This window comes from Pelophylax lessonae (assembly GCF_965119305.1).
Source record: "Pelophylax lessonae genome assembly, chromosome: 3".
NCBI lineage: Eukaryota > Metazoa > Chordata > Amphibia > Anura > Ranidae > Pelophylax > Pelophylax lessonae.
Window position 1 is genome coordinate 431,499,317 of NC_138770.1, and position 144,179 is coordinate 431,643,495.

Here is a 144,179-nt window from a genome sequence, read left to right on the forward strand (position 1 = left end):
ACAATTGCGGAAAAATCACACCGCATTTGAAGTGCCATTAGGAAATAATGGCATTGCAAACACATTCCATGTTTTGCCACGATTCTGGAAGTGCTGCCATAATCGCTGCGATTCCGTGGTGTGAACCTTATGCATTGGTAGCTTTCCTGTTTGAGTGGTCTGTCAAGAAAAACTGCTTAGGGAATCCAATAGTGAGATCTTCCCACCAGTTCAAGCCTCTACCCCACATCACCATTAGGTCTCAATCCCCCTGCTGCAGTTGAACAAAGAATAATACTGCCTACTGCATTTCTAGGAAAGTGAATACAAATGGTAATGAGGGAACTTAAATTACCCTTTAATAGCTATGGCAGTTGGCAGACTTGGTAAACATGGTGCAAAGATCTTGCCCTCATACAAATAATATAAAAAACTTGGAAGTGATTTAACCTTTTAGCAACTACTTGTATTACTACAATGATTACTATAATATTTTAAACGTCAGCTTTAGTTGTAACCAAAATGTACTTTAAAGTACTTTGCAATATGTGTTCTCTTCAATAACTGATTGACTGGCAAACTGCAGTACACATTTAAATAAAAAAAAGAAAAAAAAAATATTCAGACTTCAGTCTAGCTTAATAAACATGTACAATAACTATTTAAAACAAGATATAACACTATAATTAAATGCTATTTAGCAAAATAAAACAACTGAGTTAATGTGTGTAGCAAAATAGTGGCATTACCCATAACAACCACCCATTTTAATTTTCTAACATTCAGGAAAAAATGTAAACCTTGAATCTCACTGGCATTTGTGGTCAATGCCTCCACTTTCCTTTGCAAAAGTGCTTTAAACAGTAGAAAATAGAACTTTTATTAATCTTCATCAATCCTCTTGCAACAAAGGTTCTCTTTCTTGAGCTGTACTAACATTTGCAGACTGTGGCCTGTAGAAACAAAATAAGTTTACTGTTTTGTTACATGATTTTGGTTTTTATTAAAGGGCATCGTTACTTGTTTTAAAAACTGCCAAAATACATCTAGTCCTCCGTCCTCATCAAAAAATGGATTTTTGTAAAATCTTACCGTAAAATCCTTTTCTCTTAGCTCATTGACAGACGTAGTCCTCGGTGATACAGCACCTTCGGGTTATGTCGCCTCCACAGGAGTAGGACTAGACAGGAAATAAAATGCTCTGGCCACACCCTAGGGGCAGTCCCCGAGGGTATATCCTCTCTCTCTCTTCCACAGCAAATCAGTTATGTCACAAAAGCAGTGTTTAGAGAATTTAACCCAACCCAACTCAAAAACAGAGGGGCGGGTACTACGTCTGTCAATGAGCTAAGAGAAAAGGATTTTACGGTAAGATTTTACAAAAATCCATTTTTCTCTATCGCTCATTGACAGACGTAGTCCTCGGTGATACAGCACCTTCGGGACGTCCCAGAGCAGTATCACAAATGAGGGGTGGGAAAATGGAAATCAAATCCAAATCTAGAAGGCCCAACCGGTGCCAACTAGAAGTTTACAATGCTCATCCTTAATGATGAGACTCAACAAAAAAATTTTCAAACAGAAAAAAACCCTCGAGGTAGACCACCGGTCTCCTCAAATTGCGGCCTGCAAAACCTTGCGGCCAAATGAGGCATCCGCCGATGCCATCACATCAATTTTATAAAATTTTGTAAAGGTATGTACCGACGACCAGGTGGCCGCCTTACATACCTGGACCACTGACGCCTGATGGCGAAAGGCCCAGGAAGTACTGAGCGCTCGAGTGGAGTGCGCCCTAACAGGGAACGGAGGACTCCGACCCTTAATAGAATAAGCCTGTACCACCGTCTGTCTAATCCATTTGGCAATAGTCGCGACAGATGCAGGCAACCCCTTTCTGGGGCCATCCGTGATCACAAAAAGTGAATCCGTCTTACGGAACGATTCCGTAGCCTTCAGGTATACCCTGATTGCCCGAACCACATCCAAGGAATGCAACGCATGTTCCCGATGATGATTGGGCTGAGGACACAAGGAAGGTAGTACAATATCTTCATTCAGATGAAAATCTGAAACCACCTTTGGAAGAAAGGATGGCTTAGGATGAAGTACTACCTTATCCCTATGAATCACCAAGTATGGGGACTGGCATGATAAAGCAGCCAGTTCTGACACCCTGCGTGCAGAAGTGATAGCCACCAAGAAGGCCACCTTCTGGGATAAAGTAAGCAAGGGAATCTCCCTGATGTTTTCAAAAGGAGGTTTCTGTAGAACCGACAAAACCAAATTAAGATCCCAGGGCGGTAAGGGCGCGCGGACTGGTGGAGCCAGGTGCCGCACCCCCTGGATGAAATTCCGCACCAAGGACTTGGTAGCTAAAGGTTTCTGAAAGAAGATTGCTAATGCTGAAACTTGACCCTTGATGGTGCTCAAGGCTAGTTTCTGCTCAACCCCTTTTTGCAAAAAGGCCAATATTCGAGTCACCGAATAGGTACGTGGAGAAAATCCTAAAGATTCGCACCACGCGATATAAGTCTTCCATGTGTGATAATAGACTCTGCTGGAAGTCGCTTTCCTTGCTTTAATAAGGGTAGGAATGACTGAAGCTGACAACCCTCTGTCCTTCAGTACTTGGGTCTCAATGGCCAGGCCATTAAAACCAGCGACTGTAAAGCACAATGGTAGATTGGTCCTTGAGACCGCAGATACTCCCTGAGACGCAGTTCCCACGGAACGTCCGCGACTAGCAAGTCCAAGTCAGCCAGGCCGGCTTGACGAGGCCAGCCTAGAATTTCTAGGACCACTGGCACGGACGGGATTTGAACCAGGCGTCCCTAGAGCTATCTGGCCCCGACCATCCGAGAAAGTCTGGTCGTTTTCTGTTCCCACACATTTATCCGACACCTGATTCCTATCAGGAACGGTGATCTCTCCTGGTTGAATCTCAGGGACCGAAGTCACCCGGCTAGAGGCTTCTTGGTCTATCTGGTCAACCAGATCCGATTCCTGTGGGGAATTGAGACTAATCTTAGGAAAAGGTAAAGAAAAAGATCTGTTCAGGGAACGGTGACTACCACTCCCTGTAGTACTTAAATGTTGGAAGGGAAGAATCGCACCGGTAGTAGTAGTCGATGCTCGATCTAATGTCCTGAATACCGGTGAAAACGTCCCCCCACCCTCAACCCGGGTGGGGGCGCACCTTCAGGCTGTGTAATCCTTTGCTTCGGGTTTGGCTGAGTCGGTCCTCTGTTTGTCCGACCAGCCTTTCTTGAACCCTCCTGGAGGAGTCTTGCCTTTCCCGCTTGTTCCAGCTGGGCGTTCGAACCCTTTATGGGCGGTAAAGAAAGGTCCTCACTTGTTGCGAGGTCCCTTAGCTTTAGCAGCCTGTGGCAAGAAAGTGCTCTTGCCCCCAGTGGCATCCTTAATGATTTCATCTAGGGTGGCCCCAAATAGGCGATTCCCCTGAAAAGGGAGATTCGTCAAGGTCTTTTTGGAACCTAGGTCAGCTGACCAGCATTTTAACCACAGCACACGTCTGAGGATTACCGCTGACATAGATGCATGCCCTAATAGGGGGGTAGCATCCAAGGCTGCGTCACAGACAAACTGTAGCCCTTGTATAATCTGTTCCATCAAATCAGATGTTCCCTGGGGAATATCTTTTCCCCTAAGGTCTTGGCGTACCAATCTCGCCCATTCCGTTAGTGTCTGGGAAACTAGACCAATAACAATTACTGGTCTAAATGCTGACCCTATCAGGGAGAAGATAGTGCGGGACTCCGCTTCCATCTTTCGATCCACCGGATCCTTAAAGGACGAAGTGTCCTCCACTGGGATAACCGTGGCTTTATTCAGCCTGGAAATAGGTGGATCCACCACTGGTGGTACCGTCCATTTCTTAATGAGGGATTCCTCAAACGGATAGCGTCTAGCAATACGCTTGGAAATAGTAAAGGTACGCTTAGAATGCTCCCATTCTCCTTTCATTTTATTACCAAAACACTTGGGTACAGGAAAAACCTTCACCGTTTTGATGGGCTTGTTAGTACCAAAGGGAATCTCTGTTTCAGTTGCCTCTGCCGGTAAAACCTCAAGTCTTAAGGTTTCCCGCACCGCCACAACTAGTGCATCCACCAATGCTTCTTCCTGAATTATGGCGGAAGAATGAACGTCCTCCTCACTGTCTGAGGGAGCTTTACCTGAGATAACAGCCCTTGCAGAGGGACCTGCAGCTGCAGTGACCATCTCTGAATCTGAGTCAGAGGTGTCAGATGATATAGGGGTAGGCGGGGGTCGCTTTCTTGACCCCCATCCCTGACAGGCCGCCTCCACCCGAGCCACCATAGACTCCAAAACTGCTGTAAATGCATCCATACTCTGTGCACCGGCGGGTCCCGTGGCCCCCTCGAGGGAAACAGGTGGGGGTACTTGTGTGGCAGGGTCCATGATTATTCCAGTAACTACCCGGAAAATTCAATCCAAACTTAAATAAACGTCTTTTTTTTTTTTTTTTTTCCAGACCCCCAGCGCCACAAAAGCCCCTCAGTGTTACCTGCTAGGGATCCCTATCGATCGAGAGAGAGAGAGAGAGAGAGATAAACCCCCAGGCTCACCACTTGATGCTCAGAGTTCACTGCAACAGGTTACAGCGCTGTGTCCACAAACAGGAAGTCTTTTGGCTGGCTGCCCGGGAAGAAAGGAGGCGGCTCCGCCCCTCTGCACGCCTTCCGGCGCCTCCCCTAGCTCCACGAGGTGTTTGAGTCACCTCAAACATGGCCGCCCCCATGCTGCAGACATGAGGCTACGCCAAAATGGCGGCCTCGTGCGATCTACGGCGGGTCTGTTACAGCATAGCGGCGTCCTGCAGAGTAACTAGGCATCGCAAAATCTTTCTCTCATAGAGATCAGCTTGACCGGCGGTACCGAACCCTGGCGGAACCGCGTGGCCGTCGGGAGACCTGCTTCAGCTGGAGGAATGACCTGGCAAGCCGCATACCTGTCCTGTGGCTTCTGACAGGTAGGATACTTCTAGTAACACAGTAAGATTCCAGTGCTGCCACATATTACAATCATTTAAACATACTTTGTAATTAGATTGTCAGCTTCCAAACCAAGCCTGCTGGCTTTTTGTACACACAAATCACACTCAATATAGGGGGATCTGTGCTATGTTATAGGATAGAGGGGAACCCATCCTTACCATTACAGAGAGGGGCCCGCGTTCACCACAAGACCCGTCAGGGGGAAAAGGGGAACATACTACTCACCATACCGGAACCAGGCGGGCGCCAACTCCTGACAGTACCCCTCTCCACCGAAGTTGGAGGGCTGTCGACCAATACGGACGCCGTGACTCATGGTCCTTGGCGCTTCAGCGAGACGTTTAACTCGCAGAGTCAGTCCCCTCCAGTGGGACTATGTCGCGGCCGACCCAGCGCGGAGCTATGGCCTGCACGCGCTCGTAGGCTGAACTGGGGTGACCACTGGATCTCAACATCCCGCCCGTCGCCCAGTTCAGCTTTCTTGCTTGAAGATCTCACAGGAACACTGGAGAAAAAAAGCTGTCTAAAAAAATCTTTTCTAAGAACAAATTCCTGCCAGGACCGAAGATCCCAACAAGGTATCTAGGTCCTTACTCCTGACTAGACAGAAAAAAACTGATTTGCTGTGGCAGAGAGAGAGAGGATATACCCTCGGGGACTGCCCCTAGGGTGTGGCCAGAGCATTTTATTTCCTGTCTAGTCCTACTCCTGTGGAGGCGACATAACCCGAAGGTGCTGTATCACCGAGGACTACGTCTGTCAATGAGCGATAGAGAAATATGCCTTAACCACTTAAGCCCCCGAAGATTTTACCCCCTTCCTGACCAGGGCCTATTTTGCGATTCGGCACTGCGTGACTTTAACGGATTGCGCGGTCGTGCGACGCTGTACCTAAACAAATTTGACGTCCTTTTTTTCCCACAAACAGGGCTTTCTTTTGGTGGTATTTGATCACCTGTGCGATTTTTTGATCATGCGCTATAAACAAAAAAAAGAGCGACAATTTTGCAAAGATAACAATATTTTTCACATTTTTTTATATGAAATTTTTTTTTTTTTTGATTGTGGGCAGGGACACATGGACGGAGACACAGGGGGCCCCATGATCTTCTATTGCCTGGGAACCCCATAGGTTTTCAGTCCACCCCTGGAGTAGGATTAACTTCCACAGTGAGTAGAACAAGCATGCTTTACTGCATATACAGACTGATTTTACTGTTGTGGGTTTAGTAACACTTTAAGAATTTGTAAACACTTAGGAGTCCATAGTCTGCACTTTAAGTGCCCATTCACACTACCGCGACTTGTCAGGCGACTGGTCAGCCTGACAAGTCGCGGTCAATGCAGTGCTACGGGAACCGTTCTAATAGGAGCGACTCAAGTCGCTCCGACTTAGAAAATAGTTCCTGTACTACTTCGGGGTGACATCGGAGTGACTTGCATTGACATTCATTATATGAAGTCCGTGCAAGTCACGCCGAAGTTGCGGTGCGTTGCGACTTCACAGGTCGCCCCCGAAGTCGTGCCGCGGTAGTGTGAACCGGCACTTAGGTTCACTTTTATTTTTCAAGCTATAAAAGGTATTCATTTTCGTCTGGGACAACATAAATGCATAAAGCATAGCTTTGGTGACTGCTCTAATCTGGTAAAAAATTAAATTTGCCTTAAACTGTAGAAAATGCAAAATTAGCTCACCTTCTATTCTTTTTATGAATTTCCCAGGAGTAAAATGCAACACTCAAAATAAACTGGAAAACAAAAATAAATGTTAGCAATAAATTAAACAATAGAGGAAATCAATTGCAACTGTTTTGAAACTCACTGCCACAAATGGAAAAAGGCCTTGGATGGCAGCTGCCCATCTGAAGTTCAACTTTTCATTTAGAAACCCACCAAGGGTCGGGCCAATAAACGATCTAGAAGAATAAACATGTTTAAGGTGTAAAACAACTGAAAATAAACACAGATTTAAAAAGAAGTATTTTATTTCATCTGTTAAAAGAGCAGCCTGTGAACTTTTGGGTGGCCTTCATTTGAAATACTTAAAGCTAAAGGTTCATTTGGGTCCTCCTTTTTCCCCTCATAAACATGCCAACAAAAATCCTGTTTTCATTATATACCCTACTTTAGACCCAATGACATTATCACTAGATCTTTGTGATTCTCTGTGCAATTCAGGCCTATCATTGCTAGTGGGAGGAGCATGCAGGGTGTTGTACATAGTTTCCTGAAAAACAGAAGCTATGGTAAAACTCAAATGTGATTCCGGGCCTCCGTGACTGAAAGAACAGAAAACCAGTGAATGAAAGGGGTGGGACGAGTACAGTAAGGCTGGGGAGGAAATGACTAGGTAACGCTGGATGTCCTCCACCTCCAGCCACAAAATAAGGAAGCCTCTATCTGACTAACGCACACTATGAGAAGCTCGTGGTGTGCAGTGAAATCAGAATAAGCAACGTCAGTACAGGAGAGAAGCCCATACAAATGTGAAAGACAGAAGGTAAGTCTTGAGTCTTGCCAAAGACGACACTCCAGCACATGAATGCACAGGACAGCCTTATATAGGTATGTGTGACCGTTTCAGTCCTGTCTGATGCATGGTCCCTTACCTCACACTTTGGTCCGGTGTGTAAGCTTCTACATCCCTAGGGCCTAACTTGTGACCCTTTGGTACATGGTGAGCAAACCTCAGCAGTCAGTAGTGGGAAAATTGTCTTTGTCAGTGCTCACAGCCTGTCTCTCCAACCACATGTGTATCATATGCCCAGTCACTGACCATTTCCTGTTGAATGTCCACAAACAGGCTTTTGTAGCATTATTCTGTATGATACCGAACATTAAGTGCTGCCCTTTGGCAGCGTCAGGGGCCGCAGTTTGGGCTCCAATCACTTCTCTACATCACCACAGGACACCAGGGGGGAATAAACCAAGCTTCCTGCACCATTACAATAGCAAGAGTCACGTGCACCACTTTAACAAAGCAGACAGACCTGTTTCTGGTCTGTGTCACCTGCACCAGTTTCAGAGTGATTGAACAGTGAAAACAGGACCCGTTTCAATCTTTAAAAGTTTGACAGAGCAATTTCCCCCATTTGAATGCCTTTAAATTCGGGCATTTGCCTATGGAGACATCTGCAAAGCAGCAGGCTGGTTGGCGCAGTGCACATTCCTCAGGCGCTACAGGGAAGATTCAGGGGTTTGTACATCAATGGAATTCAAAAGAAAGACGGTCCAGGCTTCCATGTCCATTGAAATAAAATGTTATTATACATTTTGGCCCTCCCTATTTAGCTTGTTATTTATTACATGTATGCTGCCATGTTGGAGTCAGGAAAATGGAAAATTGTATCAAATACTTACCGTGATTTTCCTTTCCTGATGCCAATCCATGGCAGCATACGAACCCTCCCTTTTTTGATCGTGTTATTTTTACGGAGAATGGGCGAGGTTGCTCTCAGTCAGACTTTTACAGATTTTAACAGGTACTGTGGGTGGATATGGGGGGGGGGGGTTATATCATATGTACAGTATCACACAAAAGTGATTACACCCCTCACATTTTTCTAAATATATTTTACTTTATCTTTAACAACACTAAAGAAATTACACTTTGCTACAATGTAAAGTAGTGAGTGTACAGCTTGTATAACAGTGTAAATTTGCTGTTCCCTCAAAGTAACCCAACACACAGCCATTAATGTCTAAACCACTGGCACCCCTAAGTGAAAATGTCCAAATTGGGCCCAGATAGCCATTTTTCATCCCCAGTGTCATGTGACTCGTTAGTGTTACGTCTCAGGTGTGAATGGGGAGCAGGTGCGTTCAATTTGATGTTACTGCTCTCACTCTCTCATACTGATCACTGGAAGTTCAACATGGCACCTCATGGCAAAGAACTCTGAGGATCTAAAAAAATTGGTGTTCTACATAAAGATAGCCTAGGCTATAAGACGATTGCCAAGACCCTGAAACTGAGCTGCAGCATGGTGGCCAAAACCATAGAGCAGTTTAACAGAGCAGGTTCCACTCACAACAGGCCTCGCCATGGTCAACCAAAGAGGTTGAGTGCATGTGGTCAGCATCATATCGAGAGGTTGTCTTTGGGAAATAGACATATGAGTGCTGCCAGCATTGCTGCACAGGTTGAAGGGGTGGGGGGGGTCAGCCTGTCAGTGCTCAGACCATACGCAGCACACTGCATCAAATTGGTCTGCATGGCTGGATTACTGGAACCATGTCCTGTGGTCTGATGAGACCAAGATAAACTTATTTCAGATGGCGTCAAGCGTGTGTGGAAGCAACCAGGTGAGGAGTACAAAGATAAGTGTGTCTTGCCTACAGTCAAGCATGGTGGTGGGAGTGTCATGGTCTTGGAACGCATGAGTGCTGCCAGCACTGGGGAGCTACAGTTCATTGAGGCAACAATAAATGCCAACATGTACTGTGACATACTGAAGCAGAGCATGATCCCCTCATTTCAGAAACTGGGCCGCAGGGCAGTATTCCAACATAATAATGACCCCAAACACACCTCCAAGATGACCACTGCCTTTGTAAAGAAGCTGAGGGTAAAGGTGATGGGCTGGCCAAGCAGGTCTCCAGACCTAAATGCTATTAAGCATCTGTGGGGCATCCTCAAAACGGAAGGTGGAGGACCGCAAGCTCCGTGATGTCATCATGGAGGAGTGGAAGAGGCAACCTGTGAAGCTCTGGTGAAGTCCATGCCAGGGTTAAGGCAGTGCTGGAAAATAATGGTGGCTACACAAAATATTGCCACTTTGGGCCTAATTTGGACATTTTCACTTAGGGGTGTACTCACTTTTGCTGCCAGCGGCTTAGACATTAATAGATGTGTGTGGAGTTATTTTGAGGTAACCACAAATTTACACTGTTAGGCTCCATGTACACGGGACGTTGTTAAAAGTCCCTTTGAATGCTGGAATTTTTTTGGACGTTTGAAACGTCCGTTCGGTCGCGTTTGTACCCACGTTTAGTGGGCATTTAGCGGGCGTTTGCGTTTAGAACCGTTCCTAGAGGTCAAAAAAATTATTCCCCTTTAAAATGGAAAAACGCGAACGCTAAACGCGAGTCATCGCGTACGGACGCGTTTTTGCGTTTGAAATGCCAGGAAACACACGTTCGAATGCAAATAATTGCGTTCTAAAAAACATCCCTGAACGCAACCGCCTGCAAATGACTGTAAACGACCATGTGTACATGGACAGATAAGATAACATGGAGCTGCGTTCAGGGGCTTCTGAAAAAAACACTCAACTGCTCCTAAACGGCCATTTCCAGCATCCCGTGTACATGGAGCCTAGTACAAGCTGTACATTCACTACTTTACATTGTAGCAAAGTGTTATTTCTTCAGTGTTGTCACATGAAAAGATATAATAAAATATTTACAAAAATGTTAGGGGTGTACTCACTTTTGAGAGATACTGTATGTCGCCATGAACTGGTGTCAGGAAAGAAAAAATATGGTTATTTGATACAATTTTCTGTTTTCCCCACCTTTTTGCAAGGCAAATGCAGGGTTATAAAAATGGGGATATTGCTGCGCTAAAATGTAAAGATAAAAACATACATGAATAAAAAGTCAACAGACCAAATGAAAGCAGCCAGCACCTGATCTAGAATCAGAAATACCAGATCTAAATAGCAATATAGAATGGGATTGGTGCAGCGCTAACACAATTGAATCCACAGTCCATACAAATGTTCAAATGGATCAAATACAAAAGTGCAGTAAACAAAAGTTCATCAGAGAGTGCTCCAATAAAGAAGGGAAACTGTCCACCACTTCAAACTTGGAAAAAGCCCCGAGTGCAGGAACCGCCACCAAGATAATAAATGGCCTCTTACCAAATTGCAATGACCCCCATTACAAGGATCAAAGACAGCCTGTGTGAACAAATCAGTGCCCAGATCGACATGTATCCATTCCCAGTGTTCCCTCAGCAGCTCCGACCGGAACAAGTGAACATAAGGAAAAGAGGGACAACTCCAATAGTGAAGTACGTTCACAGGTTTATTCAGTAAAAGCAGAGTGGCAACTCACGTTTGCATGAAGAAATCACAGCATGTCTCGGAGCTATACTCTCAGAACCTTTGTTTCCAACCAATAAAATGGCCGCCGTGTCTCCTTGCTGGCCTCAGCACGACGAACCGCAGGCTCCTCCTCCGACCGGTTTCATCAACACGTGACTTCGTCAGGGGGTGTGGCCTATGGCAGAACGTCTTTCCTTATATGCTGGGTGAGACAGGGCGGAACTCGCTGGGTCCAATCCGGAGCCAGCAGGAAGTGGTCATCCCAAACCATCAACAGGAAGGAGACCAACGACCCGGAACAGGATGTGTGACCTTTGAATGTCAACATCCGGAGCTAAACCCGGGATTGGAGACCGCAAACAGCGATAAACCGATCAAATATTAACATGATTGCACAAGAGATATATGTGCCTTATATTTCAAAGGACTTCTAGTGCATATTTGATCTTAAGAAAGAAACCTTATTTAAAAGAGCTTCAAAACGGGGGAAACCTATAGGTAACCAGGGGAACAGTGCTCTACTCTAGCCGTGCTAGACTTTGCAGGGAAACACCGCCATCTAGCGGCCAGAAACAAAAATTCCCGAGAGTGCTCCATTACATAACTTACATTGACATGAAGGGAAAATTATAAATGTAACTAAAAATGTGAACTAAATATGATACACAATATGACAGTTTAATAGCATCACAAAAAATATAGAATAAAAACATTTAAAACTATCCCACAAATAAAAACAAAATAAAATTATGATAACCAACAGTGCAGAACATACTGAAAACCCCTTCATCAGGCATTATTGATAAAGGAATTAATATCCCAATCAATATTTAACCCGTGAGGGGCGTAGGTCTTCAACCGATAAATCCAGCTGGTCTCTAGTTGTGAGACACCTCTGGTACGGTTACTACCCCTCCAACTGCCTGAAAATTTATCAATGCCTAAAAAGACAGTGCCTTTGGGGTCATTCCCATGACATTCATCATAGTGTCTAGAGACACTATGTTTTGGGAATGCCTTCAGTATATTCGCCACATGTTCCTGCAACCGCACGTGTAACTTTCGTATCGTCCTACCCACATATTCACGGCCACAAGGGCAACGTAGTAGGTAGACAACGTGCCGTGTGGAACATGTGATGAACGGCTTGATTTTAACATTACGTTGTGTGGCATTGGAAAAGAACGTCTCAACCCTCCTAGACCTACAAGCATTAACCTTGCAGATGGCACAACCTCTACATGGATAAAAACCACCCCTCTCCTGAAAAAAAGAGATGGTCTTAGGTGGATCCACAATGTTGGGGGCCACTTGAAGCCTCAGCGGAGGCACACCCCTAAAAACGACTTTAGGAGCTTCAGGTAGTACAGGGCCCAGGAGGCTGTCGTTCTTTAGGATGTGCCAATGCTTCCTGATCAATTTTTTAACAGAGAAATGCTGAACGGAGTATGATGAAAAAAAGGCAAACTGAAAATCATCATTACTCTCACGTTCTCGTGGTACCAACAGGTCAGCCCTATTACGGGAATCTGCCTGCATAAGGGCTTTTTCAAGATCCTGTTCTTTATACCCCTTCTCCAAAAACTTGGACTTCAAGGAGCTAGCCTCCCGCAGGAAGTCCGCTCTATTGGAACAGTTCCTCTTGAGTCTGAGGAACTGACTGACAGGAACGGATCTAAGCCACGACACATGGTGGCAACTAGATGTGTCAATAAATCCGTTCCTGTCAGTCTCCTTGAAGAAAGTAGAGGTTTCAAGGGAACTACCAACCACTTTAATTTTAAGATCTAGAAAATGAATTTCAGATCTACTGCATTCATGCACCAATCTAATTCCTCTGTCATTGTCATTCAGTGCAGAGATGAATGATTCAAGGGACTCAGAGTCACCATCCCATAGGAGGAGGATGTCATCGATGTACCTCCGCCAGAGAACTATCTCTGGTCTCGGAACGTCACCGATGACATCCTCCTCCCATTTGGCCATGAACAGATTGGCCATACTTGGCGCAAACTTCGCGCCCATGGCCACCCCCTATAGGTTTCCCCCGTTTTGAAGCTCTTTTAAATAAGGTTTCTTTCTTAAGATCAAATATGCACTAGAAGTCCTTTGAAATATAAGGCACATATATCTCTTGTGCAATCATGTTAATATTTGATCGGTTTATCGCTGTTTGCGGTCTCCAATCCCGGGTTTAGCTCCGGATGTTGACATTCAAAGGTCACACATCCTGTTCCGGGTCGTTGGTCTCCTTCCTGTTGATGGTTTGGGATGACCACTTCCTGCTGGCTCCGGATTGGACCCAGCGAGTTCCGCCCTGTCTCACCCAGCATATAAGGAAAGACGTTCTGCCATAGGCCACACCCCCTGACGAAGTCACGTGTTGATGAAACCGGTCGGAGGAGGAGCCTGCGGTTCGTCGTGCTGAGGCCAGCAAGGAGACACGGCGGCCATTTTATTGGTTGGAAACAAAGGTTCTGAGAGTATAGCTCCGAGACATGCTGTGATTTCTTCATGCAAACGTGAGTTGCCACTCTGCTTTTACTGAATAAACCTGTGAACGTACTTCACTATTGGAGTTGTCCCTCTTTTCCTTATGTTCACTTGTTCCGGTCGGAGCTGCTGAGGGAACACTGGGAATGGATACATGTCGATCTGGGCACTGATTTGTTCACACAGGCTGTCTTTGATCCTTGTAATGGGGGTCATTGCAATTTGGTAAGAGGCCATTTATTATCTTGGTGGCGGTTCCTGCACTCGGGGCTTTTTCCAAGTTTGAAGTGGTGGACAGTTTCCCTTCTTTATTGGAGCACTCTCTGATGAACTTTTGTTTACTGCACTTTTGTATTTGATCCATTTGAACATTTGTATGGACTGTGGATTCAATTGTGTTAGCGCTGCACCAATCCCATTCTATATTGCTATTTAGATCTGGTATTTCTGATTCTAGATCAGGTGCTGGCTGCTTTCATTTGGTCTGTTGACTTTTTATTCATGTATGTTTTTATCTTTACATTTTAGCGCAGCAATATCCCCATTTTTATATTCTTGCTAATTAGTACATGTGCTGCTGCTTTGTGAATTCTGAGTAAGGATCTGTCGAGCGAGATATCCACATTTGGTTTTTTCGCATCATTATACCAGTGTTGGTTGGCCTTTCTGTGCTTGTACTATCATGGATGTATTTGAGTACAGGAAGACCTATTCCATCAACCTGGAAGGCATTTTCTCGACCTCTAGTGAGCCTGCGGATGACATGAGTGGTCTCTTTTTGAGACTTAAGAACATCATGACAACCGAGCTCCACACGGGGTGGGATATTGCCTTCTTTGAGAAATATCTTGCTGAAAGTATGGTACCTAGAAGCCTGAGGTGGGAGGTGGCACCACAGAGTGACATCTTAGATTTAGATGAGTGGTACCAATACTTCAACAAGGCAGGGCTTGAATTACTACGTTATATGGTAACCAAGAAACGGCTTAAACTTAAGAAATTGGATGAGGAGATTAATGTTATTAAAGGCAAACTGGAGGAATTTAAATCTAAAGACCTCTATAAACAAAAATCTGACCTCTTAAAAAAGCATTTGGAAAAGGAGGACTTGGAACAGAAAAATAAAAAAAGGAAGAAATTCCTAAGGGATAGTGGTGATTATCAGAGTAAGCTAGTCTTTAAATGGCAAGCCAATAGGGACCCGGCTGATGTTGGCACAGGACAACCCTCTCAGCTGGTACCCCCCCCCAGTACCCCAATGGAAGTTGGTGAGAGTTCTGGCCAGTCTCATTATCCTCTTATTTCAACGGAGACATGGGCTCAGCCCAGAGGACGGGGACGAGGCCGTGGAGGTGGTAGGGGTAGGGCTAGAGGTAAGGGGAAAGCTGCCCCTCAACAAGGATATAGCCAACAACCCTCTGGAAATAGATTTTTACCACTCCGAGAGGATTATCAGGGAGCCGCTCAATATATCACCACACACCCGCAACAAGAGGAATACATACCTCCTTTTCAGCCACAGGGACCCTATTATCAGAATAGAGGGAACCAACGGCCACAGACTTCACAGGGATACCACCAGCCTCCATCTGCCTACTCTAACCCTCCTGGGGGGCAAGGCTCATGGAACCAGCTTAATACCCCTTTTCACGGGGGCACCCCAAAAAACAAAAGGCAAAAGGAGGGCAGAGAGGGACTAGAGGGGGGCGGAGGGTCCGCAACAAAAAGAAGTCGGCGTTGAGGGATCGGGGTTTGTTTAATTTGAGTTCAGCTTCTCTTTCGGTTGAAGAGAAGCATGTGTTAAATCATGGACTCAAGTTTGCTCCCCCCCGACCTCTTAACAAATTCGACACTTTCATAGACCTTCAAAAGTTTGTGCGTAAAATGAGCATTAAAAGGCATCTGATGGGGAACCCCATCACCCCTAGAGTGGAATATAATATGGGCATCAAGTCCACTTCATTTTCCAATGCCTCACTATTCAACCCCCCAGGTCCTTTGGCTCCCACTCTGACTGTGTTCCGAGATTTGGTTGCCAAGGACTTGGATAAGCTTAGCCTCAAAAAAGTCCATCAAACACATATGTTTGAACGGGGACTTCGCTCCTTAAAGGAGCGTAAGGACATAATTGTGAGGCCAGCAGATAAAGGGGGAGGAATAGTCATTCTGGATACTGTGGCCTATAATGTGGAAATGAATAGGTTATTGTCAGACCGGGACACTTATATTCCCCTGAGGGGTAACCCTACGACATCATACAAAAAAGAACTTGTCGACTTGGTGGAGGATGGCTTTCAGCGCAAACTCCTTACCGAGAAGGAGAAATCCTTTTTGGTACCATCCGCCCCAAGGGTGCCAATAATGTACTATCTACCCAAGGTGCATAAAGATGCGGTGAACCCACCCGGGAGGCCAATCATTAGTGGCATTGATTCGGTTACCTCCCGGGTGGGTAAATACATAGACTTCTTTCTCCAGCCCCTTGTGACCAAGACCCCCTCATTTTTGAGGGACTCTATGCAAGTCATTAATATACTTAAGGATATAGAGTGGAAGCACACCTACATCTTGGCCACTGCTGATGTTTCATCCCTTTACACGGTTATATCACACCAGCATGGAAGGGAGGCTGTTGAATATTTCTTGGGTCAGAGCACTTTGTTAGGTCTTCAGAGTCAATTCATCTTATCCCTGTTGGATTATGCTATGGCCCATAATTTCTTCTGGTTCAATGGCACTTATTACAGACAAAATAAGGGGGTGGCCATGGGCGCGAAGTTTGCGCCAAGTATGGCCAATCTGTTCATGGCCAAATGGGAGGAGGATGTCATCGGTGACGTTCCGAGACCAGAGATAGTTCTCTGGCGGAGGTACATCGATGACATCCTCCTCCTATGGGATGGTGACTCTGAGTCCCTTGAATCATTCATCTCTGCACTGAATGACAATGACAGAGGAATTAGATTGGTGCATGAATGCAGTAGATCTGAAATTCATTTTCTAGATCTTAAAATTAAAGTGGTTGGTAGTTCCCTTGAAACCTCTACTTTCTTCAAGGAGACTGACAGGAACGGATTTATTGACACATCTAGTTGCCACCATGTGTCGTGGCTTAGATCCGTTCCTGTCAGTCAGTTCCTCAGACTCAAGAGGAACTGTTCCAATAGAGCGGACTTCCTGCGGGAGGCTAGCTCCTTGAAGTCCAAGTTTTTGGAGAAGGGGTATAAAGAACAGGATCTTGAAAAAGCCCTTATGCAGGCAGATTCCCGTAATAGGGCTGACCTGTTGGTACCACGAGAACGTGAGAGTAATGATGATTTTCAGTTTGCCTTTTTTTCATCATACTCCGTTCAGCATTTCTCTGTTAAAAAATTGATCAGGAAGCATTGGCACATCCTAAAGAACGACAGCCTCCTGGGCCCTGTACTACCTGAAGCTCCTAAAGTCGTTTTTAGGGGTGTGCCTCCGCTGAGGCTTCAAGTGGCCCCCAACATTGTGGATCCACCTAAGACCATCTCTTTTTTTCAGGAGAGGGGTGGTTTTTATCCATGTAGAGGTTGTGCCATCTGCAAGGTTAATGCTTGTAGGTCTAGGAGGGTTGAGACGTTCTTTTCCAATGCCACACAACGTAATGTTAAAATCAAGCCGTTCATCACATGTTCCACACGGCACGTTGTCTACCTACTACGTTGCCCTTGTGGCCGTGAATATGTGGGTAGGACGATACGAAAGTTACACGTGCGGTTGCAGGAACATGTGGCGAATATACTGAAGGCATTCCCAAAACATAGTGTCTCTAGACACTATGATGAATGTCATGGGAATGACCCCAAAGGCACTGTCTTTTTAGGCATTGATAAATTTTCAGGCAGTTGGAGGGGTAGTAACCGTACCAGAGGTGTCTCACAACTAGAGACCAGCTGGATTTATCGGTTGAAGACCTACGCCCCTCACGGGTTAAATATTGATTGGGATATTAATTCCTTTATCAATAATGCCTGATGAAGGGGTTTTCAGTATGTTCTGCACTGTTGGTTATCATAATTTTATTTTGTTTTTATTTGTGGGATAGTTTTAAATGTTTTTATTCTATATTTTTTGTGATGCTATTAAACTGTCATATTGTGTATCATATTTAGTTCACATTTTTAGTTACATTTATAATTTTCCCTTCATGTCAATGTAAGTTATGTAATGGAGCACTCTCGGGAATTTTTGTTTCTGGCCGCTAGATGGCGGTGTTTCCCTGCAAAGTCTAGCACGGCTAGAGTAGAGCACTGTTCCCCTGGTTACCTATAGGTTTCCCCCGTTTTGAAGCTCTTTTAAATAAGGTTTCTTTCTTAAGATCAAATATGCACTAGAAGTCCTTTGAAATATAAGGCACATATATCTCTTGTGCAATCATGTTAATATTTGATCGGTTTATCGCTGTTTGCGGTCTCCAATCCCGGGTTTAGCTCCGGATGTTGACATTCAAAGGTCACACATCCTGTTCCGGGTCGTTGGTCTCCTTCCTGTTGATGGTTTGGGATGACCACTTCCTGCTGGCTCCGGATTGGACCCAGCGAGTTCCGCCCTGTCTCACCCAGCATATAAGGAAAGACGTTCTGCCATAGGCCACACCCCCTGACGAAGTCACGTGTTGATGAAACCGGTCGGAGGAGGAGCCTGCGGTTCGTCGTGCTGAGGCCAGCAAGGAGACACGGCGGCCATTTTATTGGTTGGAAACAAAGGATCTGAGAGTATAGCTCCGAGACATGCTGTGATTTCTTCATGCAAACGTGAGTTGCCACTCTGCTTTTACTGAATAAACCTGTGAACGTACTTCACTATTGGAGTTGTCCCTCTTTTCCTTATGTTCACTTGTTCCGGTCGGAGCTGCTGAGGGAACACTGGGAATGGATACATGTCGATCTGGGCACTGATTTGTTCACACAGGCTGTCTTTGATCCTTGTAATGGGGGTCATTGCAATTTGGTAAGAGGCCATTTATTATCTTGGTGGCGGTTCCTGCACTCGGGGCTTTTTCCAAGTTTGAAGTGGTGGACAGTTTCCCTTCTTTATTGGAGCACTCTCTGATGAACTTTTGTTTACTGCACTTTTGTATTTGATCCATTTGAACATTTGTATGGACTGTGGATTCAATTGTGTTAGCGCTGCACCAATCCCATTCTAAAATGCAGGGTTAGCAGCCTTCCTCCTCCCTCTTGTTCCTAGCTGAGCGGGAAGGGGAAGGAGTGAGGCAGGCAGAGGTTGCTGAAGCAAGCAGATCCAGCTCCACTGCTCTCTATGCCATGTCTGGCAAAGAAAATGGAGCAGATATCTCCTAATTAGCAAGGCTTTTTATCTTCATGAATTATGATCTATTATGTTTTTGTAGTTCAGAAGTGGGGCACAGGCTTTATACCCCCCATTGTGACCTAAAGGGTCAGTAGAATGGAACCACAGTGTGTGGCAGGAAATGCAGGAATAAAATACTTCTGGAAGATTTTGATGTGATCAGGCAACTGTAGCTCTTGACTTGGAATGAGCTTCGAGTTTGAGTCGAACGTAAGGCTCGTGACGTCAGGTCCCTATAAAAGAGCTTTCAAAATCAAAGCAGCTCAGAACGCGGGAAGTGTTTGGAGAAGCAGGAGCTGCTTCTTTTTTTTTCTATTTTTAGGGCGGACGGGCGGCCATTTTTTTTATTTTTTAATAAAGGACTTTTCCAAAACTGTCTTTTGTCTTCATTTTGTCTGCGGGGGGGGGGGGGCTTATCAGAATCTGGAAGTCCCCTTTAACAAGGGGCCCCCCAGTTCCCACCCCCCCATGTGAATGGATATTGGGTACATCATACCCCTACCCATTCACCAGAAAAATGTAAAAAAAAAATGAAGACAAAAGAAAGTTTTGGAAAAATCCTTTATTAAAAAATAAAAAAATAGTGATCCCCGATGATCAGTTGTCTGCCCGCCCAAAAAAATAGAAAGAAAAAAAAAAAAAAGAAGAGGAAGCTCCTGCTTCTCTGGATGCTTCCCGTGTTCTGAGCTGCTTTGATTTTGACAGCTCTTTTATAGGGACCTGACGTCACGAGGCGCCCCACAATGCACTGCTCAGATGCAGTGAATAAATTACTGACATCAAAAAAATCCATACCAGACCCGAGTGGCCTGGTATGTACTGGGGGGACCCCACGCATTTTTTTTCAGCAATACTGACAAACTGATATGGGAGTTGAAAATGGGAGTTGATAATGCTGGCTGCAACCTTTGGTCTTTTCCAACTAGTGAGACATTGACCTGGAAAAAGTATACAGATTGGGAGTTCAGACTTGCAAGATTTCACTTTCTGCATGCCCGTTCCAGGTCCGCAAAGCTGGGTACACAAACAGTTTTGATTTTTTTCTTTCAACCAGCTGGAAAAAAAATTGACAGATCCCTTCATCAACATCAGTTAGTGTAGGGATCTCTCCCACTGTGCAATTGTATTCTGACAGGAGGGACAACCCCCTCCACAGAATATACTAATTAGAGTTTAGAGTGAGAGTTTACATACACTTTAAAGCTAAACTGCAGAAATTACAAAAAAAACCCTCACTGCAAAGATTAAATGCTTGTTAAATCTAGAGGTAGAGGAATAAGTTGTAATACTTACCTTGTTTATTGCTCCAGCAGGCACTGGAGTGCAATGGAGTGCCTTAGACCTCTAAACCCAACTGGCATTTAGCCCTTGCATGGAGGAAGTGGAGTCCACTGCAAAGGTATTTTTTTTTTTTTTGTACTTCCTGGATTTCAGGTTTAAATCAAATATGTAAATTTTCTTATAATGTATTTATTTTTTTATTTACAGAACTGTGCTTTTGTATTTTATCCAACATAAACAACAGATTATATATAAAAATGAGTACATAAAAATGTATGCAAAAAAAGTGAATTGTAAAGCAGCAATTCTACCATGGGATATTCAACACAACACATAATTCATCAAATATCAGTGCAGCTCTGTATATGGATTTAAATCATATCTTTTTTTTTTGCATCTGGTAAAATCAAAAATTGATAGAAAAAAAACAAACAGTATGTTGACCGTGGTTCTTTGAAATAAAAAAAAGAGATTATGATTTCTGTGTACAACAAAAATAATCTGGTGCATTTATGATATACATACCCTGCAGACCACATAGCACCGAACAGCCCAGATATGAGGCCCAATGTACTAAGCCCTTCCTCAAAGCCATGCTCACTGAAAGAAACAAACATCCACATATTATATGATATTGCTACTGTACAACAAAGATAAAGAAAAAGTCAAGAACGCAACATTGAACCCCTGCCCTACAAAGTCAAAATGTCTGCAATGGCAATAAAAAAATAAAACTGTTGCTTAAAAAAAAAAAAAAAAAAAAAAGGGAAAACAATATTCAAACTATTTCTAAAGGATATTTATTTAATTAAAATAACATATTATTCTCACCTGCGCTGTGCAATAGTTGCACATATCAGCCCTGAACCTCCTTTTCTGGGGTCTTGGCTTATCCTCTTCAAGTGGCTTGCTATGGGGGCAAACATGTGGGCTCACTCCTGAGCCAGTCCATAGACACACAGAGCACGGCTCCGCCCTGTCCCCTTCTCTCTGCTCACATGATTTGATTGACAAAATCCTCCCTCACTGCTGCCTCCCTTTTACAATTTTTTTCCTCTCCAATCAGTTATACCCATTGATGGTCTGCTAATTCATCATCCACCCACTTCATAGTAAGCTCCAGCTGATGGAACACCACTGCCTCTTGCTGCTTCCTGATTGTCCCCTGACTGCTGGGTGACTGAACCTTTCTCTCCCTCTATGGTCATAGCACTAAGTTCCTCATCTCAATATGTGAATTTAGTGCTTGCTTATGACCAACATTATCCTCCTGCAAAAGTCTATTATAAAAGGTGTATTGCACTGTTCAATGGTTTAACTGAGAATTTGGGTGTTAACATGTAGAAGAGCTTTCTTGCAACTAGAAAAACCTGAATAATATTTCTGCATAATAGACACACACATTCAGAACAGTATGTTGTAAAACAGGGGCATATAACCATTCTGCCTAAGTTACACCCTTGTCAGAAATATATCCACTAACTAGTTTATTAAAGAAAAGGAGGTTGTCATTACTGACTTTCTTCTGAAAATGCCAGTAGTGTGGTTTTTATGCAGATCCAACAGCATCATTTATTTCCGAGACACTGATTTGGAGTTTTGACTTCCCTTGGACTTTACTGGCGGTGCGCTTGCTTAAAAAATACCAAACATACTTACCTGCTCTGTGCAATGATTTTGCACAGAGCAGCCCTGTCCTCCTCTTCTAGGGCCCCCCACTGGCACTCCTGGCTCCACCTCCTCAGCGAGTGCCCCCATAGGAAGCCGCTTCCTATGGGGGGGGGGGCACTTATGCTGGCTCGATCTGGATCTATCTATAGACACAGACAGCACAACTCAGCCCCACCTCCTGCTCCATGTCATAGGACTTGATTGACAACAGCAGGAGCCAATGGCTCCCACTGCTATTAATCTGCCCTGTGAGGTGGGAGAGAGCAGCTTCTCTTGGACACAGTGCTGGAGCAAGATAGGGATTAGGTGGGGGGGGGGGGGGTGCAGCATAAATGCTTTTTTACCTTAAAGTGTAATTGCAGTCAAACTCTAACAAAGCCTAAAACTTCTACCACCCCGGTTCCAAGTATTTTTTATCTGCCCTGTAAAAGAAAAGATGTGTACACTTATCTATTCTGAAGCCGCTCCGGTCACATGATCAGGTTCTAGTGCCAGCTTCAGTACACAGGAGAGACAGTAAGCTGCACGATAGTAAGCCTATGGGTGACGTCATTACCAAGGCTCTGCAGTCATTGTCGGCGATCTCCCCTCTATGCTGAAGCTGAGGCTGAAAAGATCATGTGATCAGACCAGAGAATCTTCAGAAAAGTAAAGGAATCTTTACTTTTACAGGGTAGATAGAATGGACTTGAACTTGAATGAATAAGGGTGGGAGTAGGTTTAGCCCTTGTTCACATTGGAGAGATTAGTTATGCGATTTGACAGATCAAATCGCATGACAAGTTGCAGCCTATTGCCGACAATGGCACCGTTCCAATCGGTGTTACACCAACTTTGCTGTTCCACACAAATTTGCAAAAGTAGCTCCTGCACTACTTTTGCCAATTTCGGGTGCGACTTCAATAGACATCTGTGCATAAAGACGCACAGATGTGTTTCGCTGGCCTGCATCAATGTGAACCAGGGCTTAGGTATAGTCAGAATTTGACTAGAAATACATTTTAATTCAGAGGATGCATTAGGGTAAAACACTTAATCCCTTGGAACCACTTTAAGGTTAGTAAGTCAAAAAGAATTACATACACAGATTGTCAGGGAATCACTGAAAAGAAGGCAATGGAAGTCTATGTATATCTTTCAGTACAGATATACCTCAAGCATTGAAAAGGCATTTATTTACAAGTACATACTTACTATGCAGAGCTGAGCATCTCTGGATACACTGGTATGATAGACAGGCCAATAAAAAATCCATCCAACACAAGTACGAAAAGAAACAGCCAAAATTTACTGGAAATAAAAATACCATATATTAAGTAATAACATTATTTTTTGACATTCTAACCTCACCTTTACCTCAAAACTGCCCGTTTTAAATATGTACTGACATAAATGTTTGAATTTTAAAATTATATGATTAAAAGGGTTGATAATTGAAATGCCTTTCTGACTACACACAAAAATATTGTGGCTAATTAACTACTTGGTAGGGATTAGCTTAGAGTCGGATGAATATTTATCCGTTTGGCGGCAGCTAAACATCATATATAAAAGCTGTATTTCTACGGTTATTATACATGGCATTTAACCACTGTCAGTGATTGTTAAAGACACCAGCGATTACAGGCACCATGGAGTCCTTAACAACCAGTCACATCACCTATCTCAATTAAATAATTGGTTGTAAATCCCTGACCGTGTAAGCAAAGGAGCCGGTGATAACAAAAAAGTAAAAAGTGTGTGTTTTAGGGGGAGGCACATTCCGAAAAAACAAATTGAGGTGTCCCCCAAACATGAATACCAGACACTTATTCGGGTATGGGGGGGGGGCACCTTGTCATGTTGATAAGGGCCTTTTCTCCACAGCTGTGGCCTGGCAGGTTCTAGGGGTCTGCTGGCAAGGGGCTTATTGGAATTTGGATGCCTCCTTTAATAATAAGAGGGGCCCCAGATACTGTCCCCTCATGTGAATGGGTAGGGAGCTACTCATTTACAAAAAAGGAAAGAGTATATTTATTTTTTAAAAATCCCACAATCTACATCCTCCATCAATCATGTCATCCAGTGATGTAGATCCATGTCAATCACCATGCCTGACACACACCGAAAGAAAAAAAAACCCTGCCATGTGCCAACACAAATCTGGTCCTGCTGCCTCACTCCTGCTGAATGACACATTTAATGGTTAACAGCTGATATAAACCATGGGTCAGGGTCTCTTGAGTGATGTAATTAATCATATAGGTTTAATGACATCCCAGGGATCCCTATGACATCATAGACCATATTAGCCTTGGTGTATTAGTCAGTAAAATGGAAATAACTGTCTTTTAACATTCAGCTCCCATTGACTTTAAACAGGGCTTGGATTTGGCACCCAAACTTTAGTAATGTTTGTCGAACCTGCCTCAAACGGCATCCAGGTATGTTCATCTGATCACTACTACATGTGTTGCATCAAAAGCATAATTTCACAGTTTTGACAGACATGACAGACTGTCTGACTGATGGATTGCTTTATAAAATCAGTTGTTTTTCGCAATAGAAGGTTGGCTGAAAGTGTTTTATCTTGCCAAAACTATTATTAAAATAATTTTGCTCCATCCTACCCACCCACATAAGATACAATCTGACAAAAAAAGGAAAAAGATTCTTTATATGCCCTGTATGGCATAAGTGTGATTTATGAATATTGTAGATTCTCAGCCCTCAGTAGTGCGGAATCTGGATTGAGTATAAGATGGAAATTTCCAAATGCACGGCAATCCAAGCAATTATATGGAAAAACATGTTTCAGTGTGTAGGAGACTTAAGACTGAGGCTTAGGGTTCACCTTTCAGCAGGACCATGACCCTAAAAACATAGCTAAAGCTCAGCCAAAGCGGCATAGGCAAATCATTTGGATGTTCATACTGGTCAGATCAAAGCCTTGACCCCAATCCAATTCAGATTCAGTGTTAGGACTTCAAAACTGCTGTTCACCAATGGTCCTCGCCCAACCTGACAAAGCTAAAGGAGTTTTACAGAAGAGGCAAAATTTGCAGGATCCAACCAATTCAGATTTACATAGCTTTACTCTTTACATTTTTTTTTAAAGAGGTTTACTCTGACAACCATAACTACATCCAAAATAACCCTACCATGCTTTGACTTTGCTACTTCAGCGTGTTAAGTAAGTATGCTGAATACAATAAATACTAACAATTTTACTTAAATGCATTTTAATTCAAGGTTGCATTAGCAGAAAATGTGTAAAAATCTCAAGAACAATGTGTATACTCATTCAAGGCAATGTATGTTGTCTAGGAAAAAAGCTGAAAATGAAAACCACCAATCAGCATTGGCAGTGCTGTTAAATTAAAAACACAAACTAAATGCCCTCAAAACAGTAAAGTCTATGAATAGTCCATAGGTATAGATGTAAGACCAAAATGTGATAGGTGTTAAACAGAAAGGATGATAAAATAAAATAGGGACCTGATATCCACCTTATCAACCTACGGTATCTCACAAAAGTGAGTACACCCCCTAACATTTTTGTAAATATTTTATTATAGGTTTTCATGTGACAACACCGAAGAAATGACACTTGCTACAATGTAAAGTAGTGAGTGTACAGCTTGTATAACAGTGTAAATTTGCTGTCCCCTCTAAATACCTCAACACACAGCCATCAATGTCCAAACCACTGGCAACAAAAGTGAGTACACCCCTAAATGAAAATGTCCACATTGGGCCCAAAGTGTTAAAATTTTGTGTGGTCACCATTTTTTTCCAGCACTGCCTTAACCCTCTTGGGCACGGAGTTCACCAGAGCTTCACAGGCTGCCACTGGTGTCCTCTTTCATTCCTCCATGATGACATCATGGAGCTGGTGGATGTTCGAGAACTTGCGCTCATCCACCTTCTGTTTGAGGATGCCCCACAGATCCTTAACAGGGTTTTTGTCTGGAGACATACTTGGCCAGTCCATCATGTTTACCCTCAGCTTCTGCTGTTCATACTCACTATGGGATGCGGTTTCTGTAGTCTGCAAAAAACATGCTTGAAACTGCTTTTTCTCTGTCTTACCCTTCTGTCCAAATCCCCAATTCAGCTAAGGATTTTGCAGCTGTAGCGGCATCTCTGCACATGCTCAGTTTTCAGTGAGTTACCTTATAACATCTGAACAGCCTATGTGACTATAGAGTCACACATGTGGGTGTATACACTCTGTCACAGCCCACTGCCTTCCTCCTCCTTCATGCACCCTAACCACCTAAACACAATGGGAATGGGATATCACATCTTGATTGATGGAGGCTTCACCTCCCTGTTATTCTAAGACACAGGCTGGAGGGGCATGACACAGCCTGCAAATGGCAGAAATCTGCCCACACCAAGTTATTGCCACAATAATAGAAAAATTTGATTATATATATGTATATATGGAGAGAGAACGAGACTTTATTTCAAATGTATATTAGTATGACAATTTATAACAGCTTATTGATATAATTTATTTGTATGATGTATCTCAAAGGCTGTTTTTTTATTTATTTTGAATATGTGACCAGCAGCAGAGGAGTAGAGGCTGTTCCTGCTTATGTTTTCCAGCAGACAGATTGGGAAGGAGCTGGAACATGTGGCAGCTGTATATCAATTAGGAAAAAGGTACTTAGATTTTTTTTTCTAAAATAATTACAGTGCCATAATCTATTACAGAAAGAGAATGGACAGAGTAAATTAAACAGTGTGTGTTTAGTGTTACTTTAAATATGTAATTATCTTTTAATTCACACAAACACAAGATATTAGGTCTATAAAATGTAAAAGGATAATTGTACATTCAGTTATTAAAAAGTCTAAGCATGTATGTAAATGCTGTGTTCATGCATAAATTTATTGTGTAAAGATGGTTTGTACATTTGTGATTTCCTTGCTATAATTTGCCCAACGTTTTATTTTCCCCAATGTAATAGTAAATACTGGTGAAGACAGCTGATTAAATTAAATGTCCTGAGGCATCAAAGGATATATTCTCTAAAATGGATACATACCTTTCAATGTGAAATATAGGGGCAGGCCCTAACATGGAAAAGCACGCTGCAGTACCAAGACTGCCAGCAATAACAAGCCATTTCCTCATTTCCTAATTAAAAAAAAATATATGGATGTGAGATACATGTACTAGTAGAATATCTTAAATGTCTTCATATACCAAATTTTGGCTTACTTGTAAAATTCCATCTTGGGAGTACAGCATGGGGCACAGGCTGTATATGCACAGTCACTGGATTTTAGGCTGGTACCTTCATAGGTTGGGAAACTGGCAAAAAGGCAGAAAGGTAGGTCTTACGTGCAAGACTACTTTGTCTTTGTGAAGGATCAAAAATAGCTCCTTACGAGGGGGAGTTGCTAATTCACAGACACATTTGATGGACATGATAGTCGCTAAGAAGGCCAATCTGCAGAAAAAAAAAATCCAAAAAGGGAGCTCCCTGGTGGGTTCAATTGGTGTTTTCTGCAGGGCAGAGAAAACCAAATAAAGATCCCAAGGAAACACAGGGTGCATGGTGAAATACCTATGTTCACACCAGGCAAAGAATAATTCCAGGTATATTAGTACATTTTTTTCTGGAAGTGGCTTTTCTGCCTTTGAGCAATGTGGGGATGACAGAATCAGAGACTCCCCTGTCCTTCAAGACCTGGGATTTAATAGCACTGCAATTAAAGCCATTGATTGAGAAGCAGGATGGAACAAGGGACCCTGAGAAAGAGGGTCTGGCTTGTTTGTAGGAGGCCAGGGATTGTCTCCTAGAAGTTTGAATATATGTCTGTGTACCAGGTTATAGTGGGCCAGTTAGGTGCAATGAAAATCACTGGTTTCTTCTCTTGATCTATTTTGGGGAACAGTTGAGGGAGAATTTGCACTGGAGGAAAGGCACTCATAAACTGGGACAGGGTCTAGGGAATTATCAGATCATCCCATGCCAGTGGTAGAGGATGATTGGTTTTGGCTAGAAAATTGTTTAACTTGTTGTTTCTGGAGGCAAGGATGTCCACATCTGGATTTTCCCCTTTCTGACATAGGAGGTTGAAGATGTCAGGGTGAAGGGCCCATTACCTCTGGTCCAAGTGATGACGATTGAGGTAATCATCCTTGCAACTGTCCACTCCTGGGATGTGAACAGCAGAGGGGACTAAACAAGGTTTTTCCATCCAGACTTACTTCCATTTAGGCTACCTGACATCCAATCCCTTATTGTCAGTTGATATAAGCCACAGTCATGGTATTTTTAAAATTTAACCTAAACAGGTTCTTTACCCTAAATAAGTAGAGTGCAGTAGCTCAGACCTAGTTTTATTGCTCTTAGTTGAAAGATGTTGATAGGGGGCCCTTGGGTGATCATGTTCCCTGGTAAATGCTTTATCTTAACACTCTAAACTACTGCATTTGGAGGAAAGCTTGTTCTTTAGAAAAAAAAAAAACAACAGACTTACTGGCGATATCACCAGGTGAAAACAATCTTAAAAAAGAAAACAAATGCAGCGATCACATCTAAGAATTGGTAAGATGCAATATAATAAATGTTTGTTTTTGGGTTTAATACCACATTAAGAAGGCATGAGATCTTAGAGAGAGAATTTTGTTTCCTTGCCCTGGTCAGTGTTTGAAATGAGGCCAAAGTATTCTAGGCATAGAAAAGGTTGGAGAGCAAACTTTTGAAATTTGGTTATTCAACCAAAGGTCTCAAGCATTTGAATAGTCCTTAGGACATTTGCAGATAGTTGGAGGGGAGAGGAGTCCTTCAGAAGAAGGTCATCTAGGTACCCTGCTACCTGTGAAGTTACAGTGTACCTTAGTGAATATTCAGGGTGCAGGGGATAGTACAAGAAATTGTAAATGTTTGTCTCCTACTGCAAAGCACAGGAAGTGCTTGTAAGGTCAGAAAATTAAAATATGTAGAAAAGCATCTTGGATGTCTACTGATGCTACGTATTCCCCTTGTCCTAGAAAGGCAATAACCAATCTTGTGAATTCAATGTCACATTTTGGGACATGAAGGTACTTGTTTGAGAATTTTATGTCCAGGGTAGGACTAATACTCCTGTTTGGTTTTGGCACCATGAACAGGTGTAAAATGAATACTTTGAACCTGTCCTTCAGAGAGACCAGAATGACCACTCCCTGGGACAAGAGATGGTCAAGAGTGGCTTGTAGATCTATCTTTTAGAAGATTATGGTTGGTTTGAGAGAAATGAAGATGGGGTAGAGTTTTGATCTTTATTTTGTACCTAAATCACATTTCTGCTGCCATAAAAAAAAAAAAAAAACTCCTTATGCTATTAAAGACTTCAAAAGCTACAAAACTGATGCAAAGTGACACAACATCTCAATTACAAGGCATTTTATTTTCCTCCTGTGAGAATGTCCCATGCTTCATAAATTGTCTGCTCCAGATTACTCTTTCTGACCAATTAAACCTCAGCCTATACTCTAGTTCTGGCACTAACTGACCTATACAATCTTTACATACCCATGGATAGCTTATACTCTGCCTTCAAACACACAACTGTATTTACCATAATGAAGAAATCGTACAATGAATATTCTCTACCATCTAGCTTACAGTATGCCCCATTTCTTCTCTTCAATATACACCTTTTCTCAAACCTAACCACATCATCAATTGTGTCTAGTGTCTCTTTATCTACAACCCCTGGCATCACCACTCTTGGAAAATGTTCATTCAATTGTTTAATTGTACAGAAAAAAAAAACTAATCACAGATACCTTAAAACTATTTTTATTTAACATTCCAACCTTCTGGCTGTAAGAAACACTTAAAAAATAAATAAATAAAAAAGAAAGAAAACTGTGGTCAATTGCAACTGTTTCTGCAGATCACACAGAGGAAAAAAAAAAATATGGAATCACTCAATTCTGAGGAAAATATTTTGCAATCACCATGTACTCTGCAGTTCTAAAAAAACATCTGCAGTTAAAAAAAGAGTGCTTGCACACCTTGGTGAGCTGTTACACCAACCGATTTACATGAATCATGGTTTCAACAAGAGAGATGTCAGTTGAAACAAAGGAGAGGATTATAAAAAACTTCTTTTATATAGGCATGTCTGTGATTAGTTTTTTTTTTTTCTTTACACTTAAACAATTGAATGAACATTCAAGAGTGGAGATTCCATACTTTTTCCCAGGTGTTGTATCAGACCGTGTTTTGTTAATAGTAGGAAATGTGCATCCCTTTACATCAGATGTGTAGTGCTGTGTAATACTGTAATTTGTATTATTTTCAGTGTTATTTGTAAAAAAAAAAAAAAAAAAAAAAGCAAACATGATATACTGTATATAATTTATTTACATATTTATATTGTGTATGTATCACCAACAAAAAAAAAAAGAAGTCAAATGTTGAATAAATAGTAGCCACATTTCTTTATATCTAATACTTACTGGTAACTTGTCACTAATCATTCCAAGCAATGGTGAACTAAGTGAATACGACAAGGCGAGCCCAAGAAAAACCAGCCCAACATATCCAACTTTCAAATGAAACTGAAGAAAAACATTACAAAAAAAAAATTCAACATATAACACAAACTTTGAGTTTATAAATTGAACAGCTGCTAAAATGGTAAAGTTCTGTGATACTTTGACAAGAAAAGACAATATAAATTACTGCAGATTTTATGCATTTTAACATCTACTTTTTTAATCCTATGGTGTCAACCTAGGAAAGTTCAGGCATGTTTCACATGTTGGGGAAACATAGATTATCATTTTTTAAATAAAGCCTAGTATTTTTTCTGTATAAACATGTGACATGTATTGCTTTTAAATTAAAAAAATAGCACCAAGCAATAAAGAGAGAAATAAAAACTCATAATTTGTGATACAAGACTTAATTAGCTCTTTAAAAAGTCCATCCACACTTCTTTGGCAGGCATCTCTTTTACTGTGGCTGACCCTTTCCTGACATATTGAAATCTGTAAGTGATATGCATTTATCTGTGATATCCATGATCTCAATGTCATGTACACTATTATAATTTAATGTATCTGTTCATAGGTATTAATCTCCTGAGGAAAGGGAACAATTCATTTCATTGCCTTCATTGAAGATCTTTGTAGCTTGTTTGTTCATTTGGCTGTGAATTTACATTATCTGTTATACTGCAGGAGTTGGTAATCTGTAGAGGGGTGGGATTATCAATGTCTTGTGATAGGAATGTACAGTATCTCACAAAAGTGATTACACCCCTCACATTTTTTTATATCTTTTCATGTGACAACACTGAAGAAAGCCCCCCCCCCCCCTCCCCTCCTTTCCTCTCCTTCCTCGCCTGTCCTTCCTCCCCCCTTCCCTGCTCTTTCTCGTCTCGTGCTGGGCGCATAGTGGCTACTGGGCGGGCCCGGGCGACTGGCTCCCCTCCTCTCCTCTACACTTTAGTGGCTTGTCTGTCATTCCTTTTTATGGACGACTCCCCTATTCCCCGGCCCTGGGCGCCGTTCGCCCAGGGTATGGGCCTTACAGAGGACCTGTCTGACTCAAATAGTTGCGCTCCCTTTGAGGCTTCCCACCTCCTCTGAGCTTTTCTTTTTCTCTTCTCAAATATACAACCTCCTACGCACTTCAGGTCTCCACCGAACTCCACATACTACGCATTGGATAGTTGTCCTGTGCTCTCTTTGTTTTCAATGCCGTTTTTGTACACAAATGTGCTCTGTTACGCCTGTTTTCTATTGCTGACTGTTTGTACTTTTATACTTCAATAAAAATATTTTCAAAAAAAAAAAAAAAAACACTGAAGAAATTACACTTTGCTACATTGTAAAGTAGTGAGTGCACAGCTTGAATAACAGTGTAAATTTGCTGTCCCCTCAAAAAAACTCAAAAGAAAGCCATTATTGTCTAAACCGCTGGCAACAAAAGGGAGTACACCCCTAAGTGAAAATGTTAAAATTGGGCCCAATTAGCCATTTTCCCTCCCTGGTGTCATGTGACTCATTAGTGTTACAAGGTCTCAGGTGTGAATGGGGAGCAGGTATGTTAAATTTGGTGTTATCGCTCTCACTCTCACATACTGGTCACTGGAAGTTCAACATGGCACCTCATGGAAAAGAACTTTCTGAGGATCTGAAAAAAAGAATTGCTGCTTTACATAAAGATGGCCTAGGCTATAAGAAGATTGCCAAGACCCTGAAACTGAGCTGCAGCACAGTGGCCAAGACCACACAGCGGTTTAATAGGACAGATTTGACTCAGAACAGGCCTCGCCATGGTCAACCAAAGAAGTGGAGTGCAAGTGCTCAGCGTCATATACAGAGGTTGTCTTTGGGAAATAGACTTATGAGTGCTGCTAGCATTGCTGCAGAGGTTGAAGGGGTAAGGGGTCAGCCTGTCAGTGTTCAGACCACAAGCCGCACACTGCCTTAAATTGGTCTGCATGGCAGTCGTCCCAGAAGGAAGCCTCTTCTAAAGATTATGCACAAGAAAGCCCGCAAATAGTAGCCTGCAAACAGTTTGCTGAAGACAAGCAGACTAAGGACATGAATTACTGGAACCACATCCTGTGGTCTGATGAGACCAAGATAATCTTATTTGGTTCAGATGGTGTCAAGCGTGTGTGGCGGCAACCAGGTGAGGAGTACAAAGATAAGTGTGTCTTGCCTACAGTCAAGCGTAGTGGTGGGAGTGTCATGGTCAGGGGCTGCATGAGTGCTGCTGGACCTGGGGAGCTACAGTTCATTGAGGGAACCATGAATGCCAACATGTACTGTGACATACTGAAGCAGATCATGATCCCCTCTCTTCGGAGACTGGGCCGCAGGGCATTATTCAAACATGATAACGACCCCAAACACACCTCCAAGGAGACCACTGCCTTGCTAAGGAAGCTGAAGGTAAAGGGGATGGACTGGCCAAGCTCGTCTCCAGACCTAAACCCTATTGGGCATCTGCAAATGGAAGGTGGAGGAGCGCAAAATCTCTAACATCCACCAGAAATGTGATGTCGTCATGGAGGAGTGGAAGAGGACTTCAGTGGCAACCTATTAAGCTCTGGTGAACTCTATGCCCAAGAGGGTTAAGGCAGTGCTGGAAAATAATGGTGGCCACACAAAATATGACACTTTGGTCACAATTTTGACATTTACACTTAGGGGTGTACTCACTTTTGTTGCCAGCGGTTTAGACAATAATGGCTGTCTGTTGAGTTATTTTGAGGGGACAGCAAATTTACACTGTTATACAAGCTGTACACTCACTACTTTACATTGTAGCAAAGTGTAATTTCTTCAGTGTTGCCACATGAAAAGCTATAATAAAATATTTACAAAAATGTGAAGGGTGAACTCACTTTTGTGAGATACTGTATATACCAGCCTTAAAATTTTAGGAAAAACTTTGTATGGATACAAAATAAACATGAACGAAGTATGTAAAATTAGCTTTATATACCGTATATACTCGAGTATAAGTCGACTCGAATATAAGCCGATACCCCTAATTTTACCACAAAAAAGTGGGAAAACGTATTGACTCGAGTACAAGCCTAGGGTGGGAAATGCAGCAGCTACTGGACCCAACTGGACCACCACGAGACACGAAACAGGGGCTGCGGGCATGGTACAGGAGATGGCGCAGGTCATAGTATAGGCATTGCACAGGTCATGGTAAGGGCATGGCACAGGTCATGGTACAGGCATGGCAAAGGAGATGGTACAGGCATGGCACAGGAGATGGTACAGGCATGGCACAGGAGATGGTACAGGCATGGCACAGGAGATGGTACAGGCATGGCACAGGAGATGGTACAGGCATGGCACAGTAGGTGGTATAGGCATGGCACAGTATGTACAGGCATGGCACAGTATGTACAGGCATGGCACAGGACATGCAGTGCTGCGAGCATGGTACAGGAGAATGTCCTGTACCATGCCCACAGCACTGCATGAGGAAATGCAGAGGCTGCGGAGAACTCACTTACCTGTCAGTGAGGTGCCTTCGATTTAAAAATCGCACCACCCGGCGCCAATACGTCACCGCAAATGCGCTGCCGATGCTCGGGAAAGCTCGAACGCGTTCGGCTATTCCCGGGCATGCGGCACATGCGCAGTGACACATCGGCGCCGAGCAGTGCCATTTTTAAAAAGACACTGAAGCCAGTGACTCGAGTATAAGCCGAGGGGGGCATTTTCAGCATGAAAAAACATGCTGAAAAACTCGGCTTACACTCAAGTATATACAGTAATAAATATCATATTGCATTGGTACCTAGAAAATCCTCATGTTGGTGTGTTGTCCTTAAAGCTGAGCAATCTCATCCTTTCCATTCATGTAAAAAGATTTCATGCATAAAACAGATCGTGATCTGGCAACATGTCGGCTTACATATTGTTCTGTGAATGGCGAAAAAATAATTACTATCCTCCATTCATAAAACCGTACATAAACAGAAGTATGGTGCTGTATCATTTGGGCTTGTATCAGTTCACAGAAGAAAACAAGCATCAAATGTAGGTGGAAAAAAAAAATATTTAGGAGGGTGTAATTCCTCTCTAAAGCATCCCAATTAGCGTCTTCCCTGGCCACAGCAGCTATGAAAAGTGATGTTATGTAAATTGCTTTCTGGTTCTTTGCAGGTAGAGGAGCTCAGCAAAGGGACTTGTGCTCTGTGCATCCATGTGCAGAAAGTCTCATAACGGTCAATTTAGACACAGCGGCAGCTCCCAGTGTGACATCTGTGCGGGCGCTGGTTGAGTTCTGGAAGCAACCCTGGTATGTTTGGGGTTATGCACCCACACAGATGTGATATCGGGAACAGCAGTTGTGTTCGTCCATTACAATAGACAGGGTTGAGACTGCCGGCATGGGGATGCATGCAAGACCTGTATGTCCCCATGCTAGTAAACATGTATGAAAGAGGCCATAGGGAACACATGGAGCCTTTACTATCCCTACACCATATAGTTTGCCAGGCTGTATATGGGAGGTCCTGTACCAAATCTGTTTCCCAGTGGAGCAGGTGTGTAGTTATGCTTCAGAAATGGGTCAGTTGGTGTACTCACCAGGAGTTTGTAGATATCGGAGATTACCCCTTCCTAGATGGCCTGCCAAAAGCTGGTATAAAAGGCACGATGAAAAATATTGGGTTGTTGAGAGAGTTTGAGCGTAATGGCAAATTTGCAAGTATGAATAAAAAGGTTTTTGGTAGGGTTTGAGGATTTGTTTTAAATTTCAGAAACGAAGAGCACTCTCTCTAGGCCACCAATTGTCCAAGTTTGAAAATAGAATTGTTTACTCCAAGGCTGAACGTGTAAATGTGGATGTGTAAAAAGGCTGTCAGGTATGGCTTGGTTGAAAAGGAAAGAGGTCATACCGGATTTGGGTGTAGCAAGTGAGTCTGTCTTTTGTTTTGCATCCAGATATTTTTTTCATAAAAGACATCAGTCGAAAAAAGGTCCAATTTGGGGACATTAAAAAATAAGCTCCATAGTAGGGATCTTGGGTGGATGAGGACCAACCTAGATTCCCAAATTCTATCTATTTGTTTAAAGCAGGAAAAGTAGACCAGAGTTCACAACTTGTGCTAATAGATAATATCTGGATATATCTGGGACTACAAGGCCTCCTTGGGTTTAGGTGTGGATAGGACACTTTTCTTGAAAGTCTATGAGTTTTATGGTTCCAGATAGAATTCCAAAAGCCTCCTTGTAGATTGGATCTATTTCATGTGTATAAAGCAAAAATAAAAGCATTAACTATAGTTACTCTTCAAAGTTTGCATCCTCATTCATTTTGTAAATATGGTTGCAAAACTCAGAAATAAAAGCATGTTTCTAGATGTCAAGATGATTACTAAATAGACAATAGTTGTTTCTGTACACAATTGTAACAATTTCAGTTTCACAAATCAATCCATGACAGACAAGGTGATACGTAATCAAATTTTTAAAACCAAGGTAGCAAAAAAAAAAGAAAAAAAAAAGTAAAGACTTACTGTTTCAATTACAAACAACGACAAGGTTGGGTCCAAAAATGCTAGGCATGAGCTCAGTGAAAAGATGGTAAAACACATTACCATAATTTTGGGGAGTTTCACTAAAGCCCAGAAAGACTGATTACTTGGTATAGAATCTGCAAAAAGATATAAAAAGTTTTTTAAATAATTTTTGATACACATGAAGTTTAAACATGTTCTACCTAAATGGTAAAGCTTAGAGCTTTATAAAAAAAACAAAAAAAAAAAAAAAAAACACCTTTCTCAAAATAAGTTTTCTAAAATATCCACTTTTAAATATATACTGTATCTACATTTTTATTTTTTGCTGTTTAATAAAGCAAACTTCCAGCAAGCTATGCATACTCTATATAACTAGTAAAAATTCTACCCAATGTGCCCAACACAGTGTACTATCCTACCAAAATACAATTGTTTCAGACTAAGCATTACACAAGATTGTAAAGTGGTGCACAGTGCAAGAGTGGTAAAGCTTATATACCATCTTTAATATCAAGCTGCTTTAATGGGTTTTTTTTCTTTTATTTTTGGTAAAAAAGCAAAAGAGAGAACATCTGGCGAACCAAACAACTTAAAAGGAACAAAAATCTCTTAACTAGTCATGAACTTAACATCTAGAGAATTTTTCATCCAGAATTAAAGGAGATGCACTTTGGCTGTACTTCTCCTGTGGATCACAGGAGTGCAGTTCGTTCTGCACTCCTGTGACCCATTTCCAGCAGACAGCTGAAGCCTGCTGTCGACTGACATTGCAGAGCTGCCCAGGCTTGGGCAAGATCACAACAATGAAGTTGGGATCCGCCCAAATGCATGGACCGACACTCTGCTCAGCCTCTCAGTGAGCTGCTGAGGGCCCGACCCCCCCCCCCACAGCTCAGTGCTCCAGTGAGCAAGAGGAGGGCAAAGCAAACAACGGTGACTGACAGTCAATAGCTTTCTGCTCACGGAGCACTGAGAACCGAGTGAGCAGCGGTGTTTGATCACTGGGTTCTCAGTGTTAAAGCCAGCGGGGGACAGATGCAGCATCGAACCGATGCTGCACCCACCTAGGTAAGCATGATTCTGAAAAAAAAAAAAATCTATCCTTCTCTTTTAACCGCTTAGCGACTGCTCAACACATACCTGCTGCGGCAGGGCGGCCGCTTCCATGCCAGATCACGTACCTAGTATGTGATCGGAGACTTCTGGGTCTGGAGCAGAACGGCAATGTAGCACTGCCCTCTAGGGGACTGCTGAGAATTACACTTTCTGGATTCCCCGTAGCAACAGTCTATGGAAACTTATCACTTTAAATGCTTGGCTCAGACAATGAACAGTCCAGGGAATGTTGTTTTGTAGTTTATTGTACAACTGGGATAGGAGAAGGGATGAGTGGGATACTCCAACTTAGGATGCAGCAAAGGTCGCTGCTTCACCTTGCCACTGAAGTGAAGATACTTTAATACCTGAAGTGTTCCTGCTTAAATTATCTCTTCAGGGTTCTAAACTTGGCACCCCCTTTCTCTCTTACTGTGTATGCTGACACCCATCCACTGACTCCATCCACTGGAGTGGTCCCCTTCCTGGGCAGACCCCCGGCAAGCTTCCCTGTACTCACGGACACTGTTTTTGCAGAGTCACTCTGCCTTCAACTCCACCAGTCAGCTTTCCTGGACCTCCAGATTCAGCCCCACACTCCTGGCTCACAAGGCCGACCACCTGTGACTACCATCCACAGCAACAGAAGGAGAGACAGCTGTTACCTTCCTTCCAGGACCTGGCTTCCCGCCCAAAGACCCCCTGCCTCATGTGCTCTCGGCTTTCAAACCCTATCCCAGGATGCACCTCTCTCTGTGCCAACCCACGGGGACAGTACAAAAACCTGTGCGTCATTGGCCAGGTTTCCTCCACTGTCCAACGAACCTCCTCATTGGATATAGTGGGGACACTCCCTCAGCCCACATGAAACGCACATTGAGCACACTGAGCAGGCCTAACTACTGATCAGGCTCCCCTGATAGGCAGGAAGAGCAACTATGATTTTCCTACCTAGCACCTATCTAGGAGGGCGCTACATATATATAGATTTTTTTTAAAAAAATTTGGGGAATGTCTTATAGCAGAAAGTAAAAAATTGTGTTTGCTTTTTCAAAATTGTCGGTCTTTTTTTTTTTTTTATATAGCACAAAAAATAAAAAAAAGGAGAGGTGATCAAATACCACCAAAAGAAAGCTCTATTTGTGGGAGACAAAGGGCATAAATTTTATTTGGGTACAGTGGCGCATGACTGTGCAATTGTCAGTTAAAGTAACGCAGTGCCGTATCACATAAAATGGCCTGGTCATGAAGGTGGGGTAAACATTCAGAAGCTGAAGTGGTTAAAACGACTTCACCCATTATTCCCCTATTCATGGAACTAACTCTAGGTTTTTATTTTTCCTGGTTAAACAAGCATCCTTGCCTCTGCTCTCCAAAACAGGACTCTTTCACTACAGCCTACATCTTCCCAAATGCAATTAAAGACAAAAATTTGGAAACTAAATGAGACCTCATTGCAAAACCCAGAGATAAAACATAGATCTATTTTTCAAGTGAGCATACTTCTAAACCATCGTCACAAAACCAAAAAGCTAGGGAAGAAGCATCCAACAATCTGCTATAACAGAACCATCAACTGCCAACTTGTCATAAACATACCAACTGGAATCTGAACTGGCCAACATAAGGGAAACACCCTTATTTTCAATTATGATCAATTCCTTATACAAGACCAACTATATGGAGGAGAAACTGATGCTCTCTCTACAAATGGGGAAGTGCAACATCCTCCTTGCAAATGCTCTTTGAGCCCCTAAAGCACATTCTTATATTTCCACCAATTCCTCACCCACAGGATGTGAGCGTCACGCTACATCCGATATCGCAAATACCTTTCGCTCCTTTTGTTCAGACTTGAACAACAAACCGCACATACTGATAATCTTCTATAACCTCATATTTGAAATATATTGCTTTACCCTGCCTAAGTGGAGAAGAGATGCAGTCCTTATTATCCCCCCATCACCTATAAAAACTATTTTGGGCATTTTCAGACACTTTCCATGAAAAGCCCCCTGACCCTAAGTGCCTTAACATAAAATATGACAAAATATTCCTACTCCAGTTGTTCTAATTTCTAGAGGCATTTAGCACGATCACATATGGTTATAATCCCCTTTGGATCAACAACTTGCCAATATATGATTTTCCCAAGGGCAAATATCAATTTAACTGTGCCAGTTATAGGTCAATCTCTCTTATGAACTATGACCTCAAGCTTTTTTAAAGAAAAAACCTAACTAACTGATTCTGTCCTATATTACAATGTACCATTAATCCTGATCAGACTCACTTAATTCCACTATAAGAAACATGAGATAATACCATCAGAACCATTGAACTAATAGCAAAAGCCGGGTTTGAGGCCATGCATATGCTTTTTCTGTATAAAAACACAGAAAACGCCTTCAACTGGGTGGATTGGGAACAGTCCCTGACTCACATAGGCATATTGCCATAAATGTATGCATGGATAAGGCCCTTTTACTCTGCCCCCACTGATATTATTAAAGTAGTTGGTTCCTTTACATACTTAAATGGCACAAGCCAGGGGTGCCCACCTTGCCCCTAAGTCAGGAATAACCCAGACACAGAAAGCATCTTAGCTGAGGGTCATCGGCACAAACTATTGGATTAGGTTAATGACCTGTTCTTCTAGATCACCAATCTAATTACTTATTTATCACAGGTATTTATATAGCACTAACCATTTAGTGCTTTACATACTGTATTGTACATTTATTTCAGTCCCTGCACCCAAAGAGCTTACAATGTGAGGTCCCCTTTTCACATATATACATGTACACACATGCTAGGGCCAATTTAAACAGGAACCAATAAACCTACCAAATTGTCTTTGGAGTGTAAAGGGAAAACAGAGTACCCAGAGGAACCTCACAAAAGTATGAGAACAATAAAAAAAAATGTCATATCTTCCAAGACTCTGTTCTACCTTTACCCAAGTTTCCTATTTAAATTAGTTTTATTTTTTTGGCAAAGCAGTTATATTTTTAGGACAAGCTTTCGGAGGCCTACCACTCCCTTCTTCTCGGTCCAACATTTAGCTAAATACAAAGGTTTAAGTAAATCTGGAAGTAAATCTGTTCTTCCAACAATTTCTGGAAGAACACACATACATACAGTAGAATATGTGAAAGTTAGTCAAATAAGGAGAAGTTAGTCAAATAATAGAGAAGTGGGCTATGAAGGGGGGAGTGGGGGGAGTAGTCACAGAGGTGAAAATATTCGTAAAAAACTAAAAGCTAAAGTTCATATTCAGTCTGGTATACTGTATCTTGTGTCAAACAAAATAATCATGTGAAGTTCAATGGTTTTCCTTTCCGGAGTATTTTTAAAGTTCCTTCTAAAAACCAAAAGAGTCATATCTTACATAGAGTAGTCTGGTTTAGGCAATTAAATAGTATGTGCTAAAGCAAGACACCACTGATTTCCTGAACTATTCCCACAATATATAATTACATACAAAAACACACCTAGTGACTAGTGATGTGGAATGTCTCTAAAGCAACATTCCCCACAAGGATGGGATTGATGCAAGTCACAGATTCTTATCTTCCTCAACAAAGAACATATATTAGAATGAATTCAATGAGATGAGGATGTTACACAACTCATTGATTTAATTTTAATACACAACTATTTCACTTTTAAAATGTATCATGCCATTTATCCTCAGTGTATGGGTATTACTTTGAGAAGCAACACAATATGAGATTATATTAATTGCAGGCCTTGAATACAAATTCCTTAACAGCATAGAACAAAAGTCTTATATATAAGCCTGGGCCATGTATATACAATAATATCATCATATAGACAAAAGAGGTATTCAATTTTAGAATTCTCACTCATTGCTGAATACATTTCACCCTTCAATCAAACTAAAAATGGACTATTCTAATGCAAATGTGAACTTCCTAGACACCACAGTATCCATCAAACAAAACCTAGTGATCGATGCAACTGTCTCCACAGTTGAAGCTTACACACCCAATTCATGAATCAAGACATCATACACAGCCAAGCGACTAGATACCACAGCACATGGTCTGATCCAGAAGACAGAAAAACTCAGTACACGCAGAATCCTTCCATAAAAAAATTGATTTTTAATGCATACTTACCTGTAAAATCCATTTCTTGACGTACATCACGGGACACAGAGCCATAAATCATAACATATGGGACGTCAATGCAATCCATCTGAGGGGAGGGTACAGCAAAAAATACCACCATCTGACCCTTTACAGAAGGATTACACCACCGCCTGCAGTACACCGAGGCCAAATTGAAGACTCCTCCTGGGACCCAACATCCACTCTATAGAAATGAGTGAACATATGCACCGACGACCAGGTCGTGGCCAGGTGGCAGACTGACAACTTGTGGGGCCCCTGGGCAATAGGGGATCATGGGGCCCCCTGTGTTCCCACCCATGTTTTCCGGCCCACACTCAAGCAGCTTATCAGTACCAATCAAATGCAGCTTATCAATGCCCATCAATGCAGTCTCACCAATGCCCATCAAATGCAGCCTTATTAGTGCCCATCAATTGCAGCTTATCAATGCCCATCAAATGAAGCCTTACCAGTACCCATCAAATGCAGCTTTATCCGTGCTTGTCAAATGCAGCCTCATCAGTGCCCATCAAATGCAGCTTATTTGTGCCCATTAATGAAACTTCACCAGTGCTCATCAAATGTAGCCTCAGTCACCAGTGCCCTTCAAATGCAGATTATCAGTGCCCATCAAATGCAGCCTTAAATGTGCCCATCAAATGCAGCTTATTAGTGTCCATCAATTCAGCCTCACCAGTGCCCATCAAATGCAGCCTCACTGTTCCCATCAAATGCAGCTGATCAGTGCCCATCAAATGCAGCCTTATTACTGCCCATCAAATGCTGCCTCACCAGTGCCCATCAAATGCACCCTCACCAGTGCCCATCAAATGCACCCTCACCAGTGCCCATCAAATGCATCCTCACCAGTGCCCATCAAATGCAGCCTCACCAGTGCCCATCAATGCAGCCTCACCAGTGCCCATCAATGCAGCCTCACCAGTGCCCATCAAATGCACCCTCACCAGTGCCCATCAATACAGCCTCACCAGTGACCATCAAATGCAGCCTTATTAGTGACCATCAAATGCAGCTCATCAGTGCCCATCAAATGCAGCTCATCAGTGCCCATCAAATGCAGCCTCACTGTAACCCATCAAATGCAGCTTATCAGTGTCCATCAAATGCAGCTTATCAGTGCCCATCAAATGCAGTTTATCAGTGCCCATCAAATGCAGCTCATCAGTGCCCATCAAATGCAGCTCATCAGTGCTCATCAAATGCAGCTCATCAGTGCTCATCAAATGCAGCTTATCAGTGCCCATCAAATGCAGCCTCACTATTGCCCATCATATGCAGTTTATTAATGCCCATCAACGCAACCTCACCAGTGCCATCAAATGTGGCCTTATTAGTGCCCATCAAATGCAGCTTATCAGTGCCTATCAAATGCAGCCTCACCAGTGCCCATCAATGCAACCTCACCAGTGCCCATCAATGCAACCTCACCAGTGCCCATCAATGCAACCTCACCAGTGCCCATCAATGCAACCTCACCAGTGCCCATCAATGCAACCTCACCAGTGCCATCAAAAATGCAGGTTATCAGTGCCCATCAAAAACAGCCTCACTGTGTCCAAATGCATTTTATTAGTGCCCATCAAATGCAGCCTCGCCAGTGCCAATCAAATGCAGCCTCACCAGTGCTCATCAAATGCAGCTTATTAGTGCTCATCAATGCAACCTCAGCACCAGTGCCAACAAATGCAGGCTTATTAGTGCCCATCAAATGCAGCCTCACCAGTGCCATCAATGCAACCTCACCAGTGCCATCAAATGCAGCCTTAATAGTGCCTATTAAATGCAGCTTATCAGTGCCCATCAAATGCAACCTTACCAGTGCCAACAAATGCAACCTTATTAGTGCCCATCAAATCCAGCTTATCAGTGCCCATCAAATGCAGCTTACCAGTGCCTGGATCACACAGAGTGGCAATCTCCTGCTGTGTCACGGAGCTTGAATTGAAATTGCCCCGCAGCCGCTGTCAACAAAGTCTCACCTCCTAGACCAGCTCCTATGATATGATGGCTGGTGATGAGAGACACACACACACACACAACACACTAAACTGCTGTCATTATTACACACTAACCTCCTGCTACACACAAGGCAGGTCGGGAGGCTACCTCCGTGGTGACTCTGCTCCACTCTGCACTCTGTAGCCTCCAGCTTCCTCACCCGAAGCAGTGATATGAGGCCCAACCCCTCAGCTGAATTACCCAGAGGGAGAGGTGACCAGAGCTCCTGTCCCTGCCATCATCTCCACACAGCTGACGGCTCTATGATCACTCTATGATCCATCCTCACTCGCTCCTCTGATAGCCGCATCACCCACCGGCAAGGATTCCATAGTTCACTACCTCGTGCCTCCTCAGGGTATAAATGTTCTATTTTACAGGAAAAGCTGTGGGCACCTCCAGGGGTGGACTGAGCCTCCTATGGGGCCCCTCCTGACACTGGGCCCTTGGGCAGTGCCTGAATGGTCAGTCCGCCCCTGGTCGCAGCCTTGCAAATCTGAGCCATAGAGGCTTGATGATGATGTGCCCAAGAGGCACCTACTCCTCTGGTAGAATGTGCCTTTACAGGAAAAGGAGGAACCTTTCCTACTAAACCATACGCCTGGGTAATAACCTGACGAATCCAGCAGGAAATCATAGATTTAGATGCTGCCAACCCCTTTCTGGGGCCTTCTGGCAGTACAAACAAGCTCTCGGTCTTACGAATCGGAGCGGTTTCCTGTAAATAAAATTTAAGTGCATGCATTACATCAAGGGAATGCAATAACCTTTCCTCCTCTGAGTGAGGATCTGGAAAAAAAAAGGAGGGTAGTATAATGCCCTGATTCAAATGAAAGGCGGACACTATGTTGGGCAAAAAATCTGGGTGAGGACGTAAAATCACCCTATCTTGATAAAATATCAAGAATGGCTCTTTACAGGAAAGAGCTGCTTGTTCCGATACCCTTCTAGCTGACGTTATCGCAATATAAAAAAAAAAAGTTTCTTGGTCAAAAGAACCAGGGGATCCTGCCCCATAGGTTCAAAGGGCTGTTTTTGCAAAACTGCCAACACCAAATTTAAATCCCAAGGACACAACAGTGGCTTCATTGGTGGAAGCAAACACAATATTCCCCGGATGAAGGTTTGAACTAACGAATGGGAAGCGATCGGTTCCTGGAAAAAAAAAAACGATAAAGCTAAAATCTGCCCTTTAATCGTGCTCAGGCTAAACTTTATATCTACTCCTGCTTGCAGGAAGGATAAAATTCTCTTGATAATATATGTGCAGGGATGCCATTTCCTGGCTTCACACTGGGCAATGTTGGATTTCTAGACCGTGTAATAAATATTTCTAGAGACTGGTTTCCTAGCGTTTATCAGTGTATGAACGGCAATATCAGCTGTACCGGAGGAAAGGCATAGATCAGGGAATACTCCTCCCAAGGAGTCATCAAAGCATCCACTCCGACTGCGAGTGGATCCCTGGTCCTGGACACAAATCTCTCCAATTTGTTGTTGAACGTGGATACCAACAGATCTAAGTCTGGGACACCCCAGTGTAGGGAGATCAATTGAGAAATCTCGGGATGTAAAGACCATTCCCAGGAAAACAGACAGCTCAAGAAATCTGCCTGCCAGTTCTATATTTCTGGAATGAACACTGCTCGTCAGGCATGGCACAAACTTCTCTGCCCAGGACAGGATAATATCCACCTCTTTCTGGGCTGATCGACTCCTTGTGCCTCCTTGATGGTTGACATAAGCCACGGCCGTGGCATTGTTGGATTGCACCCTGACAGGGTGATCCCGAAGTCTGGGCATCCAGAATTTCAGAGCCCGACTGACTGCACGAATTTCCAAAATATTAATGGGGGAGACGACTCTCTAACCAAGACCATTTCCCCTTGACAGTGGCTGCCTGTAGAACCGCTCCCCAGCCGGACAGACTGGCATCAGCATTCACCACCTTCCAGGTCACTGGAAGAAAGGATTTCCCCTTCTCCAGATTTTCTGGAACCTCGGTTATCACCCTCTAATGCCTGAAAGAGAGATCTTTATTTTAGGGGATCTGTTGGTATACTTGACCTGAGGATTTGGGAACACCCAAAATTCCAGCTTGTATCCCTGTGGTGGAGACAACCCAGTTGTCTTGAATTAACTCCACCCATGCCCCTGAGAACTGCAGGAGTCTTCCCCCCACCCAGGCGAGTGGGGGCACCCCTTCACTGAGAGGGCTTAGAGGAAGACTTGGCTGATCTCTAGGCCCAGGGCTTTTTCTGACCTTGCCCTGAAGGCTTGGGTCCGGATGCAGACAGTTGAGGCCGTCGCCACTGCCTAGAACTGGAAGCACTGGTATTATGTGTGCTGGGGATCTTAAAGGAAGGATGCCTGCTCTTCCTCTTTACAGGTAGCAACGTACTCCCCCCCCCCCCCCCCCCAAGATCTTTTGGATATACTTATCCAGATAATCACCAAAAAGGCGTTTTCCCTGAAAGGGGAAACTAGTCAGTAATCTTTTACATTGTAATTCCGCAGACCAGCTCTTTAACCAAAGGATTCTGCGCATATGCACTGTCATCAGAGCAAACTGTGACATTTGCCTTATGGAGTCTGTAAGAGCATATGCTGTGAAACACAAAGTGCAAGGTAGATCTGACAGATCTTCTTTCTACTTCTTTGAAACATAACAAACATGTGGAGCACCTCTCCACAGCGACCTTTACCTTTTAGACACTGGCGAAAAAATGGAGGTACTTCCTGTATGGGAGGGGTTATATAGGGGGGTCATCAATTCTGATTGGTTGCCAGTGTCCTTCACCTATAGGTGGCTATATAACCCATATGTTATGATTTATGGCTCTGTGTCCCGTGATGTACGAAAAGAAAAGGTCTCAGCAGCAAAACCTTCGGTACAAGCATAAACATTGCCCTGAAAGCTATAAGAAAAATCTCTTACAATACAAATAGAGAAGAAAAAAAAAAAAAAAGATAAGTACCTCTATTACCATGTATAACCCACCCAGCACTAGAATAGATAAGAAAGATAACTGAAGAGCTGCAACTCATTACAACAGAGGATGAAACACTGAGGGCCAATTCACACCACAGAAACGCACTGGTGTGAACTATGCTATTGGAAACCATATAACCTACTTTCCATGCGTTTTTGATGCAGAAAAAAAAAAAAAAACACGCACTGGACTGCATATGGTATGAACTGGCTTTGAAACAAATCTTCAAACAACCTACACTACCAACTTTCAGACAATCATTCAACCTCAGATACAAATAAAGCAGTAGGAATATTCATTCTGAATATAGAGATGCAAACAAGGGGAAAAAATTGCCAACTATGCAGCCACATCAATCCATTAAAAAGTGTCGCACACAGAAAAGGAACTTCTAGTATTATTGGATCATGCAGCTGCACCTCCAGCAATGTGGAGTACCTCATTTAATGCCACATATACAACCAAGGGTGCTAAATTGGTGAAACAAGACTGACATAAAAACAATTAATCTAGATAGACTCACCATAAAAAGGAGGAAGATGATTACTGCATACCTGTGGGGCATAATTTACAACCAGACCACCATATGGAAAACATTAATGTTTTGGTTCTTAAGCTGAACTTAAAGGGAAAATTGCTCAGGATAGGAAAGCATTTAAACTATGAATGATAATCCTGTTTAACCACTTGCCGACCGCTGCAAGTACATTTACTGCGGCGGTCAGCCCCTCCTAGGCAAAGTGACATAGTACTACGTCGCTCGCCCAGGAGCCTGCCGGGGGCGAGTGCGCGCCGCCGGAGGCATGCTCCCGCCCCCGCTTGTTCACTGAGGTCCCCACGTGAGTGACCGGCGGCTCCGATGTCCGCCGGCCACTCGCGATCTCCCGTTGGAGAGGGAGAAAGGCCGGCGACTGATGTAAACAAACCCGTCTGTCATTCTCCCTGGTGTAACAGCAGAGATCATACGATCCTGCAATGTAGTATCATATGTCTCTGTGGTTACATCAAAAGCCACGCCCCTTGACAGTTAGAAGCACGCCCCTAGGAACACAACCCCTGGATCTCTAATAAAGTTAACCTCTTCCCTGCCAGTGTCATTTTTATAGTAACAGTGCATATGTATAGCACTGATTACTGTAGTAATGTCACTGGTACTCCCAAAAGTGTAAAAAATGTCAGTCAGGGGTCCGATCTGTCGGCCGCAATGTCGCAGTCCCGCAAAAAAAAAATAAAAAAAGAAGATCGCCGCCATTACTTGTTAAAAAAAATAAAAAACAATAAAAATGACATAAATCTTGCCAGTAGTTATTAAACGCAATAACTTTTGCGCAAACCAATCAAAATAGGCTTATTGCAATTTTTTTTTACCAAAAATATGTAGCAGAAAACAAATTTGCCTAAAATATTTAAAAAAAATAGATTTTTACTTTTTTTTTTTGAGAATTTCATATAAAAAAAAAGTGAAAAATATTGTTATTTTTTCAAAATTGTCGCTCTTTGTCCGTTAAAGTCACGCAGTGCCGAATCGCAAAATAGGGCCTGGTCTTTGAGCAGGAAAATCCTCCGGGGCTTAAGTGGTTAAGACCAGAGATAATGGATTAAATGTGGATATCAGCTTACTATCAACTACTTGATGCTTGAACATTCTTACATCTGTGACTTCCCCAACCCTCATTCGATAGCCCACTTCAGTGTGTAAGTGTGTGTGCACATTTGCACTAGTGTTTTTTTTTTTCCAGGGAGTTTGTTGTCTTTGCGTTTTATGTGAATTGATTTTTATATGTGTGAGCATTTGTTTAGGCGAAAAACATCACCAGCACACCAGGATCTCCAAGATGTTTCCAAAGCTTTATTCAGCAATCACAATTACAGAAGCAACTTTTAGAGTCTCACAGGACCTCTTCATCAGGCATGTGAGCATTTAAGATCACGGTGAGCACTATGATTTGTCTCCCCCTTCGTTGAACTATTCTGGACATATTGTAAGGAGGAGGTGGCAAAATGTATTCCTGTTTTGACGTTTAATGGATGTATTTACCCACTGAAGATGATAACTTCTTACTTTTTCTTACATATATGAAGTGTTTGACCCTCTATCATCAAGGGGGGTCTATGCTGTAAGGGGAGTAGATTTGATGCACTGTGTGGAGATTATTATTTTTGTGGGAAAAACACGCTGGACCATTTTGTAGGAATTTGCTTGATTGCACTTTGGGAGCATTATTTTTTACACTATATGTGGATGGATTTTTCAATGTACGAGTGATTAAGATCACAGTGAGTGCTATAACTGGTCTCTGTCTTGTTTGAGCTATTTTGGAGAACAAGGAAGAGGTGGCTAACTTTAATCTCACTTGTGCTTGAGTAGGAATGGTGGAGCCTATTCCTTTCTTCTATGAGCAAGGAGGTCAATATATAAGGGTCAGCAGAATAGGTAGACAGTGTGTGCAGTGTACATCGGAAAGACACTGTTTGGAGTGTTTCCCTAATCTATCACTGAAGATTGTCATCGCATTTGTTTATGAAATTCGGACTGTATTTTTTGGACTGAAGGATATTTATATAATTCATAATTAATTTTTGGGCATCCTTTTTAGCACTGCACTATTATTTTGTTTTTATGTAATATATGTTCTGTAGTTGTTGAAGAAATAAATATTTAAAAATAAGTATTTTCTAAAAAAATAAAATAAATAAAACAATTTTACATAGTCTGTTCTAAAATAAGTGTAAACACTGTAAAATAACATTTAGAGAATAGATTTTCAAACTAATAGAATAATTTTGTGTACAGAACTGTGTACAAAACTCAGAGAATAGCTTAATTCATCAGTATGTTATCACAAGCCAACATGTGCTTTCTATTTCTGTATTCATTGCCCTTTAAATCTGACCCCTTCATTTTTCAAAACACAGTACATATTGTACTTCTAGATGTGATGTTTCCCTGAACTTTTCAGTTTTCTCTGCACCAAATTCTTACAGAATGATTGAGTTCAATAGCATGGCTAGAGTGAACCTGCATACCATTTTAAAGAGGGACTTCAGTCTAATTTTTAAAAATTAAAAGTCAGCAGCAACAAAAACTGTAGCTGCTCACTTTTAAAAAACTGATACTCCAGGTGTAAAATGTGCAATCTGCGCTGCTCATTATAAATGGTCCTGTAGTCTTCTGGGACCTCTGATGTGTCTCAGAAGACTGCAGGGAGGAGGAGAGGGGAGGGAGGGTAACTTCCGCTCAGATTGCCTGACAAAGCCAGGTACCCCTACCTCAAAAAAAGTGCCATTTGCCAACGAGGAGTGGGGGAGGAGGCCTTAAAGCAGACCTTCCCATTTTGGGTTAAGATCCTCTTTGGGGTTGTGGCTTGGACTCCGAGGCTGATGGCCACTTAAACCCTGTGCTCAGACACACCCGATACCGCTCACCCAGAGATGCGGAGACAAACGCAGGAAGGAATATTCTGGAGATCTTCCGCCCACACGTGCGAGAGGCGCCATCTGCATCACAGGCCACTGGTAACACCATCCCCCAAGGGATGTGATCGGCTGTATAGTCAACTTCTAGTTGAAAGAGGACATCTTGAATAGAGCAAGACTGAGAGGGAGAATTTTATACCACGGCACAGTAATTAAAATATTTCAAGATTTATCACAAATCACACTACAGAAAAGGAAATCATTACGCCCCCTCCTGGACATCCTCAGAGACAGGGAAATACCATATAAGTGGAAATTTCCATTCTGCTTATCCGCCGGAGCCAGAGGCCGCTCTGCCCAACTGCGCTATCCAGAAGACACAATTGCCTTTTGTGAAGCCATAGAAGTTCCCGGAGACAAATCCCCAGGAGCACATAGAGGAGAAGACAACTCTCCCCACATGCCTCAGCTTATGGGCAATTATTTGATAAAGGTATATCATTACTTATGACAACTGCTCTTTAATGGATAAAGTTACCCTTCTATACTCAGCAATTATTGAGAGACTTATTCCTACGTATAGAAGAGCCTGTTTTTTGGTGCAAAACACAACACGTGTACGGATTGAGCATCACTACACTGGACATGACCTTCACTAAAAGCCCTTCACACAATCCGTAGATACTTCTGGAAAACTCGACCAAAATCAGCCTCCATCAAACTTTTGTCTCTGAACACTAAAGGCCTAAACGTACCTGAAAAGATATCACAACTCTTACAATACCTGAGAAAAACCACATCAGAACTAGTGCTTCTCCAGGCAGCACATTTCCGTTCAGACAAGATACCAAACTTTTACACAAAAGACTTTCCCACAGTCTACCACTCCAACAACCCTCTAGCCAAGACTAAAGGGGTTTCAATCTTAATATCTGACAATCACCCTCTGGAAATCACTGATACCCTTCTGGACGCTGAAGGTAGATATGCCATTATTAAGGGCTACTTGTGGCATAATAATAATGATCGCAAATATCTATAGCCCTAACAAGGGTCAAGTCACGTTTTTCAGAAACTTGGCTACAGTACTAGCATCTTTCCAGACAGGTATCCTTATTTTAGTAGGAGATTTTAATGTGGCCCTAAACCCGCTAGAAGACACCTCCTTAGGCACTTCTTCCTTAACCACTTTAAGACCAGAAGGATTTAATGACCAGGCCCTATTTTGACCAGAGCCCCCCCCCCATATGATCGTTACTCTAGAATTGATTATTTCTTCTTCTCACAAAAAGATTTACCCCTGCTCACTTCTGCTTCAATTTAACCCATGTTTCTCTCCGATCACCATCCAATAACACTTACAGCCTTTGATCCTACCGCACCAAATTCAGTTTACCAAAACCTGGCGCATAAACCCCTTACTCCTGGTAGATCCAATACATGTTCACACTCTATCCACTCATATCAATGATTTATTCACACTGAACAACACCCCAGACACCACCCCTACCACGCAATGGGAATCTCATAAATGTATGATCAGGGGACTATTACATAAAATGGCAACAGCTAAGAAAAGAGCACAACAAAAATATATCACCACTTTACCTGACCAAATCAAAGCTCTAGAAAAGTTACATAAATTGTCCAAAGCACAAAATGCACTTCAAGAGTTTGAAAAAACCCACCAACGACAAAGAGAAGAATTGAACAAAAAACGTAAGAAAACGGTTCATGCTTTCACAAAAGATTTTTTATGAATTTGGCAACAAAAGTGGTAAATATCTAGCTAGGGCAGCAAAAAAAGCTAGAAACACAGTTCATTCCCTTTACTCTACATCAGGAGAAAAAAACAGCTAATGGAAATAGCCAATCAGTTTGCTCTATATTACTCAAAGCTTTACAATCTGCAGGCAAATCCAGATGAACACATACACCACGACCACAGACAACAAATAATTACACAATTCCTAGACAAGCACAGCCCCAAACCGCTATCTCCACAGCAGGTTAAAGACATTGATGGACCCCTTACAGCTGATGAATTTCTGAAAGCCCTCAAACAAATTAAACTGGGAAAGAGCCCAGGCCCAGACGGCTTCGCTCTCTTATACTATAAAACTTTTGCTCATCTTCTTGTAACACCTTTTTTAAAAGCCTTTAACCACCTCCCAACTTCTAACTTGACTCACTCCAATCTCCTAGAAGCACATATTTCAGTAATACCCCAACCCGGCAAAAACCCCTCATCACCATCTAACTATCGACCCATCTCACTTCTTAATGTTGACTTAAAAATATACGCAAAAATTCTAGCAAATAGACTACTACCCTTTATTCCAACATTGCTTTCCAAAGATCAGGTTGGATTTGTTCCAGGAAGAGAATCAAGGGACAACACTATCAAAGCAATTAGTATACATCACTTCCTTACCAAAAATAAACAACCTGGCGTTTTTCTCTCTTTAGACACAGAGAAGGCGTTCAACAGGCTGGCCTGGGACTACCTAGAATCAGTACTGAAAGCATTAGGCCTCGGCAACAGACTCCTACAATTTATTATGGCACTTTAGTGTCATTAAAAGAACCTGGGTCTGAAAAGCACAAATGGGTATGAAGGAACACCACTACAAAAGGGTTAACTTGACAAAACAAGGAAGAGGAATATACTGTAGTTGCCAACGATCACCAAGCACAGTTCAAGATACAAGCAATCAGTCATTAGGTGTGGTACCTGGTAAAGGTGACAGGTCCTCCAGTAGCGAGGAGGTCGATGTCTGGCTCCAATTGGGACCAGAACCAAACCCACGTTATGGAGATTCATGGCCTGGTGACAAGGTATAGTAAGTGAAGGATTTAACAAGTGTACGCATAAAGCCCTTGCAAGGTCCATGGTGGGACCCTCATTCTGTTACTGGGAGTTAACAGAGGTACGCTAGACTGGTGGAGTGGGCACAGGCTCAGTACATCCCTCCTAATTGCAACATAGTTACAGTTTGTAGTGAGTGGCATGGGACAGCACCTTTCAGAGGAACTCATATCTAGGTGGGGGAACTGACTTAATGATGTATTATTCATGATTGCACTCTTCTCTTTATCCCACATTGATGAGCACGCCCACACAAAAAGTACGTGCAGGGTGAGTAGGCCCCGCCCACATGCAGAAGCATACTTTGTACGTTTGCCACAGCATGCTCCTTTGGAGTGATCTGTGGAAGCATTGGAAAAGTGGTTCCAAAGTATGCATCCTATGGGTGAAGGTAAAAAACCTTCTGTGTGCAGCCATCCCCCCCCCCCCCCATTTCTTACCTGAGCCCCCTCTGATCCAGATGTTCATGATAGCCTTGGCTGTATGGGGACTCTTAACTCCTCATTGGCTCCCACTGCTGTCAATCACAGGCAGTGAGCCAATGAGAATAGAGCCGCAGCACTATGTGTCTTATGGACGCATTGATCAGCGGCTAAGGAGCAAGCATGCAGCAGTGGCCCCAGGGAAAGTAGTGCTGGTAGAGGACCTAAAAAGAAGAGGATTGGGGCTACTGTGTGCAAAACCATTGCACAGAACAGGAGAGTATAACATGTTTGTTATAAAAAGAAAAAAGCTTTAATACCACTTTAACATGCTTCTAACCCTGAGACATGAAAAGTGAACAAAGCACATCCCACTATAGAGGTACTTACTTGAATCCAAAGTCTGGTTCTTCTCTGATCTCTCCTCTCTTTGCTATTTGCATGATTTACTGATAGAACTGTAAGTTGGCACCTTAGCCTCCCAAAAGATGGCCCAACCCCTTCCAGCACACAGCAGGTTACTCAGACTTAGCTCTACGTTTTTCTCTAGGAGCCTTTTGGGGGGTGTGATTTTTACTTCCAAACAGCTTTCAGATTACACTTAGCTCTGTGCTCTAAGCACTGCATTGTGTGTGATGTCAGATTTCAGCCCCCTGCTTTTTGCTACTGAGAGATGCTGTGGAAAATGTGTGTTATAGGAGACTGTAGAGAAGAACGGGCTACTGATAAACAGGTACAACTTATGTAGGAGGATTTTTTTCAACTCTGTGCATCACCTGAGGCTAGTCATTTTACTGGGTATATGTAAGGGTTTACAACCACTTTAATTCGGAATGCCTGCTGTTACAGACGATGATTCCCGCCTGGCCCCCCCAACTGTGACCCACAGAACCACTGAATCCCAGTGTCATTTTAAAACAGCGCTGGGATAAATAGCCATTATCTCAGCGCTAATTTAAAACAGCAGCTTATACTCAAGTAGTTAAAGAGGTGATAAACTCTGATGATAAAAAAGTAGTTAAAGAGGTAATATATAAAAAAACAGTACCCTGCAAGATGACAAAATGTGCTAGTGGTTGTATACATTTTATACTAACACAATATGAAAGACTTGCTTTAAAATGAAGCCCTCCACCACTGACAGGGCTGCCATCTTCCCCCTGTCTTCCTTTCGGGTTTGCAGGCTCCGGCCATTTGAATGGCTCAGCCACATTGCTGTCACTCCTACGCATACACGTGGGAGTCACAGTCGTAGCACAGCACTCTCCATGGACAGGTATTTGCTGAGAGGCATACTGCTTCCCCTGAGTACAGGGATACCACTTGTGTGAAACTTTTTGGGAGCCTAGCTGTGTACAGGACCGCGAAAACCCATCAACACTCTCAGGTTTTCTAATGGCGTAAATTGTGCATTTTACCTCTGCACTACCTGTCACAGTTTCGGAGGCCCTAAAATTCCAAGACAGCACAAAACCCCCCAAATGACCCCATTTTTGGAAAGTGGACACCCCAAGCTATTTGCTGAGAGGCATGGTGAGTCCATGAAATATTTTATATTTTGCCACAATTTCCGGGAAATATATATATATTTTTTTTTGTTTTGTTTTTTTACACAATGTTGTCACTAAATGACATATTGCTCACACTTGCCATGGTTATATGTGAAATGACACCCCAAAATACATTTTGCTGCTTCTCCTGAGTACAGGGATACCCCATGTGTGAGACTTTTTTGCAGTCTAGCTGAGTACAGGACCCCGAAAATCAATCACCACTTTCAGGCTTTCCAAGGGCGTAAATTGTTGATTTCACTCCTGACTACCTATCACAGTTTCGGAGGCCATGAAATGCCAAGACAGCACAAACCCCCCTCCCCCCCCCCCCCAAATGACCCCTTTTCGGAAAGTAGACACCCTAAGCTATTTGCAGAGAGGCATGTTGAGTGTTTTGCAGAAGTTTTGGGAAATGAAAAAGAGGAAAAAAATGCATTTTCCTGTTTTTTCTTCATTTTCCAAAAAAAAAATAAGAGCTGCTAAATACTCACCATGCCTCTCAGCAAATAGATTGGAGTGTCTACTTTGCAAAATGGGGTCATTTGGGGGGTTTTTGTGCTATCTTGTAATTTCAGGGCCTCTGAAACTGACAGGTAGTGCAGTGGGAAAATCAGCAATTTACGCTATTAGAAAACCTGAAGATGGGGATTGGTTTTCGGGGTCCCGTACACAGCTAGGCTCGCAAAAAGTCTCACACATGTGGTATCACTGTACTCAGGAGAAGCAGCAGAATGTATTTTGGGGTGTCAGTTCACATATACCCATGGCATGTGTGAGCAATATATCATTTAGTGACAGCTTTCGGTAAAAAACAAAAAAAACAAAAAACAAAATTGTCATCTTTCCGAAACTTAGGGCAAAATATAAAATACTCCATGGACTCAATATGCCTCTCAGCAAATCGCTTTGGGTGTCTACTTTTCAAAAAGGGGTCATTTGGGGGGTGTTTGAACTGTCCCGGCATTTTATGCTCAATCTTAGCCACACATCACCCACTCTTCTAGCCACTTGAAAACCAAGCCTTTTCTGTGACTTTTTGTTTACATGAAAATATTTTTTTTTTTACTAGAAAATTACTTTGAACCCCCAAACATTATATATTTCTTTAAAGCAGAGGCCCTATAGAACAAAATGGTGGATGTTGCAAATTTTTTTGTCACACGGTATTTGCGCACAGATTTTCCAAAACGCAATTTCTGCGAAAAAAATATATATTTTTTAATTTATTGCACAAATACACTATATAATTCCAAATTGTTTGGATAAATTTAAAAGATGATCTTATGCCGAGTACATAGATACCAAACATGACATGCTTTAAAAAATGCGCACGCCTGTGCAGCGGCAACAAACTACGTACATTTTTAACCACTTAAGCCCCGGAGGATTTGGCTGCTAAACGACCAGAGGGTATTTTGCGATTCGGCACTGCGTGACTTTAACGGACAATTGCGCGGTCGTGCGACGCTGTACCTAAACGAATTTGGCGTCCTTTTTTTCCCACAGAGCTTTCTTTTGGCGGTATTTGATCACCTGTGCGATTTTTTGATCACGCGCTATAAACAAAAAAAGAGCGTAAATTTTGCAAAAATAGCAATATTTTTCCCTTTTTTTTTTATATGAAATTCCCCCAAAAAAAATGTAAAAATCAAAATTTTTTAATATTTTCGGCCAATTTGTTTTATGCTACCTATGTTTGGTAAAAAAAAAAAAAAAAAAAAAAAAAAAAAAAAAAAAAAAATCGCAAAAAGCGTATTTTGATTGGTTTGCGCAAAAGTTATTGCGTTTACTAACAAAGGGAAAGATTTTTGTCATTTTTGTTGTTTTTTTTTTTTTAACGCGTAATGGCGGCGATCTGCGATTTTTTTTGCGGTACTGCGACATTGCGGTGGACAGATCGGACCCTTGACTGACATTTTTGACACTTTTGGGGTTACCAGTGACATTTCTACAGTAATCAGTGCTATATATATATGCACTGTTACTGTAAAAATACACTGGTAGTGAAGGGGTTAACTTTATTTGAGAGGGAGGGGCTGTGTGTGTCCCTAGGGGCGTGATTCTAACTGTGATTGGCTGTGGCTTCAACTGTATGCAGAGTGATCAATGGATCTACATAGTAGATCCATGTGATCATCTCTCATACAGAGAGGAGAATGACAGGCAGCTTGTTTACACAAGCTGCCTGACTTTCTCCCTCTCCCCCGCCGATCGCAGAGTGGCCGGCGGCGATCGGGTCCGCCGGTCAAACGCGCGGGGGGGGGGGGTCCATGACCACGCGGGAGCGCGCCTCCCTAAACCCTCACAGGCAAAGTGACGTAGATAGTCGTGCGGCGGTCGGCAAGTGGTTAAAAGCCTTTAAAAGTCTTTACAGGTTACCACTTTAGACTTACAGAGGAGGTCTACTGCAAGAATTACTGCACTCAACCTGGCATTCACGGCGATACCTCACATGCATGCTGCAATTGCGGTTTACATATGACACTAGACCAACGCTTGCGTGCGCCATTGCGCACAAGCACGGGGGGGACAGGGGGGCTTGATTTTTTTTTTATTTTGCTTTTTTATGTTATTTTGACACCTTTCCTTTCATTTTTTTTTAATCATTTTTATTGTTATCACAGTGAATTTAAAATATCCCTTATGATAGCAATCTGTAGTGACAGGTACTCTTTTTTTTTTTTTTTTTTAAATTGGGGAATCTAGATCTCTCCTCTGAATTTAACGCATCTGACTACACCAAAATTGGTGTGATAAAATACTTTCCCAATTTCCCAATTGCGCTGTTTATTTCTGGCGAAACAGAAGTCATGAAATGCTCGTAGCTTCCGGTATCTTAGGCCATAGAGATGATGGGAGCCATTCTCATCTGCAATTTGCTCTATGGCGGCGGTTGGGGGGGGGGGGTCCCCTCCCACTGCATGTAAAAGCAGTCTAGCGGCCAATTATCCGCTAGGATTGCTTTTACATGTAAGCCGACCGCTGGCTGTAAAAAATGATACCAAGATGATGCCTAAATCTGCAGGCATCATCCTGGTATAACCACTCAAAGTCCAGCAACGTACCAGTACATTGCTGGTCCTTGTTTGGCATATAGTGTAGGGTTTTTTTTTTTTTTTTTCATGCAGCCTGTGGGCTGAACGAAAAAAAAGAGAACCTAACAGAAATCAGCACAGGAATATTGTGTAGTATTACTCATCATTAACCGCCCAAACAACCACACACTGAATTTAATGATGGGTATACATGACAATATTCCACGTATACCTAAAAGTTATTTTAACTGCAGTGCTGAAATCAGCCTATCACCACAGCTGCTGCCAGCAAAGGTATCCATATATGCTGAGCGCAAACACTGTTTGTGTCAGAATATATAAAATCAATGTGGCAGCTGAAGAGTACCTGCAAGAGAAACAGGTTAACAAAAGAATGAAAAACAAACAAAGTACAGTTGGAAGAGTAGAAGAACATAAAAAATGACTGACACGACAACTGTTTTTGTATTTTTTTAGGAACACTTTTTTTTGTGAATCCAGCTTGGGTCTCTCAAAATGTCAATAGCCATCGAACATCTTTTCGAGACACTGTGTTTGTGTGCCCTACACTGTATCGTGCTGTACCCTACACTAATACTCTACTAGTGTATGGTAGCGATCGAAACATTCCCAGATGCAGAGACCAGGTTGGTCAGGATATCTGGGACAATAATTGCGGGTGTCACGCCTAAATCCGCGCCTGCTACAGACACGACATCTTCTCTGGGGGTAAGTTTGGGTAGGGGTAAGCGGGAGGACATGTGGAAAATGTCTCTCATGCAGCCGGCTCACTGCATCTGGAAGGGGGAAGTTGGGCAGGCATGCCTCCTGGGTACAGGTAGGCAAGGATGATCGCTTCCTGGAATTCCCGGAAGGATCCAGTTCGTCCTGACGCCCTGTATAGGACAAAGGCGTTCAGCATAGCCAATTGGAATAAATAAAACAGACACTTTTTTGTACCAGCGCCTGGCTTTACGGGCAACTAAATATGGCGCCAAAAGCTGGTTGTTAAGGTCCACCCCTCCCATATTAAGGTTGTAGTCGAGGACACAGAGGGGTTTCTCCCTAACGCCAGTTGCCGTAGGAATTTGGATCGTCGTGTCTGCGTGAAGGGAGGACAAAAAGAAAACATCCCGTGTATCCCTCCACTTCACTGCAAGCAATTTGTCCGTTTTCAAGCAGGCTCTCTCCTCCAGAATAAGACGGGAATCTACAAGCCGTTGGGGGAACCCCCGGCGATTAGGTCGCACGGTGCCAAATGTGCCAATTTGTAATTCGAGCAGGTGACTAAATAGTGGCACGCTTGTGTAAAAGTTGTCCACGTACAAATGGTACCCCTTTCCGGATAAGGGTGACATCAAGTCCCAAACTATCTTGCTGCTGCTCCCTATGTAGTCTGGGCAGTTGGGGGGCTCCACACAGCTATCTTTTCCCTCATAGACCCGTAAACTAACTGTATAACCTGTGGCCCTGTCACACAGTTTATACAGTTTGACCCCGTACTTGGCACGCTTGCTGGGGAGGTACTGTTTCATAGCAAGGCAGCCAGTAAATTGAATCTGGGACTTGTCAACGCAGAGAACTTGTTCAGGGGTGAACAAGGCTGCAAACCACTGATTGAAGTGGTCTATGAGGGGCCGACTTTTGTGGAGCCGATCATATGCAGGGTCTCCCCGAGGACGACAGATTTCATTGTCGCTGAAATGCAAAAACGCAAAATTTGCTCGTATCTCGCCCTGGACATGGAGGCAGAGTACATGCGCATATGGTGAAGTGGGCTAGTGGACCAATATAGCCGCAATCCACTCTGTTTGGTTATGCCCATGTTGAGGGAAAGGCCCAGAAAGATTTTAAAATTGGAAACAGTTATTGATTTCCAGCCGAATGGTCTGGCAAGGGGCGAATTTGGGTTGGCGGCGATGAATTGTTGTGCATATAAATTTGATTGATCCACAATAGATCTGAAAAGATCTTCCGTGAAGAAAAGCTCAAAAAAGTTAAGGGGCGTAATACCAGCTGTCTCCACGTGGATTCCAGGTTGGGCAGTGAATGGGGGAAGTACTGGTGCTGTAGAATCAGTGGGTTGCCAATAGGGATATGCCAGCGCATCAGGGAGGGCACTATGGGCCTGTCTTCTAATACGCGGTGGCTGCGGGCCACTACTCGTGCTAGCCACCGCACCAGCTTCAACTGCACTTATGGGACTCGCCACGTCACCAAGTGTTACTGCAGTGCTGGTTGTACTAGGCCGCTGGTGCTTGCCAGGTCACAAGAAGGATGAGCGGCCGTAGTACTGACACTCTGCTCCATACGAGCACCCTGCGATTCCTGCATCTCAACAACTCCAGAATGGGGTCGGGTACGCCTGGGTCTAATTGGGAGCTATCTGTCAGGGAGCCGCTGCCATCATCAGATTCGTATACTGACCCTGATTCTGCCAGTGAGGCTTCCCCATCGCTCTCATTTGACATGGCCAGTATACTATAAGCCTCTGCACTACTGTAAAAACGTTTGGTCATTTTGGTAACTAAATTTACCGGTACAGTAGTGTTGACTCACAGGTAATAAAAGCACCTGGTTGTCAAGAACTATTTCAAGCGCTACAGAAAAAAACTGCTAATGCTAGCAGGGATCAGGCCTGACTCTGCTAACACAGCGGGTTTGTGTGTTGTGTTTTTTTGTAAGTGACAGTAATCTATTGATTACTACACTTGCCTGGGTGGGGTGGGCTGGGCAGAGGAGTTAAACGCAGGTGCTGGCAGGAATCAGTGCTGATCGTGCAAACACTGCGTTTTGGGAACCCTAAACTATGGGAACGCTAGTATAGTTCTGATCAGATCAGATTTTGATCTGTTCAAACACTATACTAGTAATGGAAGTGTGTGTGTGGTAATCAAGGGGTTATTTCTAACTATGCGCCGGGTATCTGCGCTATTTTAGACTGACACTAACACTAGCTAATGTCACCTGTGTCACTAATAATAGTGATCAGAAAAAAAACTGTACACTATAAAAGTGACACTGTGACAGGGCAATGAAGGGGTTAACTGGGGTGATCAGGGTGTGATCAGGGGGTTAAATCTTTATTGGGGGAGGTGGCGGGGACCCTAAACCTCCTTTGGGATAGAAACTAACTCGCTAGCGCAAACTCAAGTCACAATCACACTAATACAAAATACAGTAAAACACTATATTACGTGTGTATTAGTGTGCAATGTGACAGGGGGAAAGGGGTTAACTGGATGTGATCAGGGGGGGGATCGGGGGGGGGGTCAGGGGGTTAAAGCTTTATTGGGAGGGGGTGGTGGGTATCCTAAGGATAAAAGGAATGACCGCAAGCGCTAAACCTGGTCACAAGTCACACTTATACGGGTATATAGAAAATGCTATATACTGTATACAGTGTGTGTTGTGACAGGAGGTGTAGGGGTGATCAGGGGGGGATGAGGGGATTAAATCTTTATTGGGGGGGTGGCGGGGACCCTAAGCCTACTTGGGATAGAATAAGTCGCTATCGCTAAGTCAAGTCACAATTGCACTAATACAAAATGCAGAAAAACAGTATATTACGTTTGTATTAGTGTACAATGTGACAGGGGGGGAAGGGGTTAACTGTGGGTGATCGGGGGGGGGGGGTGGCGGGTATTTTAAGTGAAAAAGGGAGGGCCGCAAGCGCTACACCTGGTCACACATCACACTTATACAGGTATATAGGAAAATGCTATATGCTGTATACAGTGTGTGTTGTGACAGGGGGTGTAGGGGTTAACTGGGGGGGGCGATTGGGGGTTAAATGTGCCTATCTAAGTGTATGCGAGTGTGCTTGGTACAGTACTTACAGTTAGATGTGCTCTCCTCTCAAGATGAATCCAAAAAGGATCATGGGAGGGAACATCTTTTCTGCGCCTGTGTTTACATTACACAGGCTCAGCATGGAATCCGATTGGGCAGGACCGATCAACAGGTCCAGGCCAAAAATCATTGGCCTGGACCTGATGACTGATCGGTTCTGAACCCAATCAAGCCATCGGCGGCGGCGGGGGGGGACGCAGGAGCGCACACCAGACCAGCGGGAAGTAGCGACGTAGACCTACGTCACTTTGCCTGGCCGGGGCTGACTGCCGACGTAGATAGTTGTGCGGCGGTCGGCAAGTGGTTAAAGGGTCATGGGAAAACAAATAAATAAAAATAATATAGCATATACAATTGCTCCACAAATCATACTGTAATTGAATGTTTTTTTTTCTCCTGTTCGAACTGCAGTGCTGTTTTTTTCTGTAAAATACAATGTAATATGGCAACATGGAGGTGTTCAGTGCACTGTCACTGTCCTCATTGGAACTCTGCCAGTTGATAATTATAAAGTCACTCCCATTCGCATCTAGTTTGCACATAGACACAGACAAGCAAACAGCTATTTCTTCAAAATAACAAAAAGGTAGGAGTCTGCAATTAATTTGTTAAAATCCTTGCAATGTACATAGATCACCCAGAGGGGAATGTTTTTTTCTCAACAGAAGGATCGATAAAAGAAACTTCTACAAAGGTTTTTGATATTGGCACTCTCTCCAGTATTATTAGTAATAAAAGATAACTGTACATTTAGAACGGTTATCTATTAATTTACCCCCCATAGTGTACCTCCCCTCACTCCTGTCAGATCTTTACTTGGTGGCCTTCATGCAATGCTATGGACATTGTTGATAATCATTGAATAGGAACATATGGAGGTTATTCGGACGAAGCACATCTGCCTTACCAAAGACATTGCAGTGTAAAAAATACACAGTGAAATTCTGTCAGGAGTGTGGACAGGTGAGTATAGAACTTTGGTGGGTCTTTTAATCGTTGGAACAGAACAAAAACAAAATCAGACCAGAACACTAAAAAAAAACACAAAAGTATTAAGCACTGAAAAACTACATACCGTATTTTGGCAAGATGTACATATTTAGTGGCACCATTAAAAAGACAACACAGCCAAGGGCAATGAAGGGAACTTCATATCCAAATGTCTGGTATAGAATTCCTCCTATTGGAGGACCTAAGACAAGTCCAAGGCCAGTAAAAATTTCAAGAAATCCCTGAAGATGAAATACAATAAAAGTAAAGAACAGCAAAATAAGCTTCATAATGGTTAAAATAGTTTAAAGTGCACCTGTGCCCAGACAATGGGCATTCAACTATTTATACTGTATATTATATACTGTATATTCTTCATGAGCAGTAAGGTTTCATGCACATGGCCACATGAGGACCATGCAACTATACATTGGGGTATATTTCCCAGCCTGGGGTCTGGTGTATAGCCACCCAAAGCAATGCAAAAACTTTAGTGTACATGATCTGGAGATAGATACTGAAAGTGTCACTAACCGCTTAGAAAATCCTATACCCTATTTGGCATGCATTAAGTTAGCTTGGCCACTTTTTTTAGTTAGTATTAGTGTGTTTCGATTTCAGCACCATGAATATCTGAATCTAACCACAGCTGGTCCAGTGTGCACACCGCTGTGTGGATGCCTCTGATGACAAATGGATAGATTGCATTTAAACATACAATGAAGTTTATTAAAGAAAATCAATTATTAGAAAGAAAGTTTGGCTGAATGTGCAGGAATACTGTGAGTCTAAATGTCCCAGTGGGAGCACACTTCCTAGTGTGAATTCAGTAAGAAGGGTTTTCAACCTAGGGCAGAAGGAAACTTATTAGTAGGATCAACCAGAGAAAGAGTGCATTAAAATAGCAAGTCCTTCAACTTGTGTAGCACCCTCCTAGGTAGGTGCTAGAGAGAAAATATAGTTTTGGGTCCTGTCTGCTTACCAGAAGGTAAGGTAAATGTATACTGTTTTCTGCCTACCAGAGAGCAGGATCTGTTAGTGAGGTCTGCTCATTGTTCTTGGGTGCAACTCGTTCTGTCTGCAGAGTGTTTCACACTGGTCCAATAGGGAGGCATATTGCACAGTGGAAGGAAGCCTGATGAATGAGTGCACAGGCTTTTGATACAGCCCTGGTGATTTGGGAGAGGAAAAGTGCCTCAGTGCATGCTGGGATACTGTATAAAGGGAGCTCATGTGCTCAGGGTCTTTCGAATGGATAGCGGAGTCCCGGAGGAGTTGTGAGGCCTCAGGTGGTCGACCTGAGGGCCTAGAAAATGCCAGTGAGGAGCTGAACCCAGAGGTCCAGGGAAGCGAACTGAAAGGGGAGACACTGGAGGATCTGATTCTGCAGTACAGGGAGTACAGATCTGTGTCAAGGGGCCTGACCTGAGGGGGGGGGGGGCACCTCTGCAGCTGGAAGAGTCAGTAGAGGGTGTCAGTAAAGGGGATGCTAGTGAGTGTCCCGAAGATAATGTAGGATCACCAAGTCTATTGCTGGAGAGAAAAGAGCTAGGAGACAACCTTTTCCATACAAGTGGCAGTATGGATTAAACAGCGCTGCTGTTTCCACAAGTAACCCATTGAGGCAAGTGAAAGTTTTCCTTATCCATTGTGAATAGTTACAGTTGGGGCATGCCACTATTCCCTTCTCCCATCTAAGTTCCAAAATTAAATACTAGAAACCAATACCCCTGGACTGTTTACTGTGTGAAGAGCCATCGGGAGTAGGGAGGGATATATGTACTATTCCTTAAGTGACTGTGTGCTGGTAATCAGAGGAGGCCCGAGAAGTCATCCTACAGCAGACCCTACGGGGACAGTGCTACAATTGTATAAAGGTTAGAATGGTAAACTGCTATTAGAGTATTTTTATTATCTAGGTTTACCTAAACTTTACGGATGATCTGTCAGCAAAGTAAAAAATACACAAGAAAATTAAAGAGAACCAGTCATCAATGGGCATCTGTAACAATATTAATTAATAAAGTGTATTTTTCTTTTATCTCCTGTCTGAGCTCAGTGCAGAAGATAACAAACACTAAAAAAAATTGCCATACAATACATGTGTTTTCAGGATTACAGTACATGTAAGAAAACTAACACATTGTCAATTTATCCATTTCAAACAGCCCAGCCAGAGTGTCTGTTACCAGCCCTGAGCTAAGGCATAGATAGGTTAGCCTTCATAAAGGTATTTGCAGTCTGATATATGGTACAGTATATTGATAAGTACCAATCTGTACTGAGGCTTATTTTCTATATACTATTTTTATTCACTTGACAAAACGACAGCTCCCTTTTCGTTCTCATTTATGGAGATGAGCTCCAAAATGACCATCCATTTGCAAACTAGACCTACCAAGCATTTAAAATTGTATTTTGTTCAGCACCAAAAAAAGTCCGAAAACCAGCTACTGAGCTTGAACTACATGAAAATGTAAATGGTTAGGTAGACAAGCTTAATTTGCATTAGTATTGGATAACATCTTTGGTAAAAGAGTCCACTGTTACGCATACAGATGTTTCAAGACCTAGTCTAAGCTGTGATCAAATAAAAAATATAAAGTTCTAAATATTGCATATACTTATTTTCTTAGGAACTGTATGGTATATGGAAGTTTGAAGCAATATGGTCCAAGTGGATGCACCCTAGATTTTTGATAAACAAAACCATTTGTTGACAACTTTACTTCTATGATGATTGCAATCTTACCCCCATTTGTGGGGTTTTTTTTGTGTTGTGATGTTGAACTGTTTGTTCCGCACTGCGAGGCGGGTAGTTATTTTGTTTTTGTATTATTGTGTGCAAAATTTAAATTTTTTTTATAAATAAATCTGAATTAATAAATAATTTGGCATTGTCATGTTTTTCAGTACTCATTGTTCCTATTAATTAAACAGAACCCTAAAAATGCCAGCGGGTCATTCATTGATTAGCACCATTGTTTTGGAGCTTTGGGGTTTTCAGTTCAATTCTGGTCAGTGCAATATAAGGCCTCATTCTCACAGGTGTTACACAGTTACATAGTAGGTGAGGTTGAATAAAGACAATAGTCCATCCAGTTCAACCTGTGTAGGTGTGTGTGGCTGTAATCATCTCACATACCCCTGAATGTTCTGATCCTTGAGATGTAAGTCTAAGAGTCTTTTGAAAGCCACCATACTTCCCGCAGAAACCACCTCTTGTGATAGAGAATTCTACAATCTTGTAGCCCTAACAGTAAAGAAACCCCCTCGCGTTGCCTGAGAAAGGTCATCTTTGTCTGCACAGGATACACAGGTGTTCTGTATGCATCCACGTAAAGGCCGTCCCGTTCATGTATATTAGGATGCAGCGGTTGCACGGACAAAGCCACTGGTCCCAATTTGACAGCTGTGCGAGTGCATGCTTTTCCCAGAGCGCATACTGTCATGCAACCACACGGCTGTCAAATTGGGACCAGTGGCTTTGTCCGTGCAACCACAGCTGTATCCATGCAGCCGCTACATTTTAATAGAAATGTAAGAATTTATGCTTTTCTCACAGTCCAATGCAAGCTGCACACTGCCAAACAAAATGGCTTTTATCTAAAATATTGTGGTTGTGTGTATACCCCTAAATATTTGCATGCAAACTCAGTTGAGATTGGTGTAAATGATTGAAAAATCTTTGTAAAGCCCAAAAAAGTCAGCACTATATAAATAATATATTTCTTTACCATTGCAGTAGCTATATTGTTAGGAAATGCCTTTGCCAAAATAGAAAAAGAAGCAGTTATTGAAGCACCAAAACCCACAGCGTCTGCTGCTCTGACCAGAAAGCACATAGCTGCGAACATTGTTCCATCAGAAATTTTGTCAAGCAATCTAAAATAAGAAAGAAAACAATTTATTATCTTTGTGATCATATAACAATTGTTCTAGTGCACCATCAAGCAAAGATCCCTGTGTAATTCGCTCATACACCATCTAACTAATCAACTTTAGAGAGGAAACAAAGTGAAATTATCATTATTATGTTAACAAAAAAAATGGTTTTGACATGAAGACCTGTTACAATTACCAAAATTTGTTATGCATAAGTAAACTCTTAGTTTTTAGGTTTAGGACATTTCGTTTATATATTGTATACCGTAATTTATTAAAGTTCAGTCTATATCTGCAGATAAATGTTTAATTTTGATAAGTAAGCAACTTAGCAATGTAAGCAACAGGACTAGGAAGCTGGACATTACCCCACTTGCTCGATTCGTGCTCACGGCTTGGAAGTTGACAGCCGGGGGGGGGGGGGATATTAAAATAATATTAACAATATTAACAATACAATATTAACATTGTTAATAATACAATACTTACCAAATGTGAGTTTTGTCTTTTACCTTTTAATAAACGGTTGAATGGGTTTATGGAATCACGCTATGTGGGCTCATCTTTTCTCCCAACATATGACATATCGCTACCGGTTCCCATGAGAGTGTCTGTATGATGGTGACCATACAGAGTGGATTGTGGACCTGCACGCTGGATATACTATATACATAACAAAGGCGTAGTAGCTGGTTTAATCCCTGACCAGCCACTCCATCTGGTGAGTCAGTTTGGGGTGATTGGTGTAGGCAGCACACAGGGTGTTTTTTGGCACGCATTTTTCACAGAAGATGCACAGAATTTTTGCACTTTCCTGCACTTTGTTGGATTTTCTTTTGGGAATTTCAAGAACATTAATGAATGGATATTTTTTATGAATTTTGTGGATTTTTTCATTCTTTATTTATTTCACTGGATTTTTGCACATATATGAATTGTTGTTTTTTTTTCATATAAGTTTTTAAAATATGATATTTCTTTATTTCTACCAACTTTTTCACAAATATCTTTATTACAATTGTTGCACAGATTTTTAGACATGTTTTGACAGGTTACATGTGTTTACAGGAGTATTGCACTTGTTCTTTTGGGTGAGAGATTTTAGGAAACTATAATATTGAAGGGTAGTTTTGCGCCGATTTTATAATTTGCTTATTCACTACATGCTGCATACCCTTGCAGTCAATTAGTAGTAACTACAAATTATAGTATTACCTAACAACAGCCCAGAACCATTGATTATTTTTGGCGCAAGATCTCTTTTCTTATTATATATAATTTTGATAAGTACCTGTTTTTCTCAGTACTTAGCAAATCCTAATCCTGTCTGACTTTAATTTATTTACTGAGTTCTGTTAAGTACAGTACCAAGTGCATGCCAAAGCATACATTTCATATCACCCATTAAATTGAAGACAAAAATCAAGACAAAAAGAGAAAAAACGTACCCAAAAAGTACCGTAGCAACTCCGGATGTAATTAAACCTGACACAAACATAAATTTTGCTCCAATCTGTACAAGCTGTAAGATTAGAAAACATTAAATTAGTGCAATTCTTTAAGGCAAATTATATCTCAGTCAAATTTTGTGTATTGTATCATTACAAATTTAGGGGTGTAATGTGGTCACTGATGTAAGAGCTGTGATGAGGTTGAATGACAACTATGTTCAAGCAGTGGGTTGAACGAAAAAAAAAAAAAAAACCCTGCATCCACACAAGTATATGCAGGGATGTCCCCTGCTGCATGTCCCCCATTGCACTGTTGTATTCTGACAGTGGGGAACCCCCCCCCCCCCCCCCACTGCCAGAATACACTGATCGGTGCTGCAGCATTTGATCGAATACTGGTTTTCCAGCAGGACCATTTGAAAGAAGATGGCTTCTGTTGAACAGAGAGGGGTACACATGAACTGAAATTAAAATGGTTCCTGCTGAACAAGACAAATTTCAATATGTGTAAACCCAGCTTAATACTGGTCATAAGTTGGAGATAACTACTGAAGAATAATGAGAAGGGACATATTTGCCTGTTCTCCAAAACGCTGTGATATTTCCTAAATTCTAGCACTGGCACAACTACAGTACTTTGATTCTAAGCTCTTCTCCATAACAGGGGTTTTCCAACAGCTTGGACAATCTTCCTATGCCACATCTAGTACATATACACAAGTTCTCCCAGCAACCAGAAGGGCTTTTACCACATTCCAAGACATTAGAAACAGAAGATTATCTGTAGTGACGATTTTGTTTCTTGGTATTTTGTGGTCAGATTTATTTTATAAACTGGCTCAATTTTAATTTAAAGCGGACCTTCATACTCTTTGGGAAGTACCCCCCTCTCAACCCCTCCTCTCTAAGGTCCAGTTCACACTGGTGCGATGCCAGACATCGCATGTGATTCACACCGCATTGCTGTGCAGATCACTTGCAATGTCGGTGCAATGTGAATTCAGACATACAAATTGTATGGCTGAATTTGTATCGCATTCGGACCAAGCTCATGCAGGACCCTTTTTTTTGTCCGCACCAGAATCAAATTGCAATCCGATTCCTGTCCAAACTTACAGTTCGCACTGTGATCTGCGCACTGATCTGGGGGAGGCATTAACTTTTCATTGACACCCGCAGCGATTCGCAGAGGGCAATTTGAACCGCCGGCGATTCAGGTGCGATACAGGAATCCGCACCGGATTTGCAGAGTTTCCCACATTGTACCAGTGTGAAACGAGCCTAACTCTACACAAATAGAGTTACCTTTTCTTTGTTACCTTTTTTTCCTTCATAAAAGTGCGGCCCCGCCCCTCCGTGCACGTCATTCGACTAGACAAATGACGTGCATAAGCTCACTGAGCCACCTGGGATATGCACGTCACATATCCCAGAAGGTCTTGCGTCTTCCATTCAGCTAGCAGGAAGGGTGGTGACCCTGAACCCGGAAGAGCTGGCGGGCCTCTCAATTACATCACTAGTAAGAAGGTGGCGCGGAACCGAGCTGTGTCTGGTAACAGAAGGTTGTCAGCAAAACAACGCTGGATCTGATGGCTTGGTGAGTACTGCGCCTAAAACACCACTGGGTGAGCAGGGGTATAGAAACTAAAAAGGAAGGGGGGGGGGGGGAGTAAGCTGAAGTTCCTCTTTGAGCAGTGCACCAGGTTTTCGAATTTTAAAACCTAAAATGGTATACAACCTGTCATCATGCACATGGGGAATATCTCTGCCACTATGCAGATCATTCTTCCGATGGACAGTTGCATGCAATGCATAGCAAGAACCAGACCCTATTTCCACAGGGTAGAATATGTCTGGCGTTTTTAGTAAGATAAGAGATGAAATAAAAAAGGTCCTGAAATTGTTGTGTTGCAGAGGCACATGGTTTTGGTGTTTTTTGCACATAGAGCAGACATTTAAAGAGATCATTGTTACATTAACACCATGTAACGTTACTCGTCACAACACACTTTGTATTGTTTTTTAATGCAATTATGATAATTAAATAGATTTGCTATGGATACCAGATCTCTTTAATTGTCTCCGTGATATGCAAAGTCCACCATAATAATGTGCCTCTACAACACAAGCAATTCAGGACCTTATTTTTGGCCATATCTCTCTGTAGATCTAAAGCCTGGTACACAGGGGCTGAACTTTGGCCGAGAATCTGACTGACATTAGACCCATGTGTACATCAGCCTGTCTGACAAAAGTGGGCAGAACAGCCGGCTTCATTCGTACAGGCACGATAGAAAGCATTTGATTGGCATCTGACTGACCGGTGTGTTCTGGCGGAGGGGGGTAGGGCAGTCCCTCTATCAGAACACAATAGCTTAGCGAAGAGATTGCTGTATTAACATTGCATGGATAGTGCAGCGAGATCCTCCAGGTTTTTTTTTTTCATTCAGCCCACTGGGTTGAACAGAAAAAACTTAAAGTTCGTACTGGGCTTAAAGTGGTTGTAAACCTCAGTCATGGAATCTGAGCAAAGCACATATATCTGTAGTGTTTACTTATCTCTCGCCAAAGCGGCAAGTGTAGTTTCTCTCTGGTGCTTCGTTCCTTTGTTATCAGCATGAGTTACTTCTGAAAAGTTTTCCTGACACATGAGATAAATTTGTGTCGGGGGGGCGGGGACTTAGACAGTAGGAGGATTTGATTAATCACTGTGTGCGTTACCTGAGGCTGTTCATTTCACTTGGTATATGTGAGGGTGTACCACTTTAAAGAAGAACTACAGTCTGCTCACATAATTTGTAATAAAAACATTAAAAACATCTTTGCTGTTATTCTAAAGCTTCCCTCCAACAACTTTACATATTTTATATATACTGTGATTCTGTTCTTGCCAAATATGCTGCAGAAATTCCCCTCCACTAAGTCTGGCTGCAGAAGCTGCTGCCTGTTCACTTTCTAGATTTACACAGACACACACACATACAAGTACACACACACACACACACACACACACACAGAGACACATATATACAGACAGGCACACTCACACCACTGCTTGCCTGCACACTTCTCCTCTCTGGATGAATACTCATGGATCTCTGCAGTCTCCTGTCATCTCCGACCTCATCCAGCCCCCTCCAGCTCTGCATCTCCCCTTGGCTTTCCTATGACTTCTCTCCCTCCCTTGCTGACAAACTCTCACGAAAGTGAGCTGTGCATGAGGTCATTAGCCTAGGCCAATGACCAGACAAGAAAGAGGAAGTGGGCTGTATAAGGTATTTACTGGCAGAAAAAAAAATGTTTTACTATCCAAAGTTAAAACAACAAGGGCAGAGGATTTATAAGATGGAAAGATGAAAAAATTACTGAAGAGTCGCTTTACTGAGTTTTCCAAGTAACTTGGGGCCCATAAATGATTTTTTTTTTCTTTGCCAGAGCAACTAAGCCTTACTATAAGATTTTTTTTCTTTCTTTTGAAACAGTTGTGGGTATAGGGTTCTAAAATCAAAGTTTTTTTTTTTTTTTTTGGGTTGAAATTAGGGAGCATATGTCTTTTTGTCAAACTATGCAACAATATAACATATTACATGACTGGAAATAAATCTTTGCACACATCTACAATTAGGACAATGTAATACATCTGCATTATGAACACTAGACGCAAGTGAACATAACAATGATTAGAGGTATTGGACATTAGCACCCAACATTTGTAACAACTATGTGCCGCCACAAACCTCAGCAGACACATTTTGTGTTTTGAAACTTGGGACTAGAAGGATAGCAGCCAAAGTTAATTTTCAATTTGGAACAATAGTTATCTAGCTTAACAATTGTTGTTGTCGGTAAACAAAGCGAATGAGAGCTGAAGACGGCATATGGTAAATATCTGTATAATAGCATGGTTCACTTTTTACAAGGGACATAGCCATACTTACATATCTCCCAAATATTAAGGAGCTTAAAAAATTATACAGAGCAAAACATCCAAATATTAAGCCAATCACTGTGTTACTAAGCCCTTTCTTCACAGCCTAATAGAAAAAAGAAAAAAGAAATTATAACATTTGAATACATCACATTTTTGGTATTTTTTTATTTTTTAAAACTATTTTTTAAAACTTATGCTGCCTCCCTTTTGAGGAAAAGCTGGTAATGTAAAGTACACATGGACAAATAGATGAGCATGCCTGATCCAACTGTCTCACAAGGTTTGACAGACCTCATAGGCGTCTGATGGAAAGCACATAAGGTAGACTAACAAAGCAGGTGCTAATTGCGAGGCAGTGGGTCAGCATTGTCAGACTGCAACAAAAAGCAGTGATACTGGCAGGATTTCCAGGTATAAAATTTTGCAACAGGTTCACAAAATACAATTTGCTAAAAGTGTAGACATGATGCCATGAAGCCTACCGAAAAGTTCTGTAGATCTACAGTTTACAGACTTTAAGCAATGGAAAGAAAGAGTGGCACAGATGATCTCCATTACCCCCTTTTCTCACCAAGGTTTAAAAAATATATATAAAATTAATAATAATAAAATGAGAAATAAAAAGATGAGAACAATATTGATAGCTATTTGTTATGTAATGTCCAAAATCACAACTTTACATTTATGAAGCCCTCAGAGTTTTCAAATATAAAATGTATCAATTCAAAACACATTATATTCTTATTTTATACATACAAAAAAAACTCAAATCCTTCAAGCAATAGAAGTCAACTCCGATAGTTTTGTATTCTCAAACAAATGTTATAAAGCTAGGTTTACATTTACACCGGGGTAGGTAAATAATATTAGGCAGAAATAATCATCATTCCAGGTTAAAATGCGCTCCAGGCATCCTACAGAGTCGGCCTCATGCCTGAAGTTCCATGCACTTGGTCACATGATTTCTGAAGGGAAGCATCAGACACTGAGCTCTGATCCTTTTTCTTTTTACTTTGCAGGGTCTCTAACGAAGAATTCTAGGTATGGATATTTTTACATTGTTACAGCTTGGTCCAATGTAGATTTTTTATACCATACCTGTGGTATCCCTCTAGAACCTGAAAATCACTATAGTAGTAGTGTCTACAGCAGTGATATACCACGCGCTTCTCGTACTCGACGAGTGTGCTACAGTGTGAACACAGGAGGATGCCCCCTCCACCATTCAGAGATTAGTTTGCATTTTGTAAATTATTGCAAAGATTTTTCTTACTGGACAAGGTGGAGAGTTGGGGTGGTGATGTCACGCTATCCCCCTCATGCAATCTGAGTATGCTTTGCATTCATTAAGAAAATGCAAAACATTCTCTGAATGGTGCCCATGTCAAGCAGGCGACCTGTGTTCACAATGCAGTGGGGTCACTACTGGGGACCCAGAAGATAGTGGAGAAGATTAATGTAGTAGCTGTGTCCATACCTGTAATTATTCTTTAGGCTAGGTCCACACTGATTTGCATCAGCTTCGATCCATGTGTGGCTGTCCCCATTTAATAGAAGTTGATCATTAGATCATCTTCTGTCGAACAGGGCAAGCTGGAAAACTTTTGTTAATCAGCGGCTGTAGCTGCCTATCAGTGTATTCTGACAGCGGAGAGTCCTGCTGTCAGAATACAATGTCCTATAGAAGGGGATTCCTCCATGCACCTTGCTTGTGTGGATGAAGGAATCTGTTCATTTTTTAGCTGGAAAAAAAAAAAAAATCAAACCATCTATATGACCAGTTTTGGACAGTTGTCACCAGACCAAATTCCCCCATTGGAGGTTTCCCTCTTACTATTTTAGCCCACTTTTTCTCCTAGTGGTAATGGTTAGGAGAGAGCAAATCACCCTCAGTGAAGACACAAAAAGCAATGAAAACCTGATAGAGATTCTAATTATCCTACTACATACAGAATATTAAAAAGGTTTTGGATTTATAAGGGCAAAATCGCATTGAACAAACAGCAGCTCCTCACTCACTGGAAATATGGACAGTTGAGGCCGAATGGAAATGGTACACACCACTCAAAAACTTGAAATAATACATAATTATAATGACATAATGAATAATAATAATAATACATAATACATAATGACATAATGAATGGGTCAAGGATCAGGTCCCTAACTTTAAATGTGAAGAACATTATATCTATGTTTGTTTTTACCTCTTGGGGAAAAAAGGGTCCCAGAATGGAATAACAGATCATAGAACTAAAGTTAAGTGAAGCAGTAGAAATAAGTGTCAATATCTGATTCCTTGATAGCTTTCTGATGCTGCTAGAATTATCAGGTGTGTTGTCAGTAGGATCAGCCATCTTGATTATCTGAAAAGAAAAATACAGACGTGTATTTTAGAAACTGAGAAATGCACAGAATGCAAACTGTGTGTTATTTTCCTTGTTGCAAGAGCAAACAGTTTAAACCATTGATCAGGCATTGCAGTGCTGTAGCAAGACAAAAAGCTCAGGAGACATCTACCTGTCTTTATGTATCTCAAGACTGCTGAGACTTGACATGTCCCATCACCAACAGTGACACCAACACAGAATATTAGGAGCAATCAAGCCACCCACAAAATGTTTGGAAGTTCAGACATAGTCCAGCCACTGCAAATGATGTCCAAAATGGGGATCATCACTTGTATATATCAGATTGTCTATAGAAAGTATAAAAGGGATTATACAAACTTACTGACAGAGTCACATTACAATGTATGATAACTGCACTTTGACAACAGTAAGATAGAGTTTAAACTATTTTAGGAGATGCCATACTTTCATCTCCTGCTCATATGTCTTTTGGAAACGGTCATAAAACTTCAGCCAGCACAAGCCAAGAGTAGAGCAGCAACATAGGTATGAGGCTTTGGGAGACAGTCTATATGCGTGTGGCATCCAGTACCATACAAGAGGAGAATATACACAGCTACCATATAGAAAGTGTATGAGAAGCTTCCTGGGCTGCCCGATACCAGAAAACAAACATCAGCAGGGCAGACATTGGGGTTGATTTACTAAAGGCAAATAGACTGTGCATTTTTCAAAGTGCATTTGCACTCAAGTGAAGTTGCTCCAGAGCTTAGTTAATGGGGTAAGGCTTCACTTTGCAAAGAATATCCAATCATATGCAAGGAAAATAAAAAAACTGCATTTTTGCTTGCACATGATTGGATGATGGTAGTAAACAAAGCTTCTACCCATTTACTAAGCTCTGGAGCAACTGCTCTTGCAGAGTGCACAATCTATTTGCCTTTAGTAAATCAACCCCATTGTGTTGCTGCAGTCTCTTCCTTAATCCTTGCCACTTGGGGATCTTACTTGCAGAAGTTAGCTTTCCTCCTCCTTTTTTCATCCATTCACCACCTCTTCTACTCTTTTAGCCAAACAAACTCCAACAAAATTACTGCAGAACCTTTTGATCAGTCACCCCCAGGAGTGGCACTACCACTAGGCAAACTAGGCAGCTGCCTAGGGTGCACTGCTGTCCTGGGGTACAGCCACTAGCTTTGTAAGACTCAGCACCTGTCTCTGTAAACACATCCACAGGGGTGAGTCAGTGCCGCCATGCACATGACAACATAACGCTTTGATTACCGGCTTCCTTGTTCCCCACTCCTCATACATAACGGCGGCTTGTCACTTCATTACTAGGCTATGTTGAGAGACCGCTTAATCCTCCATCTGTGCCGGCACATACATAGGTGGATTGAGCTAGCGCTACTGCTCTCCACTCCTGCTACACAGCATTGACCAAGCAATTAATCCGGAGCGTGTGCCTGGAAGTTGTTGAGACTCCCCAGCAACAAGTCCCCGGGAGGGGTGAAGAGTGGGGGAATTTAGGTCACAGCCTTAAGAGGGTGCAGCTAAGCCATTCATCAGGCTTAGTTCATCCAACCAGGAGACAGGCCATGTACTGTAGTTTCAGCGTGGCTGTATAGAGTGCTTTGGCTGTGCTGTCAGGCGATGGCTGTTTGGTTCTTCAACCAGTAGGAGCAGTGTGTCAGTGGTTTACGGCCATTCAGGTGGACAGATGAAGTTGAATCTGTAGTCACGTCCTCTCTATGTGCACTGAACAGGTATGGGGGATCTGTGTATAGAGGAGATGATTGCTGTGTTATCAGGAGGTCTCATCCCCTCCATCCTCCTGACCCCCAATAACACAAAGAGAACATGCAGGCTCAGTGTGCAGGAGGAGGGGGGGGGGGGGGAGTTGTTGGGAAAGCACAGGGCTCAGCATGTCATGCTCACAGTCTAACATCAAAACTTCATATTATTGTGTTCTATGCAGGCTTGCAAGTAGACTGCTTCTGCACAGTGGCGTAGCGTGGGTTGTCAGCACCCGGGGCAAGGCTAGTAATTTACGCCCCCTAACCTGCGGGATTTTAGCACTTGAGTCTCTTCCACTAGATTAGTTAAAGAAACCCTTACCCCCTAAGCACTTTAGAGCAGGCCAGTGTCCCCACAGATCACCTTTTAGAGCAGGGTCCCCATAGATCCCCCTTTAGAGAATGGTCGCCATATAATCTATGGGGACATTTCTCTAAAGTGGGGAATCTATGGGGACCCTGCTCTAAAAAGGGATCTATGGGGACCCTGGCCTGCTCTAAAGGGGATCTATGGGGATCCTGCTCTAAAGGGGGGATCCATGACATAGATCCCCTTTAGAGCAGGGTCCCTATAGATCCCCCTTTAGAGCAGGCCTGGGCAGGTCCCCCATAGATCCTCCTTTACAGCAGGCCAGGGTGAGGTGAGGTCCCCCATATAGATCCCCCCTTACAGCAGGCCAGGGTGAGGTGAGGTGAGGTCCTGTCCCCCATATAGATCACCCCCTTTACAGTAGGCCAGGGTGAGGGGGATCTATATGGGGGACAAAGAAAATGGCCTCTGCCCCCACCTATAACTGGCCTTCATAGCAAAGAACACATGGAAGGGCAACGCACATGAAACAAACAAAGATAAAATTCCCAGTTCAAATTGCCAACCAGTCTGCTTACCAACCAAATTGGCCTGTCTAACAGTCTGCGTCAATACAGGGGTTTAGTTAGCACACATTTGCAAACGCATGTGAAAGCTGCAGGGCCACGTCAAGGCTCCCTGTTACCTGCAGCCCTAACTCTAATGAATTTTAAACCCCGGACCTCACCTCACCCTGGCCTGCTGTAAGGGGGAGATCTATATGGGGGACGGGACCTCTCCTCACCCTGGCCTGCTGTAAGGGGGGATCTATATGGGGGACCTCACCTCACCCTGGCTTGCTGTAAGGGGGGATCTACATGGGGACCTGGTCCCCCATATAGATCCCCCCTTACAGCAGGCTAGGGTGAGGTCCCCCATATAGATCCCAGGTCCCCCATATAGATCCTCCTTTACAGCAGGCCAGGGTGAGGTGAGGTCCCCCATATAGATCCCCCCTTACAGCAGGCCAGGGTGAGGTCCCCCATATATATCCCCCCTTACAGCAGGCCAGGGTGAGGTCCCCCATATAGATCTCCCCTTATAGCAGGCCAGGGTGAGGTCCCCCATATAGATCCCCCCTTACAGCAGGCCAGGGTGAGGTGAGGTGAGGTCCCGTCCCCCATATAGATCACCCCCTTTACAGTAGGCCAGGGTGAGGGGGATCTATATGGGGGACCCCGGACCTCACCTCACCCTGGCCTACTGTAAGGGGGAGATCTATATGGGGGACGGGACCTCTCCTCACCCTGGCCTGCTGTAAGGGGGGATCTATATGGGGGACCTCACCTCACCCTGGCCTGCTGTAAGGGGGGATCTACATGGGGGACCTGGTCCCCCATATAGATCCCCCCTTACAGCAGGCCAGGGTGAGGTCCCCCATATAGATCCCAGGTCCCCCATATAGATCCTCCTTTACAGCAGGCCAGGGTGAGGTGAGGTCCCCCATATAGATCCCCCCTTACAGCAGGCCAGGGTGAGGTCCCCCATATATATCCCCCCTTACAGCAGGCCAGGGTGAGGTCCCCCATATAGATCTCCCCTTACAGCAGGCCAGGGTGAGGTCCCCCATATAGATCCCCCCTTACAGCAGGCCAGGGTGAGGTGAGGTGAGGTCCCGTCCCCCATATAGATCACCCCCTTTACAGTAGGCCAGGGTGAGGGGGATCTATATGGGGGACCCCGGACCTCACCTCACCCTGGCCTGCTGTAAGGGGGAGATCTATATGGGGGACGGGACCTCTCCTCACCCTGGCCTGCTGTAAGGGGGGATCTATATGGGGGACCTCACCTCACCCTGGCCTGCTGTAAGAGGGGATTTACATGGGGGACCTGGTCCCCCATATAGATCCCCCCTTACAGCAGGCCAGGGTGAGGTCCCCCATATAGATCCCAGGTCCCCCATATAGATCCCCCCTTACAGCAGGCCAGGGTGAGGTCCGGACCCTGGCCTACTGTAAGGGGGGGCTCTATATAGGGGACCCCAGACCTAACCTCACCCTGGCCTGCTGTAAGGGGGGGGGGTCTATATTCAGTCCTGACTCCTGTCCTGTGTTACTCGTGACTCCTACCTTTTTTTTTGCAGGTGCACCCGATCACAGCAGGCTATGTCTTCTCTTCTCCTCCAGGTCCTCCGGCTCCTAGGTTTTCCTCCTGCGTCTGTCGCCACTGGCTCTCTCCTCTCCGGCCTGTGCCACCTGGTGTGGCTCCCGCACTCAGCGCTGCGCTGGGCGGCCGCTGCACTGCACTGTCCCTCCCCCAGATTGTCCCTCGCTCTCCACACGCCTGGCACAACCCCCCCCCTCCCTCCACAGTGGGCGGCGACCCGACTGCTCGGATCGGATTCGCACAGCGCCGCCGCCACAGCCAGCACTGCAGTATGAGAGAATAAGTGAGCCAGGCAGGGCAGAGCTGCGGGTGCGAGCGCACCCCCCCCCAGATGTTGCGCCCGGTGCGGCCGGCCCCCCCTGCACCCCCCACACTATGCCACTGCTTCTGCATAAGTACAGTGGAGTGTACATTTTGTCACCAGGTGCAGGCCCCCGTAACTATTTTTCCCACAACTCCTTGGTTTCCTGGACATGCCTGTGAAAGCTAAGCTTCTCTGCTTCCCTCCCTTAACAACTCAGAGAGGCCACACCTGGTGAGGCAGAGGTAGCTGGGCAAGTAATCTGCAGCAAGATGGGCCACCCTCCACTGTCAGAACTGGTATGTGTCAGTCAAGCCAGAGCCTAATAAAGCCGAGCTTCCCAGGTAACCCCAGCTACTGGGGAGAGCACCTGACCAATTGCTTCTAAAGTACTCTAATACCAGTGCGTGGCCCCCTGTGTCCTTGGGCCTGGGATCCCTCCATCCATTGACCTGTGTTACCTCTGTTGATAATAATCCCTGACTTGTTCTGAGAAACCTTATCCATGCAATGGAAGAGTATAACTGGACAGAGGATCAGAGAGAGGATTCAGAAGATCCCCCCTATTAGTGGAAATATGGTTGCGGCAGTGGCCCCGTTCCAGAGAAAGATCAAGTTATTACCAGAAACCAAGAAACTGCTAATTTTTCAAAGTGTTACTAAAGCCAAGGTGTATTACCACCTTCTGGGGATCCCAGACCCCCCTCCCTCCCCCTTATTCTTACCTAAGCCCGATCTGATCCAGTGATGTGCATGAAAGCAGCGGTTCTCGCCTCTGTCTCCCTCCTCGCTGGGCAGATTGATAGCAGCGGTAGCTATTGGCTCCGGCTGCTGTTAATCAAATGCCATAACAAGGGATCGGGGGGGGGGGGAGCACGGGTGATCCCAGTGGCTTTCCCTGGGGACTCTCGCTGAAGAGGAGGAGCCTGAAGCGCCAGCGGGGGACCCCAGTGTAACAGATCCCCAATACTTGGACCAAGTATTTCTGTCTTAGGTCTCCAGAATTTCACATGATGTAGTGACCTGGCCCCTCAATTCCCCCCAAACATCAGCCTAAGCTCGATGAAGGGTAAAACAAAAGACACTTTATTCAACAATTCACTTCCAATATATACAGTCTCAAGTGTTTGATTTCATTATCATATGCAAATGTAATTGCATACAGAACATAGTCAACATACCTTGGTCATCTGGAAAGAGACAATAGGTGAATGAGACTACAACATTATCATATTTAACTCAACAAACAACAAGCCTCCAAAACAAAGCCGAATATGTAATACAAAACCACCTCTAAACAGATGACAGCAGAAGACGTAGGCTCGCAGACTGCCAGTCTTCATTTTCAAAACACCTTACTATAAAATGTCAATACACATCCCCACAGTAGACAATGCTGAGTTTGATGTCATTAGCATCTCTTTAGTCTCTCATTGTGTGGAGAAGTCCTCTGCTGCAACAGGCAGCTTTAGGCCTGCAATATTGGTCCCAGTGTCAGAGTCCGTATCCTGGGGTGACATGGACCCGAGTCCAAAGCAACACCACTCCCATGGTCCCCCAGCACATACCCCCACATAGGTTATATGTCCGAATAGCTGGTTTCGTCACACCCAAAAAAGGAGGATCGAGGGCTGCTCTGTGCAAAACTATTACACAGAGCAGGTAATTATGACATGTTTGTTATTTTAGTTAAAAAAAAAAAACACGTTATAATCGCTTTAGGTTAATAGTCCCATCTTGTTGTGAGAGATGCTGTGCAGTACTTTACTGCAGAATAATGTTCCCCTATTACTTATTAGTGACCAGGAAGATTATACTGTCAGGTGACCTAGGACCTCTCTGACAAAGAGAGTCACTGTGTTGTCCACAAAATGTGCACCTGGTTCAAGAGACAAACCATTTGTGTGGGTCTGTTCCAGCTGGTTGAACAAGTATACCAACACCGTGTGGTCTTTTATCATCCACCTGTAACTGTAACCAGTTTGTCTGCCAATAGACTTTGTTGCACACAACATGTCAAAAAAAGGATGCCATAATGTTCTAGTTATGATGGGCCATTGGGCCATGTTACTAAGTTTGCAGTGGCATTACCAACCCGCGACTACAATGCCAAGACTGCCACCCAGATGGAGTGGAAGCACTTCCGGCTTCCTTTTGGTTGTCCACAAAAGATACGTTTAGACCAGGGGGCCCTGTTTCAAAAGAGTTCTTCCAAGAATGGTACCATCCTCTGGACTTGAGGAAACTCTACACTATCCCACTAGGCAATGGGGCATGTGAAAGGTTCAACTGCACCTTGATACAATTGCTAAGAGACGTAGCTCATGAGAAACATAGGAAATAGACCCGTTACTTACAGTAGCTGAAATAATATGAAAACACATCCATACAATACCCTACCATGTTGTGTTTAGCTGATCACTTGGGGTCCACAGAAGAACTTGTACACCTGAACTCTGACTTTCTAGATTAAAAAAATGGAAACAATGTCTGTCTGAAGTCCAAAAGTTTGTTAAAAGCTAGTCATGGGTGAAGCAAAGAGAGTTGGGAGTGCTAGTCTGACATTAAGGCGCATACAAGCAAACATGGAAAAAAAGTACCTAGAGGTGTCCTACAAAAGCCTATTCCAGTAGGGTGTTTTAAAAGGAACGTGTCCAAGTTTTAGAGCAACAATTGTCTCTGTCCCCAGAAGTTCAATGGTGGCTGATTCCTGCTCTTCCACAATTATTGTAAAGCCCCGTACACACGTACCGATCGTCGGCCGAACGATCGGCCGACTTTTGTCCAGGGCTGTCGTGTCTGTTGAAAAATGCAAAAGACTGCACACAAATTTCGTCGGCCAACAACAGCCGACTGCAGAAGTGATGTCATGTGATGGTTAACTTTCCTTGTCTTTTTTCTTTTCTGAGCATGCCCAGTCTTGCAAATCTGCTGTCTGTTGGCCGAAATCTGTACTGACTGGCGAACAATCGGCCGTTCTGGTGTTGGCCAACAAAAATTTTAATGCCTGCACGACAGATTCTGTTCGGCCGAAAATGCGCTGTAGGAAGCTTCATACTAACAAGCCTACAATCGGCCGATCGGTCGGCGGCCGAATATTTGCGGCCGACAATCGCTACGTGTGTACTGGGCTTTAGCCTCCCAGGAGAAACCATGTATCCTGACAAAATTGCACAGCTCAATATGCTTCCAGGGAGTTGTGTTTCTTCTTTTTTCATCAGTGAAAACTGCTTCAGGGGAGAGGAGGAGTACTGGGTAATGGGAGTAGCTGGGCTATTGGAGCCTAAAGGGCCATACACACACTATAAGATTTTCTGAAGACTTTTTCCTTCAGATTTACCTTTTCTATATAGTGCAAGGGCCTGCCAGATTGCATACAAATTGAAAGTGTTAAGGTTTGATCTCATATTATATGGTTTTGGTAAGTCTAAAGGAAAAAGTCTTCAAAAAATCTTATAGTGTGTATGGCCCATTAGGGTGATTGCACAGCTCTGGGAATTCACAGCCATTGTCGAGTGTTCCCTTACATAGGGGAGCTGGAGCTGCTAAATCACATGACTGGAGAGATTTAAGAAAGGCAAGTATACAGATCTATTTTATACAGGCTATGCAGGATAGGTAGAGGGGGGGGGGGGAGAGATGTTTAGAGTTAGTCTTTACTACAATTTAAAATAGAATTATTAAAGTAGAATTCCGGGTAACCCTAACCAATCTTAAAAATACTCCCTCCCCCAAAATTTATTGCTTGCTAATTGTATATACTTACTTATTTTTAGGTCCCCTGATCACGTGATTCCCTGCGTCAGCCAGCAGCTGGCTACAGTGGACAGCAGAGCACTCGGAAGTCTCAAAAGCTTGCAAAAGCGGGTAAAGCCTGGAGCAATGACATCTACTCTACTCCTCACCTCACTCCTTCAGTCTCCTCTCGCATTACTAACTTACTAATTGACATATCAGCATAGATGTCACACCACTTCCCTTAAACTCAATCTTTCTAAAACTGAGCTCATAATATTTCCTTCTGCCTGTGCCCCCTCCCCTGAATTCTCCATCAAGGTCAACAATACTACCATCAGTACCTCCCCTCATGTCAGGGTGCCAAGTGTAATCCTGGACTCCAACCTGTCCTTTCAGCCCCAAATCCAATCACTGTCAAAAATCTTGCAGATTTCACCTCCGTAACATCTCCAAAATACGACCCTTTTTAACTGTTGAAACCACTAAGCAGCTTGTTCACTTCCTTGTTATCTCTCGCCTCACTATTGTAACTCCCTCCTCATTGGCCTACCTCTCCACAGGCTATCCCCTCTTCAGTCTATCATGAATGCCGCTGCCAGACTCATTCACCTTACCAACCATTCAGTGTCCGCCACCCCTCTCTGCCAACCCCTCCACTGACTAAAGTTCAAAACACTAACAATAACATACAAAACCAGTTACAACTCCCCCGAGCTACATCACCCAAACCATCCATTTGTAATGTTCTGGTACCTCTGGTACCCTAATTTCCACATTTCTCTCTTAATATTTTGTCCCATCTTGCTATCCAAATGGAACGCATACACCTTTAAGGGCAATGACGTCATCGCCGGGCGCCGCTATGAGCGGCTATTTCAATCGCCGGCTTTCTCTCACTCATTGCTCGTTCAAACCGCATGTTGCCTTGTCTTGTCCAATGCTGCCGGAGCTTCAAGCTATTCCCCTTGCCTGAACAAGACCGGAACCTCGCTACCGATCCAGTATCTCGCTACCGGATTACTCCATTACTCTTGGACCTTGCTACTACTAACCCATCTAGTGATAAGTACCCCGCAGGGGATTCCTTCCTCAACCTAACTTTCACTATCTACTACTGCATACTAAAGGGACTATTACTATCTAAGCTATTTCTATCATCTGCATAGATTGCTAGCTCTTGGGACTACCATCACCTATCATTGCACTAGGTTACTCTCTCTTGCATACTTCATCTGCTGTCCCCTACCACCTGTTACTATACATGATTGCTAAAACCTATCTGCATACTATCATCACCTACCACTCTCCTGAATACTACTACTAAGTGCTCACCATTCTATTGCCTGTCTCTCACCTCTATTCTATCATATACATTCTATCACTCCAGGAACATCATATTGAGTGTATGTATATTTGCATAACAGGCTGTACACAGTGATGAAGTCCTGAGAGTTGGATATGTTGTTCAACACATTCTCTACAAGACTACTGAGTGTAATAATTCTGCAGCTGCAAATCCATTCACTAACAAAAAACGCATGAGCGTTACACCATTCCACTCCTCCCAAGACCTCCTGCTTTTTAGCTCCATTGTCTCCTTCTCCCATGCTTGTCACCAAGGCCTCTCCCATTCTTTGGATCTCGCTACCCCAATCTGTCTGGCTATCTCCTACTCCATTCACTTTTGGACGATCCTTAAAAATTCAACTCTTCTGGGAAGCCTATCTTGCCTTCAGCTTATAACAGAATCTTCTGTTCAATCCTCACAGTTATTACCTTTTGTTCCACCAGCTTCTCCCTATGAGATTGTAAGCTCGCAGGAGCAGGGCCCTCCTAAGCCTCTTGTATTGTCACTGTATTGTCTCCCTTTATATTGTAAAGAGCTACGCAAACTGTTGACACTATATAAATCCTGTATACTAATATAATCAATAAAACAGGGTTGCTGGCTCACATAACCGGACCAGAACAGGCTGAAAATAGGTAGGTATACAAGCTTTCTTACACGGGTTAGTAAGCATAGGTGTTAGGAGGAGGGGGGTTTAGAAGTAGTTAGGGCTATTACAGAATTCTACTTGTGTAGGATTGTGTGTATTCTAAGTGTTAGGCTTGGTTCACAGCTTTGCGACTGCATGCTGCATGTAGGGCAGTCCATTCATTTCAATGGTCTTCCTTACCCACAGAAACACTGGGAAAGAAGTCTCCAACCCTTTTTTTTTTTTTTAACTGCACCACGCGGTTAAGAGTTAATGGCACCCCTTGGCATCTGCGTGACGGGAAAATGTGCATTTCCAACATGCAGTAATGAAAACCTAGCCTTAGGGAGGAGGTAAAAAGGTAAGCAATCTAAAGCGGTTAAGCACAGGGCATAAGGGTAAGTATGTGTGCCTAGCCTCAACATGCATCAGAATAGAGGAAAATCCTTGTATATGTTTTTTTAATGATGAATCGAAGACTAGATTCACATCTATGCATATGTGGGTGATGCGTTTTTGTGGCACGTTTTGCGTTTTTCATGTGTGTTTTTTTTTTTAAGTCACATTTTTTATTGCGTACTTCATGAAGGCAGTACATCTTACAGAAGAGGAAAAGAAATACAAAAAATTAGAGGTACATCCATTATCCCTGCAATTGTAGAACAGGATGGATCACAGCATATTTCAAATTCAAAACAATAAAAATAAGATACGGCATACCTGGCATGCAATAAAAGGTGGCATTCAGAGTAGTAGCATTTACCTAGTGGGCATGGGCATCCGCAGGTAATGGGCAGTAGGGGGGGGGGTCAAATGCCCTCCCCCTGGAATCTTAACTTCCCCTTTAAAGTGGGTGTTAAGCCACTTTATTCCATCCTGTCTGGTTTGTTTAGTAATCCTGCATGCCCCTGTGTCTGTGTTAAGCCATTCTTTACCAGTTTTTATAGTGCCAAGCGCCGCTCATGTGACCCATCGGCTCTCTCCTTTCCCCGTCTGACAGCTACCTGCCAGGGGCAGAGGATTCCTTGCTGACGTCAGTCTGGAGGGGAGGAGGAGGGAGAGGCAGCGGGTCACGTGAGCGGCGATTGGTGCTCTGAAAACTTTTTATAAAACACAGACACAGGGGCACACAGGATTATTAAAACAGACTGTAGACAGGATATGAAACTTTAAATGAAACTACAGCAGCAAGAGCGGAGGGGGCATGGCACTGACACAGGAGCAGACAGACAGGGAGAGGGGGGGGGGGGTAGGGAAAAGGAGGACAGGAGAGCTGCGGATGATGGAGACACGTAAACTGACCATGGTGTCAGGGCTTAGCAGCCATGGTATACAGTGGTCAGTTTACAGAGGGGAGGACATAGCCAGACAGGATCAGCCAGGTATTTTAGGTGATAGAAGGGGCCAAATTACACGGCAAAGCACTGTGCTGTATAACATGCTTTAAGGGAACAGGATCAATTTCTTTTTTTTTTTTTTTTTTTTTTTTTTTAGGTTTACAAATGCTTTAAAAATAAATGCTGCCATTTGCCCTTTAAAAAGAAATACTCAAAATAAGTATAATGACTAAGCCCCTCCCCTTCATGACATTGTTGAAAAGAGGCGGGCATGGGTGACCCCCCCAGAAAAAAGTTCTGCGGACGCCCATGCTGGTGGGCCGAATCCCCCTAATAAATCAACTCAGCAAAGACATATGTGCACAAGTCATGAGATTATGCTACCTCTTGAGCAAAGTTTTGCCTGTGTGCTTTTAAGTTTATCTTAAAGTCCAGGCAAAAACAAACTCTAAACCTGCTCTGTGCCACATTCTAAACCTAATCTATCTAACCATGTAAAGCATTTTTACTTACCTATGCTGCAGCCTATCCGGTCCAGTCTCCAACTGTGGAAACTGTGTGCAGGAGAGGACCGTCAACGGCTGTGAAATGGCTGGGAAGTGACGTCACTCATAGGCTTACTGTAAGGCTTCTTTCACACGGCCGCTCCGGATTTCTTCTCCGCTCTGGTGCTTTTTTTTTTTTTTTTCACGGAGCGGATGACATTTGTGTCATCCGCTCCGTGTGTCCTCATATCATCCCATCCGTTTGCGGATGATATGCGGACCTAATGTAAGTCTATGGCATTCCGATTTTCCTTCCTTTCCGTTTTTTGAACGGATGAAAAAATAGGGTTCTGTTCCGTTCCAAAAAATGGAACAGAACTGAAAGGAGGCAAATCGGATGTCAGCGGATGGTATTCCGCTGACATCCGCAATGCTATTGACTTACATTATGTCCGCAAATCATCCCCAAAAAAATAGGATGATTTGCAGACAAGCGGAGCGGCCGTGTGAAAGAGCCCTAAGGCTTCTGTTGTCAGCTGCCTCTCCTGCACCCATCTCCACACTGAAGCCACTGACAGCTGATGCTGATCCTGGGACCAGACCGGATCAGCTGCAGATTAGGCAAGTACAGTGATTTTTGCTTTACAGGGTTAGATAGGTTAGGTAGGTTTAGAATGTGGCAGAGAGCAGGTTTAGAGTTAGTTCGGTTTACCTGAACTTACACTTTAAGACAGAACTTAAAGCAAAAGAAAAAACCAGCAACAAAAAATCAAATTAAATTGAGAGCGCTTCCATGGTCTCCCTCTGTATATTGTTCTCTGCCATGTGTCAAGTAGAATGGCCTATGGTATAGGCATTAAAACTTAATAGATAGAGAAATTAAATGCGTTTTTGATGCAATTCCATTAAGGTCTATGGACTCAAAAATGCACCGTGGTGCATGTAAAAAAAAGTCCCTGCACCTTTCCAAAAAAGGCATTGCGGGAAACTGCACAGATGTGAACAGGACACATTGGAAATAAGGTTAAATGGATGGTAGTGTGTTTCTGTGGATCTGTAAACACGCAAAAAAAAAAAAAAAAAAGAAAAACGCATAGATGTGAACCTAGCCTTCGATTGACCTAAGGGCCAGTTCACACTAGAACGCGGTGCAGGAAACCTGCGTTCTGTGCGCATTTCCCTCACAGCATTCAAAACACAATCTGCAGTGGGTGTCAATAATTGACACCCAAAAAGCAGGGAGCAAACACGGTGCGTTTGCCTGCATCAGATCGCATGGTACAAAAGTACAATCTGATGTGGTTGCAGTGCAGTAAATTTTAAAACGTAGTGCATGCACTTCTTTTGGTGCGGTGTGATTTCAGCCCATTCATTTTGAATAGGCTGAAATCGCACCGCACAGAACTGCACATGAATTGTACAGGAACGCGCAGCGTGTTCCTGTGCGATTCCCGGTGTGAACTGCCCCTAAAACAAATATTTCATTAAATTAAGATACACTGTACATACATTCATTTTCCAAACACTGACATGAGACACGTGCCTGGGTCCTAAGTGATTATAGTAAACATTATAGCCAGCTGGAGTTACCTAACCATCCACACTTACCTTACAAACTTCCTTCCTATACTCAGGGGGCCATTCTCCTATCCATCAAAGCCAAGCAAAGTTTAACACTGTGCACAGAAAACTCCTTGATCTTCATATCCCCCACACCAGCTCCAAGTAAAGCACACAAGTAACATTCATGAACATAAAGAGTGAAGAAAAGAGAAAATAATACACATTGTCGAAGAGATTTACACATTCTCTCCTCGGTTATCAAACACCAGGGCCCTCAGATACACAAGACATCCGTTTTGTAAGAAAGTGTCCAATCAGTTGTAAAATGACCTGTCTCCTGTGATTTTGCAGCTCCTATTTCTTCTTCCCCAGCTGAGATTGTGAAGTGAGAGCTCTAGCTCCTACACAGGGCTGTCCTGTGTGTTTAGACTCGCCCTCCCCTAATCACCAGGGGCTGGATGAAGCACATTCTTACACAATTCGCTCACTGTCCTCCGATTCCTACCATTTTCTATGTGTCATGCTCCTATACTAAGAAAACATTGGCCCTTAAGAGCCCGTATCATCACCCCATGCATGTTAAACATGATAAGTGAATGTACTCACCACATACTGATGATAGAAAAAAGGAGACGGGTTTAGGCCTCATTTTTAAGGGCACAGAGGGCCTGTACGGCATGAAGACACACGGCCAGGAGCTACAGGTGTTTGCATACAACTGGCGAGGGAAGATATGGCACTTTTCCACTGCAAGTACCGGCTAGTACCGTCTCGGCTCTACTCGGCCCTGCTTGGCCCGGTTTGCTTTTCCACTGCTGGTACCGCATGGTATAGGGTCGGAACGGTACGGTATAGGTTTGCTTTTCCACTAAAGTAGTACTAAGTTAAGTGGGTGGGATAACAACGGGTGGGTGGGATTCTCTGACCAATCAGTGGCTAGTAGTGACTGCATGCAAAGGATTGTGGGATATGGTACCAGTTTGGTACCTGTTGGAACCACAATCGAGTAGGTACTGTTTTTTCAGAGCCGTACCGTACCGTTCGGTTCCATGCAGTGGAAAAGCAAACCTATACCGTACCGTACCGTACCGTACCGTGGAAAAGCACAAAAGGGTGCCGAACCGTTACGGTTCCATGCAGTGGAAAAGCTCCTTTAGACAAAGGTAGTCACATACCGATGTTAAAGCGGTATCGATTTATCGATAATCGATTTTGGGCCATCCGCTTGCTTTTGGTCACCTGATAAAGAAATGGATAGTTACGATTTTTTTTTTGTTTACTTACCTTGTTATTTAAGAAAAATATACTTACCTTTCTTCCACTTCCTCCCTCGGCGGCCGCGGCCCGCGCCGTCACTTCCTCTTTGCATTTGGCGCTTTTCCACTGCATGGAACCATACCGGTTCGGCACGCTTTTGTGCTTTTCCACTGCGGTACCGCATGGTATAGGGCCGGAACGGTTCGGTACGGTACGGTATAGGTTTGCTTTTCCACTGCATGGAACCGAACGGTACGGTACGGCTCTGAAAAAACAGTACCTACCCGATTGTGGTTCCAACAGGTACCAAACTGCTACCATATCCCACAATCCTTTGCATGCAGTCACTACTAGCCACTGATTGGTCAGAGAATCACACCCACCCGTTGTTATCCCACCCACTTAACTTTAGTACTACTTTAGTGGAAAAGCAAACCTATACCGTACCGTACCGAACCGTTCTGACACTATACCATGCGGTACCGCAGTGGAAAAGCAAACCGGGCCAAGCAGGGCCGAGTAGAGCCGAGCCGGTACTAGCCGGTACTTGCAGTGGAAAAGTGCCAATTGATTCCTGGGAGCTGAATGTCATCGCTCCCAGGAATCAATGCGCCTGCACCGGCCCCGCTCGTCACTTCCGGCGCGGCGCCTCATTCCCTGCTAAACAGCTTCTGGGCATGCCCAGAAGCTGTGGAGGGATGACGGGCCCGCACCGGAAGTGACGAGAGGGGCCGGTGCGGGGCATTCTGGAAGAAGAGGACACGGAAGAGGACGCAGAAGAGGACGCGCTGGTTTCAGCTGCCCACATCCGAGATAGCAGCGCTGGAGAAGAAGTTTTCAAGGTAAGTGCCCAGAAGCTGTGGAGGGATGACGGGCCCGCACCGGAAGTGACGAGAGGGGCCGGTGCGGGGCATTCTGGAAGAAGAGGACACGGAAGAGGACGCAGAAGAGGACGCGCTGGTTTCAGCTGCCCACATCCGAGATAGCAGCGCTGGAGAAGAAGTTTTCAAGGTAAGTATTTCTTCTAAAAGGTAAATGCCACCCGGACAGTACAGAGGCTATCCATTGTGGAATGTACTAGCCCTGACTGTCCCGGGGGTATTTTTATTGAAAAAACTTTTTCGTGGCCGGAACTCTGCTTTAAAAAAAGGAATGGGGTTAGGGTTCTGTCAGGAAAAGGTGTGTGTAATACATTTCCTGCAACCACAAACCGTAAGAGCCATACGTGCATCAGCATGAGTATGCTGATATGCATGCACATGTATGCTGACATTTTGGCTCCTAGTGGACCATTTAAGGCTGTACAAGGGTTCAGAAGATTGCTGAGTCAGTGTTCATCAGCTTCTGTGATCTGATCCCACGCTTACTTCTGTGTTTGACCTGGCTTCGTTTAACTCCATTTGCTCCTGATATTATGGTGCTGACCTCAGCTTGTGACCCAACTTTCTCTTCTGTCTGCTGATCTGGTACCTGCACTGCCAGCCTGATACTGACCTTGGCCTGGCACCGACTCTGCTTCTGTCTCCTGCCCGGTTGTTGCCAACTCCTGCCTGCCTGACTACACTGCAAGCATGTGCCTGGGCACACCCTGATCATCCCATGCGCACTAGCATTAGCGCTCTGTTTGCCAGCAGGAAGATGGGAAAGATCTCCCCCTTACTGGCTCTGCCAAGGGAGAAGTGTTTACGCACTTTTCTTTCAGAGTCTATTTACACTACTGCGACTTGTCAGGCGACTGGTCAGCCTGACAAGTCGCGGTCCATTGTGTGCTACGGGAACCGTTCTAATAGGAGCGACTCAAGCCTGTACTACTTCAGGGCGACATCGGAGCAACTTGCATAGACATTCATTATATGAAGTCTGTGCAAGTCGCGCCGAAGTCGCGGTGCACGTGACTTCACAGGTCGCCCCCGAAGTCGTACCGCGTTAGTGTGAACCGGCACTCACTGTGCTGGCAAGAAGATCAATGTGCCAGGGTCATAAATATGTAGACACAAACACGTGTGTTTGAGCTTTAGGTTGCACACTGTAATGCAATAGGCTATGCATACCTATGACTGCAAGATCCTACATCTACCAGCTTTGGGTCTAGCTGCTGTACAGATTCCCGTTGTGTACTCTATACAGACCTGGGCTACCCAGAGCATCTTCTGGCCAGGATCTCCTACAGGCACCCATGCCACTCTTTGCCCTGTTACACCCTGTCACAAACTACAGGTGAAATAAGAGGTCTAAGTGAGCCCTCTCCTTAATTTCGGCCCGGCCAGGTACATGACCGGTTTATTCACAGGGTTAGGTTCTTCTGTTCCCTTGTAGAGCCTTAAATAGTCCACTAGGGGCCAAAATGAGTATCAGCATACTTTTGCTGACGCAATGGTGTTTGTGTACAGCCACCTGCACAAATGACAGGTTGCGTAACCTTGTCACCACACATTCGAGGATTTGCATGTGTCCAGGGATGGATGAGCAGGATGTCTGCATCCAGGGCCACTCCTCCATCACTGTAGGTATGGATAAGCAGGATTTCTGCAGCCAGGGCCACTCATCCATCACTGTAGGTATGCAGGTATGTGATTACACGCATATAGATGCAGCCTATCATTTATTTTTACAGGAGGTTGTAAGCAAATATTTGTCGCACCTTGGCACTTCCCATCCATAAAAACATCTCCACTTCACCCTGTATGGGCCCTATTAACCTGAGTGGAGCACCTATGGGTTGTAGTTGTTTTTTTGTTTTTTTTTTTTGGGGGGGGGGGGCAGTTTATCCTTACATACAATGGCATACAGAGAACCATTATGCGACAGACCCAAATGAAACTCTTCCTTAACATACAGTATAGTATGCTTTTTTGCATGCAGCCCACCTTTAAGAAGAAACTCGTTAACATAGTCAGTGACTACTTAGCAACCAGCAACTATTGTACAGTATAAATAGTGCAATGCTTAGAAGTATGTAATGTACTTAGAGTGCAGTGGTCAGGAGTATGTCAGATACAGCTCAATGTACAGAGTGCGGTGATCAGAAGTACAGCCATAGTTCAATACAGCTTCTACCAGTACAGATCTCTCCCAGTACATCTTTCCCCTCGTGGGGCTCTTCCCCATAATAGCTCTCGCCCCAGTATACAGTAGCTCTTCACCAGTACAGAGCTCCCCCAGTACACCTCTCCCTAGTACAGAGTTCCCCAGTGACTGTTCCCAGTACAGAGCTCCCACTAGTACAAGTCTCCCCGAATAAAGATTTCCCCTCATGGAGCTCTTCCACACTACAGCTCACCCCCAGTACAGATCCCCCTCTAGTACAGACCTCCCCCAGTACAGATCCCCCACTAGCACAGATCTCCCCAGTATAGCTCTCCCCAATATCTATCTCCCCCAGTAAACCCACCCCGAGCAGAGCTCTCCAAAATAAAGCTCTACTGGGTTCAGATCTCTACAGTACAGCTCTCCTTTAGTACAGATTCCCCTCTCCCCAGTACAGCTCTCCCCAATACAGATCCCCCACTAGCACAAATCCCCCCCCCCAGTTGAGATCTCCTCAAGTAACGATCTACCCAGTACAGATCCCCCCCTCAGTGGCGTCACTAGGGTGGGGCCAGAGGGGGCCATGGCCCCCCAAAATAAGTCTGGGCCCCCCATGTGCCCCCCCTAATTAATTATGTGCACAACACAGTCATGGATTATCATTGTCTCGCGCCGCGCCGCGCACACAACACACAGACTCACACAGACCGGCGGGCGCGGGCGGGGCTGGGCAGCGCCCCGGCGGGCAGAGGGGGGCGTGCACAGTGGATCGACCAAGCACCAGCCCGCCCCAGGCTGGCCGAAAGCGCGCGCACGCCCAGGGGAGACTGGGGCCGCTTTAAGCATTGGGGCCGGTGTTCCGTGAAAACGCTGCTCAGCTGTTTCAGACAGGAAATGACGAGGGTATGGTTTCTTCACGGGGTATGGTTTTTTAACGTTACACCGGCCGCAATTATTGCCGCTGCAGCCCCCCGCTGCGCTCCAGAGTGACGGTGCGGTCCGATATACCCTACGTCAGCCGATGTGCGCGGCATGACGTCACATCCGGCGGGGGCGGCTGCGCGGCGGTGGATCAACTAACTGACTCGAATCCAAGACTGTCACGGCGCCGATCCATCATCCCTCCCACACAGCGAGTCGCGCAAGCAGCAGCATGGTCGCCAGTGAGGAGGTGGGTCACACACACACACTGAGACTCGTACCCGGCCTAGTCTTTGACACTTTGGCAACATTTCAAAAGATATGGGAGCGATGGATTGTGTCCTATCATCCTCCTCCTTCCTTCCATAGAGACTCCCTGACCATGTAACTTTTTATTGAGTGATATAGACCCCTGGCACTATACCATACCAATGGCTCTTCTATTTGGACAATATTTGTTTAGCTGAGATGTTTACCTTTTAACTATAGCTAGTGCAAATACTGTACCCCCTTTTGACTTGGTATTGGCCTCATGTAACCTGCTACACAGCAACACTTTTGGAAGAGGAGGGGCAGTGCTAGGAGTCAATCGGGTATACTGTAGTGCACTGCATATGAGCTGAAAAGGAACATTCTGATAGATGGATGACTCCAAACTGTGCTGCTGCTATGGCTCCACTGTCCATTCACAGGTTGGGGACGGGCTGGTGACCAGAATCAGGACAGCAACCTAGCTCTGAGGCCTGGTTGGGCTGTGAAAATTTCAGGGCTGGGTGAAAAGAAATGCAAATCCAATGTTTTCCAGCTTACATAAATTAAGAAATTCAATCATATATAATGGACTTTTCTGGAGGCAGGAATCCTGTGATCAAACACTTAAGAAATGAACTGTTCCAGCCCCACTTCAATAAAGACCCCATGGAAATGCTACTTCTTAAACAACCAGACAGTATTGTGCACTCTCTGTTTAAGATAACGACATTAATCTTCACTGCATGGATGTCATGGATGAGGACCAATGATAAAAGGATAGCTATACTGAATGGTAGAATGGCTTTGCTTGAGAAGGTGTGATCCCATGGATCCATCACTACCTACTTCCAGACTTTCACCTCCATCTCCTAAACCTCTAAACCTATGAGATCAGCCATTCTCAACCAGGGTTCCTCTAGACACCAGGCAAGTCACACACACACACACACACACACACACACATTCCCAGAGTTCCTGGGGTCCCCCTGGATTGCTCCACCTTCACCACTTTTAACCAGAATTTTCTTTTTTATATATATATAAGCCCAATGTGCTTTCATATCTGTCTTATCTATAATACACTCTTCACATGTGCTTTAAAATGCATGGTTTTCCCTTTTATGAACAAAAAAATGGCATTATGCTGTTAGGCCAGTATAATAATACTATGGGGCTGGTATGAAATTATTTCCAGGGCTGGTTTTCATTCCCAGTCCTGCCCTGCGCGCGCCGCCGCGGTGTTGTCAGAAGTCTGTCGGGGAGTTGGGGTCGGGACCGGGACACTGGCATCTGGCAGCAGCAAGCATATGCCAGTCCAGCCAGTGAGCCAGCAACAAGCCAAGCAGCAAGCAAGCGCCAGAGTGGCGGACTCTGAGGAGCCGAGCCAGCCACCAGCCCAGGACACAAGGAGCAGCAGCCGCAGGCTGGGCGGCATCATAGAAGTGGCAGCCTCAGCCAGTGGGAGGTGAGTCACTGGAGCAGTGAGTCCACTCACTGCCCATGCATTATACCACCCTCACACCCTGACCCAACAATTGTCAATGTGGACAGTGCTTGACATGCGGAGCTGACAGAATTTTACAACTGAACAATGCTGTAAAATTCTGTCAGCATGTCAGGCCACATTGTCATTTTCAGGGGTATGAGGGTGGTATGAGATTTAAATGTGCAATGGACTCACATTGAGTTCACTGCACATTTGCATCTCATACCACCCTCACACCCCTGTAAATGACAATGTGGGCTGACATGCTGACCAAATTTATTTTACAGCTGAGCTGAACTGCTCCACTAGTGCCACCTCTAAAACCGATGTCCCCGAGCCTGCTCCTTGTGTGCTGGCTCGCTGTGTCTGGTTCCATTGCTGCGTACTGCTGCCTCGCCTTACAGGTGACTCCGCTAATGCTGTCCGCATGCTCTGGGCCTTCAAATATATAAACATGAAATATTCGTGACTGATGCCAATTGTCAGGAATATTTCATGTTTATGTCTTTATTTGGCCATTTTTTCACGAATGTTTTATGTTTTATGCTATTGAAGGCCCAGAGTGTGTGGACAACATGAGTGGAGTCACTGGTAAGGCGAGGCAGCAGAGGAGCCAGACACAGCCAGCACGCAAGGAGCAGGCCTGGGGACATCGGTTTTAGAGGTGGCAGGTAAGTGGAGCAGTGAGTCCACTGCACATTTCCTTTCTCGTACCGCCCTCACGCCCCTGAAAATGACAATGTGGACTGATCCGCTGACAGAACTTTACAGTTGAACATGGCAAACATGTATAATACATGTCCGTAAGTTTGCTATGTCCAGCTGTAAAATTCTATCTGTGTGTCAGTCCACATTGTCATTTATCTATTCTAGATAGATAGATAGAAAATAGTGTATGTATGTATGTATGTATGTGTATATATATATATATATATCATATAAAAATTGCGTTGTAGTTGGCCCCCCTACTTTTGTCCCTGTCCCCCCATGTGCCCCCCCTAAATATAAAAGCTGGAGACGCCACTGCCCCCCCTGTACAACTCCCTCCAGCATAGCCCCCCCCCCCTCAGTAAAGCTCTCCCCACTACAGATCACCCTCAATACAGCTCCGCCCCAATACATATTGCCCCTAGTACAGATTTCACCAGTACATATAATTTCCAGTACAGCTGTCCTCCAGTACAAATCTTCCCCAGTACAGTTTTCCCTCAGTACAGATCTCTCCCAGTGCAGGGTTACCATTTTAACATTGTGGGGGGAAATACAAGGGGCACTGTGTTTTTGAGGAGGAGTGATGGCTGTATATAAGCTTGGAATGTTAGGGCCACAAAAAAATAGGGAAGTGGCCCCAGGATCATCACCCCTGTCACCCATTTGTTTTAAATGATTATATTCCCATAGGGCTATGGTGACTGTAAAGTATGTGTCTGGAGCTGCTTTGCTGGTTCTTTATAGTTTGTGTTTCAAGTTACAAGCTGCCTGCTTGTAGGTGGGATGTGCAGCCCAGTGCAATGCAAGAACTTGTATTAAAATATTGCAGAGACAGTTCCCAAATAACAAATTGGAAAAGCAGACCAGCCAGGAACATTCACAGTTCAAACAGCATGTAGAGAGCAGAATTCAGCCAAACTGACAGCCTCTTTAGAGAGGGGCAAAATGTGGCCTGGCCATCTTGTACCCTAGCAGGCAGATTTCCAAAGAAGTTGCGAGCCCTAAGTTTTCCCTGCTCGTCAGGAACCTTTCCCTGTCCCTAGCTCTATTGTTATCAGACAGGGTACCAGTCCCTACTCTACCAACTCACAAAGTGTGCGCCAAAGCTAGAAGCCAGGGCCCTAAAAAGTCTCTGCCTGACCCAAGATGGCTGCTAGAGTCACATTAGGTGGCAGAACACAATTGGAGAGTTTCCCCAGTGACCCAGGAAACCATAGAAAAACCCTGTTCTCTATGACTTTCTCTCCAACTGCAGTGTCACTAGTATAGCACTGCCCCCTAGAGGGCTGCTGAGAATTGCATTTTCTGGATTCCCCTGGGTTAAACCGTAGCAACAGTCTGTAGGAACTTAACCACTTACCGCATACTAACGTAGGTCTACGTCGGTAAACTTTGCGGTAGTGTACCGGGATGATGCCTCTAGCTAGAGGCACCATCCTGGTACCGTGGTTTAGAGCCGACGGTTGGCTTTCCGTCGGTACTGACCGATGCGGCTCGGGAGCCGCTCGATCGGTACCCGGGGGGCGGGAGGGGACGTCCCCCCCCTCCCGCCGCCTTCCGTGGCTTTGCCCGGGGCTCCCGTTCCACCGGGAGCCCCGAGCACCCAGCCGGCACGTCCGCCGGCTGGATGGAGTCCCGATGAATGCCGGAAACGGCATCGATCGGGTCTCCGATGACGTAACCCGGAGGCGGCGTCCATGACGTCACTTCCGGGTTACTGTGCTGCAAAAGGCGGCAAATTTGAAAAACGGCTGTATGCAAAAATGCCGTTAAAGGAAAATAGGGGAGGGGTCTAGGGTCTTTTAGACCCTCGATCCCTCCATAAAGTGTACCTGTCACTACATATTGGTGTCACAAGGGATGTTTACATTGCTTGTGACAGCAATAAAAGTGATCAGATTTTTTTTTTTTTTTTAAAACTTTAATAAAGTTAAAAAATAAATAAAATAAATGGGAAAAAAAAAAAAAAATTTAGCCGCCCCCGTCACCGTTAGCTCGCGCACAAAAAAAAACGTATACGGAAGTCGAGCCGCAAATGAAATCGCTGTTCAAACCACACATGTGAGGTATCGCCGCGATCGCCAGAGCGTGAGCAATAATTTTAAAAAAAGAGCTACACTCTAACTCAAAACTGGTAACCGTTAAATAAATTTAAAGCGTCGCAGATTGAGATCTCTATTGACCGTAGTTTGTCGCGATCCCACGGGGGGGCGCAATTTTAAACCGTAACATGTTGGGTGTCTATTTACTCGGCGTGACATGTTCTTTCACAATATACAAAAAAAATGGGCTAACTTTACTGTTTAGTATTTTTTAAAATTAGTGAAATGTGATTTTTCAAAAATTTTCAAAAAAAATGGCGCTTTAAAGACCGCTGCGCAAATACCGCGTGATAAAAAATATTACAATGACCGACATTTTATTCTCCAGAGTCTTTGCAAAAAAAATATATATAATGTTTGGGGGTTCTAAGTAGTTTTCTAGGAAAAAATACTGATTTAAACTTGTAAACAAAAAGTGTCCGAAATAGGGCTGGGGCTTAAGTGGTTTAGACACTTGGCTCAGACAATGAACAGTCCAGGGGATTTGGTTTTTGTGTTTTATTTTAGAACTGGGATGGGAGAAGGGATGAGTGGGATACTCCAACTATGATCTATGCACAAATCTTGAGGACAACTGACTGTAGTGTGTGCGGCAAGGCCGCTGCTTCAACTTGCCACTGTAGTGAAGATAATGAATATGATCCTGAATTGGTTCCTCTTCAGGGTCCTAACTTGGCACCCCCTTTCTTACTCTCTGTGCGTGCTAGCCCCTGTCCACTGACTCTCCACTGGAGTGGTCCCATTCCTGAGCAGACCCCTGGCAAGCTTCCTGGTACTCACGAACACTGTTTTTCCCAAGGTTGCTTTGCCTTCCGCTCCACTTGTCAGTACCCTTGACCTAATGGCTCAGCACCACACTTCTGGCTCACTAGGCCGACCACCTGTGTCCACAGTGTCAGCAGTTACCCCAGGACTGTCATTTGGATTATCCTCAACCTTCCTTGTGAATCTTTTGACCTGCTCCCCCCGCCCACCATGCCATTTGCTCTGTTTTAACCTCATCACTGTCAAACATAATGGAGTACTGCTGCCGTCTTTGTGGGTTGATAATGATTTGTAAACTGTAATTTGGGTGGTATAAGATATTGCTGCTTTAATCTTGAAGACTAAGCATGTTGGTCTGTTAATGTTCTGTTAATGGTTAACAGCGGTTCTGTTTGGTAATAAAGGCTAAAGTTTATTTCATGGTTAAAATTTATTAATAATTAATGATCATTTGATACCAATAAAACTGCAATTTATGCTGCATGTTTAACTTATTATTTAGGTATGATGTAATGGTATGATGGGTGTTAGGGGGGTGTTCAATGTCATGTCACAGAGATACAGTAAGTTTGTAGGCAGGTAGATATTTACACTGCTCCGGCTGGGAAGGTTAATGTTAATTGTGTTTCCTGGTTCTTTTCCTGGTAAGCTTTCTTAAAACACACGCACCGATTGTTGGCCGCGAATTTTTGGCCAATGTCCAATCGGCCGATTGTCGGCTTGTTAGTATGATGCTTCCGACAACCGACTGCGACTTTTTGGCCGAACAAAATCTGGTGTGCATGCTATAAAATTTTTATTGGCCGTCACCAGAACGGCCGAATGTTCTTCAGTCAGTACAGATTTCGGCAGACAAAAATGTGATGAGCAAGACTGGGCATGCTCAGAGAAGAAAAAACACACGAAAAGTAAACCAGAACATGGCATCACTTCTGCAGTTGGTTGTTGTTGGCCGAGAAAATTTGTGTGCAGCCTAGAGCACATTTCAACCAACACAACAACACTGGACAAAAGACGGCCGATCGGTCGGCCAACAATCAGTGCGTGTGTACGAGGCTTAAGGTCCGACCCACTGGTTCTGTGTATTATAAAAACACAAGAAGCTGCTGCTGCTACGATTGCCGGACTCTGTACTGTTGGCCTGCTGAATATACAGAGTCAGGAAAATAATTTAATGCACATCTGCCCTTGGGATCCTACTACTGCCTGAAAGAACTGCTGGTCGTGACTGATACTACTGTCATGGACTCTGCCAAGAATGGATTCTTTCCTGAGCAGGTACCCTGGGGCAGCCGCAAGCCTGAGTTAGGGACTAGAAATGTGAGGAAAAGACTGCACTTTATGTTGAACTGTCATGTTAACGTATTCTTCAGTAAAGTTTTGAAACTTTGCTTTTGCCTGGTATGAAGTTAATAAAGGCAAGTAACTGGCACAAATAGTCCACAGTTCGGGTCACTAAGCATATTGGGGTATGAAGATAATGGTACAAGAGTTTATACCGTGTGAAGATATACCAAGGGTAACAAAGGTTTCTCTTCTGTAAGTGTGTGAATGTGACAGGTGGCAAAGCTTCTAGACAAGTTGCTGTCGGCATTTTCTCTGTGAGCAGGTCTGTCTCCCATAGCAACGGGAGCAGATCAGCACCGCAGAAGTCCCCAACGTGCGCACAGGTATGAAAGAGGAAAAGTTACCTAAAGTGCATGTATGGAATACGCGCTAGATCCACTGCGTGACCCCATACCGTTACTGGGAGTGAGGTAGCGGTGATACGTTGGACAGGTGGAGAGGGCATTGGCTCTGCGTGTCCTTCCTAATTACACAAGTGACCATGGCGGTGTATAATACATCGAGAACATTTATTAGAGATCAGACATCAGTTCCAGTAAAGGTACCCCATGTGTTAGGCACTGACCCCCCTGTTCAAAGTGCCTACCATAGCCCAGAAGGACCCATCCCAGGATAGGCATCCTATGTGACCCTTGCTTGGCACCCAACAAGGAGAGAAACTCCTTTTTGTATTTACACTTAGTGACCACATGTGGCCGCAGAAAAATTTAACACTGTCTCTTTACTGCACTTTTATAAATGTTATCTTACCAAAGAAAGATATCCGAAAAAATATATATATGGTGATGAACCCTAAACCTGCGCAAAGTGAGAAAATCGTAAGGAACAAATGAATCTTTTTAGCCCCGGTTCACACTAGGGCGACCTGTGAGGCGACCTGGTCGCCTCGCAGGTCGCCTCCCATAGGGAAGCTGCGGACCCGTTCTAATAGGAGCGACACAAGTTGCTCCGACCTAGAAAAAGGGTCCGGAGCTTCTTTGGGGCGACCAGGAGGCGACCGCCATAGACTTCAGTGTTATGAAGTCCGTGGCGGCCGCTCCGAGGTCGCGGCGCGCTGCTCGCACCGCAATCTCGGAGGTCGTCCGGAAAGTAGCGTCGCGTGTATGTGAACCGGCGCTTAGGTGAAATGCCAAGAAAAAAATCATAAATGTTGACAAAGTGAAAAGCAACAAAAAACAACGGGGGAATGATCAATAACTAGAAGCAGCAATCAACACAAAAACGTGAGAAATGATAAAATGAATACTTATTGCTAAATATACGATTGCGCTAAACCAAAACCACTGTGTTAATCGATAAAATGTAAAGTCAACAAAATTCTGAGCAAAAATTATTTTGTGCAAGAAATATTTGGTGATGGGTGAAAATAAATATGAATGACACAATCAATCAAATATAAGTGACAATAAAATAGTTCTTAAAATAGCTGCAGATATCCGGATGTTGAATAGCAATGGATAAACTTGTTATATGGCACTATACACCTCCACCAGAACACCCAAGATATGCATGCGCTTACCAGAAGCTGTGGACCCCTTATGACAGGTGGTCAAACACGCGGATAAGATCATTCATGAGCACCAGGCATAAAAACTGAGGCACCTTTTCCCCGTAACCACTGTAGATCCCAATCTGTTGACCCGGGAGATGGGCTTCCAAACAATATGACCAGGGAAAAACAAGAAGGGCTCGATAGTGAAGTACGTTAAACCATATATGTTTATTAAGAAAAGGATGCACTTACAATTAGGAAGATAACATGAAGCTAAATAGCACATCAATCGGTTCTCCGGGGTACGGACGCCTTCCGCGTTCCACAAGCGTGCCCACGAGAAGCCGGAAGTAAAGATGGCGTTGTCACAGGTCCTAGCGTCCCGACGCATTTCGTAAGCACGCCGGCATGCCCCTGATGCGTCGCCAAAAACTTGCATACGCGGTACATTTAATGGGACCAAGTTGTGACACCCATACAGGTGGATTCAGAGTGAGGCTAGGAATTCACTCAATAACGCCATATTGCATATCAGGAATTAACAGTCTTAATTACATTCTCAGCTCTGCACTTTTTTATCACCATTTTTATATTATGTGCAGGTGCATCTAAAAAAAAAATAATAATTATTGTGGACTTTATTTATACTTATGGACTTTAGTATTAATTATATGTATTTTGGCACCTTGCACTTTAATGTATATTTTTTATATTTTTCTTCATGTATTGATACTTTTTCAGCGCTGCACTTTTTTATCACCATTTTTATAATATGTGCAGGTGCATCTAAAAAAAAAAATAATAATTATTGTGGACTTTATTTATACTTATGGACTTTAGTGTTATTTATATGTCATTTTGGCACCTTGTACTTTATGATATATTTTTTATATTTTTCTTTATGTATTGATATTTTTTTCAGCGCTGCACTTTTTTTATCACCATTGTTATAATACGTGCAGGTGCATCTAATAAAAAAAATATTTTTTTCAGTGATAGACTTTAAAAAGTGAAACTCGTGTATTATTTACATGCATTACACACAGAGTGATATATAACATGTATGTTAAAAAAAAAATGTAAACATTGCCCCAATAGACAAGTGAATAATTAGCAAGCCAGCTGATATTTTCAAAGAGATTTTAGCATCAGTAGCCTCTATGACAGCAGAGCTCTTTATATACGCAAACAACGTATTGGTAACTTTGTTTCTCGTCTCAACTACGTCAAATGCCCTGCAGCCCTCAAGAAAAATGGCGGAAGGTACCCATTGTGTAGCACGCAGGACTTCCCGTTGCCCTCACGCTGAAAGGCGGAGCGGCGGCCAGCGCGGTATAAATAGGTGACGTCAGCGCGCCTCTTTCTCTTTCCTTCATGCTGTGGAGCAGGTTGGGTAAGTGATGGCGGGATTGAGGGGAAGCACCGTGAAAGTTCCAATCTATTGGAAATCTCTGGCATCCCGCCCTCCCTGAGCCCGGGAACAGCGGCGGCCCCATGGGCATTGCTAACGCTTGTCGTTTGTGTCTGTATTACAGCGGAGTAACGCCGAACATCCATTAGACATCGAGGATGGCCGAGGAAGGGTGAGTGCGAGGCTACGGCTCAGACCTCTGGGCTCTACATGTATTCGTATTGCCGTGTGATTGGATGATTTACACAGTGCTTACTGTGCTGAGTTATCAGGGTCGTTACTTGTGTAGGTAGTTGGGTTGCAGTGTGCAGGCTTATGAGCTGCCCATAGTGAAGGCAGGAGGTGGCCCACTTAGACACCCCTGGTGGTATTCCATGGAAGTGAAATGATGCCCCCCCCCCCTCCTTTGTCAGTGTTATACAGTGTCTGTCTTGCCCAAGCTGCCCACACATGTCAGTGGAGTGACAGATGGGCACCAGACATGGTTTATCAGTAGTGTATGTCCAGCTCTGCAGGCTGCTATAACTTCTATTCACCTTCAAGTTTTCCAATTACTGTCAAGGATACAAATATGGTTTGCTGTGCTCTATTCCTTCTGTTTATTGCCCTGCACAGCTCTTCTGATTTCTGACAAGTTATATTGTCATATATTACATCGGGAGTACTACACTAGGCATGGAAAAAAACACAGCACACCGTATAGGTAGTCCTAGCTGGTAGAACCCACCTCTGCTATAGGCAAAATAATTTGAATAAAGTACATAACTTTTGCATGTGGCATCTTTGGGTGCTTGTTTTGTTAGCCAAGTTTTTGCAGGCCACTATCTACATTTTCAGACACTGCTTTAGGATATCTCTATGGTGTACAATTAGGAGCTTCTGCTCAATGAGCCTGAGAGTATGGAATTTTTCTGTTACTGTAAAAATCCCTTTCTTGAGGTCATTGATCAACACAGCCACTGCCCCCTGGAGGGGGGGGGGGGTGACGTCAGTCACTGACCATTTCATCAACCTAAACTAAATGTCATTTTATTCAAGACAAACTAAATTTGCTGTCAAATTAACGGTGGAGACGGCCACCAGCGCCGGTGCTTGGGGGGGGGGGGGGGGAATGGAGACGGCCACTGGCGCCGGTGCTTGGGGGGGGAATGGAGACGGCCACTGGCGCCGGTGCTTGGGGGGGGGGAATGGAGACGGCCACTGGCGCCGGTGCTTGGGGGGGGGGAATGGAGACGGCCACTGGCGCCGGTGCTTGGGGGGGAATGGAGACGGCCACTGGCGCCGGTGCTTGGGGGGGGGGGGGGAATGGAGACGGCCACTGGCGCCGGTGCTTGGGGGGGGGGGGAATGGAGACGGCCACTGGCGCCGGTGCTTGGGGGGGGGGGGAATGGAGACGGCCACTGGCGCCGGTGCTTGGGGGGGGGAATGGAGACGGCCACTGGTGCCGGTGCTTGGGGGGGGGGGAATGGAGACGGCCACTGGTGCCGGTGCTTGGGGGGGGGGGGGAATGGAGACGGCCACTGGCGCCGGTGCTTGGGGGGGGGGAATGGAGACGGCCACTGGCGCCGGTGCTTGGGGGGGGGGGGGGAATGGAGACGGCCACTGGCGCGGGTGCTTGGGGGGGGGGGGGGAATGGAGACGGCCACTGGCGCCGGTGCTTGGGGGGGAATGGAGACGGCCACTGGCGCCGGTGCTTGGGGGGGATTATTTTAGAAGCAATTAACCAATCCTGCTACAGTATGTGAATGATGTTACTATTAAGTCGGATACCCCTTCACTCGTTGTGAGTGACACACTGAATCTGACACAACTGTAGCTTTGTTTTCAGTTACTGTGTTCTTCCTCTGTCCCAAAAAATCAGCATTGTTTATTATCTTGCAGCATTTCTGCTGGAGGTGTAATGGATATTAACACCGCTCTCCAAGAAGTGCTCAAGACCGCACTTATACACGATGGCCTGGCTCGTGGGATTCGTGAAGCTGCCAAGGCTCTTGACAAGTAAGTCTACCTGTGGTCAGTTTTTGTTTGAATCAGTCAAGTGATATTCTGTTTTGTATGATAGTCAAGGTTCAAATAGGAATAGCATTTGTTATAGCTAATTATATAGCTCTGACCATTTAGGCAGCACTTAACATATTGTACTTTCACATCAGTCGCTGCCCTCAAGGAACTTACAATCAAAGGTCCCTAATTTACATCATACACATACTAGGGCCTATTTAGCATAATACACTACGAGCATGTAGGCACAGGAAGAACATGAAAACTCCAGGCAGGTCTTCAATGCCCCCAAACTTGTATCCATCAAATGAACTGTTGAGGGCAGACCATATCGGCTTGTCGGGCTCTAGCTGACTGAAATAAAATGGTGCTCTTTCTCAGATGCCAGCACACTAATGTAAACGTAGATCAAAGACAAGCTTCAGATCATGTTTGCCACCTGTAGAGGGCCCCTTGGATTTACCCTTTCCCACATTTTCATTTTCCCGAAAAGGGGCGAAATGCATCTGAGGTAACTTCCACAAGTGGAGAGCAGGAGCTGAATCTTGTCTTTAGTCTACATTTAACTTGCAGTGAGCTGGCACTGTTAGGTTTTAACCGTTTGCCCCCCTGCCCTCAGTACACTTATTGCTGGTGGGCGGCAGCTGCAGGCTAGGCAAAGTAACTATGCCGCTACCAAATTTCTGTGTTTACAGCGTGTGGCCCAGTGCTGACGTTGATGTGATTCAGCACACCACAAGTTTGTCAGCAGGTTACATTAATGATTGTGCTGTGTTCTGTTTACAAACACACAGAACTCTGCGCACACAGCAATCTGGCTGTTTCATCTCTCTGAAATCAAGTGGAGGGAGAAAAAGCAGCGAGATCTGTGAGTAATGGTGCACAAGTAACGCTTTTATTGTCCCTTGATGACCCCTTCCCAGCCAGTGTACAGTATTTACTGATCACTGCATTCGTTTCCCTAGCGACTTCAGTCAGCTAGTGACACTTCCAGTTAGTGTCTGTTAGCACCAGATTTCTCACCACACTATTGGTCACACGGAGTTTCTGATTACTACCATTATTAGTAGTGTCTGTAAGAATCATTATCTTGATCATTTTCATATTCATCTGTGCAGGAACTTGCACAGATGTCTGTGAAATCGCCCCTTGAGTTGGACAAATGCGGCCTTGAAATTTCAAAACTGCCTCAGTGTGTACTTTGGCTAAGTGTTTGATAAGGGGATGCTGTATCCTTTTTAGAGCTCAATCACACCTATTCTAGGCACATGCATTTTCTTTCAATTTGAAGGTGGATATGTGCCTTTCAACGGCAACAGTGAGTTAGGAGCTGATAATTGAGAACTTTGTCACCAGTAGTGGGAGATCCTCTGCCATATTCTAACTTTAGTTTTGCTTGGCATTCTATTTCACCATGTCATCAACTTAAAAGATATTTTAAATGCTTGTGTAGTTTTTTTTTTTTCTCTTCAAAAATATACATGCTAGAATTAGAATGTTAAATAAATCCAGGAAGTAAATTCACTAACAGACCTCCCCTTGCACGTTATAGCCCTCTGCTCTTCTGGGGGTGTCTATTCTCTGTGCTGGCCTAGCTCCTGTTTACATAACTTTGAGGGAGTAGCAAAGTGGCACCCAGTCTGTCTTGGGACTTGGATACCCACACAAGGGAAAATTTTACGCAGTATGCAACAAAGCTAAATTTAATTTTATAGGATGACTTTTGACATGGCCCGGCAACAGCCCTTTAAACTTTTAATATTGCTTCTATTGCCTGGCCATATTCTGTAAATAGCCTAGTATGTTTGGGACCTCCCCTGCTTTTCCTATAGTTGTCTACAAACATTTGACAGCATTGGTGAGTGTACAGTGTAAATATTTAGCAAATTTACAGTGGGATTTCATCAGGATTTGCAGTGCTTGAGTGATGATTTCAACTTTGTCGGATACCCCTTCACTCTCTCCATGAGTGAGAAAATATAACTGACAAGCCTGTAGTAAGAATGGAGATGCTGAGATTTTTTGTCTAGCTGTTGGTAAAAAATTTGCGTTCTTTTCCAGACGCCAAGCCCATCTTTGTGTACTGGCTTCCAACTGTGATGAACCAATGTACGTGAAGCTGGTTGAGGCACTATGTGCTGAGCATCAGATCAATCTGATCAAGGTAAGAGTTTTTCTCCCCCCACAGACTTTTTACCCTACTTTTTGCATGATTAATAGTGTTGCACTGATGGGTTTTATGGGCGAGTGCCATCACCGTTACTTTCATACAGAGTATTGATAGCTTTGCGGTGCCATTTGAGCCCATTCAAAATGAGTGGACTCAAATCGCATGCTAACGGGAATGTGGAATCACGGGAATCGCATGCAATTTCCCGCACTGCCTATGTGTGTGATCAGGCTGATGTCTCTGACAAACCTGGGTTTACAAAGGAGTGGAAGTGGAAACCACCTGTGATTTGGACTGGAATCATACTGCCTTGAGCCTTTTCAGTACGATTGAGCCTTATAAATTTGTATGGGCTCAGATCGCACGGCCAAGGTATCGGTTTCAGGTATGTGGGCAGTATTCATAAAAATGCTTAGTATCAGTGCAACCCTAATTAGTATTGAAGCATGCATGATTTCGGAAGTCATTTGTGACTAGAGAAATGTGAGTATGACTCCTGACAGAAAATACCATCCTGTTTGTGCCTCCATACTTAACCGATTCCGGACCGCCCTGCCGCAGGTTTTACTGCAGCAGGCAGCCCCCCCCCCTGCGCGAGGAGACGTTGGTTGTGTGCCTGCAGCTAGGAGGGGGAAGTGTGCCGCTGGCGTGCTCCCACCCCCACTCGTCAGCGGGGACTCAGATTGCCGCTTGCCACCCGCGATCGCTCTCCGCTGAGAGAACGGTTAGCTGTTGTAAACACAGTTGACCGTTCTTTCTCTGGAATATATAGGATCTCCTATATAGGATCACAGGTCTCTGATCATTTCAAAAGCCCCGCCCTCATAAAGTTAGAATCACTCCCCTAGGCTCACATTTAACCCCTTGATCATCCAGTGTTAACCCCCTTCCCTGCCAGTGTCATTATTACAGTATCGGTGAATATTTTTAGCACTGATTACTGTAATGTCACTGGTCTCCCCAAAAGATTCAAATGTCAGTTAGGGGTCCAATCTTTCTGCTGCAATGTTGCAGTCTCGCAAAAAATTGCAGATTGCCGCCATTACTAGTAAAAAAAAAAAAAAAATTACATCTTTCCCATAGTTGGTAGACGTGATAACTTTTGCGCAAACCAATCAAAATAACGCTTATTGCGGTTTATTTTAGTTTTTATACTAAAAATATGTAGCGGAACAGATTGGCCTAACGTGTTAAATTTTGAAATTTTTTTGGGGAATATTATATAGCAGAAAGTGAATTATTTTTGAATTGTCGCTTTATAGCGCAAAAAAAATCGTACAGGTGATGAAATGCCACCAAAAGAGAGCTTGGTGGGGAAACAGGACATCAATTTTACTTGGGTACAGCGTCGCACGACCGTGCAATTGTCCGTTAAAACTAACGCATCAAAAAAAATGGCCTGGTCATTAAGGGGGAAAATCCTTCCGGTACAGAAGTGGTTAAGTTGACTGCAGTTATGATTCATGGGTATGGGGTTCAAAGAACCGCTAGCCTATCACAGGAGGGCAGGTAAGCTGAGCAATAATCCCTATTCAATGCTGCCAACTCCTCCTGTGCATCATTGGGCTTAAAGCGCATTTGCGCAGGCATCTGCTTTAACTGCTTATGCACTTTCTTCTTTAATGAAGTGTACAAATCTGTACACCTAAATATTAATCCATGTTTTGATCCTTAACTTGATCAGTGGTGCAGGCTGTTAACCAGCCTTAAATATTTTGTATGTAGTACTCAATTTGTAGGTTTAGAAATGGGAAATATGATAAAGATCTGGTGTAAAATAACCTTAGCTGGGACCACAGTGGAAGGCATTTAATGCATCAGTCCCAACGTTTGTAAAATAGAATGTAGTGGTGGGATAACTTCAGCTTTTGCTGTACATGATGACAATTTGGCTCCCTCTACTGAATACTGTGAGGAAAAGGCCAAAATGTTACCCAAATTTTCTGAGTTACAGCTTACTAGTGACTTTCATTTGAATCATTTTTAGTTAATACAATAGTAACTAAGACTTTTGTTTAGGTTGATGACAGCAAAAAGCTTGGTGAATGGGTCGGCCTTTGTAAAATCGACAGGGAAGGAAAGCCTCGCAAAGTGGTTGGTTGCAGTTGTGTTGTTGTCAAGGTAAGTGGGACAGTGTTCATAAGTCTAAAGTTGTGTGGGGTGTTTTTTGGGAAAGGCCTTTAAACTGACCTTTACCTCCCATAGGCAAATGATAGCTTGCCACTTCTCTGCAGAACAGGCTGGTTTTTGCAAGCCTTTATAGTGATGGGTTGATACTGCTTTATATAATGAGCAGCGATTGCTTCTCAGGGCAGTACAGGTGTAAATGAGCTGTTTGACTCTGCTTTTCTCCATTATAAGAAGACCGTAAAAGTGTAATGCTGACTTTTGCAGTGTCTGTTTTGACCTTTTGGTTTTTTAAGCAATATTTACTTAAAGCGGTTGTAAACCTAAAAAAAAAAACCTGCAAGACAAAGGCATAATAAGCTAGTATGCATCGCATACTAGCTCATTATGAATTACTTGCCTTAGAACGAAGCCCTGACATGGACCCCCAGACACCGCTATGGGAGCTGACATGATTCCTCGGCGTCTCTTCCGGGTTCGGCGGCTCCGGCGCTGTGCTTGGCCGGAGCCGCGATGACGTCACTCCCACGCATGTGCGCGGGAGTAATTTTCTAAAAGGCTGAAGGTCCGCCGGACCTTCAGAGCGCATGCGCCGCTCACGTGAGTGGCTGCATGCAGTGCAAATATCTCCTAAACTGTGCCTGTTTAGGAGATATTGTACCTACAGGTAAGCCTTATTATAGGCTTACCTGTAGTTTAAAAGTGGGGAAAAAAGCGGTATACTACCACATTTTAATCTTGATGTTTTAATGTAATGCTGCCATAGCATAAGTTTGTGAGAGGATGTGAATTAAAATTCTGGTGAAGGGATGGTCTACTTTTAGATTTTTCTTTATAATTCAAGTTGGATTATCACTGATTTGTTTTATGCCATTATTTCTGCTGCAAAACTAAACATAGTTCTACAGCTGTTGGTCAGTTATAGTGGCAAGAGCAATGCCATTGTACGAGCCTTGAGACCACCCTATGGTTTACAAGGTCCCTGAAGATGGCTACAGGTCTTGATTTTATAGTACGGTTTTCCTTTTTTAACCATTTTTCTTGCTCAGGTGACTTCAATTTGTTTTTGCAGGACTATGGCAAGGAATCCCAGGCCAAAGATGTCATCGAAGAATATTTCAAGTCCAAGAAATGAACATCTAAATAAAAAGTTTGACTTGAGCACAGTGTCATTGTGTTTTTTTTCTACAATATTCAGATTTGCATTCTATAAGCTAAATGGCATTCCATAGAATTTGGTAAATGTACTCCCTTTAATTTGGAATTTAAGGGATGCTAGTCACTAGCTGTAGTGCTTGAATCAACAGGGCTTAAATTTGTCAACTACATTAGGTTGAAATGCTTGAGATCATTCTAGAATTCATTGAGGGGTTCATTTGACTTCAAACAGGAGTCGTTTTTTTATATATATATTTTGTATAGGAGTCCAAAACACCCTTGCAAAACTAAAAGCTGGTCAACACAGGCCCTAAATATGCAGCTGCATCAGGTCTAGTGGTAATTACCACTAATGCAGCAGACCCATATTTTTTTGGCATTAGTGGTTTTTTTTCATGACTATGTTGAAGTGATTCTTAGACAGCCAAGGCTTGTACTAGCTTTTTCTTTAATGAGATACAAATATTAATCTGTACCTTTTCCTGTTAGGACACTAAACTGATGTAACATAGTGGTTACAAATGGAAAAAGGTTTCATTTAATGTATGAGCGTTGGTAGGAGAAACTAGCTATGGTGGAGTGGAAGGCTATGACATGGTTTTTGTGTATGCTAGTGTAGTACCACACATTTATGGGTTTCCATTAGTCTTATTGGCAAGGATCACAAGCTTATATTCTAATCTGACTCCCAACAGGTCTGAATAGATAATGCTGTGCTAAATCAATGTTGCCTGTAGTGATTGATCAGGGGTTAAATGCTTTGCTGCTATTGGTTGCCAAGTTAAGGGATTCTTGGGTGTCTGTGCAAATGAAAACATGCTCAGCAGGCAGTAAGTAAATGTCCTGGAGGCTAGTATTGTGAAGCAAGACACCTACCACAGAGGCCTGGTAGTGTCATCGTTCTTGCTTCCTTTAGTGTGCTCTGGCTAATTCTTTAGTTTGGTTCAGCACCAAGAAATACTTGGGTATAAATGGTGTGTTTTGATATAATTTTATACAGCATTTAGTGCTGTAGTTTGAGACCCATTTTGTGTAATGCTAATATTGACCTGTTCCATGAATTTGTCATCTGTGATGAGAATTTGGCTCCCTCTTCTGAAACAACTGAAGAAAATAGCCAAACGTTACCCATATCCTCTGAGATGCATTCATGGCTCACCTAAGTATGCTTAGGCTCTGACCTTTTTTAAAGCAGTAGTAAACTCATGAATTCCATTTTTTTTGTTTGTGCTGCAGGTATACTAACGATTTTAGGTTGTAGGTTAAATTAATATATCCTAAATGTGCATCATTTAGGAGTTTTTCCACTTGGTTGGCAGCTGACTTTACTGGCACATGCGCTCTGAAGAAATGGAATATGTTCCTTCAGACCTGTGATGTGACTCTCCATAGGAATGCACTGGAGTGACTTCATTGCAGCTTGCAGCCCCTGAACCCAGGAGGAAGACAAGTGAAAATAGAAGCCTCTGCAGCGGTGACAGCCCACCACGGGAGCGCTTTGTTTCAAGCTAGTCTTTCATAATGTACAGTGTATACTTGCACATTATTCCTTAACCATGCTGTTAGAAAGTTTTTGAACAGACAGGGCCAAGCCTTTTCTGGCACTTTGTTTACATCGGTATTTTTGTGTGTATAGATATATTTCTTGGAGTAAAATGGTAATCACTGCAATATTTTGTCACAGTATTTGGGCAACAGTTTTGAAATGCTTTTGTCTGCTTTTATTCCCCCTCTGTCACCAATCCAGTGGATAGTTAGCAGCTTAGACTGCTTTTATGAGAGCCAGCCACTAGCTGAAAAAAGGTTTGTAATCGCTTCCAAACCACAACGGGTAAATGTATTGCAGTCAGCAAGTGGTTATAGTTTACTACTGCTTTAAATCCTTCACTTGTGTTAAAGAATGGCATATGCTGGTAGTGGGTCTGTAAAAGAGTTACTGTCCTGTATGTTAGACAATAGGGACAAATGCACTTCTACTCCACTAGGAGAACCAGGGGTGCAAATAGAGGGATTTGAAAGTGGCAGGCATAAATGGGACATCGGCACATGTTAAAAGCGATACATTTTATCAATATCCAAAAGTATAAAAACAAGACAATACTTTTAAACAGAGTATGTTTTGAAGTATTGTCTTTTTAAATGCTTGGCCATATTGATTTGTATTGGGCCTTGTTTCAGGCTTGGAGCTTCTTTACACTGGAATATGTACATTCAGTTAAACAGTCGATTTTATTTCATTAGGCTGCCAAACTTTGGGGAGGGGGATGTGCGATTGTACATAAGCTGTGGCTTTTAAAATCATGCCTATACTATTTGCTTCAGTGGCTGCAAGTGTGTGCGTTAGATGCATTTTGAGTATCAATAACTGTTATTATTGGTGACTGCACTTCAAGTTACAAGGAAATCTTTATTGCATAAACTTATCCAATGTAATGAAATCACAACTTCATAACGCACATGGAAAAGGAGCAAGGTTGATGCGTTTTATCGATTCAATTGCTTAGTTATAACCGTTTAATATCTTTTTGTGGGTGTGTATTTAAAGGCTAACTCTTATCTTTTGACCATGTTTTATTTTGCACATATTTAGTAAATAAACAAGCATGGTCAAACTGCCCCCTTACAGAAGCTTGTGCTGGTCTTCTCCCTGCTGCCATTGGGAAATTTAAAATTGGGTTGGCTGTGTGAAGTTGGGATGCAGGCTGATTTACTAAAACCAGGTTTTATTGCCGAAGTGGAAGTAAACCCTCTTGTTTTTAGTCATAGAAGCTGCCATCTTGGCCCCTGATCTTCAGCTGCCATCTTGGCCCCTGATCTTCAGCTGCCATGGTGCTACATGTGTGATCAGCAATGATACCAGCATGTTGATGGCATTACAGCTTGGCTGAGAGCACAACCACTGTCCCAGTTACATGCTATGTAACAGTTTTTGAAACGTAAGTTGAAGGGTTTAGTTACCCTTTAATTGAACAAACTGAAGTTTATAAGGTTATTGGCTTCTATACACAGTGCTGCCAGATTTTAACTCCAGTTTTAAAAAACCAACCCCTTGGTTCTCAGTGGAACACAAATGTGGTGGTCATTGCACTTGTAGTCCTTTGACACTTGTAGCTCTGCAACCAAAGGTCTGTACCTACTTGATCATGATTGCAGTGCTTTCCAGGCACCTTTATCTAACCACTTGCTGACCAGCCACAGGACATATACTTTGGCAGGTTGGCATGTGCTGGCAAAATTACATACAATTATTTCATTTTGCTGGCTCAAGCTAAAGGGAGTGCAGTGTGCCCCACCAACTGCTGTCTGCCAGACACAGCGGATTGTGGTGGTACTTGGGGCCTGCTGATCATGTGATTGCCATGCAAGTACATGATCACAAAGCTATGAATGAGTTCATAACAGCTGTGTTTGGCCCACAGCTATCACAGGTTACCTGGGCTGATCACTGCACCCTGTACCATGTGATTTAGCTGTAACTCAAAGCTGTCATGAATGGTTAAGCTGTTCATACTGTTAAAAGCTTTGTTACATGATCTTCATTAGTGCTGCTATGGTGACACTTTTATGTACTGTCCCTGATGCTTGCCACATCAGTCATGATGACACTGTGTGGGTATGTTAAAGCTTTTTTCACTATTTACATTTTCTTATTTTCAAATAAATTAACTTCAAAAAGCTCAAATGTCTTCTTTTCTACAAAGGTGTCATTTGGAAGATAGTTGGACTGACATCTCTTTTCTTGAGGCTTTAAAATCCCAGGACAGTACATAAAAAAATTAATCAACTTTCAAACATATGTATTACCCACACCATAGTTAGTTATAACTTTTGCACAAGCCAATTCATATACATTTATTGTCTTGGAAATTTTATTTAAAGACGTAGCAGAATACATTTTGGCCTAAATTAGATTTTATTAGATGTTTTATTAAGAAAAGATATAAATAAAAAATATTCCTATCACAAAAAACAGTGGTGCTCAAATCCCAACAAAAAGCTCTATTTGTGTATTTGTGTACAGTAGTGTGTGACTATGCAATTGCCAGGTAAAGTTGTGAAATGCTTACCAGAAAACCTAAAATATGCCCTGGTTAAAACCATTTGCAGCTGAAGTGGTTTTAAAAAAAAAAAAAAAAAAAAATATTAATAATTCACTTTTTAAAATATGGTTGTATTTGTGTGTGTTTTGAGATGGATTTTGTGTTCAATATCTGCGCTTGTCCTTTTTTGTTATCTGGGGTTTTGTGCTGTTTTCAGTACTAAAACTCACTGGTGGGGGGGATGCAAACTGCTCCAGCAAAGAAGTGCACACTAAACTAACTAATCGACGAAACAACTAATCGACGAAATTAAATCGATAATTACAATCGTTGTCACCGATTGTCATTATCGATTAGTTGCTCCGTCGATTAGTTGTGCTCTTTCCCCTCCTGTCAGCGAGTTCCGTCTGCTCTGTGAAGCCGTCAGCTGCATTTACTGTCTCTCTCACAGCTGGCACTTCCCCCCCCCCCCCCCTCCCCCTCCTTTCCTCTGCCTTCTTTGTGACGTCAGTGAGGGAGTGAGTCAGATCAAAGTAAGGGAGAAAAGAGAGGACAGAAGCAGCAACAGAACGTGAGTGCCAAGCTTAGTGTTAGTGTCCTGTCAATGCAATGCAGCCCGCCAAAAAATATAATAAAAGCTAATCCAGATAAAAGAGTTAATATTCCTTCTAAAGTGCAATATTATAATAGAAAAATAAGTGATTAAAAACGTCCATATAGCACATATAGGGGCTCTTTCTATGCTCCCTATTTCATATCTATGGCAGACAGGGATGTTTTTATTCACTTATTTTTCTATTATAATATTGCACCTTATAAGGAATATTAACTCTTTTATCTAGATAAGCATTTATTATATTTACAGTATATAGCAGCTTAATTTAAAAAAAAAAAAAAAAAATTTGGTATAAGGCTCGGTTCACATTTTGTGCGATGCAGGAAGGCTGCGAATTTGCAGCCTGTTCCCGCATCACATCCGCACCCCTTGCAGTTCACACTGCCATATGCAATACGCAGGGGGTGTCAATTAAATGTTAACGACACCCCCAGTTTGATCGCATATCGCAGTGCGATCTGACAGTTCGCACAATCGGATCGCTCAAGTGTGAACCACTGTGCGATCTGATTCTGAGGCGGCTCAAAAAATGCTTCATGTGCGAGTTTGCTGCGGATGCACTGCAAATTCAGCCATACAAAGTGTATGGCTGAACTCGCATCCGCACATCAGATCGCATGTAATTTAGGAGCAGTGCGCTCCAAATTACATGCGATCTCGTGAACCGACACTAAGGGCCGCTTCACACTACTGCGGGTGCGCTGATCGAATGTAATTCGGAGCGCACTGCTCCTAAATTACATGTGAATCTCATGTGCAGATGCGAATTCAACCATACACTTTGTATTGCTGAAATTTGCACTGCACCCGCACAAAAGTCGCACAGGACCCTTTTTTTTAGTCGCATCAGGATCGGATCGCACAGTGATTCACACTTGTGCGATCTGATTCTGTGTGAACTGTCAGATCGCACTGCGATATGCGATCAAACTGGGGGTGTCGTTAACATTTAATTGACACCCCCTGCGTATCGCATATGGCAGTGTGAACTGCCTCTTGTGCGGATGCGATGTGGGAACAGGCTGCGAATTCGCAGCCTTCCAGCATCGCACAAGTGTGAACTGGCACTTACACTCTTTGTTCATTATTATTTTAAATAAATGAAAAAAAAGGCATATTGAGTTTTTTTTTATGGTTTTATCCGATTAGTTGCCGATTATTTTTTCAATTATTAAAATAATCGTTAGTTGCAGCCCTACACTAAACAAAAAAAATAATTTCTTAGTAGAAGAGAAGATTACTTTTCTGTTTGGTCTGTTCTAGCAGTGACTTGTATTAATTTTTACCTATAGGTATGCTTTATATCAGAATGTGCACCGTTTAATGCAGGGCTCAAAATTGAAAGTCCTGAGCTACTAGCCAGGCCTTCAGGGTTACTCGCCACCAGTTGCCCCACCCAAAGCCTGCCCCGCCCCTAAACACGCCCTCATAAAATTACACTGTTAAATGTTTTTGCATTAATGCAGAAGTTACAAAAATAAATATTAATAACAATGTTTTCAATGCAGCCTCATCAGTGCCCATCAAGGGTCTGGAGGGTGGGGGCTGAAGAGCACTGGGGAGGGCTGGAAGAGGGGGTTGGGGCTGAAGAGCACTAGGGGGGCCAGCAAAAAAAAAAAAAAAAAAAAAAAAGAAGTTGGATAGGAGGGGGATGGGGCAGCTGCATATAGAGGAATTGATCTTTTCATATTAATTCCTCTATGAAGCCTGCCCACCGCTCCTTTTGTGCAGTCACACAGGGAGGCAGCGGCTGCTCAATCTTCGGGCACTCACCTTCTTCCAGCCCCCGGGAGCAGAGCAGCGCAGACGGAGGGAGCAAGCTGCCTGAAGTGGAAGTGTTTGTGTACTGCCAAATTCCTTTGAAGTCTGCATACCCACCTTAAGTTACAAAGAATAAGAGGCATGGGGTTTTCCCCTCCTCCTACTACAGTATGTTAGGGTTGTTGTCATCCTAGGGCTGAACGTGGCAGAAAGAGAAGCCACCAAATCTCTGGTTAAATGAAAGAAATACAAATTTGGAAGGAACAAAGTGAAGAAGCAATGGTCAATGCAGATCTGCAATACACGCTAGACACTCTCCAGCATGTGCAGGCTCAGTTTCAAAGCAGTGGCATAATCAAGAAGAGTCCAGAAAGCTGTGCTAAATTCTGCATGTTTGTTGAAGCAACAATGGCACAGCATGTAAGCACGGGGGGGGGGGGGGGGGGGGAGAAACAAGGTTCACGATAGGGCTGTGCATCTTCACTTACCTCACGATTCGATGAGATTACGATTATTAGGGTCACGATTCGATTCCGTGATGCATCACGATTACTATGGGGACTCTTTTCTAAAGGGGGATCTATGGTGACCCTGCTCTAAAGGCGGATCTATGGGGACCCTTCTCTAAAGGGGGATCTATGGGGACCCTACTCTAAAGGAGATCTATGGGGAGCCTGGGCCTGTCCTAAAGGGGATCCAGGGGAACTGAGCTCTCAAGGGGGATCTATGGGGACCCTGCTCTAAAGGGGGATCTATGGAATAGATCCCCTTTAGTGCAGGGTTGCCATAGATCCCCCTTTAGAGCAGGCCAGCATCCCCAGAGATCCCCCTTTAGTAGAGCAGTTCCCCCCCATAGATCCCCCTTTAGTAGAGCAGGTCCCCTCATAGATCCCCCTTTAGAGCAGGCCACATCAGGTTAGAAGAGTTACCTGATGCTAGTTGTACCGTAGGCCCGGGAAAGGAGGAATGCTGGGCTCTGTAGCCCCCCTAGTTGTAGTATAGCAGGCTCTGGTAAAGAGGAATGCTGGGCTCTGTAGTCCCTCTAGTTGTAGTATAACAGGCTCTGGTAAGAAGGAATGCTGGGCTCTGTATAGAGCCCAGCATTCCTCCTTACCAGGGCCTGTTATACTACAACTAGGGGGGACTACAGAGCCCAGCATTCCTCCTTACCAGGGCCTACTGTACTACAACTAGGGGGACTACAGAGCCCAGCATTCCTCACCAGGGCCTACTGTACTACGACTAGGGGCACTACGGAGCCCAGCATTCCTCCTTACCAGGGCCTGTTATACTACAACTAGGGGGGACTACAGAGCCCAGCATTCCTCCTTACCAGGGCCTACTGTACTACAACTAGGGGGACTACAGAGCCCAGCATTCCTCCTTACCAGGGCCTACTGTACTACAACTAGGGGCACTACAGAGCCCAGCATTCCTCCTTACCAGGACCTGTTATACAACAACTAGGGGGACTACAGAATCTGTAGTAGTCCCCCTAGTTGTAGTATAACAGGCCCTGGTAAGGAGGAATGCTGGGCTCTGTAGTGCCCCTAGTTGTATTATAGCAGGCCCTGGTAAGGAGGAATGCTTGGCCCTGTAGTGCCCCGACTTACCAGGAAGCAGAGCTGCAGCCAGTTGTGGATGAAGTAGTGGTAGGTGTATGGAGTAGGGCTCGCACAGGTCCTTGGTGATGAGCCTCATGTCGGGAATTTGGAGCTCAGACTAGTGCAGTGCACGGTACAGGCGGAAAGCAGGGCCTCCTCGCTCCCCTGCGGTCAACTCAGGCTGTCTGCCGAGAACCGCACCTCTACCAGAAGTGTACCGAGCTGGGAAGGCCGCGACTTCGGGCTGTCGGAGCGGGCGGGCGGTCGGGCAGCAGCGTGCTAAGTGGGCGTGCCCTGTGTATCCCGGGGCCAGAGAGAGCACTGATAGCTCCGCTCTCCTCCTCTCCCGCGCCGCGAGGAGGAGCTCCGTATCCCACAAGCCCGGCCAGCGCCGCCATGTCACTTCTGTCCCCGCCCCCGGAAGTGACGTCATTAGGTAACCGATTATTCAACCACCCCGAATCGATGCAGAATCGTTAAGGGTCGCATCGCGATTCGGCGATTATATTCAGCAGCCCTAGTTCACGCTACCTAGCACTGAAAACAGTTCTCTCTTTTGCTCCTTGTCTCCCCCGTCCTACTTGTCTGCTGTGTCAATGCAAATCTGCTACCTGCGCCTCCCATTCTGCTGCAAAAAATAACTTGCTACTATAACCCCCTGGGTTAGAATTTATTATATGCCCCATTGAATTTTAATTATAAAAAATACCTTATTTCAGAGCAGTGCTGATGTCAGCGGGGGATTCTCAGCCCCCTTCCGCCCGCTGTAGTTGTCAGATCGAGGAAGACAGCGGTGGGCGGTCATGTACAATGGGGCAAATAATGTAATCTAAAACAGGATTGTTGTAAGAAAAAGTGGCTTTACAACCACACTTTAACCACTTGCCTACCGCTCACATTGAGGGTACTGCGGCAAAGTGCTCTTTATCGTCCAGCGACGTAGACCTACGTCGCTGGATCTCGCTGCTGGAGGCTCGCTCCCGCTGTATTCAGACACAGCGGGAGTTGGCCCAGGGGAAGAGAGGCGGTGATCACCGCCGCTCTTCCCTGATCGTCGGGGATCGAGTGAGGAAATCCGCCCACTTGTGTAAACAAAGCGGACGGTTCTATGTGACAGATTACAGTAGCTGAACCTGCGATCTGTGTCACACAATCCCCTCCCCCCACACACGTCAGTAAGCATGAGGCATACATTTTACCCCTTGATCACCAATAAAGTTAACCCCTTCCCTGCCAGTGTCATTATTACAGTAACAGTGCATATTTATAGCACTGATTACCGTAGTAATGTCACTGGTACCCCCAATAGTGTCAAAAATGTCAGTTTGGGGTCCGATCTGTCCACCGCAATGTCGCAGTCCCGCAAAAAAAAAAAAAACGCAGATCGCCGCCATTACTAGTAAAAAAAATAAACAATAAAAATGACATAAATCTTTCCCGTAGTTAGTAAATGCAAAAACTTGCGCAAACCAATCAAAATATGCTTATTGTGATTTTTTTTTAACAAAAATATGTAGCAGAAAACAAATTGGCCTAAAATGTTAAAAAAATTTGATTTTTAAATTTTTTTTTGGGGGAATGTTATATCAGAATGTAAAAAATATTGTTTTGTTTTTTTCAAAATTGTCGCTTTTTTTAAAAAAAATTTTAAAATTGCACAGGTAATCAAATACCACCAAAAGAAAGCTCTATTTGTGGGGGAAAAAAAGACATAAATTTAATTTGGGTACAGCGTCACACGACCGCGCAATTGTCCGTTAAAATAACGCAGTGCCGAATCGCAAAATATGGCCTGGTCAGGAATGGGGTAAAATCTTCTGGTCTTAAAGCGGTTAAAAATACACTCATTGAGAATTTTTTTGTCAAAGACATGTAACTAAATACATTTTGGCCTAAACTGACAAAAATTGAATATATTGGATATTTTTTTAACTGTCAAAGTAGAAAATGTAAATTTTTTCGCAAAATGTTTGCTCTTTTTTTATTAATATCGCAAAAAATGAAAAGCGCAGAGGTGATCAAATACCACCAAAAGGAAGCTCTGTTTGTGGGGAAAAAAAAGGACGTAAATTTTGTTTGGGTACAGGGTTGCATGACCACGCAATTGTCAGTTAAATTCGCGCAGTGCCAAGTTGCAAAAAGTGGCCCGGACATAAAGCAGGAAAATCCTCCGGAGGTAAAGTGGTTAAGGAGTTTGGAGGAGATGGGGTGTAGATTGGTGGGGTTAAGTGAGGGCTTTTTAAGGATAGGAGTGACTAGCGCGTGTTCTTGAGAATTAGGGAAAAAACTAATAAGGTGGTGATCAGAGAGTGGGAGAGGTTTGTTGGAGAGGTTGCGTGGAGTGCATAGATAGGAGAAGACAAGGTCAAGGGTGTTGCCAGTGGAGTGTGTAGGAGACTATCCATTGCTTCAGATCAAGAGATGAGGTTAGACTGAGAAGTTTAGAAGCAATATTAGTATTAGCATTAACAGGGATGTTGAAGTCACCAAGAATTATTGTGGAGACTTCAGAAGAGAGAAAGTAGGGTAGCCAAGCAGAGAAGTCATCAAGGAAGGTTGATACTTGTCCAGGGGGCCGGTAGATGACAGCGATTCTTAAACAAACAGGAGAAAATAGATGAATGCAATGCGCTTCAAAAGAGGTGAAAATACACCCCTGACCAAATTGGGCTCAAAGTATCAATATTTTGTGTGGTCACCATTATTTTCCAGCACTGCCTTACCCCTCTTGGGCATGGTGCTTCACAGGTTGCCACTGGAGTCCTCTTCCATGGAGCTGGTGGATGTTAGAGATCTTGTGCTCCTCCATCATTCGTTTGAGGGTGTCCCTCATGCTCAATAGGGTTTAGGTCTGGAGACATGCTTGGGCAGTCCATCACCTTTACCCTTAGCTTCTTTAGCATGGCTGTTGTCTTGGAGGTGTGTTTGGGGTCGTTATCATGTTGGAATACTGCCCTGCTGCTCAGTCTCCGAAGGGAAGAGGATCGTGCTCTGCTTCAGTATGTTACAGTACATGTTGGTATTCATGATTCCCTCAATGAACTGTAGGTTCCCAATGCCAGCAGTACTCATGCAGCCCCAGACCATGACACTCTCACCACTATGCTTGACTGTAGACAAGACTGACTTGTCTTTGTACTCCTCCACTTGGTCTATGGGAGTCCAGAGAAGGCCGCCATGGGAGAGGGCAGCAGGAGAAGTATCAGAATTATGAAGCCAGGTTTCAGTGATGGAAAGTAGGTTAAAGGAATTTGTGATGAAGATGTCGTGGAGGGAGGTGAGTTTGTTACAGACGGTTGGGCATTCAAGAGGGCAAAGGAGAAGGGGGGCTGGTATTGGGAAGAAGAGGAATGGAGAGTAGGTTCTGTGGGTTGAGACTGCTGGCAGAGGGTGTAGAGTGGTGGGAGCGTGGTGAAAAGCCAAATGGAGGCCCTGGATTTGAGGGTATGTCACCAGAGGCAAGGAAAAGGTTGAGGGAGATAATGAGGGAATGTGATTTATATGAAGGGACATGCCCCAGAGTCCTGGAGGTTTTCTCAGTATGCGGATGTAAAATTAGCAATAGTTGGTAGGAGCAGTAATAGGGAGAGGACAGAAGACAGGGTGATATATATATATATATATAAGCTGTGGGATGGAGAAGAGGGGGGAAGGTGAGTGAGATTGAGAAGAGAGGATACAACTGTCAGCAGGAGTGGTAGAGAGTGCATGTTACAGAGTGTGAAAAGAGCTGTAGAGAGAGACAGGGTCGTCTGCAGCCTGTTTGGTGCTTGTTGGTGTAGTTTGTTGTTTATGCTCACCTTGTGCAATCGCTGAAGTGCAGAGCTTGAATTGCATATCACTCGTGGAACGATGCCCTGCAACGTGCTGATCCCTTAAGGGTGCACTAAATTTATGTTGGTTGTGGGGTGGGGTGGAAATTGGTTAATCATGAGTGGATATAAGGATGCCTAACAGAGTGGACCTTTCACTCTAAAGTCAGACTAGTAAGGGGCAAGAATGATTCTAAAGATAAGGCCTACTCGTAAAGCATGGTAAGATACTTGAGAACAACAAAAACATCATGGTAATGTACACAGGGCAACAAATGAAAATAAGCCACATACCAAAAAGCACAAATACACAGAGAGAGTAAACAGGTTTCAGTTGCGGTTAAAGGTGGATGCCTTTTAGCAGCTTACACATACCAAAAAAACACAGATACGCAGAGAGTAAACAGATCAATGGACAGGTGGACCTAATCGGTCTGCTGGTGTTAAAGGGGCCTGAGAAAAGCGGAGTCCGTTTGATGGACTACAAGTGTGAAAGAGCCCTTAGTGCACTTCAAGTGTATAAAAGGCACTTGACCCCCAGGCCTTTTCTGGCACTTTTTGTTTACATATTTCTTGGTAGAATTTTTTTTTTTCTAAAGCAGGGGCCCTAGTGAATTTTAATGCAAAAAAAAAACAATATATAACCCATTTATTTATTTTTTTGGTAAAATATAAAAGATGATGTTACGCTAAATAAATAGATACTAAAAATGTCATTCTTTAAAATAACGCACACCTATGCAGCGACAACAAACCAGGTAAATTTTAGTATTCATAGGTGATGTTTTAAAAGCCTTTACAGATTACTACTTTGGATTTGCACAGGCGGTCTAGTGCTAGAATTACTGCCCATGATCTGACGTTTGCGGTGATACCTCACATGTGTGGGACGATGTGGGAAGAGGCTGCCCCCCGACCCTCTTCTGTAGGATTGAGGATATGTAAGCCATTTTTGATAGGACGACTCAGTGATTAGAGCCCTTGGCTTGTAAGGAATGGTACAAAGTAGTGACTAGTTTAGTGTATCCAAAATTGTACTTCAGATGCTCTAAAGGGGAATCTGATAATTCAGCAGTCCAGTACCAGTAACGCTAACTGATGCTGGTCACGGCTCGGCCGCTTACTTTACTTTGACTGTGACAGAGTCCTTTTAGCTTCCTTTTCTGAGGTAGCTTTACTTTAGCAGACTGTACTGCTGAGCAAATTCAGGGCCCTTCCTGGCGCCCCCTTTATTCCCTAATCTTCAGGGCTTTATAAATTGACACCCCCTTTACAGTAACACAGTGGGTTAGCTGGCTCCTTGAACCCCTTGACCTCTCTGGAGTGGTCCCCTCTCTTAGGCAGACCCCTGGGCAGATGCTTGAGTACTCATGATACAGTTTTTCCAGAATTAGTCTGCCCAGCAGCTCCACTCGGTCAGCACACACTGGATCCTCTGCAGCACAGCTCAACCCCTGGTCCCTACGCCGACCACCTGGAACCACCTTCCTCACTTCAGCAGGAGGAGAGACAGCTATGCACCACCTCCTGGGACTTTGCTCCCTGCCAAAAGACACCCTGTCACATGCCCCCTCAGGATTTATTCCCAAGATGCATTGCAGCAATGCCCACCCACTGGGACAGTCATAAACCCTGGTGTGCTATTGGCTAGATTTCCTCCACTGTCCAAGATGGTCCCTCATTGTATACAGTGGGGAGACTCCCCAGACTCAACAGGTCACACCTGGAAGCATGTGACAGGCTAACTAACAGATCAGACCCTCCTGATAAGCAGAATAGGACCACACTATGCTTTGCCTAGCACCTACCTAGGAGGGTGCTATATATATATATATATATATATATATATATATATATATATTTAGCAAGATAATCTTGTAAGGATATTGTATCAAAGCACAGGTGGGTATTATTCCAAATGGATAGAGTCCATCCAGACTCTATCCATTTGGATAAGTTGATCCAGAGGAAGGAGAAAAAACTCCAGCAAAGCATGATCCGATTTGCTACAGCAGGGGGAAAAATATCCTTCCTGATCCCCCGAGAGGCAATCGGATATTCCGCAGATCAACTCGACCTATGAATATTAGTACCCACTTATATTAAGTACACCCAGGAAAGAATCCAGGCCTTTTTAAAGCAATCTAATGAGCTACACTATCTTCTCACCTCAAAAATAGCCCCTGTGTTACCAGACGGGCTAACAAGGCACACAAATATCAGAGAGATCCCGAAGATGATGACCATAGATCTTTAGCCAGGGGACACAATAAGTGCAGCTAGACCTCTTCCTTAAGCTCTTATCAGGGAAACTTCCGATCACCAGAGTTTCTCCACTCATCCACATGAAATAAAAGGTCTGACAGCTCCCGCTGACCTTGCTGCTTGTTTTGTGCAATTTACTGAAAGTCATTTTTTTTAGCTTGTGTAGTGCCTTGTGCCTGAATTACCAGTTGTCAGCCTCAGCACTGTGAAGAGATGGGGAGTGTGCTTAGCCCCTGCATAAAGTCTGACTTAACTCCATAAGTTTAATTTCAGGCTGGCTGGCACTAGAGATTGCAAATTAAAGTGCCACAAAACCCACATTATAAAAAAAACATCAATAAATGGTGTATTACACTTTATATTTTTCGAACCGTGACAATCCCTGTCCCTAAGACATTTTTTCGTTCGTTGCAGTCCATTATTTCCTCTTATGTATGGCAAGGTAAAAAACCCAGGTGCGCGCATGCAAAACTAATTAAATCTCATTCTCAGGGTGGGGCTGGATTTGTGGATATCTATGACTACTATTTAGCTTCTATCCTTACCCAACTTCGTGAGTGGTTCCCACTTCTACTTTATGGCGAAATATTAAGGCCTCATATTGCAGCAGATCAGACCTCCCTGCATGGCTATTGGCAACGTCCCTGGGGGCAAAAATCCCATCCCACTTCCCCCCCCCATAGTGGCTTCTGCTACCGCATGGAAGCTCTTGACTAACCAAAACAATAAGGGCCTAGATACTATAGAACTTCAGATCCCTCTAAAAGCCCTCCATTCCTTGATGGCGGATTCATGTTTCACTCTTTGGCACAATCGTGGCATAACCACTATAAATGATCTTTTTGAAAACTCCAAAATTATCCCATTCCCTACCCTACAGAATAAATTTCGTCTACCCGACGCTGACCTATTTTTACACTTTAGAACGCGCCATTTCCTTACTACCCTATCACGATGGCCATTTACTGTCCCGGCGCAGGCTTGGAACTATCTTAGCTCCAGCGCATCCCCTAAGGTCAAGGGCATCACTACATTCTACAATCTTCTCCAACAAAAATCAGTTTTCTCCAAGTCACTCCCCCACGTTCAATGGGAGAGGGACTTGGGTCTGGAATTCACGGACAAATAGTGGGCGGAAGCACTGAGACTAATCTACTCATCGACTTGTAACTTCAATCTTTGGGAATTAACCCTGCTGTTTGATTTTGCTACTGGAACGCTAATTTACTGTTATTCATGTTCACTTTTGGGAATTTTTATTCCCCTAATGTTTTTATATTTGTGTAATGTAATAAAAAGATTTATAAAAAAAAAATGGTGTATTACATGCTGTTCATACTCACTCAGTCACTATGTGATTTGTTTTATGTATTCTGCAAAAAAACTTGGTTGATCCAGGGGTTCTCTATCTCCACCTTCTGTCCATGTCCCCAATGCAGCTAGGGATTATGGGTAAATGACAGCCCACTCCCTCCACCTCCTCCATGGCCACTAACCAGCTAAACACAATGGGGTGGGATATTACATGTAAATCGATGGAAGCTTCACCTCCTTGTTATTCTAAAACACAGATTGGAGGGGTTTGACACAGCCTGTGACTGGCAGAAATCCACCCACACCATGTTATTGCCAAAACATAATAAAGATTTGATTTTTAAATATATACTTGTATGAGAAAACCGTTTATTAGTATATTATTTATTTTTACTCTGTATTTCAAAGGCTTTTTTTTTTGAACATGTGACCAGCAGCAGAGGACTAGAAGCTCCTCATTCTTATGTTACCCTTCAGACAGGCTGGGAAAGAGCTGGGCCATGTGACAGCTATACAGTATCTCACAAAAGTGAGTACACCCCTCACATGTTTGTAATTGTTTTATTATATCCTTTCATGTGACAACACTGTATAAATGACACTTTGTTACAATGTAAAGTATTGAGTGTACAACTTGTATAACAGTGTGAATTTGCTGTTCCCTCAAAATAGCTCAACACACAGCCATTAATGTCTAAACCGCTGGCAACAAAAGTGAGTACAGCTCTATGTGAAAATGTCCAAATTGGGCCCAATTAGCCATTTTCCCTCCCCGGTGTCATGTTAGTGTTACAAGGTCTCAGGTGTGCATGGGGAGCAGGTGTGTTAAATTTGGTGTTATCGCTCTCACTCTCTCACACTGGTCACTGGAAGTTCAACATGGCACCTCATGGAAAAAAACTGAGGATCTGAAAAAAAAGAATTGTTGCTCTACATAAAGATGGCCTGGGCTAAAAGAAGATTGCCAAGACCCTGAAATTGAGGAAACTGAGCTACAAGGGCCAGGACCACACAGCGGTTTAACAGGGCAGGTTCCACTCAGAACAGGCCTCGCCATGGTTGTCCAAAGGAGTTGAGTGCACGTGCTCAGTATCATATCCAGAGGTTGTCTTTGGCAAATAGAGTGTTGCCAACATTGATGCAGAGGTTAAAGGGGTGGAGGTTAGCCTGTTAGGGCTCAAACCATATGCCACACTGCATCAAATTGGTCTACATGGCTGTTGTCCCAAAAGGAAGCCTCTCCTAAAGATGATGCACAAGAAAGCCCGCAAACAGTTTGCTGAAGACAAGCAGACGAAGGACATGGATTACTGGAACCATGTCCTGTGGTCTGACGAGACCAAGATAAACTTATATGGTTCAGTTGGTGTCAAGCATGTGTGGCGGCAACCAGGGGAGGAGTATAATGACAAGTGTGTCTTGCCTACAGTCAAGCATGGTGGTGGGAGTGTTCATTGAGGGAACCATTAATGCCAACAGGTACTGTGACACAGTGAAGCAGAGCATTAACCCCTCCCTTTGGAGACTGGGCTGCAAGGCAGTATTCCAACATAATGACCCCAAACAAACCTTCAAGACGACCACTGCCTTGCTAAAGAACCTGAGGGTAAAGGTGATGGACTGGCCAAGCGTGTCTCCAGACCTCAAACCTATTGAGCATTTGTGGGGCATCCTCAAACGGAAGCTGGAGGAGCGCAAGGGCTCTAACATCCACCAGCTCTGTGATGTCATCATGGAGGAGAGGAAGATTACTCCAGTGGCAACCTGTAAAGCTCTGGTGAACATCATGCCCAAGATGGTTAAGGCAGTGCTGGAAAATAAGGATGGCCACCCAAAATATTGACACTTTGGACCCTGTTTGGACATTTCCACTTAGGGGTGTACTCACTTTTGTTGCCAGCGGTTTAGACATTAATGGATGTGTGTTGAGTTATTTGGAGGGGTGTAACGTTCATGCGTTTTTGTTAATGGATGGATTTTCAGCTGCAGAATTATCACACTCAGTAGCCTTGTAGAGATACTGTTGAATAAACCTATCCAACTCTCAGGACTTCATCACGGTGTACAGCCTGTTATGCAATATACATATACTCAATCCGATGTTTTAGTGGAGGGATAGGACATATGAGAATGTATAGATGAGAGACAGGTTGTATGGTGATTACTAGGAGTAATATTAGGAGAGTTGCAGGTGATGGTAAAGCAGATAGGTTCTGATGTCTAGTATAGTGCAGATGGTAAGAGGACACAGATTGAGTATACTTAGACAGAGTAACCTAGTGCAAGGATAGTTGAAGGTAGTCCCAAGAGCTAACAGTCTATGCAGATGGTATGGAATAGATAGATAGATAGTCCTGGTAATTGCAGTAGATGACAGTAGCAGATTGGTTAGTAAGGAATCCCCTGTGGGGTACTTATCACTTAGATAGGTTAGTAGTAACAATGTCCATAGATAGAGAGGTGATCCCATAGCGAGATACGGATCAGCGGCGAGGTTCCGGCGTCAGTTCAGCAAAGGAAATGTCAGCAGCTCCGACTTCACAGGAGAAGGTGCGGTGAACATGTGGTTTGAACGAGCGATGAGTGAGAGAAAGCCGGCGATTGAAATAGCCACTCATAGCGGCGCTCGGCAATGATGTCATCCGGTCTTAAAGGTATATGCGTCTCTTGTTACACAAGATGGGACGCAATTAGCAAAGGAGAAATATGGAACAAGGGTACCAGAGGTACCAGAACATTACAGTACCCCCCCCCCTTAAGGCCGGCTCCGGAAGGCCTCTAGAACTGTTTTTTCTGGATATTTCGAGTGGAAATTGCGAATCAGTCTAGGGGCATGTATATCGGAGGTATCCAGCCAGGTGTCATCTTGGGGCCCATAGTTCTTCCATCGTACAAGATACTGGAGTCTTCTTCTATTGAAACGGGAATCCAAAATTTCTTTTATCTCAAATTCTTCTCCACCTTCCACTTGTACAGAAGGTGGAGGTGAGATAGTAGGCCTTATTCCTTGGTTAGGAACATGGGGCTTCAGTAGAGACACATGGAAGACAGGATGTATCTTGAGGTCTGCTGGTAATGTGAGTTGTACTGCAGCTTTTCCAATAAGCTTCTCTATTGGGAAAGGTCCCAGAAATAGAGGTCCAAGTTTTTTACTAGGGATTTTTAATCTCAGATTTTTTGTAGAAAGCCAAACAAGATCCCCAATGGCATATTGGGGAGAGGGTTTCCTACGGAGGTCGTAGTACCTCTTTTGTTGGCTATGAGCATGTGATATGGTATTGTTGAGTAATCCCAGAGAATCCTTTATCTGGGCAAGATAATCAGATGCCACTGGATTACTTGATGGCAAGATACGTGGTGGAAGGAGTGTGGGATGAAACCCGTAATTTAGGTAAAATGGACTTTGTTTAGTAGTGCTATGAGTCGCGTTGTTATAGGCGAATTCCGCCAGCGGGAGGAGATCTGCCCAATCGTCCTGTAGATACGAAGTATAGCAACGCAGATACTGTTCAATGCACTGGTTAACTCTCTCTGTCTGTCCGTTGGTCTGAGGGTGGTATGGAGAAGTAAGTTTACGCTCTATTCGTAGTATCTGACATAGAGCTAGCCAAAACTTTGAGATGAATTGTGAACCACGGTCAGACAGCAATGTTTTTGGAATACCATGTAACAAAGACATGTTTCACAAGTAATTCCGCTGTTTGTTTGGACGAAGGTAGTCTTCGGATAGGAGTAAAATGTGCCATCTTGGTCAGATGGTCCACTGATACCAAGATGGTATTGAATCCTTTGGAAGGTGGTAGTTCCACTATGAAGTCTAAGGATACCACTTCCCACGGAACCTGGGATATCGGTAAACTACAAAGTAACCCCGATGGTTTCGTGTTGTCGATTTTAGACCTTGCACAGATATCACAAGATGAAACGAACTTTTTTACGGTTGTCTTCATGTCTGGCCACCAAAACTGCCTAGTAAGTAGATTTAAAGTTTTAGTCATACCCATATGTCCTGCCATAGGTACGTCATGCGACAATTCCAAGATTTTGGTTCGCATAGTAGGGGGTATGTATAATTTATCGTTGTAATAGAGGAAGCCTTCTGCGTCAGTAGTTAGTTGTGGTGGAGGTGAGTCCAGTCCTATGCTGTGCAAAATCTCTTTCTTCAGGGAGCGAATGACACCGATAATACGTTCAAGTGGTATTATAGGAACTAAGGGAACCTCGGTAGAATCTTTCTCGGCTAGTCGTGAAAGTGCATCCGCTTTTTTATTTTTGTCTGCGGGCGTATAAGTCACTAAAAAATTAAACCTCAGAAAGAATAACGACCACCGAACCTGTCGGTGGGAAAGAGTTCTATTAGTCTGAAGGTATTGAAGGTTTTTGTGATCAGTATATTTTAGGATTGGCAATTGAGTGCCCTCAAGTAGATGTCGCCAATTCTCTAATGCCAGTTTTATGGCTAATAACTCCTTCTCTCCTACTGGGTAGTTCACCTCGGGGCTGCTTAATGACTTTGAGAAGAAAGCAACTGGGTGAAGAGGTGAGGTGTTTGTTGGTCGTTGTGAGAGAACTGCTCCTACTGCCATATTTGACGCATCTACCTCCAAGATGTATTGAAGGGATGGGTCTGGATGGCATAGTATGGGGGCAGTAGTGAAGCTTGATTTCAGCAGAGAGAATGCTCCATCTGCTTCTTTTGACCAATTAAATGGTTTCTTCGTGCTTGTGAGTTGTGTGAGAGGTTTCACAATCGCAGAGAAGTTCTTAATGAATTTCCTATAGTAGTTAGAGAATCCTAGGAACCTTTGCAATGCTTTGCGAGTGGTTGGCACAGGCCAATCTAGAATGCAGGATATTTTGCTCATGTCCATCTTGATTCCATTTTTTATATAATATATCCTAGGAATAGTACTTCTTCTTTATGAAACAAACATTTTTTTGATTTAACATATAAGTTATGTGCAAGTAGTCTTGACAACACAAGTCTCACATGTTTTATGTGCTCAGGTAAGGAATGAGAATAGATGAGTATATCGTCCAAATATACTACAACACAAACGTCAAGCAAGTCTCTGAATATCTCATTTATAAACCGTTGGAAGGCTGCGGGAGCATTACATAGCCCAAATGGCATTACAAGGTACTCAAACAGTCCGTATCTGGTTCTGAATGCCGTCTTCCATTCATCCCCTTTACGGATTCGAATTAAATTGTATGCCCCTTTTAGGTCCAATTTTGAAAAGAGAGAAGCTCCACGCACCTGTTCGATAAGTTCAGTAAAAAGAGGTAAAGGATAACGATCCTTTATTATAATGGCATTTAATTGTCTGAAATCAATGATAGGCCTAAGGCTAGAATCCTTATTGCGGACAAAGAAGAGTCCAGCAGCAGTGGAGGAAGTAGAAGGTCGGATGAATCCTTTTGCCAAGTTCTCATCCAGATACTCCTTAAGATGAGAGAGTTCATCCTGTGAGAGAGGATAAACATGTCCGAAGGGCAACTTGCTATTAGGGAGTAGATCGATACAACAATCATAGTCCCTATGAGGAGGTAGCATTTGAGCGTTTTTTTCAAGGAAAACCTCCGATAAGTCCTGATAACACTTGGGTATAATGTCATCCGGCACTACAGACAGGATCCTATCATATGTGGGGAGATTACACGTCGTTTCACAATAGTGAGAAGAGAACGCTAGCGTTCTTGTTTTCCAATCGATGATTGGTTGATGTATGTGTAACCAGGGAAGTCCCAAAATGATTGGGAAATGTGGTGATGTTAACACATCAAAGGTGGTGGTCTCCACATGAGACTCATCAGCAGTTACAAGGAGTGCCTGTGTCTGACTGGTGATAGGACCAGAGGATAGGGGGGTACCGTTAATAAAACTAACGGAGACAGGTTTGGGTTTTGAAACAATAGGTATTTTATTAAGGGAGACAAAACAAATGTCAATGTAGTTTCCACAAGATCCTGTGTCGATCATAGCCTGGGTGGTGATCCTAGTTTGGTCCCACTGCAATGTTAAATAAACAAAAAGATAAGGATTAGAAAAGGAAGTTGTGAGTCCGCCTAGCAAGACATTTGAACACTCACCCTCTTTTCTGCGGACAAGGGGACAGCCGCTTATCAAATGATTCGGGGATGCGCAGTACATGCAGAGATGTTCGGTCTTCCTTCTGGCACGTTCAGAAAGGGTCAGAGGTGGGCATATCATTCCTACCTCCATAGGAGTAGGGTCAGCAGGCAACATCCGAGAAGGACTGGAAAATGGTGAGCCCATCTTCTCAGCCTTTCTTTCTCGTAGTCGTCTGTCAATATTGATACTGGTCTGTATCAGTCCCTCCAGAGTGCCAGGTAAATCCGCTCGGGCGAGCTCGTCTTTAACGGCCTCAGATAGGCCGAGTCTAAACTGCGTTCTCAAAGATGTGTCGTTCCACCCTGAATCAGGGGACCATCTTTTAAAATTTGCCACGAAATCTTCAACGGGTCTCCTTCCTTGTTTCAAGGCCCGTAACTGGGTATCAGCGGTACTCTGCTTATTGGGGTCTTCATATAAACTAGCGAGTTGTGCTAGGAATAGAGGGTAAGAATTAAGGAGTGGATCATCCTTTTCAAAGAGAGCGTCTGCCCAGGCCCGGGGTTCACCCGTTAAATAGGAGATGATGGTACAAACTTTAATTTGGTCAGTGGTGTAGGTTAGAGGTTTTAACAAAAAAAATAAACGACGTGCGTTTTTAAATTCACGAAATTTGCTCCGATCACCAGAAAACACTAGAGGAGGGTTTATCTTAGGCTCACGGGGCTGAGTAGCAGAAAGCTGTGTGAGACGGCCAACCTGCTGTCTCAAGGTCTGATTTTCGTTTTGTACCTCTGTAAGCGCAAGGATCAATGCATCTACTTGCTGTTTTAATTGTAGTACATGAGTGGGTAATTCTGCTGAATCCATATTTTTTTTTTAAGGCTCGTTCAATCTGTAACGTTCATGCGTTTTTGTTAATGGATGGATTTTCAGCTGCAGAATTATCACACTCAGTAGCCTTGTAGAGATACTGTTGAATAAACCTATCCAACTCTCAGGACTTCATCACGGTGTACAGCCTGTTATGCAATATACATATACTCAATCAGATGTTTTAGTGGAGGGATAGGACATATGAGAATGTATAGATGAGAGACAGGTTGTATGGTGATTACTAGGAGTAATATTAGGAGAGTTGCAGGTGATGGTAAAGCAGATAGGTTCTGATGTCTAGTATAGTGCAGATGGTAAGAGGACACAGATTGAGTATACTTAGACAGAGTAACCTAGTGCAAGGATAGTTGAAGGTAGTCCCAAGAGCTAACAGTCTATGCAGATGGTATGGAATAGATAGATAGATAGTCCTGGTAATTGCAGTAGATGACAGTAGCAGATTGGTTAGTAAGGAATCCCCTGTGGGGTACTTATTACTTAGATAGGTTAGTAGTAACAATGTCCATAGATAGAGAGGTGATCCCGTAGCGAGATACGGATCAGCGGCGAGGTTCCGGCGTCAGTTCAGCAAAGGAAATGTCAGCAGCTCCGACTTCACAGGAGAAGGTGCGGTGAACATGTGGTTTGAACGAGCGATGAGTGAGAGAAAGCCGGTGATTGAAATAGCCGCTCATAGCGGCGCTCGGCAATGATGTCATCCGGTCTTAAAGGTATATGCGTCTCTTGTTACACAAGATGGGACGCAATTAGCGAAGGAGAAATATGGAACAAGGGTACCAGAGGTACCAGAACATTACAAGGGGACAGCAAATTTACACTGTTATACAAGCTGTACACTCACTACTTTACATTGTAGCACATTGTGTCAGTTTTTCAGTGTTATCACATGAAAAAAAATATAATAAAAGATTTACAAAAATGTGAGGGGTGTACTCACTTTTTTGAGATACTGTATATTGATTAGGAAAAAGGTGCTTAGATGTTTTTTTTTTATTTAAAATAATTACAGTACCATCATAAATTAATCAGTGTGTGTTTAGTATCACTTAAAGTACATGTTCCTTATAAAAGGGGTCTCCAAACTTTTTAGTACAAGGGCCACAAAACAATTTCGTAGATGAAAGAAAAAAATTAAAAATGATTAAACACTCCAAGAATTTACTTTACATCAAAACCCCCTCATCACATCAGAGTCCAATTTCACAGGGTCCCCTTCACAGCAGCAGAGCACAGAATGTAAAGCCTAGTACACACGCAACGATTATCGGCCGACCGATCGTCCGTCTTTTGTCCAGAGTGGTGTTTTGTTGGTTGGAATGTGCCTAGACTGCACACGAATTTTCTCGCCCGACAAAATTCTACTTCAGAAGTGATGTCATGTGTTGGTTTGCTTTCTTTGTGTTCTTTCTTCTCTGAGCATGCCCAGACTTGCTCATTAGATTTTTCCCTGTCGAAATCTGTACTGACTGCACGAAAATCGTACGTGTTTTGACGGCGGACAAAAATTTTATAGCCTGCACACCAGATTTTTTTTGGCCGAAAAGTCGGGAGTCGGTTGTCGGAAGCATCATACTAACAAGCTGAAAATCGGCAGATCGGTCGTCGGACGAAAATTCCCTGCCGATTTTCGACACGTGTGTACGGGGCTTAAGGCTCAGCAGGTCTAGATGGAGGGTGAAATGTGGGGCAGATCCAATTCTGAATGGTAGGGTGGCCCTGGATGCCGCAGGCCTCGATCAGAGTCATATATTTCCATGGGGCAGTCAGGCCACAAGCCTATAGCAACAAATAACACTGTGGGGTTGATTAACTAAAGCAAAAGAGTGCAAAATCTGTTGCAGCTCTGCATAGAAATCAATCAGCTTCAAGGTTTTTTGCTGAAGCTTAATTGAACAAGTGTGTGGCCTGGCCTTTAGCATCATTGGTTGTTGTGTTGATTGAGGTCAGCCTAGCTGCACCATGGTAGTGTATTCTGAAAGAATGGGATAAGTTGCTGTGGGCCAGGATAATCTTGTAAGGGGCCAGAAGTAGCACAATGGGCTGTAGTTTGAAGATCCTCGTCTGTATAAAAAAAGTGAATATCAGCAAAGTACAGGTACACTTTAAGTTTTGGAAAGGTAAACTGTTCAGTCAGCCATCAGGTTCTGAGATAAGTAAAACAGCAGTGCGCAATATGAGTATAGTATATAAACAGATTTATTGTGGTGAAAAGACAAATAGCAACTCACATTGTGACAGTTAAAATCAGGCTCATCACATAGTAAGTGCTTCCGATGGACAGTCTCACAACAACAGGGATCCTCAGACCAAGATAGGAGTACTGGGTGGAAAGATACACCTGCAGGACCAAGAGAACACACCAGGGGGCACCAAACTAAGTGCAGCATTAATAGTACTGAGAAATACTTGTAAATTAGTAACTCACATAGGAAGAAGAAATGGCACTTTTTGTATCTAATCCCTGAGCAGGAGGCTAATGCATTTGAGATGGAGAACCTCTTCCTACAACTTGCAGTCTGGAAAGTCCGAACGCCAGGCTGGATGACAGCTTAGATGAGGAATTTCATCACTTCTTGTCTGCTCTGTATCCCACAAGAAGCTCTTTTAGGTTTCCACTTTCTCATCTAAGCTGTCATCCAACCTGATGTCTAGACTTTCCGGACTGGTTGTAGAAAGAGGCTCCCCATCCCAGATGTATGAACCGATGGCGACCACTCATGGATTACATACACACAATTGCCATTTTTTCTTCCCATAGGAGTTACTAGTCTACAAGTATTTCTCAGTACTAATAATGCTGCACCTAGTTTGGTTCTCTTGGGGGTTCTCTTGGTCCTGCAGGTTTATCCTTCAGCCCAGTACTCCAATGTTGGTCTGAGGCTCCCTGTTGTTGTGAGACTGTGCATCAGAAGCCCTTACTATGTAATGAGCTTGATTTTAACTGCCATAATGTGAGTTGCCATTTGTCTATTTACTACAATAAATCTATAAATATACTACAATCAGATTGCGCATCGCTGTTCTACTTATCTGTTTGCCTAGAGATACTTTAGTCTCTTCAAGGGTGCTGGATCTGTTGCATTGAAATCAGTAGAAAGTTACCCTGTTCACTGTATTTGGACTTTATGAACTTTTTGCTGTTCTGCATTGACATTTATGTACGCACAACACTTATTGCGCCATATACCCCATTGTCACGTTCTGATATGCCAGTGGCAAGCTTTCCCTGTATTAGTTCATGTCTTCCCATCCCGTTCCAGAATTCCACATTGAAGGTATTGCTCTCAGCTGGGCTCTACCCATATTTGTTTTACACTACGGAGAATCCTTCTGGGGAGTATGACACCAATACTTGTGGTTGTTCTGGCAGTGGAACTAGGAATTTAAATTTTAGTAAAAGTATCTAACCAGTAGGGTCGCTATGACATATTAGAAGCTAGCTGGCGTTTTTACTGGCAGCAACCATGAGAAATTAAAATGCTTCTTTGGATAGAAACGACCTTTAATTTTTCAGATTTTTATTAGTAGCTATGAAGTCATAGTTTTGGCTTTAAAATACTTTGGACCAGAATGCCAAAATCACTGAAAAATGTTATGGCATGTTTAATGCCCAAGGCCTTCATACATAAATGGAATGTCGATTTTCTTATTGAACAGTAGATGGCAGCATTGCCAAAGATAAATGAACAGGCTTCTTGCAGCAGGTGCTATATAATACAGCCATCCTGGAGGAACAAATGTTAAGTGAAACTAGCTAATGCTCTTGAATGTTATAAATTTTTACGCATATTTTCCAGTATTAGATCTCCTCTTGTAAAACTCGAAAATGGGTCAGATGTTTTATAGGATAGTCTGTGAGAACAAAAACCTTTCTTATACAGCAGTGACACGTTATAACCTTTGTTCCAAGCATAAGGTATGTTTTCTTAGTTGTTTTGCATACTGCTTTCTGTGTTCTGGGAAGAATAGGTAGCCCGGTAGTAGATATTTAGAAATATGGACAATTTATTTCCATAGATCTAAGGAATAGACACTATAATAAAAATGTATTTATACAATAACAGGATGTATACACTCACTGTCCACTTTATTAGGTACACCTGTTCAATTGCTTGGTAATACAAATTGCTAATCAGCCAATCACATGGCAGCAACTGCATTTTGGTATTCAGACCTAGTGAAGACAACTTGCTGAAATTTAAACTTAGAATGGGTAAGAAAGGGGATTTAAGTGACTTTGAATGTGGTATGGTTGTTGGTGCTAGAGGGGTTAGTCTGGGTATTTCAAAAACTGCTGATCTACTGGGATTTTCAAGCAGGACCATCTCTAGGGTTTACTGAGAATGGTCCAAAAAAGAGAAAATATCCAGTGAGTGGCAGTTGTGTGGATAAAAATGCCTTGTTGATGTCAGAGGAGAATGGGCAGACTGGTTTGAGATAATAGAAAGGCAACAGTAACTCAAATAACCACTCGTTACAACCAAGGTATTCAGAATACCATCTCTGAACACACAACACATGGAACCTTGAAGCAGATGGGCTACAGCAGCAGAAGATCACACTGGGTGCCACTCCTGTCAGCTAAGAAGAGGAAACTGAGGCTACAATTCACACAGGCTCACGAAAATTGGACAATAGAAAATTGGAAAAACGTTGCCTGGCCTGATGAGTCTCGACATTCAGATGATAGGGTCAGAATTTGGCATAAACAACCTAAAAGCATGGATTTATCCTGCCTTTTATCGACAGTTCAGGCTGGTGGTGGTGTAATGGTATGGGAGATATTTTCTTGGCACACTTTGGGCCTCTTAGTACCAATTGAGCATTGTTTAAACACTACGGCCTACCTGAGTATTGTTGCTGACCATGTCCATCCCTTTATGACTACAGTGTACCCGTCTTCTGATGGCTCCTTCCAGCAGGACAATGCACCATGTCACAAAGCTCAGATCATCTCACCACTGGTTTCTTGAACATGACAATGGGGTTAATTTACTAAAGGCAAATCCACTGTGCAATACAAGTGCACTTGGAAGTGCAGTCGCTTTAGATCTGAGGGGACATGCAAGGAAAATGAAAAACAGCATTTTTGCTTGCATATGATTGGAAAATAGAAATCAGCAGAGCTTCCCCTCATTTCAGATCTTCCCCTCAGATCTACAGCGACTGCACTTTCAAATTCACTTGTAGTGCACAGTGGATTTGCCTTTAGTAAATCAACCCTATAAAGTTCACTGTACTCCAATGGCCTCCATAGTCACCAGATCTCAATCCAATAGAGTACCTTTGGAATGTGGTGAAACGGGAGATTTGCATCATGGATGTGCAGCCGACAAATCTGCAGCAACTGCGTGATGTTATCATTTCATAATGGACCAAAATCTTGGAGGAATTTAGTTAAACCTTGTTGAATCTATGCCACGAAGAATTAAAGCAGTTCTGAAGACAAAAGGGGGTCCAACCTGGTACTTGCAAAGTGTACTTAATAAAGTGGCCGGTGAGTGTATGTCCTTTGTAAACTGAAGGAAAATATCCACCTGTTTCCTGTTGAAGCTATGATCAGCCATGATGCCCATGGAGCTCTTGTGGAGCCTCAATCTCCTATTTCTCTGTCATTTTTATATGTCCAGTCTTCAGCATCATTCTCCTTATGTTACCCTAACTCAGGGGTAGGCAAACTTAGAGAGGTGGAGATCTACCTGAACAACATGGGAGAAGTCAAAGATCCCCGGGCATAGTGTCACCCAATGTCGCCTCCTCCCCATCTGATTTGAACCTGTAATTGCTGTACAACTGTACCACAATTGCATGCATTGCATGACAAGTATAGGTTTTTATCAGGCACTGAGGAGGTGACATATCGCTTACCTCACCAGGGGCGTAACTACAGGGGTTGCAGGGGTTGCAATTGCAACCGGGCTCCATGCTCCAGGGGGCCTGTGCGGCTCCCCTGTACACCTGGATAGGAGGGGCGGCGCTGCCCTCCTTTTTCCTCCTGTAGCTGCAGGAGGAAAATGGAGGAGATTGGTTCCTCTGTATGCTGCCCCTGCCACTCCTCCTATCCAGTTCACTTGTGTTCTCCTGTCTCTGGGTCCCTGTGTCCTCCCCTGGTACCCCCCTACTGTGCTGCCCCCCCCCCCCCAACTGTACTCTCTTCCCTCTCCTGCCAGCTGCTGCAGGGGATGTGTCACAATAGAGAACCAGGAAGGGAACGGTCAATATGTAATTTACCAGCTCCTTCCTTTTCTGAATGTCACATTGTAAAAAAATTAAATAAAATGATAAAAAATAATACAATTAAAATCACAAAAAATAAAAACTACTGACACCAGTGGGTGAACTTCGAGGATCGCAAAGGTCACACTTGCAACCGGGCCCTGGCATTCCACCACCTTGGGGAGGCCCCAAGATGGCAGGAAGAGGGCCCACTGCAGAACTTGTGAAAGGGTCCTGCAGCGGGACCGTATTAAAGGGCCCAGCAACAAGAGTAAAGGGCCCCAAGATCAGTGGGAAGAGCCCCAGGCTTGAAGGGAAGGGCCCCTCCCAGGGGTCTGGTGGGGGGGGCCCTTCATGGTTTCTTGCATCGGGGCCCTGAAGGTTCTAGTTACGCCTCTGTACCTCACCACCTGCCAAACACCCTTTGAATCACATTTCAGAGGAGCAGCAGTGCCTGCCACACTTGTGAATGAGCCCTCAGTTGCATTTGGTGGCGGCATCCTTACGGCACTCTCCCCTGTAGCCGCTGTCACATGTAAAATCAGCATGGCTCTGCAGGGCTCCACCTGCATAGCTACATCATTCATTCACAAAGATCTGTGAACAAAAAAACTAGAAGTCCCATCCGACACCACAGCAGACAGACTTTTACATATTAGTGGACCATGAGTGCAGAGCACTCATAGTCCACTGACACTTCCTCCAGCTCAGAAATTGAAAGTCCATACAGAGGTATGAGCAGGGGTCCGGAGTAAGTGTATGCAGGATCCTGGCATTGTACCCACAATCTACTGAATGCAGGTGCAATTCTTTGAAGGCTCCTGTTGAAAGAAATAATAAATGCATATTTTTTACACTACAAAATATGTGCATTTATTATTGTTTTCTGAAAGATGAACTTATCCTTTAAAGCTTAGTTAAAAAATAAGCACAGGGAACATTGACTTATTGTGCTGCTGTATCCTTCTTTAGCAGAAATCCTCCTCTTTAGATGCCTCCTCAAGAGTGCCCAACCAGGGCTGATGATAGAAATCAGGGGGCCCCATACAGCCTACCTGACAGGGTCCCCCCCTCTCCCGAAAATTTCAATTTGTATTTTTACTAAAATGCAAAATCCACAATGCTATTCTTTGCAGAAATTATACCCCTGTCGAACAAGACCCATTCAAGTGAATAGCGGCTCGGAGGAAACACCTGCACCTCCACAGTGAGCGATCGGTACTGATCGCTCACTGTGTTCATTCAGGGTGGAGTGTTCATTCAGGATAGTGAGCGGGGGCTTATTCAGGGTGAAGTGTTCATGCAGGATAGTGAACAGGGGTTTATTCAGGGTGGTGTGTTCATTCAGGATGGTAACTCACCTCTGTGTCCTCAGCAGCTGCCGGTGGGAAGGGAAAATGGCAGCACTGGGGGGGGGGGGGGGAATGGGATGGACACACTGGTCCCAAACAGCAGGGAGAAGGGGACACAGATATTTGAACTGATCCTCCTGCAGTGCAGCAGGAGTAAAAAAAAATAAAAGTCAAAGCCAACAGAACTGCACAGGAATCACAAGAGTCAGCAATAAGGCAGTACTGTTGGCCCTCCTGCTTGGCAAGTGCCTGGGCCCCCCCCCTTTTTTTTTTACCTGATTAACTGGTTTTTATTGAATTTTTCATCAACAAACAGATTATGTGAACAACATAACAGGCAGTAGATAAACAAAATCAACAGGCAGTAAAAAAGGGAGAGAAAACACAGCAGGTATATGCAGTACAATTGTAAAGTACAAGCAGTGCCATCTATTGTCAGATTGAAAATTGACATGCAATTTGTCATCACGTTAGATTAGCAGTCCCTTGAAGTCCGCTAATGCCATCTAGTGGCTATTAAGAGAAGTGCGTGGGTTATGTATGGGATTAATCAGGTAGAGAAGTATTTAGTGTACCATTCTGTCCACTGTTGCCATTTGAATTTTTCCTTCTGGTACGCTTCGTGCGTGGGAGTCGTGAGTAATTCGTATATGTGGTGGGTTTGCGTGGTGTTTATTATCTCAGTGAGAGAAGGAGGTTGGTCACATTTCCATTTCCTTGTAATAGAAATTCTGGTCACCATGAGCAGGTGAAGTGTTAATGTACGAGAGCGCGGCGGAATGTGCTCGATTGTGAGATTCAGCAGGCCTAGTTCGGTTGATGGGGAGACATGCCGGTCAATGATCTGAGAGAGTAGTTGGAATACCGTATTCCATAATGTGGATACGAAGGTACAATCCCAAAGTATGTGTTTAAGGGTTCCTATTTGACCACATCGTCTCCAACAAAGGGCTGAGGATTCTCCTTTAAACTTTGCTATGGTTGACGGTGTAAGGTACCATCTAAGGGAGATTTTCAGGTGTAGTTCCCTGAGAGATGCACTAAGTGTGGCCTTATAACCAGACGTGAAGGCTCTTGACCATTGGTGCGGGGTGAATGCCGCCCAAGGTCATGTTTCATTTCACGAAGGGCGGGGTTTTGGAGAAGGAATTCTTTTCCCCTAGTAATGGATATATGAATGATATGCCTTTGGTCAACCGCGAAGAGGAGGACAGGTAAGACTACAGGACACTGGGTATCCGGGCGCGTAGTTGAGGGTTTTATTGTAAGCAGGAGGTGATCTGGGGGTATCGAAACCATTCTGAGCGGTCTAAGTGTAGTTCGGTAGATATTTGAGCGAAGGGTTTGAGAGTGCCGTTGGAGTACAGCGATTCCAACAGTACCGGGGTAGTTGTGTTCCACGACTGCAGGTCGGGTACAAGCTAGAGTAAGCTCGAAAGTGGCAGTTTTATTTTAGTAAGTGGGGTGGAATTCCATCGTGTCTTGAGTATTCGTTGCCATGATTGGACAGATGCTGTGATGTTGGTCCCCCTTTTGAACTGATAAGGTCTGGGCTCCGTACAGGAGGGCTGCCTGTACTGCCTTATCAGAGGCCCTGTGCCCAACTATGCTTATCCAATTTGTTAGGCTCCTCAATTCATAGAATCCGGTACTAGAGATTGTATGAATGGGGGATGGGTGGATGATTAAAAGGTTCATAATCTTCTGTTATGGGGCGGGTTACCAGGTCTAAAGTCTAAAGGAGCTCTCACAGGTGGGGGATCTCGGAGGAGGAAGGTTTCTGCTAAACAAGGTCACAACATCTCACTGAAGGTAAGTAATGTCCCTTGGAAATGTCATGGAGAAAACTCATGGGACCCTTAACATTATTTTGTTGCACAAGTCTTGGAGGCAATCACTGTAAACAAACAATTTCTATAGCTCCCATTAGAGGTTCTGCACCTGCCAACAGATAACTTTGTCCACTTTTCTTGAGCAAACTGCTCCAACTATCTTAGGTTTAAAATTGTACCTTCTCCAAACTACATGATTCAGCTTACCTATACATGTTTGATAGGATTTAGATCAGAGCTCATAGAAGGTCACTTCAGAATAGTCCAATGTTTTGTTCTTGGCCATTTTTGGGTGCTTTCTGCTGTGTGTTTGGGGTCATTATTCTGTTGGAGGCTCTATGATCTGCAACCGAGACAGAGCTTTCTGACACTGGTCATTATGTTTCCTTCCAGAAATCCATTAGGAGATGCCATTGTGCACTTCCCAGATTCAAGGCTAGACGCAGCATGAAACCCTCAAGGCATAAATAACCATTCTCCATGTTTCACAGAGGGTACAATGTTCTTTCTTTGAAAGCTTAGAGGATAAGTTAACCTTTTGTAAAAACAATTATAAATGCAGATCTTTTTGCAGTTAAAAAATGTGCATTTATTTATTTTTTGACATTGCACATTTTAAAGCATTGCACCCGCAATCAGCAGACCACAGGTTCCAATGCTTGGGTCTTGCAGACACTCAGTAAGCTGTCTGCCCATACGGGCAGGCCATTACTAAATGGCAGAAAGCATCAATGAGAACTACAAGGCAGTGGCCACAGGAGCTGACGGTATTGACAATAGTATCCGCGCTATGGAGAAATAGTATGTTCCTAAAATACTTAAGAATGGCTGCTGCCTACCCCTAAAATATAGACTAAAAGGTCAATATTAGATATGTGTAAAAATAATGAGGTAATTGGCGCTGCCTAAAAAATCTCTAAAACTCGGGTAAATCAATAGCTAATGTACAGAAAAACCAGCTCATATATATATAAATAAATACATATAAATATAAGTGCAATATAAAGCAAAATAAAATATATATTATTAATTAATACAGCTGAATAAATATAAGATGTGAATATAAAGTGAAATAGTGCAAAATACCTGTGCGCATAGCATCCAACTATATCTACCAAATATAAGTGCGCATGTGCGATAAAATTGGCCAGAAAATGCTGGCTAGTGTGTCCTTAATTAACCAAAAGATAGGGAAGAAACATAGACTTCCAATCTAAATTAATTACTAGTGAAACAAATATAATGGTTTAGGATTCAAAAAAATTTATATTGTAAATTAAGAGTGATAAAGTGTTATTAGTGCAAGTGATAAAAATAGGAATTATCTATCAAAGAAAGTGAAAGGTATGTAATATATATATAATATAGTAGGTCTATGGCAGTGTTTTAAAAGGAGCTCAATCACTCGAATAAGTGGAGAGAAAAACAAGTCCATAAAAAGTTCATATAAAAATGGGCTGTAGCAGTATTCAGCTCCGTGGGTGATTTTCGTGGTGCTCCGGGTGTTAAAGTGCCGGGTGTGGAAACAGTGCTCCCTTGATCCCAACTTTTCCCGCACTCACCAGAAAATATCACCCCTACAGGGGTATCCCGCGTGTAAGACCTAGCTCCACTGTGCGGTCCACGGTGCTCCCATAAGCTGATCCTTCTCCTGTAGCCGTATATACCGTTTAGATCATATACCCATTATACTCATAAGGCATGGATCCGGGGTTCTTTCCTGTGATCCTCAGGTGTCCTGCGATCACACAGCAGTAGCCTGTACAGTAGGGATGACAGAGCAGTCACTGAGCTCCTGGGACACACGCCATACTCTATAGAGAAGAGATGTGATCAGTTACTCACAGAGATTGCACATTTTAAAGCATTGCACCCGCAATCAGCAGACCACGGGTTCCAATGCTTGGGTCTTGCAGACACTCAGTAAGCTGTCTGCCCAATACGGGCAGGTAGTTACTAAATGGCAGAAAGCATCAATGAGAACTACAAGGCAGCGGCCACAGGAGCTGACGGTACTTGTAGTCTAATTTATTAACAAGAAACTGTAATGAAAAACGTGGCCCTGTGGGCAGAGCCCTGCATGGCTGTGCTGTTTTCAAAAAGTGACAGCGGAGAAGATCCCCTGCCCACTGTCACAGTGCGGGGAGTGCTGGGAGCACTGGCAGTGGCAGGTAGGTCACTAGTAGCAAGTTACATATTAAATTCTAAATATGGGTGTAACATGTAACATGCTTCTAAAGGTGAACTTATTCTTTCATTTTTTCATCTGTGAACATAGAGCAAAAAGTGACTTGCCAAAAAGCCCCAGTTTTCTCTCATCTGTCCCAGAACCATTTTGACTTGTCAATATGCATTTTAGCAAATTTCAGTCTGTTTTTGTATGTTTTTATTTTAACAGTGGAGTTCTCCTGGGTCTTTTTCCCTTGTGCCCTTTGTCGCTCAAGAAGCGACTGATGGTAATGGTATGATCACCCAGGGGAGTTTGGCGATACTTTAATGAACCTCACATTTCCTAATAATATTTGCAAATGTAGCACTGCCCCCTAGAGGACTGCTGAAGAATGATACTTTTGGATTCCACTGGGTTACCCGTAGCAACTGCTTGCAGAATTCTTAATACTTTAAGTTCTTGGCTCAGCCAATGATCA

General features: G+C 43.7%; 2 protein-coding genes across 2 annotated transcripts; one reads left to right on the forward strand and one right to left on the reverse strand.

Annotated features, from left to right (window-relative positions):
- Positions 1-871: 871 nt before the first annotated feature.
- Positions 872-87,933, reverse strand: SLC18B1 (solute carrier family 18 member B1; the record flags this gene model as incomplete). The annotated part of the gene is made up of 14 exons (XM_082250915.1): positions 87,850-87,933; positions 73,725-73,883; positions 71,525-71,620; positions 67,584-67,657; positions 65,988-66,135; positions 62,336-62,492; positions 35,864-36,000; positions 30,315-30,416; positions 26,899-26,990; positions 23,054-23,149; positions 20,714-20,788; positions 6,844-6,937; positions 6,717-6,769; positions 872-932 (listed from the first exon to the last, which is right to left on the reverse strand). Exons 2-14 carry the CDS (start codon positions 73,872-73,874, stop codon positions 872-874), a joined length of 1,335 nt encoding a protein of 444 aa, XP_082107041.1. The 5' UTR covers positions 73,875-73,883; positions 87,850-87,933.
- Positions 87,934-102,303: 14,370 nt separating this feature from the next.
- Positions 102,304-109,749, forward strand: RPS12 (ribosomal protein S12). The gene is made up of 5 exons (XM_082251788.1): positions 102,304-102,462; positions 104,172-104,288; positions 106,353-106,455; positions 108,481-108,582; positions 109,661-109,749. The coding sequence occupies exons 1-5, from the start codon at positions 102,449-102,451 to the stop codon at positions 109,721-109,723; spliced, it is 399 nt and encodes a 132-aa protein (XP_082107914.1). The 5' UTR covers positions 102,304-102,448; the 3' UTR covers positions 109,724-109,749.
- Positions 109,750-144,179: the final 34,430 nt, after the last annotated feature.

Bases quoted from the DNA above. Each gene is read 5' to 3' on its own strand.
- RPS12 (XM_082251788.1), top strand. The intron at 106,456-108,480 runs GTAAGAGTTTTT...ACTTTTGTTTAG, and splicing joins ATCAGATCAATCTGATCAAG to GTTGATGACAGCAAAAAGCT. The intron at 108,583-109,660 runs GTAAGTGGGACA...TTGTTTTTGCAG, and splicing joins GCAGTTGTGTTGTTGTCAAG to GACTATGGCAAGGAATCCCA.